At 37.7% G+C, this 144,179-nt stretch overlaps 3 protein-coding genes, 1 long non-coding RNA gene and 1 pseudogene across 4 annotated transcripts in view; all 5 read left to right on the top strand.

Moving 5' to 3' along the window:
- LOC140227708 (uncharacterized) overlaps positions 1-6,257 on the top strand; it is a 7,873-nt gene extending 1,616 nt beyond the window's left edge. Inside the window, exons 2-5 of the mRNA XM_072308119.1 lie at positions 1,381-1,593; positions 3,691-3,768; positions 4,281-4,496; positions 6,190-6,257. Coding sequence (XP_072164220.1) covers positions 1,381-1,593; positions 3,691-3,768; positions 4,281-4,496; positions 6,190-6,257 — 575 coding nt within the window. The remainder of the gene's footprint in view (positions 1-1,380; positions 1,594-3,690; positions 3,769-4,280; positions 4,497-6,189) is intronic.
- A 297-nt stretch (positions 6,258-6,554) lies between these two features.
- On the top strand, positions 6,555-10,691 carry LOC140227707 (uncharacterized; annotated as a pseudogene).
- A 12,385-nt stretch (positions 10,692-23,076) lies between these two features.
- On the top strand, positions 23,077-30,248 carry LOC140227706 (uncharacterized). The gene is made up of 5 exons (XM_072308118.1): positions 23,077-23,097; positions 26,028-26,083; positions 27,927-28,048; positions 28,358-28,478; positions 29,054-30,248. The coding sequence occupies exons 1-5, from the start codon at positions 23,077-23,079 to the stop codon at positions 30,246-30,248; spliced, it is 1,515 nt and encodes a 504-aa protein (XP_072164219.1).
- Positions 30,249-49,279: 19,031 nt separating this feature from the next.
- Positions 49,280-108,645, top strand: LOC140227705 (uncharacterized). The gene is made up of 5 exons (XM_072308117.1): positions 49,280-49,304; positions 49,759-49,879; positions 50,306-50,567; positions 106,816-107,667; positions 108,496-108,645. The coding sequence occupies exons 1-5, from the start codon at positions 49,280-49,282 to the stop codon at positions 108,643-108,645; spliced, it is 1,410 nt and encodes a 469-aa protein (XP_072164218.1).
- A 23,923-nt stretch (positions 108,646-132,568) lies between these two features.
- Positions 132,569-136,998, top strand: LOC140227002 (uncharacterized). The gene is made up of 4 exons (XR_011901010.1): positions 132,569-132,632; positions 135,190-135,309; positions 135,765-135,825; positions 136,142-136,998. It is a non-coding gene; the product is annotated as an uncharacterized lncRNA (long non-coding RNA).
- The last annotated feature ends 7,181 nt before the right edge of the window (positions 136,999-144,179 follow it).

Raw genomic sequence — 144,179 nt, 5'->3', positions numbered from 1 at the left:
AAAGTGTGAATTGAAGTACAGAGTGTATTCAAGCGCTTTAATCTGTACCAAGCTGTGCTGGCTGTGCGATGAATGGAACAAAAAACAGGATGTTGACCACCGGAGCACCTGGAACCACCACAATTTTCATATCATGTAATACAATTTTCTGTTTGTATTTTATGTCAACTTGTATTGTATATTGAATTACCGAATAAATAATAATAATAATAATAATAATAATAATAATAATAATAATAATAGCAATAACAATGAAGGGATAATCAAATTAAGCTCAAATTGAGCAAGCTTCATAAGCACATTCTGTGCATGATTAATTTTTTCAAAAGTTATAAAAGTTGAAAGTGAAGAGTGTGTACAAGGTTTTTAAGAAATGAAAAGGGGATTCTACAGACACACCTAATCACACTAATCTATATATATATATAAAAAAAATGTTCAAGATAACCTGCTAAAATACACATTTTCCTGTTCGTTATATGACCCCAAATTATAGCATAGTGTAGAAGAAGACTTGCCCTTTCAGAAAATAAAAAAAAAAGTCAAGATTGGCTAGGTTGACCCGTTTCACCTACTTTCAGTCCTCACACAATATCAGTATGTGCGACTTTTTGTTTTCGTTTTTTGATATATATCAGATAAACACAGATATTGATATGGGCAATAGCTGAATAGTGTACAATTTTGTTGGAGGTAATTTAAAATGAGTCATGCTTTCATATTCATGTCCCCTTCAACTAAATTGTACACTAGTCAGCTATTACTCATATGAATGACAGTGTTATCTGATATACTTTTCGAACTATTAAGGATCAAAAGTGGGAAATGTTTTTTGTACTCTAGTGTCAAGGAGTTTTCGTTAAGAGTGAAAACAAGTTATAATCACTTTACTACTGTATTAAAAGGATGGTAAAGTAATGGTTGAGGTGCGGATTTGGCCTTTAACTTTTTGTGAGATACCAAGACACTACTTATGAAATATAACAGAGCAAACTATTCGAAGAGGAATTCAAAGTTTATTTGATGAAAATCAGTTTTGGAATGGCTTGGACATCAAAAAAAAAAAAGGTGAAACAAAGCCATCGTAATAAAAGGTGGATCCCACCTTTTATTTGGATCGCTCTGTTTTGGGGTATCTAAGACATTTCAGAGCAATTTTCATCAAATAGACTTTGAGTCCTTCTTGGAATTACATGCTCTTTTATATTCATATAAGGTTTCTCACTATCTCACCAAGAAATGTTGGAAACCTGAAGTTAGGTCTCAACCAAAACTATACGATCCCTTCGAGATCGTGATGTAGCATAAAACATATTGATCACTCATTTCTGTCATCATCAATGAACCAAGGCTTTTAATTAGATCTCATTTATTTCCAAGAACCATCTGTCACACTGGATGGTGGACCCTCTCCCTTGGAAGGCTTGGTGCTCCTCCAACCAGACAGCTATGTCTGCTATGATGGATTCAACGACAAAGCTGCCGAACTGATCTGCGGAGAGCTTGGCTTTCCAGCGGCAGAAGAATATTCAACTCAGAGTTTGCCCCGCACAGCAACACGTAACAAGACTCAGAGGTTGACATGTTCTCAAGGTAAGTACTGGCGGATCCAGAGGGTGGCGCAACCGGCGCACGCCCCCCCCCTTTATGTTTCGTTAAAAACAAAAGAAATAACAAGAAAAAATGAAATGAAACCCCGAAGCGGCACCAGAAATATTAGTTGCGGCCCCCCCCCCTCCCCTTTACAGAATTCCTGGATCCGCCCCTGGTAAGTGTTATGGTGTACTGGCAATTTCACTTGTTCACCTGTTCTACCTAGAATTCACATTAACGGCGTACTACATAAATAGTCACGATTTGGTCAAATGAAAGAAAAAGAGAGAAAAAAATATATTCGGTGAACAGCTATGAATGAATACTGGCTGTATTCAGAGGATGATGATACAGTACTATAGTGAAAATTGCCATGTTAGATAACGGCACGTCTAAACAATTCAGTTGCAGCAACTGGTAACCCTACACTTCTTAGCTTTATCATCGTTTGTGTTGTGTCTCTTTTTTGATAAAGCGGGATGACTACTAGTATTTGGAATTATTCAAGAACCGAAAAATCTCGGGATTTAGAAACAGATCTGCCACAAGCAAAAGTTAATGTCCTGCGATTGTGCATGATTCTGTGCCGGTGGATGGTGTGCTCATTTGTCCCCACGTGAAGGGTTTAAATCATCTTGTTCATGTATATAAGCACCTGTTAGGAACTGAACTCAGAACCTCCAGATTAAAAGTCTTCTACTGTACACAGCAGTGTTTGGTAAAATGGTACATGCACCACGTGTGTCATGCGGTTTTAGTATAGGTTTTCCCGGTCTATTTCGCACTTTTGTCAATGTCTGTCAGTCGTATTCCTTATTGCTGCATTAAATTTAGCAAAATTTAGCGAAGAGCACATGTTGGGTATTTCAATTTTGTGATCTCCTCCTTCAAAATCATTTTTGAGCATTCAAATTACCTTTAACCTCACTCTAATCAACAATTTTTTCAATTGAAATTCGTAAAACAAGCACCATTTCGTTATTCGTTCATTCAATTTGGAATGATATAGTGACGTCATCACGTATATGCTGCGCTCGTTCATTCGAATTCATTTTTGGGCATCCAATTTAACATCTTTTGTAGTCAATTTAGCACACATGTTTATGCTTTGGTTCTTTCTGTATTTTTTTTTCTTCAACATAGTTATTGTTGTGTAAGCGTCATTACATTTTTATTTTCGTTTTCATTCTGGAGATTTTGGCAACAGTTTTTTTTCCAATGTTTTTCAAAATTGAGTCTCCCAGTCCGAAGATAGTGCATGTGGCCACAACTTATCTGGCCGTTGAGCGCTTTATTCCGAGTGTGTTGGCCAGTTCTAGGAAGTGAAGGTTATGATCATAAAATGTTCCTATGATCAGTGATGATTCTTTCTCTGCCTTCTTGAGATATGTCCTTATCTAACTTGCGCTGTCATGACTGCAAGAAGATGAATTTAATCTGTAGTATTGGTTCTTGTATAGGCCTGTAATGACATATACAGTATGAAAGAAAAGGGGCGTTACACAACAACAAACTCGAGTTACATAGGGTCAAAAATATGATACTTTTACTGCTTAACAGTGTGTTGATGAAACAAAAAGTCATATAGAAATACACGTTTGAATGTTCTCACCTTTTCATAATAGAAATAGCATGACGTTTATTTGAATGAAAATGTCTGGAATTTGACTGCCCATTCGCGAAATTGAATGACTCAAATTACCTTTTTGGCAAGTGATGGCGGATTGAGTTGAAGGTGGAGTACCAGCTAATTTGAATGCCCTTTTTACGAATTCGAAAGCCACATGTGCAAATTTCATTGATCGAAATGCTAAATTGAATGCACACGTTGCAATTTTGAAAGACAGACTGTGCGATAACGAGGGATTTTGCTAAATTGAATGAACCTTCTATCAAATGGACTGACAGACAGAAGTGCGAAATTGGCCGGAAAAACCTATATAATGTAGGAATTAAAAATTTGAGAGGAACAGAGGATATTGTATGTTCAAACAGTAAATTACTATCATGAAATACATTGCAATCAACGAAGAGATAGTTATCTCTTCATACATGGAAATATAACATGTAAATGATATTCACAATATCAATCCATAGATTCTAAACGTGTAATGGGTTGTTCACTGGCTACCACTGAGTGTCCTTCGGATAAGCTTGCCAGACTCAAGTGCCGAGGTGAGGTTGTACATTTTGTATGTACATGATTATGCATGGTACGTACGCATGTATTATGTGAACGTGTGTATAAATACATGATACATGAGTGTGTATGTGTCTGTCTGTCTGTCTGTCTGTCTGTGAAGAAATAAATTGGAACTATAGGTGCCTGGCTCTCTCGTGTCCCCATGCTAGTGAAATTAAGCAGCGAAGAGCAAGAATTTTAGCACAGTAGGCCTACACAAACCAACCCTACATTTTGTATGTATACAGCAGCATACATCTGATTCATGATAGATGCATTGAGCCTTGTTTACACATCTTCATGCCAATACATGCTGCATTGGTATGCTTTACTATACTTAGGTTCATGTATAATGATCATCGCTTTATTAAAGGGAAGCATTGTCCGTTTTTATTCTATTCATTTATCATATCAAAATTACCTATCAAGTGACACTGGGTCCGTCGGATAGCTGCTTTCAGAAGCAAATCTAATGTTGGATAACCATCATTCTGTTTCTACGTAGTGCCTGGATTCCTCGGATGCTATCAGGGTGACTATCAGGTATTTCAGGCTTATCCTGGATATGAAGTTCATTCTTACGAAGAATGTGCGTCTACCTGTGTAAGACGCCCAATTCGCTATGACACTGCTGTCATGCATCGGAACATGTGTTCATGTTTTCAACAAATGGATTACAGCGGCTGTTCCTCAACCTGTTCTCACAGTTGGGAGTGTCCAAGTGAGGAAGAAAATGTTCGCTACTTTTTTAAAGGGAAGATAAACCCTAAGAGCAATGTGGATTGAGTGAAAGCAGCAACATTAGTAGAACGCATCAGTGAAAGTTTGAAGAAAATCGGACAATCGATGCAAAAGTTATGAATTTTTAAAGTTTTGGTGTTGGAACCGCTGGATGAGGAGACTACTAGAAGTTATGACGTATGAGTGGACAACAATACAAAGAAAATATAAAGAAAATGCTACAAAAATCAATTTTTCATGAAAATTACAAATTCCGTCAACTTGATACTGACATATGTTAAGGGTAGCAATTATTCCCCCTGCTTTCTGAAAGCGGTTAGTCAAGTGCTCTTCCATAATGCTAGAAAAATGAATTTTTGTTGAATTTCCTTTATATTTTCTTTGTATCATTGTCCTCTGATACGTCATAACCTCTAGTAGTCTCCTCATCCAGCGGTTCCAACATTAAAACTTTAAAAATTCATAACTTTTGCAACGATTGTCCGATTTTCCTAAAACTTTCACCGATGTGTTCTACTACTGTTGCTGCTTTTACTCAATCCACATTGCTCTTTGGGTTTATCTTCCCTTTAACAGTGAGTAATACTAATCAAATTCTGTGACGATAATAGGTAATGATACCTAGGGCCTATCATCTCTCTCCCTCTCGTTCTAACTGCATTCAGTATTACCGCCATATTTGTCACTATCAGCAATCTGCGATATGTATTTAATTATGTTGATAGCCATTGTACATCCTCTTGTGACACTAATCACTAACGAAATTCATGTTTTCTGTTGCTATAAAATCTACTTTTCTACTAGTCTTTTTTGCTAAATTTGTCGCAGTCCCTACCTCTATCTTCCCAATCTTTAGTTCTGACGTCAGCTGACAATAATTGCAGGGGCTATTATTTCATTCAATTTTATTGTTCTCGGGGATTGGTATATAGACAAAAAGATAGGCGTAATTTAAATAATATCAAAGGATGTGATATGTCACAAGCAAATAAAACGATTTCCACATTTCAACCAAATGAAACGTTTGAGAAATGAATGCTTTATTGATGAAAAATTTATTTTCTTGCATAACATCTATTATATATGTCTCTCTCTCTCTCTCTCTCTCTCTCTCTCTCTCTCTCTATATATATATATATATATATATATATATATATATATATACATATGTACATGGTGTGTGTGTGTGTGTGTGTGTGTGTGTGTAAAACTTTCGAAACACTGTTGCTTTCCTGTTTCCTGAATAGTTTCGGTTGCGGTTTGTGATCATCCCAGCCATGTATCTAATGGTGATTGGAGCTCCAATATCACGAGGTTCGGATCCATGATAACTCTCACGTGTAGAGAAGGCTACATCGTCGACGGAGGCGCGACACTTCAGTGTGTTGGAAGACCCGGATGGTCGACTTACTTCCCGGTTTGGAACGCTTCAGTGCCATCTTGTCAGGCAGTCAAGCAACAAACAGTCGGTGTGTCATATTCAGTAATAGAGCACATTTTGTAGAGTATATCATGATGTAAGAGCACTGGTACAATGCAAGAATTAATGTATGCGTTTCTTTAGTTAGCTTGAAACGTGAAGACAGGAGAGATACAAAACTAGTATATTTTTTGTTTGAACAGGTTGCATTTGTTGCTTAAATCTTACTTCTAAAATCATCAATGCCAAACAGACAACACCAACGAACCGACTGAATCGTGTGAAGATATGGTATCAAGATCTGGCAACACGCCAGAATAACAAATCTAGGGATTATTAAAACGTACGGAGAAAATGCATCAAAGAATAGCCTTCAATCCCCCCCCCCTTTTTTTTTTTTTTTTTGCTTATATTGCTTTATTCTCATCCAAGTCACCTTTAACAGAAATTTACAAAGATAGTCATAAAAACGGATTGGTCATTAGTAAAGACAGATCAGTCTCCTGTAAATTTCAAGTAAGCTTGAAAACGTATTGCATAGTTGTTGTTGTGTTAATTTAAAACCTACAGAGTGTAAAGAAAATTGTATTTACTTCTTCCATTTCTGTGCACATACGCATGTTGTTTCCAGACAATGAATGGCAAGATGTAAACATCAACACAGCATCTACAGACAATACATCTAGTGAGTATTACAAAATGCAAGTTCAGCGTGTTGTATGTGTGTCTCCGATGTGTGTGTTGGTGTGTGTTGGTGTGCTGGAAATGCTGAAAAAGAGCACATTTGAATCCGGCTTGCCATGTGCTTTATCGTCATCAAACGAATAATACACGATTTCTAGAATTTATTGCATTTTCATACAGGGCAAAACTTTTTACTTTTTGAAAAGACGGCAGTTTAGGTTAATCTGGTCTTTTATTATGATCATAGCATAATTTTTCTGAAGATTTTGGTAGAAAGGGGTTTTAGAATTGTACTTGTTTCGTTTTTTCGTGGTTTTTTTTTTTTTTTTTTTTTTTTGTCGCTGGTTCGTATAATATCAATGTCCTTCTGGTCTTCTTTTCTTAAACAGATGCCGGACAGAATATTCTAGAATTGACGACATCAACGAGGTCAAGTCATACGTCTCCTTCAGGTGAGTAGTCTAATGCGTCTATAGTGGATTATTTTGATAATAATTGCCGGATCCTATTCTTATGTGTGCATTGGAATCCAGGTAGAATAAAGAAAGACAATCAATTGCGTGAAAACAGACTTATGGCACTCTTCATTATAAAGATACTAAAGATTATCATTTGTACCCCAAGAAGGTGCGTATACACGGGAACATATACCCCTAAAATATGAGTAAATATATGTTTTCCCGCCCAATTTCATCAGATTTGCATTCGATTTAATGATGCAAGCATTCATTTTCAAGCGAATTCGAATGATCTTCGAGATCAACATTCAAAAAGCTAAGTAGTTTATTCAATTTAATTTCATCAGCATTCGAATTCATGATTTTGTCACATAAACGTGTAAACAGCGCGTTCAAATTAAAATGCACGTGAAACGCATTCAAATTCGCACCAGCACAGATCCGATGAACATTAAGGAATTCAAATTAACGAATAGGCAAACATTTGCAGCATCTGGGCAGTGTTTTTCGTTGCTGCTCATGTTCTTTGTATTTTCTCCATCTGTTTGAAGAATGGTACAACCACTTTCAGACGTAGACATGCCAAGGTGCCTGGCGCGTCAACAGATCGACGGCTGAAGATACTGAGAGACTGAACATCGAAATTATGAATAATTATGAAAAAGAAAGAATATTTAGTGCAATGTATCTCACACACAATTCACACCTCAAACGTGATTGAAAACGAAATCTGTAAAACGACTATAATCACACTTGACATATCGATGTTCTCATGTAATCTCTCATGTTAGCAAAGTCGGAGTTCAACCATTCTGTAAAATAATGTGATATCCATTTTGAAATAAAGTGAAACTAGCCGAAAAGAAAATGAAAAGAGATGTTGAAATTGAAACAGGACTGAAAGTTAATGAATGAAATCAACGTAAAATATTCGTAAGAATTGCATAGAATTACAGGACTTGGTTATGCCAATTAAATTTGAACGTTCAAATGTTGAAGTTGTGTGCCTATAAATGAAATTGAAACTGGTATTTGGTGCAAATTTGAACGTCTATCCAGCTGGCGCGAAATTGAATGCCAACTTTGAGCCGTTAAATTGAATGAATTTCTCTCTGAATTGAATGAAATAAAATCTTAAAGGAATGATGTGAAATGAGATTGAATACTCAAAGAATTAAAATGAACAGTGAAAGTAGAGCAATGACAAAAATCCCTTGAATTTGAACGCCTTGTCATTAATTCGAATGCAAATCTGATGAAATTGGGCGGGAAAACCTAGTATAGTCTATACAGTCAATTTGAATTGATCACTTCATTTTGAGCGTGCAATCATTGTATTAAGTGAAATCTTGATTGATTTTTCCCCTTTGATTTTTTCATGTCAAAAAAAGAGGCGCTGAAACTTTAAAATGCACTCTTTGCACAGACATAGAAACAGGCGTGCATACTTTATGCTCGAATATGACACACACATTATAAACAAAGGAATTTTTTTTTTCATATCCAGGCGAACCCACACAAAAACACATACACGCGGAAACGGCCTTCCCATGAGATCCGTGTAGCTTCAGGACCTACCGGTTGTGCTTTCATGGCGGCATTTCACAACTTGACAGCAAAAAAAAAAAAAAAAAAAAAAAAAAAAAAAAAAAATCGTGCGGTAACATTCAAAAGGCTAAGCTTTCTTCTTGGTCGTGTTGGTTGTAATAAAAATGATAACATGAACATGATAGACGTGAAGAAATGTGTTCGAATCTGGTCATATTCTATGGCTGCACTCATTTTGTGAGCTCCTTCCTTACAGATGATGATGTTGTACCTTTACCCAATTTCTTTCAGTGACCGAGTTGCTACATCAGACGAAAATCATCATGTACAGCCTTGGGACCTCCTTGTGTGTCGTTCTTGCACTGCTTGCCATACTAGCCATAACGCGGTGCATGAATCAGCTAAAAGCGTGAGTTTTTTGATACACAAAAACTATAGGGTCAGATGAAAGGTTGTAAAATCCCTTTGAACTGCGAATCTCCTCATATACAAATAACTGTATATCATATGTATCACTATGGGTGTTGCTCGCAGTTGTGCAAGCGTGTGTTCAGAAAAGAGATGTTTGGCTCAATGGAAAAATAGATTTTTGGCTCAATGGAAATACTCATACATGCTCCAAACGCACAGGGTGAATAAACACATAAAAGAATATTCTGTATTGAACAGAAGTTTTTTTTTTATATATATAGATTGGAAAACTTTTACATTATACAATTGTTCGTTTTATGTTTCTCTACAAAAAGTTTGAATCGCACATTGCTAAACAAACTATTAGTAATGGTCGGCATTAATCGATGAATGTCGTTCCCCTCCCTTCATACAGACGCAGGCAGTCAGAAACTGTAAACCCCATGGATGATCGCTCTAATGACGGACAAACACGCATGTTCCCTGTTGGCACGTCAGGCCAGAACCTCAGCATGGGGGATAATGTTGATTCACTGAGTGATAGCAGAACCGCAGCTGGTGCAGTAGGTCACTCTTTCCGGTACATTCCGGACAACAGATTCGGAGACGCCACAATTCATCAGGAAGACCAGTATCGTATCTATCAAAACGCTGCGGAGGTAGCCAAAGTGGGTTCTCAGACTGCAGACGAAAAGCAAATCTCCTCTTCTACACTTCCCATGCTGAGCGGCGTCCAATCCGCCGTCAGTACTTCACTGGCTTCTATACCTAGTTGCTCTGAATACCGTGGCCTACAGGAAACATCACTGAACCGATCAGCGGGCGGCTGTGAGGACGACGATTACCAGGATGTAGATGTTCGGAGAATCAACAGGGCGGCGAATGGTGCAGTATCAAGATCTGCTGGAGCGCGCTTGTTTGATGACCGGTGTTACAATTCGCTGGACTTCGGTAAACGGTCTGACAAAGTATACCCTCGAAAATGTAATGCAAGCCCCTGCAGCACGCATGTTCATGAAGACAGATTTGTCAACACTTCTGAGCTAGAGACGGCAATCGTAAATGAGTATGCAGAATTAAGCGACCCTAACGAACATGCCCACAATATCTCTGGCTGCACGGAGTACAATCGCATCCATTATGCACCCCTCGACGACAAGCGCAAAGTTACAACCATGCACTCCATGGTTCCGGTTCCAGTCCAAAGAGAATCGTTTACTCTGATAGAGGAAACACTAATACGTCCTCTACTAGTATGGGTTTCTTACCAACCGAACCTTCTGGACACATTTTCTGCTATCGACTAGAACGCGAGGAACGGAGTAAAGTTGATACTAGCAACGAACCGCAATTTCCTGAGGCTTTCGACTCCGAAGAATACAGTGTGCTGAATCCTCAAAATGATGCCAACGGTGTCTCCCTTTCCATAATGACAGAAAGCGACTTCCATGACCGCCATGACACCGCAAACTTGGAACCTCACATTTGTGAGGGATTGTACGCAAAAGTGGACAAAGCGGTAGGAGCGTCGTCAACAGCACCTCCACTTTGTGAGGAGTTGTATGCTACGGTGAACAAAACAAGAGGGACCTGCAGCGGTGACTAAAAACCAGGATGGCAAGAGGAACTGTACATGAATTTTAGTGACACATGACTTGAAGAATGGCATGCACATGTTGTGGTCGTATCTTGTATACGGATGGAATCCCAGAATTTGATTAATTTCATTTCATTTATGTTCATTCACTTCACGATGCACAGAAAACCAAATACAACTGAATTTTACTTGAGCATAAAATTACAACTGAAATACATCATGCAGGAAAATAGAAATATGAGGCCAACATAAAAGCATGCTTGCTTGTCAAATAACATAAATGGCATTTAATGGTCACTTATTTCTGACATAAATAAAATAACCAAATACAACAATAAAAGTTCAAGACTATGGATGACAAGTACAACAGCCACAAGTGTATAGTTGTAAAAATAAAAGAATTACATTCCCAGTATGCAGGTGTATAAGACTAAGTAGTACTGATGATATTATTGTGACATGACTATGGATGACAAGTACAACAGCCACAAGTGTATAGTTGCAAAGATAAAAGAATTACATTCCCAGTATGCAGGTGTATAAGACTAAGTAGTACTGATGATATTATTGTGAAATGACCATGTTTTTAATTCATCCAACTTTACATGCAAATACCGGTATACTTCAAGAGAACATCATGCATATCCTAAAATACAAATGATTGCATGCATGACTACAGAATTCCAAGACACATAAAACAATGATTTTTGCACGATTTCTTTAATACGCATTATAATTCATTTCATTTGAAATGACGTTAAAAATATGACCATCTCTCCAAACGTAAATACATAACAACATTCACGTATGAATATTTACAAAGAGAGAGAAACATATTTCTGGTATCCGACATGCCAACTACCTACTTACTTAATTAAGAATTGCTGTATGAAAATACTCATTTATCTATCCTAACAATTCTAACTGCATGTGCTACAAAGTGTTTGAAAATTAATCCCAAGCAGGAAAGGCACAAGTTGGGTACGTCTTTGTGTTCAAAACAAAACAAAACAAATTAATGCTCAAAGTGAAACCATGCATTTTCTTAGCGATGAAAAGATTGCTTAATGCACCATTGCTTTCGCTCTCCGTGTGCATGGTATGACTGAATGTTAATAGTGTCCCAGGATACAGTTATGTAAATATCAGTAATCTTGAGACTGTGTTGAGATTTTTTTTTTATAGTCCACCCTTCCGTTATACGACTGAATGCAATATGCTTGCCAATTCATTGTCATCTTTCAACAAAGTTTTTCTTTCTGTTTTTTTTTTTGTTTCTTTTTTTTTTTTTTGGGGGGGGGGGACACCGTGTTGAATTGAATTTCCAGAAATGTGGTTACATTCAAATTACACCATAAAGGTGTAGTTAAACATACGACTTATAAATAGCCAATGTTAGCCACAAATTACGTATATAGTAAACTGGTAAGCACGAGGGAAAATATGTGGAAACGGTAAGGCCTCACCATGCAAGTTACTAGTTAAAGACTGACTGACTGATTGCTAACGGTAGAACTCGCGATCTATTTTGATTTATGAATGGGATTTCACACTTCGTATATAGTGATCGTTGTCTAGTGAAAACAATAAATACTATTTTTAATCCAGTTTCAAAATAGTAATAACGTGGCATGGGATGTGATTTCACTTGTCTAGTATGAACACTCGAATCGATACCTTTGTTGAACATGGCCATATCGTTGAAAATGATTCTATGTGTTTTGTATTTGTATAGCAATGAAAGATTATTGATGATAAATCCTATAATAGTTGTCTGATAATAGGTATCCCTAGTTTTAGGGAGAACTAAATGGTGCAGTGTCAGTTGGTAAATCACACCGTTTCAGGATAACCTTAGTCATGCAGTAGTGTAATATGGACTGTGTATTCCATAGTTATAATCCATTTGAGTGTTGCCTAAATGTCCTATCCAGACATAATGTGCATCACTGCGCACATGGCCTGATCAAACATCAAACAAATGTCCCGTTACGTGTAAGCCTATGTAATCAAGAATGTGCTTCATTTGCTTACTTTTACCACCATTACTTGTCAAGACAGAATTTGAGGTTATTAGCGTGTGTGGGGGATATAGTGTTATGTCATGCTTTGGACAATGGCAGTCAAATTTGCAGGTACTAAGTTACCTTTGGAAACACTTCTTGTTACACTTTTTTTTCTTATTTCCCAGTGCCAAAAGCAATCTTTGGTAGTAGGGTGTACCATCAGAGAAAAGGGTTGGAAGTGGAATTAAGGTAGATTAATCTACATAAAAATGATATATGGCGGTTTCAAGAGGGTAATAATTTCATACTTTCGATGATAGAATTAAAGATGGAACTGGGTGTTGAAGATAGAATTGATAGACATGTTAAGATTTATGATAAAAATGGCATGACTTGGTTACAATTGCAGGGCTCAGTCAGCCTTGCAGTTATAATCTATATATTTCTGTGTTGAGATAAAGTGAGCATATGAAATGATGTGACATAAAATATGATTTCATACACTACGACGTTGCTGTCCTTTTGAGATTGTAATAAACCCACCGTAATGTGATCTCTATTCTGAGTCAAATTTCTCCTGTGCTGTTTCGCTTTCATTATCTAACTTCTTTTATAGTGTCACGGAGAGCTGGTGCACTATAGCACAGGATGAACATAAAAGAAGTCTATTTTGCCTCTTGCAGACTGTCGTCTTGTGCTGAGAAACAGAGGAATATAATACAATTCAATTTTAAATTTATTTTCATTTTTCGACAAAAACATATACATTTCACTTTCTGTAATAACAGAGAATAAGGTAATCAAGGCAACATGGAAAGAACACAGTATACAACATGTGTAAAATCCATAGTGATTATATATTGATGACTGAATACTGAAGTGATCAGAATCCACAGAGAATTGGACAGTTTTATTCGAAGAAACATCCCTCAAAAGTGTGAAAATAAGGTGAAATTTTGAAAGTAAACCGTGTAATTCACTAATAAATTAGAATTTTAAAATTCAAAATATCTACAGCGCAGTTCAATCACGTAATCAAGATATCTATCTCATCTACCTAGTCACTGAAAGCTTATCGCCTCAGCGTTTCTCATTTTTGCCCGGCCATCTTGCCCTCAACAACTAGATATACTCATATCAAAATGTCCCTATCATGTTCCAATTTTCATCCTACTTCCATAATTTATGCCTTCATCTTGAAATCAATCATTGATAACATGTAGAGCGTCCCATCCCATATAAATTTATTTTCACAACATACCATTTGCCTTAATCTGTACAAAGGTTTATTCTGTATCTTTATAGCTTCACCCCTGAAATTGCCGATTCGTGCTATCAGTTTTGAACAATTATTCGAACAGTTTGAACAGTTATTCATATGTAAAAGGGATAATACAGTAATGATGGAGATGAGGATTGGGCTTTTACTTTTTTGCTAGATATCAAGAAATTACTCATTAAATAGTACAGAGCATATCATTCTAAGAGGAATTCAAAGTTCATTTGATGAAAATTAGTTTTGGAATGCCTGAGACATCCACAATCAAAATAAAACAAAGAGACCGTAATGATAGGTGGGTCCCACCTTTTATAGGATCACTCTGTTTTGGATATCTCAGCCATTTCCAAACCAAATTTCATCAAATACATGGTGAATTCCTTTCGTATTTCATAAGAGGCTTCTCTTTATCTTTTGTTAGAAACCTGAAGTTAGGTCTCAACCAAAAACATAGATCACTTTAATTTCTATCAGAACATTTCAGGCTGCCCTTCGGCGTCAATAGGCGGTTTTTGTTTATTCACACTCCCAAAAAGCCCAACCATGGATTGAGACACAGGCTTTGTTGTTGTTGTTTGGTAATTATTGAACATGTGCATTCAAATTCAGCTCTATATAATTAGTTAAGATTGAGTCGTACAACAAACGATGATAAAGGTCTTCTCTATTAGAATGATCGAAAAAAAATAACCCGCAATGAATGTATGCTCCATTTTAGGCTTTCTTGTAAAAGACAAAACAAAAAATACGTAAACTGTGTACGTTGACGCTAAATAATTGTAAAGTATAAGACGAAAAGATGTCGATTTACAAAGTGTTGGCAGACACGTGGTTAAAAACCAGAACTCCAGAAAATAAACTCACAAAGAAATCATCCCGGTGTGGCGGTGCTTTTTGATGTATGCTTGTGCGGATGTACGTGGGCGTTTGTGTGATGACCGACATGATCATCGTCACTTTCACTTTTGTTCTTTAGTGCGGACACTTTAATACTGACAAGAAAGTTCATAAGCTTTTGGACGAGTAGAGTGAAATAATAGCCTTCATCAGAGTTTGCTGTCATTGATCATTTCTTGCCAGTGCCATAGAAATTTGCTACATGTATATGTATACATTTGTATACATGTATATATATATATATATATATATATATTGATTAGGTAATCCACGTGTTGGCAAGATAAAAAGATAAGTAACAAAACTGGAACAAAGTTCATGCTGTATCACCAACGGTTTATTTCTTATATATTAATATATAAGAAATACTCTTATTATAAGAGTATCAACACTTGAGAAAGGGCGGCGAGACGCTCGAAAATTTGTGTGCAGAAATAAACCGTTTGTGATACAGCATGAACTTTGTTCCAGTTTCGTTAATTATATATATATATATATATATATATATATATATATATATATATGTATATATATATATATATATATATATTGTGTGTGTGTGTGTGTGTGTAATTGGATGTGATAAGGAGTGCTCTCGTTATATAAATCCTGAAACGTGACCTACGAATCATTTACATTCTGCATAATCATAATCATTACTCCTGATTAATATCGATACCATCAGGTGACACAGCCTGATTAAAAAGGGTCCTACAAAATGAATCCTTACAAAAAGCGTTCGTCAGTTCCAAAGATGATTTTCTCAGATTTCATGCCCTTAAATCAAAAGCTTGGCCTTAAGTATTTGAGGGGAGTGTTATTTCTTTCATTATATATTAATGTTATAATTATTGATATTACATTATCAATCACCCAGTTTCGAACGCTCAGTGTTTCTGATTACATCTGGTTTTCTCTCTGAAAGATAAGAAACCTACGTTATATTGATCATAATCAAGGGGATTCATTTTAGCAGGCTGTCTTTGATATTCAGATTTCTAGACCTTGAAAAGAAAAAAAAAGTACCAAGAATCAGTTTCCTGTATGCAGTGGGTTAAAGACTGTGAAACACTTTGAAATCTCTGAAACTGAAAGGAGTTTGGTAATGATATCAGCCTACCTATTCAAAAATCGACGGTTTCAAGATTCTCTAATGACAACATTTATTTAAATCTACCATTTATCATTGATATGCACGAAAGCTATTGCAAAGGTAACAATTTGTTCCTACCCCATAACCATCACAGATATGAAAGTAGTAAAAAAGAATGATAGATAGCCAACACTTTGTTACTTCAAGAAGAAGAATTGCATGGTTAAAGTGTTTTTTTGTAATGCTCTTGTACATTGTTTCCTCGAATGACTAGTAAATTCATCGGGACGTCAACTTTGAACTTTAATGACACAAGAACACTCATGCAGGTAGTGGTGGAATGGTTGCGCACTTTAAGGGTCCTCTTCTCCCCCAACATGCACTGAAGAAGATCATCAAAAACAACGCTGTAACACGATCATTTCTGGGTAGTGCATAACATCTTCCATGAAGGAGAATATGCTGAATCAGTCGCGTATAAACTCCACTGCAGTCATAGCCTATGCTCTTACTTTGCTGTCTAGCCGTGTGTAGGGATAGTCTTGATTGAACCTGAATTTGTCAGCGTACGTCATATAATATCTGCTTGCATTTGGTTAAAATGTTTCAGTAGTAGATTTTTTTTTTCGTCTTTTATGATGCGTTCTTCGGTACCTCAGCGCTACTATACAGGTGCATTTGCAGTGTGAGAGCTTGTTCAATTCCACTCTTCGGTAGGCGAACATTGGTCTCCAGTTTAAACAGCAAAACAGCGGGTGATTGGCTACACATTACTGGTTTTTAGCAAATCAAAGATAGAATGGCTTCCATTGTACTGTTGATTGCTAGTTTCATTTTTTACAGTCCGTTCCTTACTTCGTCAACGCCGGAAACGACCAAAAAGTGTACGTATTTTTTATTTTCTTTTTGATAAACACGTAGTTCACATAGTTGTTCTTCTTTCAGATTGTCTGCATTTTTATAAATAGAAAACCTCATACCAGTCAGTAAACACCACCGTGTCATTTTTTTCAGACTCTTAGGCCACTGATTGATTTAATACTTATTGTTGATATCCACAATAGCAGTATTGCAGCAAAACTGCTAGCATTACTTGATGATGAATCTACAGTAATTATCCAGATTATCGGTCAGAAGCAGAAACAAAAAAGGTATTTTAAAACAAAACATACAGTGGATTAAAATACTAGTGTTGTATTCTCGTTTCCCAAATCATTCTGTCAAGTTGACAAGTGTAATCCTGACTTGAGCAGTATAATACTAAAGTGTGACTTCATCTACTTGCATATAATCTTCTTCTTGTGTGGCTTAGTTTCTTGTCCAAGTGCTTTATGCAGCAGTCATATTATTCTTGCGCAAGATTTGAAAAACTCATACATGTCATTAGACACTATTATTCAATTATTTACTACCAAAACTTGACTTCCTTATTTCTGCAGATTTCCATCTGAACTGTTTCGGGAATCCGCTAGACCTTGAACTGTCTTGTGATAAAGACTGTGTAGAAAACGGTCATAGTTGGTTTATACGGGCATCCCGTGGACGGCGAATCCTTTCAGAAATCGAGTCTACCAATAACAAAAGAATGGAAATCGATATTCTGGATGAAATATCCAAGAAATCATCTTACATTCTGATTGAGAATTACACTCTGTCTTCTACATTCCTATCACTGACCCACCAGACGAAGCTACGGATTATAGGACATTAATATAAGTACCCAGTGATATTAAGGTTGAAGTTCCAGTGTCTCAATGGTAAGCAATAGTGACTTTCTCTCGATTTTAGCTACAAGTGTGTGTGTGTCTTTTTCCGTGAACACAGGTCAAATACATAAACTGATTTTCCAGATTTTCAAGACTTTCATATTGGAATTTGATATCTAGAGTTAAATACATGGTTATACGTTTGCGTGTGTTTTCTCTCGGGGTTATTTTTCGGTAGAATTCCGTTGTTAGGTAGTATATCAGCAATGCAAAGTGCCGGCAAAAATGGAATTTAAACGCCTCAGTGCATATATCCTCAATTGGGCAAATCTTTTCTGCGATGTTTATTGTTTCTGAAGCATGAGCAGAAATGCTGATTCTTTGTGTTGGCAGAATTTCAGCAAAACAGTGAGCGGGTTCATTGAAAAAAAAAAAGAACTCCGGATATTCCTCAAGAAACACCAAAAGTAGTTTAAATATAATATTATATTCTATCAGTGGTGGAATTTCTCTTTTTCATGAAGTTTTGCCCAGGTGCTTCCTTTCCCTTTGTACGTAAATGATGGACGAAATAAGGATAGAATTAGGCATTTGATTCACCAGCAACTTGGCAACATCCCATTCCCCGTTAATTAATCTTGATTGTCAGCTGTCCATGACAGAATTATCGTCTTACTTACGTTAAGAAGGTTTCATGACAAAAAAGAAATAATTGCGGATATTACTGCAAGTAACCCATTATGATATCGATTACAATAATACAAAATGGCAGTAGGAATATCGGTACACTGAGCTGCACTTTTGGTATCGATAGTGTTCTCTTGATATTAAGAATATCCAGCGTTTTTCATTGTTTTGTTTTGTTTTGTTTTTTACTACAGTGTATAAGGCACACGGCCATTACCCCGGCATTGAAATTTTTGAACAATTTAAACCGGATACCTTGTCTTTATTTCAAATTAACAATGGTGATTAAATGTTAAAAAAAGAAAAGAAACAAGAACAAAAGAAAAAGAAATGAGCGAATTGATATGGTATGTGCATATCATTTTGACTGAAAAAAAAAAAAAAAATCCATCTCCCAAACTGCAAATCAAAGTGTTCATAGACTCACCTCAGGTAGAGTACCGATAGAGACAGATAGATACATAAAGAGATACATAGATACGTAAAAAGAGGTAAAAACAAAATCAAGACTAATGTACTTCTTTACATGTTTATAAACATTTTATGAGTGACTGTTCATAAAAGAACGTGTTTTTTCTGACATTTATTTCTTTATTTACTGCTAGTATATATGTATGTATATATATATATATATATATATATATATATATATATAATTATATATATATATTTTTTTTTTGTTAAAGAAAAGCGTAAGACAATTAATGTATGCTGTTCCAGCTTTTTCATACAAAGGGGCAACTAGAATCAATGATTATTGCAACTCTTTTGGTATTTTCCAAAACTCTGAGGCCTTTGACGCAAATCACTATATTCTATACTTCACATGTTACATGTATTTCTTACTGTATGAGGAGTTTTAAGGGCCTTGATATGCTTCAAGATTTATATATATGTCTAATACGAACAAATGCGTACACATGAATGATGAAAGTTCGTCCGCCTATAGGAGCTAAGTTATGGAATTGCTGAACGGGAAACTACTCTGCTCTTTTGTATTATATATATAGATATATATACACGTTTTAATATATTCTCACTCACTGTGTCGTGCATATAATCTTTGCAAAGTTCACGATTTACACGGTTCTACATTTTTTGTTCGCAAAAACCGATAAGTCCATTTTTGAAGATTTTGAAATACGGTCTGTGTCATAAAGTACAAAATAATACATTTTAAATGATATATTGGTCACTACATATAAAGGTACATTTTGGAAGTTATGGCCAAAAGAAGCAAAACTTTTCTTATTATTCTCTTTATCTTTCTTGACCTTTAATCGCAAATATCTCCATTTGGCAAATATGGACTTATCGGTTTTTGCAAACAAACTCTTCATTTCATGTCAAATCACTTCCAATCCAGTGCAAATCAATTGACTAATGCATTTTCTAGTATTATGTATAAAGAATAGAACAATCAATAACTACCCGAATGCTCAAACTATCAAATTCTGTTCATTTCAGGAAAAACAAGAACGTTATTTACAAAAAGGACTCTTTCAGTAGTAGATCTAAATCAGGAATTAGCTGGTTTAAAGGAGTCACAATAGCGAATAAAATTTTACTTGAAAAGTGGTTCTAAACAAAAGTTCATGATGTTACCTGCTCGACCGCTTGCCTATCTCCTGTATAGAGGTGGAGGTTGAGAAAAAAAAGAACCCTGTCGAGACATGTGTTTAAAGTTGAAAATAACTATGCTTTTTGATGTGTCTGATGGATCTGCAGGTGCGAGTGAGGCTTAGTTTGGATTTTGAGAGTCTTTGTTCTCTATTGTTGTTGTTTTTTTCACATTTCACAGCAGAAAGGGTGACATACAATTCTCAAACCTTTTCTCCAGGAAAGGAGATGAATATGTTGTCCAGAATATATGAAACGAAGCAGCAATGCTTGGTGCACAATTCAGATAAATAGGAATAACTATGTGAACATCAGAGTTTTATCATAAAGAGAAGAATATACTCTTTGTATACTCTATCATAAGTATGTCTCAACGTGTGTGTTGTTGCTGTATTTTTTAAGAGTATTCATACGTGAATATCTTTTTATAAGCATTAATGGTTGAGCATTGCAATTCAGTCAATAAAAAGGAAATCAGCTCTTACATATAATTGTTTCATTGCCAGGAAATAGTAATTGTCCAGTTCCAATTTGTCTAAACAACCCTTATAAGCAGTGATGGCAGTATCCCATATTCCATGTTCGGTTGTGACGCATCACGGGAAGACCCATCAACTCACATTTAGCTGTTGAGATGATGCAGTCAAGTGCCAGTAGATTGGTAGGCATCATTTTACAAGTGTGTTTAATGGTAAAATTTTTGATTGCATCGCTCGATCAGATTAATTTTCCACTCTTTCTTTTTATGAGGGGATTCAGAGAGTATTATGCTGAATTTGATTAAGTCATTGACTATACCACTGACGAGACTTCTGGCTCTATTGCGAAAGTCCAAAAACGTATTGTGTACCTCTGCTTTTCAGTTGGCCACTTTTTTTGTTTCATTTTAATATATATATATATTTTTTTTTTTTGGGGGGGGGGGAGGGGGACATTGAAAATTTGTATCTTATGAATTTGTATGTATAGGTTATTCTCCTTTTTAAAACTTTCGTTATGCATTTTCTGGTAATAATATGTATGAGGTATACTTTCTATTTCATCACGGTTTTTTGGTGATGAAATGGAAATCTCAATGGCACTGAATTGAACCCCAAATGCTCATGAGACATTATCGATTTTCAAGGATCATCTGTCAAGCTGGTTGATGGACTCTCTCCAGCTGAAGGTTTAGTAATCTACAAATCAGATAAATATGTCTGCTTTGATGGATTCACCGCCAAAACTGCTGACATGATCTGCGAAGAGCTCGGTTTCCCAGCGGCAGAAGGGTATTTGGATGAATCTAGGCGAAATACGGCGTTAAAGAACAGTTATACCCGGCTCTCATGCTCTGACGGTAACTGTTGTATTGTTCATTATGTTCATGTCGGTTTAGGTACATCTGTTACGCATGTTCGCAAACTGTACTAAAACGTTTAGGTGTCATTTAGTAGAATATAAAATAGAAGTCCTCGGGTCGATGCCTAACATGCCTATTGAAACTTTTGGAATTTGTTTTCTTATATTTGGCACAGTCGTATATTATATTATGTCATTTCGTGTATCAACTAATTTTGAAGAAGACGTAAAAAACACTGAAAACATAGGCCCGGTGTCAATGAGTGTGCTCGACACAAACATCTTTACTTCTCCAGAAGTAGAAAAACTTGCTTTCCATTTGGCGATGGGTTGAGATAAAGCATATATATGTGAAATGCCTAAACAGTATAGGCACTTCATGCCGTTCTCAGAATATTACAGAAGGTAATAATACTTATAATCGTCATAACAGTAACATTATACCTGCATGTTGCTTGTGATCTATCTAAACATTACCTACATGCATAAGTCTTTTCTACGAGTACCTCCAGTTTTTTCGCAGAATGCATTATACGCTCTTCTGGTACTGAGCATAGACATAAACATCTGGCTGTCTGTGTACAATTCGATATCATAAATCTTATATATTTCTTTTTACAGTCAGTTGAAAAAAAAAGGAAAATAAAGTTTGAATTAAATTGAATTGAACTGAAAGAGAATTATCAATGTCTAAAAAAAAAGTTACAGACAGGTCGTATACCTGAAGAACTGAAAATTTAGATGGAATTTACACGGAAGCCTTGATTTTTCAAAGTTTAATGTCTTATTATTTTCCATAAGCACAAGTAAAACTTACATACAGCGAAGGTCGTTTCGAAATATGAGACTATTGGGTTTGCATAAAGCTTGCTAATCTGGTATTTTCTAAATGATCAATTGTTCTCAGTTGCCCTACTAGCCGTTTTTGTCTCGACGTGGCCTGGGTCTGGTATCTTTTGAAGGAGTTAGAAAAACACTGCAATTGGTGGAATAATTTTTGTGTAATTATAACATTACTTACTTAGCAAATCTGATCTTAATGAAGTACCACTAACCTTCACGGTGATATTGTCAGTAAATTTCAAGATTTCAAATGTTTAGAGTATATTCTACACAGAATGATATCACACAAGGTACAGCCACACGCACGTGGCTGTAGCCTGGGTAGTGTCATTTTCAGGTGGTCATAACTATTTGTGGCCTTTTAAGCACTGGAAAGAATATTACCAAATCGGTAACCTATATTACCAAAGTTTAATGTTTAATAGTAACAAAATATTTTTTTTTCAATGCCATATATCCCAGTATAGAGCTTTCATTTATTTATTATATATGGTTATATTGTTTGGGTTATTTTGTTTCACTGTGGGTTACCTTCTAAGATTATACAGGTCAGCACCTATAAGAATAAAGTAAGGTCTAGTACATTATGCTTTTCTGGAATATCATAAAACAATGTAACGTATGTTGCATAAAATGTTTTTAACCATGCAAGTCCTTTTAGTACGTGTCGGAAAATATTCTCCTTTAACTGTGCTAATGTAATTGACTGTATAGTTATCTTGATTTCTGTGAAGTAAATGAAGTAATAAGTATTACTTAAACTCATTATACTTTTTGGGATACATGAAGTATTTGGTAAAACCATTATACGAGCAGTATTATGATAATGATTCTATTGGCAAAGATATGATCAATCTTTTGAAGAATTCAACAATAAATATGTGATGTATGCAACATTCGTATCAAATTCCAGGTTCTCTCCGTTTAGTGGATTGTGTACTGGAAACCATTGAATGTTCGTCGAATAGCAATGTCACAATCAAATGCCGAGGTAAGACTAAGTATAATTATACAATTGACACGTTTAAATATGCATACAAACATACGAATATTTGTTGTATCAATATCAGCCGTAATATGTTCCTGAGTTTCTGACCTACTGTACGTGTCCTAGCAATACATTCCAACCATCAAAAAATTGTCGTAGATTTTACCAAACAATAAACGTATTTGGAAGCAAAAATTTTCATTATCAGTGTATTGGCTTGTACTTCAAATAAGTCGTTTTACATTATGATGCCAATTACGCATTTATTCGCTATACTCTAGAAGCTAGTGGATACCTATGTAATGTCAGTGTTCAAAGGCTCTTTTATCTCTGTTTCCAACATTTTAGTTCTGATTGTTGAAATTGTAAATATTTTTCATATTGGTGTGATAAGTGCTTACATATTCCGTGTAGAATAATGAGTATATCATACTCATACCCCTTTCTACGTAGACCCAGGATTTCTTGGATGCTACCACGGCGACGATACTGTGTTTAAGGCTTTCTCTCACCTAGGCTTTGCTATTCCCTCCTCTGGAAAATGTGTGTTAAACTGTTCGAGAAAGCCTACACACAATGGCACTGCTGTAATGTATCAAGGAAAGTGTACATGTTTTCAACCAGAAGATTACAACACCTTCTGCAGCTCTTCAGTCTGCACTCACGACTGGAGATGTCCTAACGAGACACGTCTCTCAAAGCTAAGGAATTTCCACTATTCTTTTTCCCGTAAGTATTAGAAGCAGAAATTCGATGGTAGCCAGTCAAAGCTCCCTCTCATTTTGACTATCCTCACTATCAATCTACAATAGCTTATTTTAAAATTTACAGATAATTACTCCAGGAAAATTCTTTTGGACAGTTGTCAGTAACAACGTCGATAGTGTGTGATGATTTCATTACTACTTCTTCTTTTTAAGTTAAAACTGCTACAACTTCCAATTAGTATTCAACTATCATCTTCACGATCTTCAGCAATTTCATTACGGCTTGGAAAGACAAACAAGAAATATGAATAAAGATATAATATCCTTTCTTAGAGTATAATGTTTATAATTTCACTTTGTCTTAGTGTGTACAAGGTTTTTCCTCTCTACATAATGCTTCGAACGTACTAGTTCGATCAACAGATTCTAGGTTACTTATGGTAACTGCGCAATGTGAATTGCAGCTACTTTGTATTATCTTCTTATCATTTCACATATCAAAAAAGAACAAAACCCTAGATTAACAGACATTTTGCGCCATATCAAACCTCACAAAAGCAATTCATTAAAGTATTTTCATTTCAAGAGCTTTTTTTTTTTTCGTGATCCCGGGTTTCTTACAAATCCCTGCCTTTCTGTTTCATTGATAGTTTCAGTCGGAGTTTGTGATCACCCTATTCATGTACCTAATGGTGATTGGAGCTCCAACATCACGAGGTTCGGATCTATGGTAACTCACACCTGTAAAGAAGGTTACTTCACCGACGGAGGCGCGACACTTCAGTGTGTTGGAAGACCCGGATGGTCCACTTACTTCCCTGTCTGGTATGATTCAGTACCATCTTGTCAAGTGTTCGAGCAAACAACAGTTGGTGCGTCGAAGTCGTTCATATCATATAGCATTATTCCTTGGACAACGAACCTTCATCATCAGTCATATCGAATACACCCATACACCTATGGTCACACTTTAGAACAACAAATTTAGTGTTTATAAGCAATCATACAGCTGAAATACTTCAATGCCCATCAATGTGCTTACACATCATTCATTTTTATCTATATACAAACTTTTTTTTTCCCAGATTACACCTGCACGTTCAGATTAGAGGATTATACTAATTAAGGCGACTAAATTGTAGATTTGTAAATTGTAGATCTAAATTGTAAATCCCAGGTGGTAAACGAGCCTCATCTAAACTTACATACCCATCTCACCATAGTCCACAACAACAGCAAATTGAACTACAATTTTTTGAGGGTATATACATGGTCTATGGTGCTATGTATTTCATTATCGTTTAGATATTAGCAAATGATTTGAAAATGATAATTATTCTAATTTTTTTAATCATCACACTTGCATCATTTGAAAAAAAAAAACTGATGTTGTATTCCTCGATGAAGAAAACCTTGAAAAGTCATTTTATCTGTATACTCAAGGATCCCTGAACAAAGATTAGAAACATGCATATCATATATTGCCCTTATAAGCTAAATATACTAATGAGGCTAATCAAAGTTAATTGCTCAAGGCTGATAAGGTGGTAGCCAAGCTTAGATTACTACAATGCTAGTACCTATCTAACACAAGAATCTACAAACAAACAAAAGGCCCATACATTCTCATACATTTCCATGTAATGTACATGGAAAATGGTACCAGCTATACTGGACTATTGTACACTGTACATACATGATATTCTAATTAGCTCAGAGGTGATGATATAAAACATTTCTATAGTTTGGAAGCACACGCTGGAGCCATAAATCGTTTCTTGGTCATAGGAAACACTTGAAAATTGTATTATTTCTGTTTTGGGGCTTCCTACGATGAAATTAACATTTTACATATTTGACTAAATTGCTGAATATGATATGAGGGCTATAGAAATTATTGTAAAGTACATTTTCTTCAATACCCTTCTAGCACATAAATCAACAACAACAACAAGCCTATGTACTCCTCCGGTGCCCCGCTTTATCAAAAGATATTAACGATTATGCATTTCCTTACCACACAGCCTGCCACAGACTCAAGATAGAAATCAACTACATTTAACTCTTCATAAAACAGGGCCCAGGTCTGAAAAGTATCTACTCGACTAGTATGGAAATGTTGCTTAGGGCCTACTTTAAGTTTGGTTCTCAGCAGGTTTATAGGGTCTCACTCATTCCAGTGCATCTCTGAAATGTGTTCTTGTTGTCTTCTTTTTCTATTTACAGGCGATAGGAAAAACATTTGACGACATCAGCGATGTCAAGCCCTTCCTTTTCTTCACGTGAGTTGCGACCTAAAGTAGTCCAAATTTCGATTCTATTTTTATCTTAGCTCATCCTGTGCCCTTCCTCTTGTACAAATGGTTATAGAACAAGAAATGTTAACTAGTAATTACCCAAAATTGAGACAAAGATCTACCTCAAGGCAATGTATTCAAGCAGTTGTGTCCAACTTGACTTTTGACAGGCAAAACCATAGAGCGAATGTCGTGATCATCCTTGTGAGCAATATTTTCCAAACTAAACAACATTTGTTCTAGCTCACATGAGCCTTCGCTATTGCAATCACTCTTCGTCTGCATACGTTGTGCGTCGTGCGGAAACATTTTACATATTCATCTTCTTGAAAACAACCAGGGCCGATTTTCACAAAACTTGGCAGGTAGCATCCCTATAGGGGGATAGAATCTTAGTTTGTTCAAATAGGCACCTAACACGACCTGGGGGGCTCCCAGGGGGCCCAACCATCCCCCCCCAAAAAAAAAGAATCTTTGAAGTTACAAATCTTCTTCTCTTGTACCAGAATTTATTGAGCACAGTTTATACCATGAGGTAGTTCACTGATGACTGTTACATAGTTTCCAAATATATTCAAATACATTTTCTTCTTGAAAACGCGTCATCAGACTTTTTTTTAACCAAATTAAGCAAGGGTTATGGCCAGGGTTCCATCTGAGCAAATTGGTACAATTCCCAACCTGGGACACAATGCCGGGGGAAGGGGTGGGGGGCAAAGCCCCCATATTTACGAAATCTATATGAATCTTCTATCTATAGAAACAGGAAAGATAAGCTAAGTTAGTGCTATGAGTAGCTAGATGGTGACTGTAATTTCTTCTTTCTTCATGGCAGATCCAGGGGTGTGTGGGCAGTGGGGGCCGGGAGAACTTACATATTTTCTTCTTCTTTATGACAACACATGATCAAATTTGTCACAAATAACAATGCGTTATCACAAGGATGACAATCTAATTACTTATACAAAGACCCAAGAACCTCTTATTAAAAGGGGAAAAAGTTTTCTAAAACCAGAAACATTCTGAGTAAATACATTACTGACTACACTTTAAATGTTGGATTGTATTCATTTTTTACAGATACTCATATAGTAATCAAACATTACAAGGATACGGCTGGATTGTCCTGCTCATCTGAGCCTACAAGACACTTCTGTTCTACCGAGGGTTCCAGAAAACCATGTACATAGATAGCAATATTTCACATGAACACTCAAATTCTGAAAACAATTTACAACTATTCTCATATAAAAACAACAACCAAAAGTTCATGCAATTAAAATAAAATGAACAAATTATTCACAGTAGCTCCAGGGGTTGCGCGGTGGTGTTTGTTTGTTTGTTTGTTTCTTTGTTTGTTGTTGTTGTTTTTTGGGGGGCAGTTTCTACATTTAAGTCTTTTTTAACATGCATAGTCTTTCTAAGTACTGTGTACTTGGCGGATATTTTCACCAGTGTCATGGGATATGCAAATGGACACTAGGTCGCAATAAGAGCTCTCATAGCTGCCACCGCCCCCCCCCCCCAGTTTGCAATGTTCTCTAGGTTACTAATTTTTTGTGGTATAAACAAATTTAGCAATAAAATGTTGCTTCCATTTTTATCTTAAATGGTCATTTTCGTGACAGAATACTTTGTAATTTCTCATATCGATGTAGATTTTGATTCATTCAGATAGTATGATAAAAGCGTAAGTCACATCTTCAGCTCTGGCTGGCTGGCGATCATTCACCCGTGATGGGTCAATGGGCAATGTTCGAATTTTCCGAATCACCGACTTGTAAACAGCCTCTCCAAAAACGTCTCTATCATCTGACCATCATCGCAGATGCAGATCAGCTGGGAAAGAGTCGGCTAAGTTCGCCCATCTGAAGAACACGGGGCACCACTTTGAGGACAAAGGAGTCGACACCATTGACAAGGAAACCAGCTGGTTTGAAAGAGAATTCCGTGAAGCTGTGTATGTGAATGCGGAAAATCTTTCACTGAACAGAACAGGGGGACTCCGATACAACCTTTCACCAACATACAATTTGGTAATTCGGAAAATTCCTCGAAGTACCAATTATAAAGCAGTAACATCGCCCATTCATCCATCTCGCCAGTCAGATAGAGGTGACGAAGTGACTCGGACGAGTCAGGCGGTGTCACGACCTTGTCTCAATGAATGGACAAGTCCAGTCGAACAGAATTCATTTACACGCTGTTGTAATTTCTTCTTTAGATGATTATGTCCTAATTCTATTAAATATCTTTCAGTGATTGACGGGACATCAGGGACGAAAAATATGATATACAGTCTTACTGGGGCCTTCCTGTGTGTCGCTCTCGCATTGCTTGCTATAGTAGCAATGACTCGGCGCAAGAATAAGCAAAAATCGTGAGTTTTTTGGAATATTTACAAATAAAAACTAAACACAAATAAACATAACGCTAAGGACAGTTGAAAATTTAGGGTAAATTCCACATTACCCGTAAACATATAAATGTATATTGTGTCCGTGATATGTTATGTTGCTCAAAAAATGATTGGTCCGTGTGCGCTCAGATAAGAAATTTATGGCTAATACCAAACGCTCATACATATATAAAGTCACCAGGGGCCCGTTTCATAAAACTTGTCATCAGTGACAAGTTGTCACAGACGTGACAAGCTACTGAAATCCTTGCATCTGATTGGCTGAGAGCAAATTTGTCATAGAAATGTGGCAGTTGTCACTGATGACAAGTTTTATGAAACGGGCCCCAGGTTAACAAACACATACAACAGAATACTACATACTATATTTCCATACTACATTTTTACGTATCAAGGAATTGTTCTCGCAAAGATGATAATATGTTAACTTTGCCTTCACAAAAACACAGAATGATAATCATTGACCAACGTATAGGGCCTGATTTCCTCATGATGTGCACTTATGGTTAAAATCCTATTTCCCTCCGTTCATACAGACGCAGGCCTTCTGAGACCTTAAACCAGATGAATGATCGCTATAATGACGGACGAATAAACATGCACCCTGTTGGAAATTCAAGTCATAGTCATAGTCATGGTCATAGCATGCCCGATAATGTTGATTCACTGCATGCCATCAGTTCTGATGCTGGAGCTGTAGGTTACTCTTTCCGTTACAATCCAGATAACGTGTCCGGACACGTTACAATTCATCAGGAAGACTCGTATCACATCTGCCAAGACAATGCGGAGGTAGAAATGGGGCGTTTTCAGATTCCAGACGTAGAGCAAATCGCCCCTTGTACACTTCCCATACAGAGCAGCGTCCAGTCCACCATCAGCACTTCGCAGACTTCTATGCCTAGTTCTGAATGCTGTGGTCTACATGAAACATCACTGGGTCAACCGGCGGGCGGCTGCGAGGACGAGGATTACCAGGATGTAGACTTTTGTAGAATTGACAGGATATCTAAGGATGACGTAAGATCCCCGTGTGAAACGCACTTGTTTGATGACAGTTGTTACAAGTCGCTCAACTTCGGCAACCGGCCCGACGATGTTTGCACTCGGAGACAGAATGCAGGTCCTAGCAACACTCACATTCATGAAGCCGAAGTTGTCGACGCGTCTGAGATCGACAGGACAATGACAGGCCTAAATGAGTATGTTGAATTCAGCGACTCTACCGGACATACTCCTCACGACTACATAGCACAAAGTTACAACCCTGAACTCTCAGCTTCTGGTTCCAAGTCAAAGAGAAAAGTTTACTCTAATAAAGGAAACACTACGTCCTGTACAAGTATGGGTTTCTTGTTAACCGAACCTTCTGGAGACGTTTTCTATCAATTAGAACGCGAGGAACGAAATAAAGTAGATACTAGCAACGAGTCGCAATTTTCAGAGGCTTTTGATTCCGAAGAATACAGTGTGCTGAATCCTCAAAATGCTACCAACGATGTCTCTATTTCCACAACGAGAGAAAGCGACTTCCATGGCCGCCATGACGCCGCAAATTCGGAATCTAAAAATTGTGATGGATTGTACGCAAAAGTGGACAAAACAGTAGGAGCGTCGTCAACGCCACCACCACTTTGTGAGGAGTTGTATGCTACGGTGAACAAAACAAGAGGGACTTGCGGTGGTGACTCAAAACCAGCATGGCAAGAGGAACTGTACATGAATGTTTAATAATAACACATGAATGCTTACTTAAAAATGACATGCATATGATGTGCTCGTATGTTGTATACTGCTTGAATCCCAGAATTTGTTGTTGTTGTTTTGTTTTTTTTACATTGTAGTCTATTTTCATTCACTTTTTATATTTCTTTTAAGATGATGCACAGGATACCAAATACAACCGAATACTTGAGCATAAAATTACAAATGGACAAAATAATCATTGACCCTGTAAAAGTGAGATACGTCACGCTGGAAAAGTGAAATATGAGGCCACCATAAAAGCATGCTTGGGAGTCAAATAATCTAAATAGCGTTTAGTGATTACTTATTTCTTACATAAGGGATATGACCAAATGGGAAAGAGAAACCCTTGAAGACTACGGATGATAAGTACGACAACTAGAAGTGTACATTAGATGATATTGCAAAGAACAAGGAATTACATTTCCAGTATGTGCATAAGACTAAGTAATACTGATTTGTATTGTGACATGATCATGTTTTAAATTCATCCAACCTTACATCCAAATATATAAAGAGTACATCATTCATATCCTGGAATAAAAATGTTTGCATGCACGACTACAAAATACCAAGGCACAAACAAATCTTTCAAAAAAAAAACTATCCAAAAATCTAATAAAAACTATATCATTGACAATGATTCTATGTGTTTTCGTATTTGTATGATTATTGATTATTTTTGCAATAATATTTATGATAAATCTTGAATGTTTGATAGTATAGGTATAATGGTTTTAAGAAAACTTAATAGTGCAGTGTCAGTTGGTAACTTTTACAGTTTCAGAATAATCTCGCCCATATTGCAGTAGTGAATATGAACGATTTATTCCATATTACAATTCATGTGAGTTTTGCCTTCATATTCGCTCCATACATGATGTGCATCACTGCGCACACATTATCATCAAACATCAAACAAATATCCCGTTACTGGGTGATGAAGATGTAATCGATAGACGCTATATGATTTACAGTAATGATGGCATGGCTTTGATTGTTACCACTGCAGCGCTCAATCCGCCTTGCAGTCATTTGTCTATAGACTTCTGTGTTGAGATAAAGTTAATGTATGAAATGAGGGGACGTAAGATCTGATTGCATACAGATTGTTGCTGTCCTTTTGATATCATGTAATAAACCCACCATAATGTGATCTTATTCTGAGTCATATTTCTCATGTGCTGTTTCGCTATCATTATCTATGTCACTTCCCTCTCTCAGTATATCAATAATCTTTTGCGTCTATCTAATTATCTATAACCTCCAATTTCCTGTGTCTATCAATTTCATGGCTTTATTGTAAGGTTTTAAACATCTGGTACATTCGACAAAGTAACTGTGTAGGCTTTGTATTAATACAAAACGCTCACGTGTTACCAAATCTTTCTTTCTTGTTATGCTTGTCCAATTTCCTTAGAGGGTTTCTGGCATATCATGTGATATGTGTGGCGTTTTAATTGATTTGATTTTGTAAAAAGTGTCGCTATACTTGAATATGTATTACATATTATATCCCATAATGAGCTTATAGAGGCATGGTATTTCTAAAAGTGACCATGACATTCCTTCAGAGAAAAAAAAAAGAGAGGAAAAGACAAACAATTTATTCAAAATATTACTTTTTATGTACATATAACCTTTACTTTAAAATCCAAAATTTGGAAGTCGCTGCACTCCCAAGATTATTCTCGCTGAGTTGTGAAGGGTCACATCGTTCGATCCATTATGTGTAATAACGCTTTCTTCATTGAATAGACTTGGATATAAAGTTTCAGCTTGGTTTCGTAGAGGGTGTCGAGATACAAAATGCAATCGTTTGGATCGTCTCCAACGTAGATAATATTATGTCTGTCCTTTCATTGAAGAAAAATCTCCTTTCGGTTGGCACGTAGGCCCCATAATATATTCGAAATGAATTGTTTACTTTTTTTGCACGACATATGAGACGTAAGATAATGATTCCTCTTCTGCATAGTAAATTTGTAGTAAACATTGACAAAGATTTTCTTTGAAGGGGAATCGCGAGAATGCATTGAATTTATTGATATATTTATGTAATTAAGCTTTGTCAGTAATTATATCATGATGAAAATTATAATAAATAACTGTATGATAAATAAATAAATAACAAATAATAGGTAATAGAATAACTGTATATATATATATATATATATATATATATATGTCTATATATATATATGTATTTAGATTTATTTATTAATGTATTTATTTATTTATTTATTTATTTATTTATTTATTTATTTATTATGAATTTATAAACACGAATTTTATTTCATGTATTAAGGAATGTTATTCCTGGATCAACCGAGATTCATTTTCAACCTGGTAATTGATGAACAGAGGCACATTTAAAGCGTGCAAGAATAGGGTTGGACAAAGTCAATGTCCCAGTCTAGCTTGTCACGTTACTGGCGTGAGCTTGATGTCTACTAACATCGAGGTTACTGACATGAGAAAGCAGGTAACCATAACTATACATGTCTTCTTTGTAAAGATTTTGAGGAAATCTTTGTAAAGATTTTTAGGAAATCTTTAGTCCTTCAGATTTCCTTGTTCACAGTAATCGTTGGCATGGTCGGTTTGTGCTTTCGTGTTCTTGATTACGGCGTGGTCTTCCAACTTTCGTTTATGATGTCACAGAGAGCTGGTGAACTACATAGCACTGGATGAAAATCAAAGAAGTCCATTTTGCCTTTTAAAGACTGTGGTCTGGTGCTGAGGAACAAAATAATTCAGTTCAATTCAATTAAAATTTGTTTTCAATTTTATAGATATTTTTTCACTTCATTTTTTTTTGTCTACCCCGGCCAGTCACTAAAAACATAATAATCACAGTAGCTTTTTTAATCTTCGCCCGGCCATCTTGCCCTCAACAACTATGCTCATATCAAAACGTCCTTATCATGTTCCAATTCATGTCCATATCAATCATTGATAAATGTAGAGCATCCCCTCCCGTATGAATTTATTTCGACATCATACCATTTGCCTTCTGTGCAAAGGTTTATTCTGTATCTTAATTTCATCACCGATTCGAAAATACCCAACCATAGATTACAAATCAAGTTGTTGTTTTTTCTCTCTTATTCCATTCAATTCAACATATTGCATTCGAAGTAAATTATATGTAGTGAGTTACGGTTGAATAGTACAACAAACCATGACAAAATCTTTTGTACTATGGTTATAGAAAAAATAATGACTTCGCAATGAATAACGAAAAGTAAAACGAAAAGATATCGATTACATTGTGTTGGCAGACAAATGTAGTTATCAAAGCAGAACTCCAGGAAATAAATTCACAAAGAAATAGGATGTGATAAAAAAAGTGCACGTTTTATGTATGCTTGTATGGATGTACGTGGGTGTATATGCGTGAGGACAAGCATGATCACTACTACTCTCCCTTGTGGTCTTTTGTACCGTCATTTTACTAACTGAAACTGAAACTTCATACAATTTGGAAGGACGGGCATCTTGAAATACAGCTATTGCCTTTATTGGTTATTTCATGCCTGTGTAATGTGGCGTTGCTTGATCACAATTCTTGATGTAATTGGATGTGATACGGAATTCTCTCATTATATCGAGAAACTGATGAATGAATTATCGGATTATCCTGAAGCGTGACTTATGAATTATTCAAAGTCTGCATAACTAAATTCATTGTGAATATTGATGCTACCACGTGACACGCTCCAGATAAGAAGGGTTCCATGATATGAAGCGTTACAAAGAGGGTTCGTGAGCTCCAGATGATTTTTTTTTTTCAAATTTGATATGCCCTTACATTCAATTCAATTCAATTCAATTTCATTTTTAATTTCCACCCAAAAAAAAAAGTGAAACAGCATAAAAATCGTGCATAAAACAATCACATTGCTTGATCAATAAAAAAAAAAATTATAAAGCAATTTGAATCGTAGAGTATAATTACAATGAGATATGATAGATATGATATTCAAGCCCAGACCATTAATTGTTTCAAGGGATCGAGTGTACGTTTGTCTTTCAGGATACACTGATATGGTATTTCTTATAGTATAAGGCTAGGACTATACATATTCATCACCCAGTTTTTAGCTCTCCGTCTTTCCCCGTGAAAGATGAGATAAGAACGTTATATATGAATCATAATCAAGTGAATTCATTTTAGCAATCTTTCGTACGATTTTCTGATTTCTTGACCATGTAAAGAAAATAAAACCACCCAGAATCAGTTTCCAGTAAGCAATGGGTTAAAGACTGTGAATCAGATTGAAATCCATGAAACTGAAAGCAGATTCTTTACGATATCAACTTACCCATCAGAATATTGATGCTTGAAAGATTCTCTCAGGAGAACATTTGTGACCCGCTACAACAAAATGGTCCTAAAGTCGCGCACGGTCGAAGCCGTGAAAATCTAGTTTGAAGTTAGAGCACCAAAATTGGTCAAAACTTACGATTTTCAGAATTTGACATATTATTAGAGTCTGACATGTCTTCTATCATCTGTCGAAATTTTGAAGCAAAATTATGAAAGGAAAGATAAAACAATAGCGTTTTTCTGGGCCATGTTTTTTTTTTGGCGTTTCAACGAAGCAGAAACTGGTTCGAACATTTGGATTGAGCGCCACACATAGGCTCCGCCCCTAACAACGACCAGAGTGATCTCATTGGTCAGTTTGCTGCTTGCCGCTAACCGAAGCGTGAAGCTCGCACACTGCCCAGTCGACTGGTGCGTGCGGGCGGGTTGCGCTATGCCTAGCCGCTTCTCCTGACATCCTGGTCACTGATTGGTCGTTGAGGAGACCGCCGACGCTGTGTTTGAATGAGCATTTCGGGGGTTGCTAGGGCTTAACTTCTATTGTCCGGAGGTGAATACTGACTTACGTGTCTCTTGATTGTGATTGCGTCGCAAGGAGAACTTTTAGGGCGCTTTTCTCGAAACAGTGATTTCCCAGACGTCTTGACATGGTCTCTTTTAAACATCGATATCTCCGCAACCGATTATTTTTATAAGACGTGTTATATATCAATTTAAAGCAGAAAGATTGGGGAATTGTGTCATGCAATTTTCAAATAATCGACCTCGCCCGACTTTAGGATCATTTTGTTGTAGCGTGTCACATTTATTTAAACCTATCATTTATGTATATCATTGATATAAACGAAAGCTATTGCGTAGGTAATAATTTGTTACTACCCCATTAACCATCACGGATACAAAGGTATCCAAAAGAATAAAGAAAGAACACCTTGTTGCTACGAGGAGAAGAATTGCATGACATGCTTAAGTGGTTTCTCATGCTATTACATCCATTGTTTCCTGAAAGACCAGGCACTTTATCGAGACGTCAACTTTGAACTTTCATGGCACAAGAACACTCATGCAGGGAGTGGCCGAATGGTTGCGCATTGACATCACGCGCACCTTTAGGGCTCCTCTTCTCATCCAGCATACACAGAAGAAGAATATTGAACACAATTTTGTTGAATCATACTGTTCAGCGCATGACACCTGGCTTAAAGGAGAATATCCTGACTGAGTTGCATATACTGCAGTTATAGCCTGTGCGTTCATTTTGCTGTCTAGCCGTGGGAAGGGATACTGTGGACTGAACTTAGATTTCACAGCGTACCTAGTGTTGAATTGCAGTTGGTTTAAATGTTAGTTAACAATCTGAAGAAGATGTTTAAGTAGTATCATACTTTGGTTTCGTCCTTCATAATCCGTTCTTTGCTACCTCAACGCAACTACATTTGCATTGTACCGGGTTGGGCAGGGCTACTATGCATTAGGCGATTGGTTTGCTATACAGTGTTGTTTGTTTGGGTTTTTTTTTTTTCAATCGAAGAGAGAATGGCTTCATTTGTATGGGTGTTTGCTGGTCTCATTTTTTACAATCCGTTCACTACGTCGTCAACGCCGGAAACAACTACAGAGTGTAAGTATTTTGTTTCTATGAATACGTATTTCACATAGTTATTCATCCCTTGGATTGTCTGCATTTCTGTAACAAGAAAACCTAGTAGAGTCAGTTTAACACAATTATCTTATAGTTTTCCCGACTTTTAAGCCACCGCTTGATTTTATATTCACCATTGATATCCAGTATAGCGGTACAGCAGTTAAACTGCTAGCATTGAGAGCAGATGAGGCTAATCAAAGTCGTTTTCCAGATTGGCAGTGCGAAGCTAAAAAAAAAATAAAATAAAGATAGATTGTACAAAAGGCACACATACAGAAGATAGAGATATCGTTTTCTCTTTTCGAAAAATTATTCTGTCAAATTGAACAGTAAAACTGTTAACTTAGACTTGATCAGAGAGTATTGATAAATAGTTGGAGGGTGTTTTTTTTTCCTAATTTGTGCGTCTGTTTTATACTCATTTGTCCAAGCGCTAAAGCAGTGATTACTCTTTAGTGGGGATTTCGCAAAGGCTCGTAAGAAATGGTCAAAGATTTACTTCCACGTCCCGATTTTTTTTCTTTGCAGATTTCTCTCTGAACTGTTCCGATGATCCACTGTCCCTAAATCTGTCGTGTGATGCAGACTGCGTCACAAAGGGTCATATCTGGGTTATACGGGCACCCCGTGGACGGCGAATCCTTTCAGAAATTGAGTCTACCAACAACAAAGTCATGGGAATTGATGTTCTGGATGAAATATCTAAGAAATCATCCAAAATTCTGATTGAGAATCACACGCTGTCTTCTGTTCTCCTGTCACTGACCCATAAGACGAAGATACGGATATGGAATATATAAGTTCCCAGTGATATTCAGGTTGATGTTGCAGTGTTTCAACGGTGAGTATAATGACTTTATCTCGAGTATAAATGGGTCTATAAGTGTGTCATTTTTGCTGGAACCTGGAACAGAGGTCAAATGTGTACATGGATTTTTCCATTTTTGCTTAAGCATACTTTTTCGTCATGAAACCACAAATATGAATACAGATATACCTAGGGTATAAAACACTTGTGAAGATCATGCAGGTGATTTCAAGACTCAACATGTGCAAACATGTATACTTACACAGTTTTCGAAAAGAAAAAAGGTAGCGCATAATTTCTCCTTCAAAGTAATATGCATTTAGTTCAAATTGGCAATAATCACTATGTTATATTCGCATTCAAACCGAGGAGCAACTCCGAGCCACTTAGATTCATAAAATGCTTTGTCAAAGCAGATAAGTACATTAAACTTAACCTGATACCTCTAACCCAGTGACCATCCACAAGATTAGAATTTAGATTGTATTTAGCAGGCGGTGTTTAGATTTTTCCCGGAATTAGACTTTTGTATTAACGGTTGCAGGAATAAATAAATGAGTCTTAAGGATGTGACTTACAATGTACTTACCACATTATTATTATCGGTGTTTCAATGGATAAGGAATTTAAAGAGCCTGGAGATGAGTGGAGAAAATACTGACAGTAGTTTCTGTGGAAAGTGACGAGTCAATTGACATTGGCTTTACTGTACCGTAATGATGATAATCGTGACAAGATAACGATAATCGTGATGATAATGATCATGATGATTACATTGATGATGATGATGAAGATGATGAGATGACGACGATGATGATGATATCGTTGAAGCAATAATATTACTAATGCATAACGATGATGATCAGTCACTGATTGTAATGGTAAAATAGTTTTTGCTTTTGAATAGCGTATATTACATGAGCACAGACGAAAGCAAGAATATGATTCACTATCGTATCATTTTCTATTGTTTGTTTTTTTACAGACCCCTAAATTTCTGATGTAATATACATTTGTAGAATTTATATTTGCATGCATTCTACATTCATTGCCACTCAAAATTTCAAGTAATTACATTCTTGTTGTTTCATATTACTTTCTCCGATGGTCATTGCTGTTGTATGAGCCTTACTTTTTCAAACTCTTCTTTGGCATGGTAATTCACTTTTTAAATTTGTTTATTTTCATATTAACTCAGAGGAATTAATTCTCCTCTGAACATAGGTACCATGAACAAAATTATCAGTGATACAGAAAGAATGGAAAATAGAGAATGAGCGTGCATGATGTGTTTATCAACGCAAGCTTGTTTATTTGCAGTTCCCTGAAATCTTTGGTATTAATTTCCGGATATCGGACGGACCAGAGGTAACCAATACACTTAAAAAAAATATGAGCATATATAGTTGTATAGTACTCCTGAAATACTTTTTTCTCTCTTTACGTATTGTTACATTTGAAGAATACTCGACCGAAGCTACACAGCACAGCTACAGCTATCAAAGCGGAAAAAAAAAAATATGTATTAGAGTAAACAAAACCTTTGATTTAAAGACAAATACGTATATACATACAAAAAAAAAAAAATGTGTAGGAGAAGCCTTAAGATGATTATGTAGGCTCGACAATACCTCTACTTTGCCCGAACAAGGAGAAAACAGATGAAAAATACGAAGAGGGATGCACGATATAGGGTTATATAGAACCATTTTTGCAGAGTATTCTCTCACTGAAATATCTGTTATCTGTGTCTGAGAACAAGTAAAGTGAACAAAACCACATTTCGGAAAACAGGTATTCCCATAACATCCTCTCCGCCCTGTAAAAAGATTGTTGTTTACTTTGCGATATTGTTCTAGTACGCAGAGGGTGAAACGTATCTTTCTGTCACGGAGGAGCGATAGGCCCCAAAAAGGAGAAAATGACAAATATAAGGAAAATAAGATGTCAGAAATTTCATTTTCAGTCAATCTGTAGATATAAATTCTCATGTTACAAAGGCACCAACATGAAATGTTTAAACTTCATGACTTCGATTTTGTTTTCAAATTACTCATAAATATGAGTTGATAAAAAATTAATAGAAATATTTTAATGGGCCACATAACGGACATGGGAGCAAGTACCCTTTATCAAACATTTCTAGGTACAAACAGTAATCTAATGCAGGTATCTTATTTTGATACGGTCCGTGGGTATATGTAAATACTCCTAATTTCTTTCTTTGCAAAATTTTTGCAGAACAATGTTATTGACTGTTATCAACGGCTTTATTGAACACGCTCGATAAGTCTCTACAATGATCAAAATTTGACATAATACGCAGAATTAGCCTTTCACTTCGTTATATGAAAGTTAGCTGGCTACGCTCTCCCAAGCTTCCGTCCATTTTATTTGTAAATTATGCGCTAAATTATTTACGTAAATATACAATATATATATATATATATATATATATATATATATGTATATATATATATATATATATATATATATATATTGACACGCATAAAGACTTCGATAAGACAACAATTAGGCAACATCTTATTCTCTCTGAATTATTATTACGTATTTTTTGTCGACAATGAAGTTGTCTTTTCCATCTGCCTTGCCTGAACACGCTTGCAGGATGATTACATTAATATGATGATTACATCAATATACTCAGCTGTACTTTTGATATCAGGTGAACTTTCGCTATATCAACACTATCAAATGTTATTTAATGTTATGTCTGCTTTTTTCTAAAATTGGTATGCAACTAGCCCAACATATGCCCACAATCTTTACCCCGTTAAATGAGTTTTTGAAATAAAAAGTATATGATATTCCACTGCTTTATTTCCAATTTACAACTAATTAGAATTAGCAATAAATAAACAAGAAATGAATGAGAATTTATTGGGCACATTTGCTACTAATGATATCATATTGATAAGCGTCATCACTCTAATTGGAAATCCACTTGTTTATAACCCTTTCACTTTGTAATACGTCGCGTATAGTGCCAGCGAGCAGGAAGTTGACACAGAGATTTCATGCTTTCATAATGTCTCGCCTTGAGTTTTGTAATGGTATTCTATATGTTCCAACGAACAATGAAATCCAAAAGTTGTAATGAATACAAAAGTCTGCGGCTAGATTGGTTACTCGTGGTTGACCTAATGTGCATTTAATTTCAATTTTAAAGCAATTGCATTGATGCCAGTTTCTCAACGAATTAGCCTCAAGATTTTAACCATGGTAGTAGACCCCACCATCTACAACAGTTGAAAACAAAATGTCGTCCGGCAAGAAACCTTCAATCTTAGTCAAAACTTCTTTTGTTCGGCCCTGTGATATCAACAACTTTTTATGGTGCGAGGTCTTTGAAACTGACAGCTGCTGAGTTATAAAACAAATTACCCACACATTTCAAGCAGTCCGATACAGTTGATGATTTTAACAGTCTTTAAAATGCATTTCTTTAACTTGGCAATGGACTGAGCTTTTTGCTGAACAACTTTTGTCATTCTTGGTGTTGCCTTGTTTCCTCTTTTTTCACTCTGTCTCTCATATCTGTTGACATGATAAGAAATTATCTCCTAATATAGACATTGATAGAGAAAGTCAAAACACATTTGAACTATTGTAATATTCGACAGTTAAATTCGCATTAGCTCTAGTCATGCTGTCCTTATCTTTGGGTCTTTAATAATTATTACATTGTTGTTTAGGGGAATATCTGTGGAAAACTTTCATGTAAGCCCTTTAATACTAAAGAAAGTTATGAGTATGAAGTTTTCAGCACCAATTTTCGCTCATGTTTTCACTCTTTAACAACATTGCTAATGGTTAGGTATGAAATATAAGATTATATTTCATAAACAAATAAGATACAAATCAATTACCTCAATACCTATTCTATAATATATATATAATATTATGAAGAATATGATAATGCACAAATACCCTACACTACTCGGACAACTTTTAAAATTTTGTTCACGAACCCTTAACAAAAAGACAAGCAGAATTCTTTCTGTCATGGACCTAAACTTTGGAAAGAGATCTATCATAAATCATTTGGGCGAAGTATGGAAGTTTCTTGCTCAAATTTTAAGGAGCCACAAAGTTTATCGAGTTTTAAGAGAAATTTTTAAATAAAAGGATCAGTCAGACAAAAAGATCATTAACATTTTTTGTTTTCATATTTTCAATGATATTATACCCACTGTTCTCTCTTTTACCTTTCTTTCACTCTTCCTCCTCTTAGTATCATCTCAGGTATCGTATTTTCCCACTTACATGTATATTGTTCGTGTTTCTCGTTTTTGCTTTTCATATACGTTCTGTGCCCACGGAGAGCCCCTTCAATAGCATTGACTAATCATAATCATGAGGTTAATGTTCCAATTCACCTTCTATCTCTTTAATTTCCGTTTCTTTCTTTGACTGATTGTTTGTTTCCTTCATTCATTTGCAATGTGTTGTATTTGATATAGGCTTTGATTCACGGTTTTGTTTATATTCGTTTTCCGGAACCCTATTAATCATACGACCGATTAACCCTACAATTGCATAATTCAGCACTTGTGAGAATATCTCACATTCCATATTCGGTAATTAAATCGTCGTTTTATTATGGAGACCAATTAGCCCAAATCTAGCCTTTGTGATAATACAGCCAGATAACAGTAGATCGGAAAATATCTTCTTCTTTTTTTCATCCGGAATTTTTTAATGGCATAGCTCAATTGCATTCTTTGTTTCATTCTTTACGTTTTCCCCTTGGAGAGGGGGTTAATTTACAGAAAATATGCTGGATTTTATTAGTTTATTGTCTATACTAATAACGAGACTACTCGCTCTCTTGCCAAAGAAACAGAAATCCTTGGCAAATCAAACACATCGCGCAGATTGATCAATCAGGTATAAAGCGACATGCATCCACCACTCATTATTATCATCATCAGTGAACCCGATTTCCTCTTTGGATCTTGATAATTTTCAAGGATCATCAGTGAAGCTGGTTGATGGACCCTCCCCCACAGAAGGTGTAGTAGTCTTCAAACCAGACAGATATGTTTGCCTTTATGGATTCACGGCCAAAATTGCTGAATTGATCTGCGGAGAACTCGGTTTTCCAGCGGCAGAACGGTATTCGAATGAGACTATGCGAAACACGGAATCACGGAACAGGATCTGGCTCTCATGTCCCTACGGTATTATCCATGTCGGTTTGAGTACTAAGTAAATCTGCTATGCATGTATAATATACCGTACTCAACATTTCATTTCATTTCATTTCACACATGCATGTTCACATGCATGTTTTTTATTTTCATTTCCAATCAATATACTCAAGTAATACACTTCAAATGATTACATATCTTAGAACATAATAATACATATTTGTTATTAAAAGAACTTCATGGAAATGAAAATTGAGGGGCGCTAAAAAGCGAACTTGTATAGTGCAGTCCCCTCACTTACGTTACATTACTGCAATACATTAACTATACATGGCTTTATAACACAATACAACGATACATGTACCGTACAAGGTAATCATTGGAAGTATACAGTTTTCATTCAATCGAATCGGATGGTAACATGAAGCATACGCTTTCACACATACACATACACATACACATACACATACACATACACATGCACACACATACACACATACACACACACACATACACACACATATACACACAAGCACACACACACATACGCACACACACGCACGTACACACACATGTATGCATCCACATACATTGTGCACACACAGAAGAGAGTAGGGAAAGAGAGAGAGGGAGTGAGGGAGGGGGGAGTAGAGAGAGCGAAGGGAAGGTCAGCATTCTCGATGCAGGGTGAAGAAAAAAGAACAATTCCAAACAGTCAAACTAATCATGGGGTACATATGAGCTAATCAAATATTTCTTTAGATTACTAGAGAATGATTTCAAACTAATAGAATCTTTTATATTTTTCTCGAGGGAATTCCTAAATTTTGGGTCACTGTAAATAAACGTGGATTTTGTAAGTAAAGTTCGGGTGAGGGGCAAATGATACTCATCTGTTTGACGAGTGGGGTATTTATGAATATTTTTATTCTTATTAAACATATTTTCAAAAACTAAAGGAAGTGAATTATTATGCAAACTGTACATAAATTGACCAAGGTAATAATAATACAAAAACCTTATTTTCAAAACCTTATTCTCCACAAATAATCCGTCAGTATGGGAATATTTGGAGGTATTACATATTACTCGAAGTACTTTTTTTAAAACAAAAATAATCAATCCAAATAAGTTGAATGTGTATTTCCCCATTCTAGAATTCAATACATCAAATAAGGTAAAATTAACGTTGAATATAACATTAACAACGTTTTAACAGGAAAACAAAACTTTACTTTATTGATTACACCTATGTTACTGGAAATTGTGCGGCATATACAATCTATAATGTTGTTTTCAAGAAAGCTTACTGTCTATAGTTACACCAAGACATCTAACAGAATGAACCTGTTTTATCACTTCATTTTCAAAAATTATATCATGTGGCAATTTATCAAGAGTATTACTAAATAACATCACATTTGTTTTCTGCAAATTAAGCGATAATGTATTTGCTCTTAGCCATTGCATTATCTTGTTCAATTCTACATTCATAATATCAACTCATGTATGAGGATTTGAATGAGAAAAGAAAAGATTAGAATCATCTGCAAATAATATAAAAGAAAGAACATTTGAAGATTTTGGAAAATCATTGATGTAGATAATAAAAAGTAACGGCCCTAGTATACTTCCTTGTGGAACTCCACAATCAACTGAACGCAAAGAAGATCTTTCATTGTTTATACAAACAAATTGTTTTCTGTCTTTCAAATGGCTTCTGAACCATTCCAAGGCCTTCCCACGTATGCCATAATGATTAAGTTTATAAAGAAGAATGTCGTGGTTAATCGTGTTAGGCCTTGGAGAGGTCCAGGAAGATTCCTGCAGTACGTTACGAAAATTTCGTGTATTAGTCAGCAGAATGAAAAAAAAAAAGAGAAATCCATGAGACGATGCCTAATGCAACTTATATATCATATGGCTATGTTGTGTGCATTGTCATTCTTTACTATCTGATTATAACTACAAAGCACTAAACAGCTTTAGCAGGGAAAACGTAGGCCCCGTGTGTTCGGGTGACAAATTACGCGAATATATGTATATTGCATCGGGGTAGAACATACTTTGCATCTGGCAAATGATTGAGATAGTGTTCTATTCCATTCTACGTTTGTAAAGTAATTAAACAGTATTGAACGCTCAGATCATCTGAGTCGCAGAATGTTACGAAACATAATGATAAATATCGTAATATTACAGTAATATTATGTATGCACATTAATTGTTTGTGATTCTTCGAAAGTCACCCCCCCCCCAAAAAAAAAAGGATTTTTGCAAGGAAACCTTGATTTTACAAAATTTTGATAACTCAGTTTTAACGACGACTACAACTGCAAGTTGCAAAGTTAAAGGTTGTTTTGAAATTTGAGACTGTACTAAGCCATTGAAAAGATGAGATGTAAGCATCATGTGCTGCACTGTTTAATTTCTATAAGATGCGGGCAGAATAGTCAGCAACATAAAGATTTCAGAATAGCGCCGAGATAGTGAATTTAAGCATTAAAAACATACACCAGCATGAGTAGAGTGCAGCCCTGATACTAAGATATCTTAATATCTTTCCAAGGATTAACGCACCTTCAGGAATCGAAATCAGAAATTCATCTTAAAAAGTACAAACCCTTCTACGGTATACGACAGTGTGCAGTAAGCATGATACATCCACATGTGCCCTGAGAATTTTAGGAAAAGTTTAAAACTCATACTTTGAGAGAAACATGAGATATTTGGCATAACCAAATATAATGCAGCATCATTATGATAACTTTTGCTAGTGACGAGATAATCTTTCGAATAACAAATCTACAAGCAATTTTCATATCAATTCACAGGTTCCCTCCGCTTAATGGATTGTTCACTGGAAACCACTGAGTGTCCGTCGAATAAGCATGTCAGACTCAAATGCAGAGGTGAGACTAAGTATGTACAATATGTTTAGATGTGCATACAAACATATGAATATGTGACCCGCTACAACAAAAGGATCCTAAAGTCGCTGACGGCCGAGCCAAGAAAATCGAGTTTGAAGTCAGATCATCAAAAGCGGTCAAAACGATCGGATTTTTGTTTTTGGCATAATTTTGTAGTCTAATGTATCGTCTAACATCTGCCGAAATTTCGAAGCTAAATAACGGAAGGAAAAGCAAGAAAATAGCGTTTTTCTGGGCCATGATTTTTCCGACTGTCAACGGAACAGAAATGTGTCCGAAGATTTGGATTTAGCGCCGCAGCTAGACCCCGCCCCTAGCAACGAGGAAGTGATCTTATTTGTCAGTGAGTGGCATCCTGGTTACTGACTGGTCGTGCTAGACTGCTGGCGCTAAGCTTGAATGAACACTGCGGAGGTTGCTAGGAGCATACCTTCTATTGTCAAGCAGTGAAAAACTGTCTTGCCTCCCCTTGATCATGATAGTGTGGGAAGGAAAACTTTGAAGGTGGTTTTCTCACTTTTATGAGTCATGTTCTATGAAATTAAAGTGGAAGAGTAAGGGAATAATGCCATGTCATTTTCAGAAAATTGTTCACCCCCGACTTTCGGATCCTTTTGTTGTAGCGGGTCACATATGTCTTGAGGGCGCATAAATATCAACATTAGCCATAAATAAAAGCCTGACTTTCTGATGTACGTATGCGAACAAAACGTTGCAGTAAACCAAAACCAACCAACCAACCGTACATTCATTAGGAAACAACATTTTTCATCATTGACAATGTTATTGTATTAGTTTGTATTAAAAACAAAACGTCGTTCCCTCTAATGCCACTTACACTCTAATTCGATATACTTCAGAAGGCATATACAATATATCGCCATAACCACGTGATAACGTGATTTAGGGCCTAATGCACGTAGAACTTCATTAAGAACTGCTGTCAGAGTTCAAACGCTCTTTTATTTTACTTTCCAACGTTTGAGTTCTTATTGTTTAAAATATAATTATTTTGCAGTTTGTTTGATAAGTGTCTACACTAAGAAATTTCGTACAGAATAACCAGTATGTCATACTTATATCCACGTTCTACGTAGACCCAGGATTTCTTGGATGCTACCAAGGCGACGATAGGGTAGTTCAGGCTTTCTCTCACCTTGGATTTGCTATTCCCTCCTCGGGAGAATGTGTATCTCACTGTATAAGAAAGCCTAAAAACAATGGCATTGCTGTCATGCATCAAGGAAAGTGTACATGTTTTCAACCAGAAGATTACAACACCTTCTGCAATTCTTCAGCCTGCATTCACGACTGGAGATGTCTTAGGGAGAAACGTCTGTCGACCCAACCAAATTTTCATTATTTTTTCTCCCGTGAGTATTAGAAGCAGAGATTCGGTGATAGTATAAAGTCAAAGCTCTGTCTCATCTTGACCATCATTAGTCCATCAATCTTTATTACAACAAAAGTTTATTCTTGTGACATTTGTTAGTAACACAGTCGATACTTTCTAATTATGTCGTTGGTACGTCTTGTTTTAAAGGGGAAATCCAGTCCAAATATAAGTCTGATAAGAAAGAGTAAAATATTACGAGTTCAACGGTATAAATTTGATTGAAATTAGACGAAAAATAAGGAAGTTATGACATTCTGAATTTTCGCTATTGGGGGAGCATTTCTTGAACGGTCAGTATGAATATGCAAATGGCAAAGTGAGCATGTCATTCCCTCACATCTTACCATATAGTTTGTACACAAAATTGTGGAATTTCCAGTTTTTTATTCAAACGCAATTATGCCCGAGGCTCAAATCCTCTCTGAAGGTATACATCCAGAAAATAACGTCATGTTTCAGACTTCAGTGACGGAAACATTGAATTTTCGTCATTCTTTTTTACACGATCAATGGAAAGTTGTGGGGGTATGACATGGTTAGCTCACTCTTTTGCATATTCATATCAACTGTTCAAGAACTGTTTTGCAGAAATTAGCAAAACTTCAAAATGTCATAACTTCCTTTTTTTTCATCCGATTTCAGTTAAATTTTTACCGTTGAACTCGTAAGATTTTACTTTATTTATTTGATTAACTTACATTTGGAGTGAATTTCCTCTTTAAACTAAAAGTGTTACAAACGTGTTTCAACGTCTATAATCGATATTACCATCTTCACAATCTTCAACCCTTACGTCAATTATTATTGATGATGGTTGCAGTAACTTTCATTTTCATCATTCCTTACGGTGTTTAAAGCGTAAAGTATACGGCTCAGAAAAAAAATAAAAGAAATAAAGATCGTGCATCCTTTCTAAAGATAGGGTAATTGGTTTATGTGTTAAAAAAACAAAACCTCTGATTAACAATCATTTGCACCATATGAAAACTAGCCAAATTGATTCTGGAATACTTGGCTAAGTGCTTTCATTTTAATTCTTTTTCGTGATTCCGTTTTTCGCTTGGAATCCCTGGCTTTCTCTTTCATTGATAGTTTCAGTCGGAGTTTGTGATCATCCTAGACATGTAACCAATGGCAATTGGGACTACGAAATCACGAGGTTTGGGTCTAAGATCATTCTCACCTGTAGAGAAGGTTACGTCATCAATGGCAGCGCTACACTTCAGTGTGTTAGACGACCCGGATGGTCGACTTACTTCCCGGTTTGGAACGCTTCAGAGCCATCTTGTCAAGCAGTCGAACAAACAACAATCGGTACGCTCATAATGATATAGCATAGTATATACAGTATATCGTGTGTACGCAGTGTGTAAGCAGTGTAAGCAGTGTGTACCGAATCGAGAGAATATTTTTGTCTTCTTAGGGATGGCCAGTACCCAACTCAGTATTGTGCCAATTTAATGTAGATTACAATAAATGTAATATTCTGTATCGTTAAAAACAATATGACTAGCACATTACACCAGTTACCAGAGTACAAATTTACACCTCCGACGATTGTAAACGGTCTCAAGATGTGGTATGACTATGGTCACTAGCAGAAAAAAACAAAACAAAACCAGAATTCAGTGTTCGTAAGAAATATGCAACTGAAATGGTTAAGTCCCATCAAAGTTAACTTTCACGGCATTATGTACAATATTATGTTACTATAATTGTATAAATATGTATTTGAAAAACGACTTTCAGTGACACATTATTTTCTTTAACATACACAAAGCATCAGTTTCCTAATGAGCAAAGTGTCCTAGACGAATATGAAAGTGCACTTTTCATACGTTTGTTTCTTTCTTTCTTTTTTATAGGCAATAAATGGGAAGATAGCAAAATTAGCACAGCGCCCATACGTGATACAGACAAGAGTACAAAATAAGTATTACGAAAATGGAGCTGAGCGTCTAGTATTTTACAAAATAAAACAAGATGACATGATTGCGCTGTGATTGGATAATTGCACCTCTCCATGTGTAATATATTTATACATAGTGTATATATGCGTGTGTTTGTGTGTGGGTGTAGTTGTGTGTGTTTGTGTGTGTGTGTGTGTATGTGTATGTGTATGTGTATGTGTATGTGTATTGCGAGAGCACATGTCAATTTGTGTGCTAACATTGACAGATTTGTAACTACACTGTATTATACTGATAAGGGCGAAATCTGAATTTGATCTTCTTTTTGTCAACAGGCGATAGAAAACATATCCTTGAATTGATGACATCAGCAATGTCAAGCGCAACGTCTTCTTCAAGTGAGTTGCGATCCCAAAGAAGTCCACAACATTCAGTCCGTATTTTTACTTTACCTCTTCGTTTTACCCTTCTCCTTGTACATAACAAAAAGAAAGAAGGGACAAAACTAAATTCCATCCGCCTTTCGCCCTGCCATATCAGCTTATAAAAGAATAGCATGCATGTTTTTTTAAATTACCGTACAGGAACTTGTACCCGACAATCCTAGTCAAAAGATGGCAATAAAGGTGCATCCATGTTTACCCTAACATAATGCTATGAATAGGTATAGAAATTTTTGTATAGGCCTTACTCAATTCGGTCCTCAACAGGGTGGTTTGTTTATGCTGTTACTTTGTCTACTACTACCATAAATACCCTTGTGTTCTTTTTGTCAACAGGCGATAGAAAACATATTCCAGAATCGAGGACCTCAGCGATGTCAAGTCCAACATCTTCTTCAAGTAAGTTGCGACCCAAAGAAGTCCACAACATTCAGTCCGTAGTTTTACTTTAGCTCTTCGTTTTGCCCTTCTCCTTGTACATAATAAAAAGAAAAATGAACAAGCTCTAAAGTAAAACTGAAAGACCTTCCCAGGAGTGATGGATGTAGACTATCAAATTTTGTTGTCTCGGCAGTTGTGTCCAAATTGCCAGGTAAATGTAAAATCATAGGCTGATATTCATACTGCTGAAATTTAGTAATCGGCTTGAATAACAATTTTTGCAAACCCAGAAGACATCCTTTATACCCATGGTCCATTAAAATTATTAATTTTGTTGTACATTGTATAAGCAAATCTAAAATTACAACGTAGCTTACTGACACATTTGTAAATATCGTCAAATTGTTGACGAAATCCCTATGTGATTCCCTATGTAAATGACTATGTTCCACTTCTATCAAATATCTTCCAGTTATTGACTCGACATCTGAGACAAATGTTATCATATACAGCCTTACGGGGACCTTCCTGTGTGTCGCTCTGGTGCTGCTTATCATACTAACCATGACGCGATGCAAGAATCAGCAGAAAACGTGAGTCTTTAAACACACACACACGCACACATACATACGCATGGGACACTTAGACTTGAGATTTGTATAACTGTCCAATACTCATAATCAAATAAGTCTAAATTGTGCGAACATAAAGTATATTGCTCAAAATGTATGAATGAGATATTCTATGATAACTGACAAATGTGAACTTTTTGTGCATTCAGATGAGAGATTTGTGGATCATCCCGAACACACATACATACAAAAACTCACCAATGTAACAAACAAACAAAAGAATTTTAGGTCTTCCTCTCGATTTTATCTGTGAATTTTCTTATGACGTTAATCTGTAAGTCTGACTTCACAAAAATTTTGAATGTGAAGAAAAATGTATATAGCCAACCACATACCATCATGATAATATGGAGTAATGGTTAAATGTCTTTCCCTCCGTTCGTACAGACGCAAGCCGTCAGAAACTTTGAACCAGATGAATGATCGCTCTAACGAAGAACAACAACAGATGGATCCTGTTGGCATTTCAAGCCAGAATCCGAGCACGAGAGATAATTCACTGAACGCTTCGAGTACTGACGCTGGGGCAGTAGGTCACATTTTCCTTGACCATCAGGACAACAGATTCGGAGACGTCACAGTTCATCAGGAAGACCCATATCACATCTACCAAGACGCTGCGGAGGTAGCCAAGATGGGTTCTCAGACCGCAGACGAAGAACAAATCTCCCCTTGTACATTTCCCATGCTGAGCAGCGTCAAGTCAGCTGTCAACACTTCACTGACTTCAGTAGTAATGCCGAGTTGTTCTGAATACTATGGACTACAGGAAACAACTCGTGAGGACTTGTACGCAGGGGTGAAGAGAACAGGTGGGGAATCGGCTGCTGCAAAGGCACCCTGTGAGGAATTGTATGCAAAGGTGAACAAAACAAGAGGGGCCTGCAGTGGAGACTCAAAACCATCTTGGCAAGAGGAAGTGTACATGAATGTTACCGACATGTGAATGCTTTGATACTTGAATGATGGCAATGGATGCTGCGGTATGCTGTACATGTCACAACAGTTGTCTTTGGTTGTTAACGTTTATGTTCAGTACATTTTTCCTTTTTGTTGATTAATTCATTTCATTTCATTTCATGTATTTTCATATTTTTGCAAATTAAGTAACGCAAAGATAAACAAATACAATTGTATTTTACTGAGCATGTACTAACGAAGGAACAGACAGATGATTAATGATCAAGCCACGCTTATGCTGTAGCCCCACTGTATTATTCATTGTTGTATTACTTATACGTTTTGCTGTACATTGTGTAAAGGCAATAACGTTTAAATGAAGAAAAATATTCTGTGAACAACTTATGTCTATGTATGTACATGAATGTGCATGTACAATGATACAGAAACGAATAAATCATATCAAATCAAATTAATGAAACGGTATTGCTGTAGTAACTAAGGATGTAAGAAATATAAATACGTTTATATACTAGAAAAAGCAAGTTTCTTTGTTTGCAGGTCCGATAAGATTATTGCTGTTTTAAGATTGATTATGTGGGATTTATCACATATTATGACCAAGTCAAAATATAACTTGGCAAGTTGAAGAATATTACACTGAAATTATAAAGCTCAGCTGCATTTAAAAGAAGTCATATTTGTTATGAATATGTACATAAAATATAGGCATTAGTGATTACAATAAGTAAATTCATATAATGTACTTTGATTAATCAAATAAGTAATATGGAAAAATCCCAGCTATACTCGGCCTGGGATATATGCATTCCATTTTCTTCTGTTAGTCAAAAAAGTATCAAATAGCCATGAGTTACAAAGTCAATTTTCCCGTATCAAAGAAATCTGAATAATGATAAGATATAAAGCCACGAATTTAGATATTTGTTTGGCTACATTAGTGACGGTCAGAATGCTTTAAATCTACACAAGTGAAAAATGTATTTGCATAGATCTATTACGACTGTTTGCAAGTACCAACATAAGTATTTACTTCAAAAGGAATACAAAAAAAAAGGAATACAAAAATCTACTGAAGAAAAAAACAATAACCACGCACCATTCACGCACGGGCAAATTAAAGAAAGACAGAGGAACAAGAATCAATAACTTATCTTCGATGTTGTTTATACTAATGCTGTAACAATCGCAAATACTATGAGATTACAGAGTTGCTGAACTGTTGATTGATCTATAGGGACACTATCAAATAAATGGTATAAAATGTATTGTTTCTGCTGTGAAGCATCCCTAAAATCTGAAACCGCAAGTATATCTTCTTTTTTTCTTCTTAATGACCACGTTTTCGTATAGAGGGTTGCAAAAGAATGATCATTAACCTCTCTCTCTCTCTCTTTCTCACTATGTATATATATTATATATATATATATATATATATATATATATATACATTCCTATGTATAAATGTATATGAAGAGCTTGCTCCAAAAGGCGCTAATCATATCCATCATTTTTCAATGGATTTAGTGCCTTTTGATTGCACGCTCTTCATATAGATCATGGATTATTTGCTAGTTCTGCGCATGCCTAACTAGACATGCACCAAACCGACTTTATTTAAACTCCAAAAAGTTTCAGAAAGTTTGTATAAAATTCTTATGTAATTTTTGTTTTCTTTCAAAAGGGCCTAAATCCAAAGCGCTTTTCTTTTAAGAAGGCATATATCCACATTTTATCAATCCTGTGTCTTGACTGGCTAAAGCGAAGCCACCGTTAGTATTTCTGACCAAGAAGAAATGAACGCACAACCAGCTGAGCAAAATAATTTGCTTGAAGAGTGTTATGAAATGATCAAAGCAACCTTGTCAAAGATGACGGTGATAATGGTGTTGATGTTGAACTGGTGGAGATTATGTCGACGGTGATAATGATGGAAAAAAAGAATAAAGAATAAAGATTTTAATGATGGAAAAGGAACGGTAAAAAGCATACAATTGCTAAATGTGTTGTACTTGGTAAAGATTACTGATATGACGACGGTGATAATGATGGAAAAAAAGAATGAAGCATAAAGATGTTAATGATGGAAAAGGAACGGTAAAAAGCATACAATTGTTAAATGTATTGTACTTGGTAAAGATTACTGATATGTAGGGAAAGCATGCTTTCTGGTAATATGGTGAAGAATGTTCATAAGGTAATGGCAATACACGACCTCGCTAAGGTATCAATGGCTACTAATTTCTACTGGTTCCTAGTAGCCGAGTGAACGATTTAAGCAGATCGAGTGACGAAGGAAGGGTAGGAGATACAGTAAGAGAGGCAGTTTTCGTTTTCATGATAAACCATTTAAAAATGTGTGTACTGATTGCCCTTCAAGCTTTGGCTTTCAAAGGGACAACAGACTAACAAAATAATTGATATAGAACATCATATAAAACTCGAGACATTTGAAGGAGTTTTTTTTTTTTATTTTACATTTGCTTACCTATGGTTATCTTAAAAGTAATGGAAGAACTCATGGAATGAAAACATAGAATTGAGTGAAATAAAAACAAACTCTTGATTTCCTAGAAAAACAAAAAGAGGGAAAACCTCTTATATATATATATATATATATATATATATATATATATGATGTAATTGATTTTAGTTTCCGTATTACAGTTGTTGTGTTTATTTTTTGACACATTTTTCTCCTTTCTGGCATTGTTTGCTTAAATCATCTCGTCTCAGCAACGAAGAGTATACATGAAAACCATACTAGAACTTCAGGGAAAAAAACAGAAGCAACAGTGGTACTTTGGAAAAAGCATGCATAAAATTCACTTTGTTGGTGTGCGAGTTCTAGTGTGTTGTGGTAATTCTCAACAAGTTTGCTATGAACATTTTATCTCATTCTTTCGGTAACCGGTACCGGTAACCGTTTACAGTGACTGGGTGAGTGGAAGGGTCTTAGTCTTTCAATCATCTTTAGGCAGTCTCAAAAATTGCTGCATTTTGGAGAAGATCACTGAAAGATTATTGAAAGACCTGCAAGGGATCATTAAAAATCAGTCTCTCAGAGATCTTGATTGATCTCTTGAAGATATCATTGAGTATGCCAGAAGATATTGTCACGCATTTTGGTTATATGTTTTATGTGACATTAATATGTATATATAGCATTACATGTTTTTCATTGCTTCCATGTTTATCGTAGTAGTCTATGTAAAGGATGTCTCGCTAACGCTATTGCAAATTACTAGTTTACTGGAGTTGCTAGCTCATCTCAATTGCTTTGCATTCAGCGGAGTTCTCTCCGTCCATCTTACTTTGTTCTTCTGACCTTCACAAGTCTATTCTATGCTCTCACCACTTTAACCTTGTGCTCACTTGTTCTTTTGACCTTCACATGTCCATTTTGTGCTTTCCTCGCCTTGACATTGCTCTCACTTCAGAACTTTCGCTCTGTCCCTTCTCACTTTGACATTGCTTGGTCTTTCAGAACTCTTGCCTTGCTCTCCTAAGTTCATCTTTGTTCTGACTTTCAGTGTCCTTGCTCTTCGCCCTTACCTCTCACTGTCCTTCAGCCTTTCCAGGTTGCTCCCTTCGCCCTTAACTCTCACTGTCCTTCAGCCCTTTCTGCTTGCTTCTTATCTTGACTTTCTCCTGTCCTTGTGTTCTCTCCTTCCCTATGACTTTGAGCTCCCTATCTGAGTGCTCAAAGACGTCCTTCTCCTATAAACTCCGCAGCGCGATAAACGTCTTTCTCGTGACCTTCATGACTGGTTCTCTCTATCTTTCTCGAACAAAAGGAGATTGTTGAAAGGGGTATATAACATATAAAAAAGATTTATGGCCCATTCTCAGTAAAAGCGTTCAAATACGGAATTTTGGTGTCGCCGACATTCCATGACAGTTTGCGGTTCCCTGAAACCTATTAGATACTATCTAAATGTTTATAATATATCACGAGGACTTTATTTGTAAAAAATAAACACGATCAAATGCGGTTGTCTGCCTTTTTGTATAAAATTTTGCTGTTAAACTTCGTTAAGACCCCCAAAACGCAGTGTCGCCGGCTATTTCAGAATTATGTTTTATTGCTCCTCTCCGTCCACAAACACACTTTCCAAATATCATTTTCATGGACGATGTGCATATCATATGTGCTAATCACAATACTCAAAAAGTTCCAAAATTTTTATTGACTTCTTTTTTATAGCCTTTTGAAACCTGTCGCCAAGTTCACCGCCAGATACGTTACCAGTTTCTTTAGTGTTACAGCATTGCGAAAATAACAAGACTATGCAATGACCCTGTGTATATGAAACCCTGAGGATATACTTCATACATTGCAAGTACTTAGATTTTTTGTGCAACAGCTCTTTATTGAGAATACGGTGCAATGTTTGAAATATCGGTTTTCTACACTTTTATTTGGACAGATACGTTACATACTTTTCACGCCACCCACTGCGACAGATATTACAATGTCAGACAAATTGTATATTATACATTACTCCTCGGAGTGACGCATCGATTCAACATTAAAGTTTAGTACAAGTGAGAAATATTTGGTAGATATCGCTCTCATAATAATATGATCGACCATATACGTTACCACAGATACGTTACCCCAGATACGTGACCGAATTTTGCTCATTGGTCTTGTGCTTTCTGGGGATCAATAATCTGGTCAAAATTCATCCCTACGCATTACATGCTTCGTTTTGTTGGACCTAAGGATTATATTCTTACACCAAAAGGACAGAGAGGTGAAAAAGAGCAACACTTCCACATGATTTTTCTTTCTGCGTCAGTGTCTCACAACTTAATGCCAAGTTTTTCGACAGATACGTTACCACATAATCAAAATGCTGAAAAGAAATTGTAAATGTTTTTACAAACAAATCGTTGTGTGCTCATAAACTCCAAAGTTCTATTCTATAAAACCCAGCCACTTTCATATTCTATGCAACAACTTTGAACGTTTATTTTACAAGACGAAGCTAAGATTCAGCATATCAGTTTTTTGCTTTTCAGATTTAGCAGATACGTTACGTATAATTCAGGGCACCTACGGTGACAAATAATGTTATGTAAAACAAAGTGTTCATAAAACAATTCTGCATAGAATGGCGCTTCCATAAAAAAAATTAAAGTTATGTTCAAATGAACAATATTCAGTAGAAATTGCTGTGTAACTTCACCGACAGATTCATTTACGGTACGCCAGATACGTTACCAAACTTCGAAACAGTAAAAAGTAGTTTATGAAACGCTTCCGAGAAAAGTTTCAGCGTTCTGTTGCATATTTATTCTAGTGTTTTTCAACATATGAAGAACTACTCAAGATTCATTGATAAGTTGAACAATTATTTATTCATTTTCATTAAAAGGTATGAGCCAAATACGTTACCATACGTCAAACAACTGTTTAGCATATCGAGTTCATAGAGACTGTACCTACTTCCTTCTAAGTGCCTGTAAAAATATATATTTTTATACCTTGTTTGCGTTATCCATCAAAACTTAATGAATATTTATAGTCAGATGGATAAATACATTCAGACGTAAGATGAGAATATTCTGTGAATAAAGAACTCAGCTTTCACATTTAGGGCTCTTTTCCACTACGTTTAATAGTTTAAATATTACGTACAATGTTTAAAATGGTTAATTTGGGCTTGCATCATTCATTTTTACATCAATTCATGAGGTAAATAATTAAACAGGTGATATCTATTAATTCATACACAACTAAAATTATTACTCATATTTTACCAGATACGTTACCAAAGGTGATTAGATGTTTTTCAATAGTTATTGAAATTGTTGTTTGAACAGCGAGAGAGTAACCAATGAAAGAGCTAGGATAGAGAGTCAACCAGTCCAGAAACGGTCTCCAGTCACATTAGCTTAATGTATTAGCCAGTTATAATTCCTTCACCGCATCGCACCTCTCATGCCAGCCAGGCGAGACATTCTCAATATCCATTTCTAGCTGTAAAAGTGTTCAAGTGATTCGTCATAATAAACTTCGTAACCGTGATTTCTGCCTGATGACTGTAATTTCTACTGACTGTCGGCATCCGTTGGCAATATACTTCAACATACAACGGGACTTTATTTTGGGACTTTCACAGAATAGGAAATATATTCTGCCCATCTTCGACAAATACAAGTCGCCGTTACAATATTTCATTGATCGCTGTTATGGTGTTATTGGTCTCGCAGTGAACGTTTGGTGCATATAAGTCTTAAAGGTCCCAAAGAGATCTGTTGAGAATTGAATCCGCTGGAAATTACTTTTTGGTCTTTGGAATACCTTTCAATGGTTATTTTTAAAACCATTCCACTTTGACATCATTTTCGCCTGGTCTTGGAGACTGCTGAAGATTCTTGCCAATTTGGGGTCTCACAGTGGTGTCTAAACAGTATTCGCTTTGCGGAATGGGGAGCCTAGTATTCACATAGACATAAGATAGAAACTGACTTCCAAACGTGTAAATGCTTACCAGTCTCTCTGTGATGGGGGAGGAACGAATGCACTTCATTCCTGCCACTTTAACATTTACCGATCGCAGTGTTGTGAAGAGTTGTGGAGACCTATTTGATCCAGATACTTCACTGTTTGATCAGGTGTTGTTGTTTAGCCATTCAATTCACTTGCTATGCTGCTAGTGCATTTTTATCATGCTTCATTAAGTATGAAAATTATGAAGATGACTTGACCGGATTGGATGTATTAAATATTTAGGAAAAGGAGATTCACTGTGATAGACATAGGAATAGTAAGCAAATAATCAACGTTGGTGAAGATGATGGGACAAACTATCACTTCCGAGGCGATCTGGATGTAGCTATCTTTCCGAAGCGCAGCTGAGGAAAGACAGTCAGATCGCCAAGGAAGTGATAGTTTGTCTCATTGCCTGAAACTAAAAGTTGATTATTTGCTTTATATTCCACATCTAGGGTCCTAGAGATTCCCATTTTATTCCACATCTGAAATCGTTTTAGCTGTCTTTAAAAGGTATCCTCAGGGCTTAGGCTACGTACTAGTAGTTTACTTTAGACGTGTGCGCGTACTTATGACAAAACAACAAAGAGGTTAAACAATGAATTTGCTGCGCGCACCGCGCGGCACCGAAGTGAAAGTGCGTTGCACTGTGGACTATCAAGTGACCTAGTTAAATGATAGTCCACAGTGCAACGCACTTTTATTTCGCGCGTACTCATCACGTATGTGGGGTCGTCATAGGCGCTTCATCGCCATTGTGCAATCCGTCGAGAGAGGGCTCACTTCAGCATTTACATTAAAAATACTTTGATTCGGTCTCCGTTCGAAACTACTCACTAACGGAAGATGATGACTCAATATCTGACGTCATTAAAAAAGTTCAGAGTGGTTATCAAACATATTAAAACTAAATTCCAGAGGAGCAACACATACACGATCTCTCACAACAAATCAGAACGTTCTAGCTGAACATTCACTTCACAATGCTCGATATTTTAACCATGTGTCGCTAACATGCATGAGTCGGTCCCATGGGACACACAGACAGGATCGTAATTAGCATCAGATTTCAACACATTTTCTTGACTTTTTCATATCTTAAGTTGCAATTTTTTGTGAAAGGCGATCGTCTTTTTGACATCATTTAGGACATTTCTGACAATTATCTGTGGTTTCTGTTCATCCTACAGTTTTTTTTTTTTGTTAATCATTTATGCCCCTTGCATTTGACCTTGTGTTACTGCTCAGGGCTATCGATTCACGCTTACGGCAAATCACATAGATGGTCACCGCGCGCGGGCTCTGCTTCACACGCCCGACACGGGTTGTGCAGATATCATGCGGGCCCGCGGGGTAGCGGAGCGGGGCTGGGCGCGGCCGGGCCGGGCCGGGCGCGGGCAGGCAGAGGGAGGATGGATCAAAGGAGTGTGTCAATATTCGTTACACTACTTCCTATATTGTGCTACTGCCGTCACAAGCTTACAATCAATCAAACTTCCTTCAATTAAAAAAGACTGGATTGCACATGACACTATACAAGACTGCACAACTCTGTATGCAAGTGAAATCTACTTTGAAATCATAACTTCATTATTGCCATGCTGTTATCATTGTCATCACAATACAAGTGATATGTAGGTACCACTACCATCACTATCAAATTGAGACTGCAGAAAATTTACAGGAAAGCAGAAAATACTGGTAGCTGTCATTTGATTAATTTGTTTATCAATAGATACAGTGCAATATAATTTCATCTGGCAAAGGAGTATACCTAGTTCAAATTATTTGTTTGTTGCTACGAATTATATTGTACATACATCTCAACAACTATGAACAGTTGAGTATGCTACAGATGTCATGTCATTTGATCCCATTGATTCTATGATTGTGTGGCAGAAGTATCTCAACAACGTATGAACAGTTGACTATGCTACAAATATCATGAATGTCATTTGAACCCATTGATTCTGTGATTGTTTGTGTGGTAGTAGTCTCTCAACAACTTTTTACAGTTGGCTATGCTACAAATATCATGAATATGTCATTTTAACCAATTGATTCCGTGATTGTTTGTGTGTGGTAGTAGTATCTCAACAACTTATGAACAGTTGACTACGCTACAAATATCATTTGAACCCATTGACTGTGATTGTTTGTGTGGTAGTAGCTTGCTAGAAGCAACTTTTGTTCAACACTGGGTACCCCACTATTTTCCTACCCCTATATAATATAGTGAACACCATCACCTTTCATTACTTTGGTCGCTGAATAAAAAAAAAAAAAAAACTTGACCAACTTTCATTGCATTAACTGCATGGTTTTGCAGCGCGAAAATCTGTACTTTCAACAAAGAACCAGGAAATTACATCTCTCTGTGCAACACTGATAAAAAAAGTATCTTTGATGAGCATGCACTGGATGGAAAGTCAATACATCACTATAGCAGTAGCTAATACCAGTACTTTTTCAGGTCACGTCACATTATTATTGTGCATTTTGTCAAATTCATCAACAAAGATACAAAGTAAACAACCGCCGCATGCACTGTCACTTTAGACACAGATTATCAAGTAACGTATCATGTCTATTTAATATAGAAATTATGTACCAGGTACTTTTTTTTAATTTCATTTTTGGCACATGATGTGCACCATGTATGGCAAGTATATTATTAGACATGACTGTATGTGTTGCAAATTGCCCGTAGCAACCTACACGTAGATCTATCAGCGTTGTTAGGGTCTAGTAGATATATTATTATCAAAATAAATACTATTACTAGTTTATATACAGGCTACACTCAATATAAGACAAGATATTGCAAAGCCAATGTGTAAATGCACGAATTAAAACCATAGGTTTGATATGTAGGCCGACTATTTTATTACTGATGATCCGATTTAAATTACGTCTAGACCTATAACAACGACAGACTGCTGTCTGACTAATGTAGCGATTGTTAGCACTCTAGCTGGCTACACATAGGAACATAGTCCTTTCTGGTCTATTTTTAATAATAAAAACTTATTGACCAATGAACCATGCAGTACAACATGCATTCTGCATGCAAACTAGCCTATAAACCAGCAAAATAGCACGACATAATGCAGCGGCCACAGGCATGCGCCAACTCCCAAAATGCACGTTCACGCATCGAACAATGGACGACGTGGGACCAAATCGCTGCGCCTACGCACAAGGGGGAAGCGCGAGCGCCACACCGATAGAAATAAAATTCTGCGGCTATTTTGTCAGGAAAGAATGTAATATTTTTTCCGCTAAAGAGAAAAAATGCAATAGCAAGGGCAGTCTACTTGATCGTTATAACAGAAACAATAACTTGACACGAGATCATGAATATATCACATCAATATAATAAAAATCTGACGCTGGCAACGTCATATTTCAGTAGCCTACAGGGTTCACGAAACCTTATTATACCCCTAAATCGGGAGGATGGGTCAATGAGCAAAAAACTGTAGGATGGAAGCCGACTGCATGAAACAGGTAGACATGACCTCTTTCATTCAAATTTAAAAGGAATAGATACAAAAAATTGTCAAAAAATTATTATTGACATGCTATTGATAGGCTATAAATAATTTGCATAAAGTCATATTTAATGCATAAAATTAGGGTTACGAAAATGTACACTTATATGGAAATTTTATTAAGATCTTGCAACTACGAATGTAGTGTTTTGAACATATGAATATGCATGAAGTGAGGAGACCTATACTTTCCACCCTCATTCTGTTTTTATTTTTCCAGTGGCCATTCAAAACAGGGGTAATTAAAAATGCAGAGCTCATCAGCGACGAATTGTTCATGTTGTCAAGTTCGATTACGTCATAATCAATATGGCGACGTACGTATATGCGCGCACCCTGAATACGTGTCATCTCGCGTTAGGACTGTCTGGACTGAAGAGATCAGGGACACAAAAGGGACTATCAACATAGAGTGTAACGAACTTTTCTTCTCAGTTGATGTGATGGGCAAAACTACGCTTTATCACGTGATCAGCTCTTGACCAATCCTATAGCAAGATTCTTAGTATGTGGAATATAACAAATGATGTCTGTTTTGATGTGATGTAAGGACATTCCGAGGGAAACCTCAGTTTCCCACACTCGGTGGGTTATATAACATAAAAATTAATGGTTTTTACTCCTTGAATGAAACCGAAAGCTGTTGAGAGTGCTTTCAGCTCATTGTCCTGTATAAAAACAGGATCTCTTATAATACCAGGTACGTACATGTCGAAATCTATTGCTAATGCTTGACATGTATGAGAAGAGAAACCTATAATTACTAGGCTTACTAGGCTTGTTGGGGTCTGCACTCAACAAGCTTTGCTTTTTAGTAGGTTCCATCGTATTTCTCATTAGCATTCTTTTTACTTTGATTGAAAATGACATATCGACCGCTATGTACTATGTTTGTATTTCTTTTTGTATATATCCAAGCTGGACATTCTGTATTATTATATTTTGGTATATTTTATGTATTTTCCATCGAGATATACGGGGAAAAAAATGAAATTGAAATTGAAGAAAAACAAGATCTTCAAGTCATGACCAATGAGTTTTCCAGCCTGTGCCAAGGTGATTATCCTCAATCCCAGATAATGTTGAAAGACTTGATAGGATGAAGGACAATAACATCATTTGTGGGTACAACAACAATGTTTGAAGATAAAACAGGCATAGAAAATGAAAGTAGGCCTATATGTCAGTTGGTGACAGCAATCACACTGCATAGATCACAGGGCTCAATGTACGCAGTGTCGATCTCGTGGGCCTTTTCTTCTTCTTTTTTTTCTTTTTTGGCTAGTGTCGAACGCGTGGGCCTTGTTTGCCTAGTTTCTGACTCATGGACCTGATTTGCCTAATGTCGAACTCGTGGGTCTTATTTGTCAAGTGTTGAGCTCATAGGTTGTATGACTCGTGGGTGTCGGTCTCATGGGATGACCTCATTTCCCCAATATTACAATATAATATGAATGATAATCATAAAGCATTATATAACTTATTCATTAAATTGTTCAGGCACACCAGTTGCTTTAGACACAAAGGTCAATTTGTTTTGTACATGGTCGTTCCATGTCAAATGAGAGTTATCAAAAAAAAAAAACTTATTCAATTGTTCTTAAGATAATACTACATTATCAAAGCATTTTAAAGTTTTAAAATATGGAGGAGTTGCCTTAACATCGTACATCATGCAATTTTGCCTCCAATCCTATGTTACCTTACATCACACTTACATTTCTTATCTTCTCCCCGCCATCTTGACCCGAAAAGTAATTCGCGTATTATTACAGATATTGCATTTTTAGACGTGTAGAATAACACTTGACATCCTCGCGGAATTATATTTCTTAAATAGGTTCTTCGCTGATAGAAAATATTATATTCCACATACTAAGAATCTTGCTATAGGATTGGTCAAGAGCTGATCACATGATAAAGCGTAGTTTTGCCCATCACATCACGTGAGAAGAAAAGTTCGTTACACTCTATGATGATAATCATTTTGTTTCGCTGATCTCTTAGTCCACCAAAGAGATTTTTCTCCTCCCCACCACTAGAGGGCGGACTCTACAATGGAGTCAGTGACTTCATGGGGGCCGCCATAGTTTTCACCCCATTTTCCCCCTTTCCCTCAGAGGTATCCACATGTTACAAGCCTAGTCTTTTGAGTGGGTACCTCCACTTTTTTTTTTCTCAGGGTGTATATAGAGTGTATGTATCTTTATTATACTGATCATGTAGACATGAACATGTTGTTAATCCTGTTTGGTTATATACATTTTCAACGATTCGCATGTCAAATTCACAATAATGTTTCTTGTACATTCTGTTGAAGGAAGAAAGTGAAAATAAAGTTTGAATTGAATAGACCGGTTTACTAATGATATGCATAATGACGTCAACCCCACGCGACCCTAGTGATTGTAACTAGGTCGGGCAAGCGAAATAAGCGCGGACGCGCGCGCCACACTGTTTTTGCATTCACGCGTGTATTGTCTACGATCATTACTCGCTGCGGATTATCGACAACTTTTGTTTGCTATAATCTTGCTTTGAGATGGCGTCAGCTTCAAGTTCTAGCCAAAGTTCGAGCAAGCCATGGAAGAATTGGACAGTTAAAGACACCCAGTCGCGAGGATACATGGACATAATTAGCCGCGGGCGGCAGCACGTAAACTCGCTTCCGAAGTTGCTACGAAGCGAAATGTGTGTGTGCGCAAGACATCCATAAAGCAATGTATCGCGCTATAGTATCTCGTTTGCTCGCTTGATTGATCTGAGCGCGGGGAGTACGTTTTGTATGTGTAATGTGAATTGAATGTATGGTATACTGTATGTACTGTGTGATTCAATGTTCGCATGAGCTATAGTAGCTAGCTGCCTATACTTCGTAGGACTATGTACAGTGTACGCTTTCTCTTCATCGCACCGTCGATCGTCGTCAACGACACGTTACCTACAACTCGTTAACTACACTGTAATCGTCAGATCAGATTATATATAGGTAGGGTGGCCATCATGGACGATGACACATCGTCATGGGTAGCGGATATATCCATTACCGCCGAGTTGTCCATTCTGAACGCGGACGATTGGGTCGGAGACCCTGTGTCTTGTATGGTAGCCCTACTACATATCGACCACCCGTATTGACCGCGTATAATTCGCGCGTATAATTCGCGCACTGAACACTTAGTACGCACTTCTCTGCGCGCAAAGCACATAAAAATGGATTGGCTTTGAATGTAGATGAGGATGGTGTGGGAAAACGCGATAATTCATTGTTCAGTAATGGTTTTAATCAAGGACAAAATTTCGAATGATTATTTTCACCGAATCGTAATGACAGCACAATGTAATGTCTATGGAAGTTTCTAAAAGGCTTCTAAAAAGCTTCGTACAACACGGTGTTCAATTATATACAACTCGGTTTGCGTGCATTGTCAATGCAAAAACATTTTACCGCGGGGAGCTGAAACGAGGCCACGCAAGTTCGTCGGCGATATTTTTGCACTGAAACTTCGAATCGAAAACGGAACAACGGCATTTGATAGAGCTGGATTTTCTCAATCACGTAGGTCAAGTTTTTTTTACGTGAATTTCAGTGTTAAATATTCTTATCAAGCAGATAAACATTAGGCGGTCAATTAGTAGTAGGTCCAACCATACTTGCCCTGGCGTGTGTAAATTCAGGACGGGGAAGCGATTGTGCCCGTGCAGGGCCAACGGCCACAGTTGCACTGCACAGTGTACCTGTGGCCGTGGTAGAAGGGGGCCGTGCACCAACCGACATACCTTCAAGTCGAAGTAGGGCCTAAACTAACTATACACAGCCCAGTCGCCGCTGTACATACGTAGCCTCGCGTAGCGTATTAACAGCGTCTGGTCGGGCTAGGCCTAAACTAGCCCGACCAGACACTGTTACGCTATGCGAAACGACCAGACACTGTTACGCTATGCGAAAACAGCGTCTGACGAGCACGGCATTCAGCCTCGAAGTGAGGAACCTCAACACAACTACAAAACTTAGGAACATGTATACTTTTCTCCTTTAAACAGAATACTTTACTCACGTTAAATGCATGTTTCTATTACAGAAGAATAGTTCGCCACACTGGGTCCATGGAGACCACTTGCGATAAGTCCGTGGAACAAATAAATGACACTTTCTGGCGCAATTCCTGACCGTCGGGTTTCGTCGTTGCAGGATTCAAAATGGCGCCTTGACTTATGCGCATGCGTGACCGGATGTGCTCCAAAGCGAGCGCGTGTGCGTTGAAAGTGTCGAACAAACCTTGGCGTCTGCTACACAATAACCATGGTATGGAGCTCAATGTTCCTCGCCCGACCAGACGCCAGCCGCCGCCAAGCCCAGTACAGTTTATAGCTGTATACTAGTAACCGTGCGTACGCTGCTTGAGTGTAGCAGCACGGTCGACAGCGCGACCTTTTGAAAGGGCATTCACATCACGTGACCACCCGATATCTAAGCTTGGCCTGGCGTGAAAGATTGTGTACGGTGTGGACATGCTGGATATGATGATCAATTTCGGTAAGTTTCATTACTTACATTTGAATATATATAGCATCAGATGTAGAATAAATATTGAAGAGTATACTCGATGAGTTTGAGGTGACAAAAATGATCGTAAGTATCAAAAGTCAAAGATATCGTGATACGATTACGTCGCTCTCCTAGTGATTGGTGGTCGCGCGCGTACAGCCCTGTCGCGACGTACTGTACCATGTACAGCGACTGGGCTGTGTATAGTTAGGCCTAAACTAGAATCTATTATTGTTAGATCTATCATCTTTGAACCTATAGTTCCCCTGTTTAAACGTTAGAGTTCTACCAGATCTATTGGGTTAGACTACATGTATGATGGAGCTTGCGATAGATCTATTAATTTTTTTAAAATTTATTTGCAAATCCTAAATCATATTCTTGGGGAATTTGCATAACATGATTGATATGAAAAACTTCTCATTTAATGGGACTAATGACATTAAACTGACCCAGCAAATGTCATTTCAATTACGGCATTATCATAGTTTGACATAAATGAGAACTTAGAGAAGTTTTTCGCGGAATTATACATAGAAAAATAGGCCTACTTGTCGATCAAACGCAAATGCCCTAAAGTTACTGATACTAGATTAGAAAAAGTCATTCCACTTCAATCATTGATTCATGTGTAGACTTCTACTTACACATCATCTGGATCTGGATTCCTTGAAGTTGTTGACTTGGCCAGCTGGGGTTGCTTGATTGGCGTAAGCCGTGGCAACACAATTCCACCGTGCATGTCGTAACACGAATTTGCACATTCTATATAAAAATTCCTGCAAAACTGTTCATGCAAGTCCAGCAAGTCGAAAGCAAATTTTTCATCGGCACGCTGACGCTGAAGCCTCCCCCTCTGGTCTCTTACTTGTCCTCCAGCTAAGAACACGTCTCTCTGCGTTCTCCACTCGTCGATAGCGTCAAACAAGTAATGGTTAGATACGTTACCTCGAGTTGGACGGCTGTTTGATCTCCATTGTGAGGTTTCATTACTAAACCAAAGCCAAGGCTAAGCCGAAACAGTACAGCACTTTTTATTGCAAACAGTACACGCATACCACACACAATATTGATATTGACATACCGGTACCGACGACTTTCTATCAACTTACGTTACGATCCGGCCCAACGTACTGTAAGCTGTACGCATGCAGCTGACGCAGCAGACAACATTGCACGATGAGATCATAACAACCTGCCATATGCATTGCAACTTGCTATACATGAAGCTTAGAGTTTTAATACTTCTTCATCAAAGCATGTTTATAAATACCAAATATTAAACAACGTAATATATGAATAATTTATGATATTGTTATATAATATTTTCAGACATTTTGAAATATTATTGCTTAGATTGCTGAAATTGGCACCATAGTGCATATAAACAGAGACTGGAGCAAAGAGATTATACCTATAGAGTAAGTAGTCGCCATACGCGTGCGTACAAATAGTGCGTCCACTCTGAAGAGGTCTAAGTCTACGTTCAAGTCATATCTTCTCATATCATATGTGGAATGATATGTTATTCTTCATTACACATTTTCATTTTCAGAATCACAATGTGGTTAATTGTTTAAATATTAGTTTCTACGATGATATCATAATCATTTGAACCATTTGGTAGAGTCCAGACCTTTTTGTTATTCGCAAAATAAACAGTGGGAACTTGGGTGTAGACTAGACAGTACTTGAGCATTATGACGTTTGTTTTGCGTACATTCCCACTCACGCCATAAACTCAAACAACATCAGTACCATTATGACGCTTCAACATGACCATTGTGACGTCACAATAAAACAACGCAAGGTCACTGCGCCGAATATTCAAGTCGAGCGCGCATTACACAGTGCGCTGCCACCTACTGATTAATAACTGTACAGGATCCGTGCAATGGCGGCTCCCACAACGCAAAATGGCAGCTCCCTCGCGCGGCTGCCTCCCCACTGGACTACGCCCTCTTGTGGTATAATCTCTTTGGACTGGAGCCAGATACGTACGTACGTACACCCGACAGCTCTCACTAGGGAGCTTTAGATTTTAGACGCGCGGACGTTCAAAGGAAAAAAAACATGTTCTGAGCGTGCGCAGTAGCGCGCGTAAAGTCAATCTATTTTTAGCTTGCGTCGCCTGAGTTTTTCACTACGCGTACTGGGCTATTTTCACGTCCGCACAGTTTGCGACGTAGAGAGCTTCTTCATGCACTGATCATATGGGGGCGCGATTTTAATTTTTATACGTTGCGTCCCAGCGTAATCTAAAGCTATTTTTCCACACGACGCAGGGAGAGGAGAACGTCCAGCGCAAGCGTCGGCTCAAACGTCCGCGCGTCAAAATCTAAAGCTCCCTAATACTTGTGTCGCGGACCGGGAGAGATTTTCATGCGCATGGCTGTTGTGTGGTTTTGTGCATGCACCCATTCGGCCCCATTCGGTAGGTATTCGGGCGTCCATGTTGAAATTACAGTGGACAGCTCGCACGGCGCTCGTGCCCCATCTGGTTTTCGCTGGTGCGCTGCGTAGCGTCGTGTTCGGCATTCGGTACGTACGGGGGTACAATAACGGGAGGAGCAGCTTGTCGTGCTTTTCTACTGAGCTGCGAATCGCCTGCGACGACCGGCTGCCTTTAAGGAATTAACTGAGTATTTGAGGGATATGCTAGGTGTGAGCACAAGCGGCTACAACAAGGAGAAACTCATCAAACTAGTGCAACTGCCGTAGCCGATTTGGATTTGCCCATCGATCCCGACCTCTCCCGGGCGGACACCGGCCGGTCACTGCAGGAGAAGCTCGCTCTGGTAGGCTGCTCGTTCTCCGATCCTAACAAGCTCGCTGGGTTTACATCCAACTTTGACAGATTTTGGACTCTTTGACGTGTTCAACTACCTGATCATCAATCGGACTGACTATGACTGTAAAAGCTAAAGGGATACAAGTCATTTGACGACTACCGTCTTTTCGCGGATGGGAGTGTTTCAAGCCTGAAGTTCAACGAGGTTTCGGACACGAGCCCTTTTCGTGTTTTCCTTAGTGAGGTTAGGCCGACCGGACATACCTTGTACCTCAACAAACCAATGTACCAGACCTGGGTCGTGATGAATAAGTCAACGGGGGAAATAAATGTTGCCTACTGCGAATGTCAGGGAGGTTAGGTCTATCATTGTTTTTGTTTTTAATTTTAGGTCTACGTCTAGATCTACTCTAGATCTAGTCTATATAGGGCTAGGCCCCTAGGCCCTAACTGTTATTGTTAATAGAAAAATAGGTCAAAATCGCCATTCTATTTAATGAAGTTTAATCAGTCTGAGTCTAACTTATACAAAAAATCCTTGGAAACATATCGACTATGAGAGATTCGTTGTCTAGTTTAGATTTCACAATCAATCATAATGCTTAGAATCATTGAAGTTTGAAGTGATGCGGTCATACTGTTGTATGTTCCGTAGCAGCAGTGTTTTCCACCCATTTTCAGAACTACTGAAGACAAAATCGAAGCCAAAATTCAATAAAATCGAAACTATAGTCCAAATTGCGTTTGATCACAGCAGAATTTTCCCTCATCTAAGTTTGGGAATTGATTTAGAGCCACACGAAATGTCACGAGGTAAAGTCGAAGTTGATGCATCTTACACATGTACACAACATACACGTAAGTCTACATGTGGGGATGTATCGGGGACGGCTGCAGCAGCCGACGTTGCAGGCTCGCATCCTTTGTTTGCCCGAGGTTGCGGCCGTGTGCAAAATTAAAGATCTGTGCATACATTAGTAAACCGGTCTATTGAATAGGCCGGTTTACTAATGTATGCACAGATCTTTAATTTTGCACACGGCCGCAACCTCGGGCAAACAAAGGATGCGAGCCTGCAACGTCGGCTGCTGCAGCCGTCCCCGACACGTCCCCACATGTAGACTTACGTGTATGTTGTGTACATGTGTGCGATGCATCAACTTCGATTTTACCTCCTGGCATTTCGTGTGGCTCTTAATCAATTCCCAACCTTAGATGAGGGAAAATTCTGCTGTGATCAAACGCAGTTTGAACTATAGTTTCGATTTTATTGAATTTTGGCTTCGATTTTGTCTTCAGTAGTTCTGAAAATGGGTGAAAAACACTGCTGCTACGGAACATACAACAGTATGACCGCATCACTTCAGACTTCAATGATTTTAAGCATTATGATTGATTATGAAATCTAAACTAGACAACGAATGTCATAATCGATATGTTCCAAGGATTTTTTTTTTATTTTCAAAGTTAGACTCAGACTGATTAGACCTCATGATATAAAATGACGAGTTTGACCTATTTTTCTATTAACGATAACAGTTAGGGGGTCTAGCCCTATATAGATCTAGACTAGATCTAGAGTAGATCTAGACGTAGGCCTAGACCTAGAATTAAAGACAAAAACAATGATAGACCTAACCTCCCTGACATTCGCAGTAGGCAACATTTATTTCCCCCGTGGACTTATTCATCACGACCCAGGTCTGGTACGTTGGTTTGTTGAGGTATGTCCGGTCGGCCTAACCTCACTAAGGATAAGAGGAAAAGGGCTCGTGTCAGGCTTGAAACACTCCCATCCGCGAAAAGACGGTAGTCCTCAAATGACTTGTATCCCTTTAGCGTTTCCAGTCATAGTCAGTCCAATTGATGATCAGGTAGTTGAAGACGTCAAAGAGTCCAAAATCTGGAATACTCTCGAAGTTGGATGTAAACCCAGCGAGCTTGTTAGGGTCGGAGAACGAGCAGCTTACCAGAGGCTTAGCGAGCTTCTCCTGCAGTGACCGGCCGGTGTCCGCCCGGGAGAGGTCGAGATCGACGGGCAAATCCAAATCGGCTACGGCAGTTGCACTAGTTTGATGAGTTTCTCCTTGTTGTAGCCGCTTGTGCTCGCACCTATATCCCTAAAATACTCAGTTAGTTCCTTAACTGTCCAATTCTTCCATGGCTTACTCGAACTTTGGCTAGAACTTGAAGCTGACGCCATCTCAAAGCAAGATTATAGCAAACAAAAGTTGTCGATTATCCGCAGCGAGTAATGATCGTAGACAATACACGCGTGAATGCAAAAACAGTGTGGCGCGCGCGTCCGCGCTTATTTCGCTTGCCTGACTTAGTTACAATCACTAGGGTCGCGTGGGGTTGACGTCATTATGCATATCATTAGTAAACCGGTCTATTGAATTGAACTTAACAATGGCGGACTTTGCGTACTATGTATACATTTCTACAGCGCGTATTATACTTGGGTACCTAAGGGGGGGGGTCACCGTGCACCCCCCCCCCCGGACTCCTCGAAACTTACATTTTCAGGATCCTCATGACATACCAAAACATAATCAAGATGTTAACAGGAACGAAAAGTGGCTGTTCTAGGTGAAACTTAATGTATTCTATTGTTTTTCATAATTTCTTATGTATTTCTTTGTTTTTCAACTTTTTCAACTTTTGTTTTTTCTTTGTTTTTCTATTGGAAATTGTCACTGACCACTTTTCTACCATAATTAGCACAAAACTAATCAATGAAAGTGATTAATTGTAAAAATAATCAGGTTTTCATGACCTTCATGACAGAGCACCTGTTTTCCATAGGAAATGTACACAAAATCACAAAATTGTGCCCGTTTTGGGGAGACATACCGTTACAATAATGGGCGTGACTTCGCAAAAGTATACGCGGATGTTGCAAATTTGGTCTCAAAAGCTGTGCGAGACTTGACCAAACAAAGTGAAGAAGCCTCGCGACAGATTTATAGCGCGAAACTTCGAGGGGGGGGGGGGGCGGATCCCCCCCCCGTCCTTATGTATGTATGTATGTATGACCATGTGCTTACATGTAGGGCCTACATAGTAGGGTACCTAAGGGGGGGGGGGGTCACCATGCACCCCCCAGGACTCCTCAAAACTTACTTGACTTTGTTTTGTTCAAGTCTCACGCAACTTTTGAGACCAAATTTGCAACTTCCCCGCATACTTTTGCGAAGTCACGCCCATTTTTGTAACGGAATGTCGTCCCAAAACGGGCACAATTTTGTGCTTTTGTGTACATTTCCTATGGAAAACAGGTGCTCTGTCATGAAAGTCATGAAAACCTGATTATTTTTACAATTAATCACTTTCATTGATTAGTTTTGTGCTAATTATGGTAGAAAAGTGATCAGTGACAATTTCCAATAGAAAAACAAAGAAAAAACAAAAGTTGAAAAAGTTGAAAAACAAGGAAATACATAAGAAATTCTGAAAAACAATAGAATACATTAAATTTCACCTAGAACAGCCACTTTTCGTTCCTGTTAACATCTTGATTATGTTTTGGTATGTCATGAGGATCCTGAAAATGTAAGTTTCGAAGAGTCCTGGGGGGTGCACGGTGACCCCCCCCCCCCCTTAGGTACCCGACTATTACGCGAACTTCTGAACTTTTACGCGAGTACGCACTTGATTTGGGCTGCTCCTCGGTTGCTCGTTTGCTAGCGTGTTAGCACGAGAGGTGAGCCTACCGTTGTACCGCCTCGTCATCCAATGCTCCCCTTGCGCTCACAAAACAATAGTACAGGGCGTATGAAGACTCCGCACTCTAGCAGTCACTGGGGAAAATCTCTTTGTAGTCCACACAGTCCTAACGCGTGATATAACTTACAATTTTGAGTACGCGCGAAATGAAAGTGCGTTGCACTGTGGTCTATCATTTGACCTGGGTCAAGTGATAGACCACAGTGCAACGCACTTTTATTTCGGTGCCACGCGCAGGGCGCGGAGCAAATTTGTTGTTTTGTCATCTACGTGCATACGTCATAAAGTAAACTACGTAGCCTAAGCCCTGAGGATACCCTAAGACAGCTAAAACTGTTTCAGATGTGGAATGAAATGGGAATATAGGACCCTAGATGTGGAATATAAAGCAAATAATCAACTTTTAGTTTCAGGCAATGAGACAAACTATCACTTCCTCGGCGATCTGAATGTGTACGCTATCTTTCCTCAGCTGCGCTTCGGAAAGATAGCTACATCCAGATCGCCTCGGAAGTGGTAGTTTGTCCCATCACCTTCACCAACGTTGATTATTTGCTTACTGTCTAGAGGGGAATATAAAAACTCCCAATTATTTGTTTTATTATTTGGTCTACATGAATCACAGATGATTCTAGCCACGTCGGCAGCGATTCAGTTTCTGGAATTATATTTCCTCACTGCTAAGGATTTCAATCTTCGCTGCATGTGATTGCAATATGACCAACCATTACACTGTAAAAACATCGGTGTTAGATTTAACACCACGGGTGTTAAATCTAACACCGATCAAACTTCAATAAAGGACCACACCCACAGGTGTTAAAAATACACTGTGATGGTGTTGAAAAGTGTTCACCTGACACTTCATGGTGTTAATTTGACACTGTACCTGGTGTTATTTTGACACTGTACTGGTGTTAATTCAAAAATGACACCACATGGTGTTGATTTGATATTTGCTGGTGTTAATATCAATGGTTTAACACCCGTCCAGCTTCAATAAGGGACCACACCAGCTGGTGTTACTTTGGTGTAAATTTATTTTCACATTTTTTCAAAAATCTAGTATTTTAATGTAAAATTCTTGATCGTCTTGTTTAAATTAAAAATCAACAAGAAGTGCAGTTACTAAGAAACTCTTCAAAAAACAGTTTAAAATTTGGAAATGACAGCCGTAGGTGTTAATTTAACACCATAAATGAGCACCGAAATTTTAACACCAGCTCGGTGTTCACTATTAACACCGGACTTTTTGCAGTGTAGTATTTATGTAGACCAAGTTGTGGACCATTTCATATTAACAACACATCATCTTCTCTTTCGTACTGTACACCTCTATTTTGAAATAACAATCATCAATAATAGAACATTTTTGGCCTTAATGTTACATCATTCTCGCCCAATCATTCTCAATCTAACTTTTGACTGTGAGCCACATCTGACTGCAGTGTGACTGCTGCAGAACACTATGAGTATCGCTTTGCCCTACATGGTCAAGTGCAACATATGGAGAGGGATTGTTATCTCGCGTGTCATTGCGTACACAAGGTATACCGTTAAGGCCTGTTCGTGTCGTTACTTGGAAATATTACGTCAGTTTCAGGACATTCCAAAACCACGTTGAAAGTACGATCTATGCTGTATCAATATCTGAAAAATATTTTTGTATATTAAGTACTTTTGAAATGTACTGGGGACCGAGCTGTATAAGGAAAAAAAATAAAGACGCTCAATAAGGTACTATATAGATGTTACAATAACATTTCCCTTTTTTTTCTTAGTAGTTAAAAAAATACATATCAGATAGCACTGACAGTAATTTGAGCAATAGCTGAATTGTGTACAATTTTGTTGGAAGTCATCTGAAAATTAACGCATAAATCAGTTTCATTAAATTCGAGATTAATTTTATGTTAGGGTTCGGATTTTGCTATATTTTCAACCCTCTGTACAAAATTTTAACTTTGCACAGGGGTCGATTGATGTGTATGGGAGTGTGTGGTTAACACCGAGACAATGGCCATAGTTTGAGTGCTTTATTATTTATTTTGTTTGTTTTTGTTTGTTTTGTTTTTTATTGTTCCATATTCCACATTTCAAGAAATACATAAAACATAAACATCACAATACAAAAGCCTGGATGAATTGTCAAGTACAGCTTATAAGACAATAAAACATGTGAAATATGAGGAATCTACATAGAAGCATTGCTTGTAGGGTGTAGATTCCCAAATGCGGATGTGAGATTATTTCTTATTGGTATATGTAATTAAAGGAATGACAATTTGTTAATTGGAGAAATATAAACGCCAAAAAGTAAAAAGAAAAAGAAAAAGCAAAGAAAACAATGTCCGCGGCACAAGACTTCTTGAGAGTTGCGTGATCACCCGAGCGAGGTACAAGTCAGATGCAGTGTACAATAGCAGAGATACCAAATGTGTACAAAGGAAGTTCAGGAGATAATACAGAAATCACGAGCGAGGCACATGTTACATAATCGATAATGTCAGTAATGTGAAGTATGATCAGAGAATGTCGAGGAGGATTGAAGAATAGCTATAGATATGAATTCAGAAAAACTAGTTTAAGTTTATGCTTAAATGAATAGAGAGACCGGGATTGGATTATTTCTCTATCCAACTCATTCCAAAATTTAGGTCCTGTAGTGGTTATTGTTTTTAAAGCAGATACGGTCCGTACAGGAGAAAGATGAAAAGAATCTTTTTGTCTAGTAGGGTAAGAATGAACTTCAGTATTTTTGACAAACATCGAAAAAAACACATCAGGGAGACCACCTGAGTTTAACTGATACATAAATGACCCGATATTGAAATGATATAACTCCTGGATCTTAAGTGTTCTACTGGAAAAGAATAAGACATTAGTATGTTCCAAAAATGTGGCGAAGTTAATTATCCGTACAGCTCTTTTCTGTATCAGTAATAAAGAATTGAGTCTAGTTGTACAGCAGTTTCCCCATGCCAGGATTCCATAACCTATATAAGGCAAAAATAGAGTAGAATACAATGAATGGAGAACATGTTTAGGAAAATACTGTTTTAACTTATACATAACACCTACATTTTTTGATAGTAATTTACGCAAAGAATCAACATGAACTTTCCATGTCAACTTACAATCAATATAAAGACCAAGGAATTTTGTATATTCCACCTGGTTCAATTCCACGTCGTTAACAAACAACTTACCCGGTAAAATATTGATTACATTACTAAAAACCATAAATTTTGTCTTGGTCAAATTCAATGACAATTTATTAGCCTGAATCCACTTAGATACTGATTTTAATTCAGTATTAATGGTATTCAGTAAAACATGAGGGTTTCGATTTGAATAAAAAATGCTGGTGTCATCGGCAAAAAGTAGAAAATAGAGCAGAGAGGACGAACTGCGAAAGTCATTCATATAAAGAATAAACAATAAAGGACCTAAAAGGGATCCTTGCGGTACCCCACAAGTTATAGGCTGTGAGCTGGACACATGGCCATTCAAACTAACAAATTGAGTTCTTCCAGTAAGGTAACTTCTAAACCACTCCAAGGCCCTTCCACGAATCCCATAGTGATGTAATTTGTATAATAATATTTCATGGTTGATTGTGTCAAAGGCCTTGGAGTAGTCAAGAAAGATACCTACTGTGTGACACTTGGCATCGATCGCTTTGATAATTTTCTCTAGCATTAGCAAAATAGCATGAATTGTGGAATGCTTTTTACGAAATCCAAATTGATTATCATCTATTACATTACAGTCGTTTAAGAATCGGAATACACGTGTGTACACAATCTTTTCAAGTAATTTAGAAAAAGAAGTTAATAACGATATTGGTCGATAATTTCCCAGTTCGTCCTCTCGGCCCTTTTTATATATCGGGATAACTTTAGTGATTTTCATCCTAGTCGGCACTACACCGTTCAGTAATGACAAATTAAATATATGGGCGAGAGGTACAACAATCTCATGTATAACATATTTCAGAAGATAATTAGAAATTCCATCATAACCAGTACTTTTTTTTGGCTTTAAGATTATTTACAATGTCAACAATTTCGGATTCTAATACAGGCATAAAAAACAAAGATTGATTATTGCGATGACTTAAATACGTAGAAAACGGTATATCCGTTTCCGGAATAACATCAGCTAAATTAGATCCAACCTTCACAAAATATGAGTTAAACGCTTCAGAGATTTCATTATCATCTCTTAACTCGATGTCATTTAAACAAATCTTATGAATATCCGATTTATTTCGTTTCTTCTGAAGAACATTATTAATGACTTTCCACGTGGATTTAATGTCCTTCTCATGGAGAAGAAACAGTGAAGAAAAATATTTCCTTTTTGCCTCACGCAACACAGAAGTAAGAACATTACGATAACTAGTATATTTGCTTTTAGCAGCATCAGTTTTGTGAGACTTGAATATATGAAAAAGCTTATTTTTCCTATTGATAGACCTCAACAAAGATTTCGATATCCAGGGGGATCGTGGTGTCTTTTTATAATTTGATCTAGATTGTGATCTTATTGGAAAATGAAAAAAGAAAAGAGGAGCGATCAGATCAACAAACTTATCATATGCATCATTAGGCTCATTCGCATTGAGAACCACTGACCAATCAATATTTAACAGGCTTTCCTTAAATCTTATAATATTTTGTTCAGACATAACACGAGCTGTAGAATTCATTTCCCAAGTTGCAGACTTAAAACGATTTAGTATAAATGGACTGGAAGCAAACACTGGGAAATGATCAGACATATCCGAAACTATTATACCTTGATCAGTTGGATAATGAATATTAGTGAATATATTATCAATAATTGTATACGCTGAATCAAATATTCTGGTAGGTTTAGTTATACACGGCGTAAAAGTATATGAAAACATAATGTCCACAAAATCCTGGCAACAGGGCTTTTCGTGATACTGCAGTAAATCAAGATTGAAATCCCCCATTAAAAAACAATGTTTATTATGCAAAGACTCAGAATTCAATACGGAATTCAGTACATCAAAAAAGCAGTATGATTACAGTTTGGTGGTCTATAAATCTCACCAATCAAAATATTCTTTCCAGCTGGTATGTCGATTTCGATAAAAATGCTTTCAAAATCTTCAGTCATATGACATAAATTCTGAATCAAATCAAAATTGAATCCTTTCTGAACATAAAGAGCCACATTTATGAGGAATTCCTCTATCACAGCTAGTCTTTATTCATCCAGAACTGTACTGTATGCAAGAACGTGGAAACGTCGGCAGAACTCTAAAAAGGTTGTATTTTTATATCCATGTCACTTCTTCAGGGTCATTGTAAGCACACACTCCATACACATCATTGGGTCTGGTGTAAAGTTCAAGTTTTGAACAGAGGGTTCAAATTTGACCAAAATCTGGAACCAAACTTTCAAACTAATCATGGATTTAATGAAACTGTTGTATGCTTCCATATCCATATCGCCTCCAACTAAATTGTAGACTACTCGGCTATTACTAATATCAATGACAGTGTTAGCTGATAATAGTTTTTGAACTAACGAGGATAAAAAGTGGAAAATGTTTCTTGTAACTCCTGGTATAAAGATTTGAAGATGTTGCTGTCAGTCTTTATGAACAAATGTCACCATGGCCATGAAACATTTACTAGTATTTTTTGATATCACTAAAGGATATCAACTTGTTTGATGCAGTTTGTATGGCGTTCATTTTTACATCGCATTTGTGTGTGTGTGTTTGTGTGTGTGTGTGTGTGTGTGTGTGTGTGTGTGTGTAAGTGTTGATATGTAGATAGCTCATTCCTAAATGTCTTTATCGTATAGATACTGATGTGCGAGGTATTTTCTAATTGCGTGCCCCGCACTGCAGATGTGATGTATCGAGATGACAGTGCTAAAACTACTTGAAAATGTAGTACTTCATGTACTAACATAATTTGAGTATGATTAAAGAGTACATTTGATTTTTACGTTGTCTATGGATCAATGTCATTTTCATAAAGATATTTGTAGCTATTCGGCTTCCAGGCGGGATGATTTTTATTTCTATGCACATGTTTTCAATCATTCAGTCAATGAACGTACGAGTAAAGACGGATGTCGCATGCAAGACACCTTATACATATATACACTGAAATCGAAGCCAGAAACCAAAGTGAGGCAACAACGTCAAAAACATGTTAAGAATAGAATTTGGTGATTTATTGAATTGAATCAACGAATCGTTGACATTGTTAGATAATCTACATAGGCGCAAATGGGATGACAGTATACATACAGACATAGAAAGAAATCCGTATGCGACGGCCGGCAACGTTAATACGATACACAAAATGAACGCTTTTCGCCGTAATTATTATAAATCACAAATTTTGTGTTATTTTCAATATTCAATAGTTGTGAAATCGAATCATTCAATTCAATTCGGTGTGTAGTCTTTGCGTGGGATCATTCCGGAGCTAAATTTGATTCAAACTAGTGTAGTTAATGCTGTACAAGGGTCATTCAAATGCTAGAAACATTCATCTTTACCAAAGGTATCCTAATTCATTTCCAGTTGTCTTCGACATCATTGTGTTGTCTTAATTTGTTCATTCGTTTTCAGAAACAGAGGAGGCAAGCATATTTTGAATTCCATGCCGACGCATATTCAACTTCAACAGTTACCTAAGGTTGGCTCATTTAAAATTCGATGACTCGTAAAATCGTAAAACAAACAAGATTTCACTATCCATAACCCTTCATTTTATGAAGTTCTGTGAGAGAAATAGCAGTTGAACTTGTCACAGAGGAAGTTTCGGGCTTGTTAATGATGCACGCAAGAAGTGATATGCAAGCTTTGAAAATAATCTTTAAAAAAAAAAAAACCTATTAATATCACATTAATCAAAATCAAAAGTTTGATGATTGAATTTGATAAGTTTTCTAGGAGGTTTGAAACCCATAGTCTACCTGAACTTCGCTTTTCTTTTTTAATGCCGTATTTTTACGTGTTAGAAACCGAAAGCTTTTATTAATGACATCAGCTTTACTGTTGTTACTAGATTCTCAAATTATGCTCTAATGTCAATACTGGCTGACATCTGATGCTTAAATGGTAACAGTAGATGTTTACCAGACTCTCCGGTGAAAACAAGTACTGACATTAATATTTTCATTCACAACTCGTACAAACGCAAAGACCTCATTACTGCCTCGAACGGTCCCACGATCACGGATATGAAAGTGGATGGGACACTTCTTGTTTTTGTTCTAAAATACAAAGAGAAGATGTGAATGTAATTTTCCAGCGGTTGCCAACATTCGTATTCATTTTCTTAATTGAGTGCCGAGGAAATTTAATGAGATTGTGACATACCAGATGCACAAGAAGGGAGTGGTCGAGTAGTTGCGCAGTCTCATATACGGCGCACTCGTATCCTTTTCTCTCAAGACGGGAACAGACGAAGACTCCGCAGAATCATCGGCAGCGCCCTTTGATCATAATATTTCCACAGCTCGTAAAAGAGTTCAGGTTGAGTCTTTATCATATAGCGTGGAATTAGAGTTTAGCTTCAATATTGTACATGGATATTCTGCATCGAACCTGGATCCGTCAACAATTTCCATATTGATCGTTATTTCATATTTTGCTATAGCATGTATAGTGAGAACAGTGATTTGCTTGCATTGTTGCTTGCTGGATTCATCTTGCATAAATCTGTTTTCCCCTCTTGAACGTTAATACGATTGAAGAGCCTTTGCTTGCGCAGGGCTACTCTGCATGGGTCCGGACTTTCCTCGAAAATAAAGATTGAGATAGGCTACGACATTGATACTTGGTGGTCGAAGAAAGAATGGCTTTCTTTCTATGGTTGTTTGCTGGTGTCGTCTCTTACGGTGCGTTCCTGACTTCTTCGACGCTGGAGATAAATACGATGTGTACGTATTTTGTAAATATTCTTATCGATTTAATATACTTATCCTAACTACATTAGTGTGACAGGGGAAAAATCACACCCGGTTTGCTTCGTCACCCATCTCCATTTTGTTCCAAACATTCAGGACAGCGCTTGATTTGATATTCACAGATTGGGTCAAAGCTGTACCGAACATTTACTACTAGAATTGATGGGGATGAGCTCAGAGTCATTTCCAGGGTCATCAAAAAATTAGGGGGGGGGGGGGGGAACTCAACAGCATAAACACTGACTCAACAGAGGAAAGAAACAGTGCATTCTTAAGATTCTGTTAAACTGAGCTGCATGATCGCAGCCGTTTGAGTTTGAACTTGTAATGTAACGTTTCTAAGTAAAAGAAAAAAGAAAACAAAAACACTTAACCAGGTAGGCCTACACATTTAAGCTTGTTCATGTCACTCGGATTAATGCAGTGCTTACAGCCCTGATAGCTCTTAAGAAAATAACGGCGAGATTCTGCGATATCGCAGCACTCTAGTTTTACCAAGACTTTCCCGACTTTCTTCTTGTTCCGATCTTTTATTCCACTATTTGATTTGATATTCATAACTCGGGTAGGTAAAACGGTACTGAAGTTTAACTGCAAATCCTCTGTCTAAAGTAGAATACATATTGGGTTAGAAATAATCAACAGAGAATGGAGGTATTTGATCCTCTCTGTAAAAATGAATGAATAAATGAATGAATAAAAATGGCTGTGTAAACTGAGCAGTACGATTTCTGCTGCTAGAGTGTGACCTGATTGCAGACCGTACAGTACAGTCTCGTTCGACTTGCTCAGTAAATCAAGTAAATACAAACTTTCTAATTCTGTCGTAGGGTATATCAAGAGTTCGGAACCTCCTACAGGTCAAATGCTTAATTTATGTCAACCTCCTCTACCGCAGACGTCCCTCTGAACTGTTCTGGGGATCCGCTACATCGAAACCTGTCGTGTGATGAGGATTGCGTAAATGGCCATTATAGATGGGTTATACAGGCGCCTCTTGGACGGCGAATCATTTTGGAAATTACACCTTTTAACAACCGAAGGATGGAATTTCATATTCAGGATGAAATATCTAACAAGGCTTTTGACACTGTGTTTAAGAATCTCACGTTGTCTTCTCCAGTTGTATCACTGACCCAGCAGATGAAGCTACGGATAAGGTCTATATGAATACCCAGTGAAATTCAAGCTGATGCTGAAATGTTTCGAAGGTAAGTATACATAGCACTATTAAGATTATGACTACATGTTCCAGCATGCAATTTCCCTCTTGGTTTTTCTTCTTCTTGGCCGATGATAAGGAAAATCACATAAAGAGATTTTTTTTTTTTTTTTGTAAAAAGTACAAATTCCTTCCATTTGTTACTGACATAGTATTGAAGGTAATATCATTCCCCCGGAACTCTGATCCAGCTAGGTACGCTAGGTTCTCTGTGATTATGCTACCAAAAAAAAAAAAAAATGTATTTGGAATTTTTTATTAATTTTTTATATCGTTGTAACGCTGTGACATAACGAATTGTAGTCTTTTTTTCCAGCAATTGCGATACATAATACGACACTTGGAAAATTCATAACTTCTGAAAGGATAGTCCATTTTTTTCCTAAAACCTCACGGATGTGTTTTACTCACATTTCTGCATTCACTCAATCCACATATTCATTTCGTTTTCATTTCCCCGTGTTACAGAAGTTTCTAAGTATATGTAGATAGGTAGCTTTGATTATACAATACAATAAATACAGTATGTACATACAGTGCGTTAGAATTCACGCAAGACAATTTATGCTTAAACAAGCGCAGTTGTGAAAAGTCAATTTTGATACTTTTACAACTTTCTGCAGATTTTCGTATGCTTCCTGGTACTCGTGTTTACATACGATCGGGTTTGGTCTGCATACATGGCATGATAAATGTCTACATGGGCAGAATAATATCATAAAAACCAATCAATGTACGATCGGACCCATCACAGTCCCCTGCGAAAGCCCCAAAGAAATTCAATTCCTCGAAGTTCTCGAAGACCCTCTATACAACAGGAAGAAGAATATCACTGAAAACTTTGGTCAATGCTATTTCTGTGGAGTGAAATTGCCGATATGCTTTACACTGCTTTTCAAGAAGCAAGTTTTATTCATCTAGATATGCACGAAGTTAAGAAAAGACCATTTCTCATGTATTTTAGTAAGGAACATCTGACTAGCTACAGGTCTGTAATTTTTCAATTCATTTCGATTGAGGTTAGACTTTTTCATTGGAAGAGTGATCCGTTGACGTGGGATGCTTGCAGAGTTCGGATAAATTACAAGAAGACATTGAAGAATCCGTAATGTGTGTTAGGCATGGCAAGAGTTCATCTAGACAAGCCTGAATAACCAGTTGAGTTGGGGAAAGAAAAGCATAGTTTTGACAATGCAATCATTTTATCATCACCTAACAATGTTATGGTTGTTAAAACTCCTTGAAATATAGGCAGAAGAGCACCACAACTCTTTTTAACTTATGCAAACATTACCCGTAGTTGTCATAATGCTAAACTGTTATGAGAAAGACGCAGATTTAATAAAGCGAAGTCTTACCATGCTTACAGAGATGCCGGCTCAATTGCTAAGCTTTGAACAGATTCTTTCATAAATTCACATGACAAAATTTTAAAACAAATATGATGGAATAAAATTTCAACTGTACCAGGCTTTCACGTCCTAGGACGAAAAAGCCTTGTCGGGAGTATCACCGAAATAAAAACATAAAAATCAAGATTTGGGCGTCGAAATCGGCAAGACAAAACAAGAAGTGCTTATGCCGGCGAACAGATACGTCGTCGGAGAGCATGGAGAGGGGAAGGGTGACTACAGTTTCTTTAACTTAGGAAAACTTCGTGTTTGAAATACCTGTGAACGAAAACAATGGTAAAGTCTGTCTTCTTAGAATTTAGTACCGTCACAAAACGCCTTCATGACATTACACAAATTAAAAACAATTTGCTGTTCCTTGTTATCATACTCGATACATTCTAAGTCTTTCATGAAACCTCGCATGACAAACCCACCTGACTTTAAAGGGAAATTTCTTAAAATTTAGAAGGTATTGCGATAAGAAAGACTAAAATCTCTGAGCGCAATAGTGAAAATTGGATCAAAGTTGGAAAAAAATAAAGATGAGGAATGCTAGACCTTGTGCAACTTCGCAAATTTTCACAACATAGTTCAATTTCAATATTTTGTATACCTCATTTCACGAATCCTCGATTCTGAATGGAACATTCATGGTACAGTTAAGGAAACCGTAATAGCTGAGTGCATTAACAATATAGCGAAAATTAGTGACTAAGGGTAGTTTCACCTCTGCATACAGTACATGTAATACATCTTGCGCGCCATGCTGTTTCTCCTTGATGTAACTTTGCTGACCAGAAGCCTTAATTTAGCATTAATTCCCCTTTTCGGGTTACGGTTAACATTATGCCCTCGGGTATTTCTCAACAGTGCTGTGCTCCGAGAAGAAGTCGTGGGACATAGCACTGTTGAGAAATCATCTCTGAGCAAATGGTTTTTACCGTGCCCCTCGAACAGTCGAAATTTGTATGATATAGAGTTGATAATATCGTTGCCTCACGTGTCATAAAGTATACATAAAATTTGAAAATTTCCGGGTTCTTTTTTTTTTCTTCGAACGCTTTCTACGTCCTAGTTTCAAATTATTATATTATCTGACTGATGATCTCTTTGAGGTTATTCAAGCAAGAATACTATTCTGTTTAACTCTTTCAAAGCAGAAGAGTAAATATTCGTCACTTTTTTGTATACGATGAATTTCAAAATTGGGAGGCAATTTCATTGTAAGGTTATTAGATTGCTCATTCATTTCCACTCGTCGAGAACTCTTTTGCAAAAATCAGCAAATCTTCGCAATTTCATAACTTGCTAGGCTTCCTATACACTAAATAAAAAGAACACGCAATCACAGGTGCGCATTATCCTGATAAGATTAGAACAAACATTTTGAAAAGGCCTTGACAAAAATTTTGTTGCATGATATTGCTTTTTCTTTCTTTTTGCATTGTACATCATTCGCATTCGGTGTCAGAAGATAATAATATGTAATACACTTGTAGGCCTAATGGAAAATGTTATGTTGATATACATCATCTTCTTTGATGTATGCTCGAGTAGGTGATGATCATCATTCCGAAAGCCAGCAGCGAAATATGCTAATCTGAATACCAAATAGGTTCCTAATTCAAGGTATCGCAATAATCCAAACTGAAGGTCCTGTAAACTTAAAGGACAAGTTCACCTTCATGGACATGTGGGTTGAGTGAATGCAGCAATATTAGTAGAACACATCAGTGAGAGTTTGAGCAAAATCGGACAATCCGTTCAAAAGTTATGAATTTTTATAGTTTCTGCTCAGTCACGGCTGGATGAAAAGACTGCTATAGCTTGTGATGTCACATGAGTACAAGATATAAAGAAAGAATACAGAAAATTCAACATATTTCAATTTTTCTCGCATAACAAAAGAACACTCGACTTCTCTCTTTCAGAAGGCAGGGGGAATAATATTACCCTTAACATACGTCAGTAGCAAGTCGAAGAAATGTGCACTTTATTCAAAAGGTAAAGTTTTATGAAATTCTCTTTTTATTTTCCTTATATAGTTGTACGCATGTGACATCATACACTGTAGTAGTCTTCTCTCCCAGCAGTGACTGCGCAGATACTTAAAATATTTGTAACTTTTGAACGGATTGTCCAGTTTTCCTCAAACTTTCACTGATGTGTTCTGCTAATATTGCTGCATTCTCTCAATCCTTATGTATATGAAGGTGGACTTGTCCTTTAAAATGAAACATTGTAAGTCCATGATAAAAATCGTTAATCTGAACTTGGTCCCTTAGTCCAAAATTGATATTATTAAGATTCATTAACCCGAAACAAATCGGACGTTTATAGGCGGGGAGAGGGGGGTGAGGGACTGGTTAATCATCGTTACATTGTACTAAAATGCATTCTAAATTTGCAAGGTCATTTCATGAGACGTGAGAGTTTGTGTAATGGTATAATTATTCTCAGCTTGTAAAATGTCATTCCTATTATACTACATTGTTAGTGGTTGTAGGCTACGAATTATATCTGATCTTTCAGGCTATAGAATCCTTCCCGAATCGGTCATAAAAACTACTACCTGACGCAAGTTATATGTACAATGTATGCCAAAAAAAAAAAATAAACTTATTCATCATCATTCTTTGAGACTATACATAAAGAAGATAACCTATCATTTCCTATTACTATTGTTTCTTTTCACATAAGTGCATGTATCATTAGGGAGTGGTAGGCTGTATGTCATTTCCTTTATATAGAGGTATATATATATATATATATATATATATATATATGTATATACATTTTTATTCAGTATTCTTCACTCAGGGTAGCCAAATCCATGGTTTATACACTGATTTTCTTGGAGGTCTGCAACAGATAACAACTAGCGAAGACGTTTTATTTTCGTTTCTATGTTTTATGTGGAATGATAATCATCGTCGATCAACCATATGAACACCGTAAAAGCAACGTGATTTCATACGATTTTCGGTAGATTGAAGAAGGGAAAGGGGTAAGATAACTATAGACTATGTTTATGATATCAAGGAGAATATCAGTCATGTGAAGGACGCTGATTTCATCAGCATATGAAACTGGTTTTAATGTTTGCAGTTAATGTGTAATGGTATTGAAGCATAAAAAAAAAAACTATATCGAACCCTTCTTTGTTTTATCATCATTATAATTGAAGGAAAACCATCTGTAAAACTAGTTGGTGGACCCTCTCCACTGGAAGGCTTGGTGCTCCTCGAACCAGACAGGTATGTCTGTTCCGATGGATTCGGCGCCGCAGCTGCCGAAGCGGTCTGCGGGGAGCTCGGTTTCCCAGCGGCACGGGAGTATTCGGATCAGACGGTTCCTACTACAGCAACACGCAACAGAAGTCAGCGGCTATCCTGTTCTGCCAGTAATTCTTGTATTGAACATGTCGTACAGATGATGCAATGCTCAGCAACAAGGAGCATAATGTTCTGTTCTATTCTAGATTCTATTATGCATGACACATGCATTATGAGTCTTAGGGAAGGTTAAGACACGTACATTTTGAATACGATAGATTTTTAAGTTTGTGTCCTGAAATGTTTGTGTGATGCCAGGCATTGTCGGAAAAAAAAAAGTTGAAATTGCAGGATAGCGTCGATATTGATTTGATTATTTCAAAATCTGCTTTCGATTCTTTTCATTTTCCTTCGACTATATTTTGTGGAACATCTATCTCTTTATGACTTTGTTTTTCAACCTGACGTGGCACGACAGTGTTTACAATGGCGTCTTTTTATCAGCAGAGATTTAATCAAACCTTCTTTGCCCTCAAACTGAAATAAATTTTCACATGATTATCAATCCGCAGATTCTCGACGTTTAATGGATTGTTCAGTGACAACTACAGAGTGCTCCTCGAATAGACATATCAGACTCAAATGTCGAGGTGAGATTTTGAATACGCTGTAGGCCTGTAATGGTCGATTCCAGCGAAAGGTGTGAACGGCATGGAAAATAAAATTGGAAGTTGAATTTTGAAAGGCATTACTGATTGCCTGAACTTCAAAAATGAATGTTATATAACATTGATAATACCTATTGGAATTTGTACATTTTGTTTTCCTAAATGAATAGAAGGTGAGCAGGCTTGTGCCCAGTTAGGCCTAGTTAGGCCTACATATATTTTCTTCAGTTTTGGATTGCACTTCCAGGGGTAAATGGATTCCAGACTAGACTTGCGTTCATTATACACTGGTGCAATATTTGATATACATGCTACATCAGGCAGAAAGAACACAAACAATGCGTCATCCATATAAAGCACATATTTCAACAATTTCAACAATTCCACCAATCACTATGACGATCGAGCAGAGCATCTATTTTTGAACAATGACATCATTTGATATCAATCGGACGTGACCTCCTGCCTTGCGTGCACATTCATGTTTACATTCATAGTCAGTTATTTTTGTTTTCCTATGATGACAACGAAAATCAAATACCCCGTTACCTATTGTTTTATGACAAATATCAAATGACACTTGGTAGTCAAAGCGTTATTTATGTAGGGCATATTTCTAATTATGATTGTGGACTATTTGGCCAGATCACCAAGAGCAATTTTACTATATTTCGTAAACAGTTGAAGAGTTTGTTCGCAAAAACCGATAAGTCCATTTTTGAAGATTTTGTAGTACGGTCTGTGTCATTAGTACAAAATAATACCTTTTAAATGGTATATTGGTCACTACATATAAAGGTACATTTTTGAAGTTATGGTCAAAAGAATCAAAAAATTTCTTATTATTCTCTTTATTTTTCTTGACCTTTAATCGCAAATATCTCCATTTGGCAAATATGGACTTATCGGTTTTTGCGAACAAACTCTTCAGTTGCATACTTTATGTACTAGTTCTATTTTGCAAGTGCATTATTCGAAAACATGCGACTCTCCAGTTGTAACCTAGTACCATTATTTAATAGTGATAATAACAATAGTAATATTAATGAAATATTTACATAGCGTTTAAGACGAAAATGTTGTCAAGCACTTTACAATTTAAAAAAAGGAAGGACAAACATGTAAATCGACTACGAGTACAAATAATCCACAATTGCATAACCATTGGCTCTGTTCTTAAAATAAATGAGTTTTGAGCTTTTTTTTTTTTACATGTCAACACAGGTAAGATCGTTGGCTCTAGTCTTAACCCGAGTATTAATGTGCCCATGAATTGTTTTGCTGACTTAATTGCTACTAACACGCTGAACGCTCAATGCTTATTTTTTCTATTATGGAGGGCAATTTGTCAATTAGTTTTAGTAAAAACAACTCGACGTAAGAATTCATTCATTTGAATTAGCGAGATAGGGTTTTTTTTTTTTTTTCGTTCATGGAATATCTGTAGCTGTCAAAGTCAGTCTGGTAACTGGTCGGGATATTCCGTGGAGGATAACCAGATTACCACTATCACATTTTGTTTCCAAACAGGACCTGGATTTCTTGGATGCTACACGGGCGAGGTATTTCAGTTTTTCACTCACCTTGGATTTGACGTTCGTTCTTTAGAAGAGTGTGTGATAAGCTGTACGAGTCAAGACAGTAACAATAGCATTGCTTCTATGCATCTCGGAAAGTGTATATGTTTTCCAACAGAAGAATACAACAGCTTCGTCTCTAGCTGCGGAACTTGTTCTCACGATTGGAAGTGTTCAGGATTTGCAGACCTTGAAACTCTAAGAAATATCTACTATTCTGTAAACCGTGAGTATCAATAACTACTGGAGATGGTATATGATGCCTTCATCCACTCTTTCTCTCCTGCTCATTCTGATACTCATTACTGTTATCATTATAAATTTTGGCAATCTTTGATATATTGAATCGTCCGATAAATTTTGATTATGATAGTAATTATCAACACTAACGAGAGTGTCAATTGTGACATAAAAGGTTATTAAGAAAAGAGTAAAAAGACACTTTGAGAGATATAAACGGAATTCTCTTTGGTGTTTCAGGACTTCTTCTTGAAATTAGTACAGTTGGAATAGGTAGAATCAAATTTTTGATCCCTTATCATCACCTGAGATAAGTGCTAAGTTCTATAACAGCTTTTATTGTGTGGCTCAAAACAGCACACCTGGGAAGTTTTTGGCAAATGCTGAAAACACCCCTGTAAAACCAAGAAACTTTGCATCATATCAACAATTATGTATGTGATCTAGAACAAATTAAGCGCCAGATACGATAGCTTTAAATTAAGTATAGAGAACATGAAACCAGTATCACCTGTTTACCGAGTATTAAATCTACGATTAGTACATATGATTGCTCTGGAAACGCCCAGGCTTTACAATCAGCAAAATCGGTTACTATATGCTGCCCTATTGGTGTGACGTCATCGACAGAAAACTCGATACAGATGGGCAAGAGCATAGTTACCTCATATCCGACATGATTTACATTAATAGCCCAAAAATGTACATTAGTGTTTGTAATGAATGTTACGCAAATTCTTTTAACGGGCCAATCAGAGATTCGCTAAACGGCCAATTACAAAATAACGTCTAGGCATTCGCGTCTATGGAAGGACTAATGTTGTTTCTAAAATGGGCCCGTGTCACGACTCAACCCAATCACCACATCATGACAATCAAATGTTCCGCTCCATTCCTGGCAGATCGCACCCAAACCATCACAACAACGTTGCAAAAGACCACGATTGGGAAGCCATGTCTTGATCTGAGAGCGATAACTTGCTGCGGACCTCTTTTTTGGTATTAGCCTTGTTCAAGGCGCATCACATCTCCCCCCTTAAGACGGGAAGTTATGGAAGAACTTTCCAGTCAAACTGCAAACAGTCGTTACAAACATGTTCCGAAACACGATACATAAAAATGCACAGTTGTGTGTTCATACACTAAAGTGGATTCTTCACATAAACAAGCTCAGACTTAATGAGCCTTATCAAAACCTTTCTTGAGCGTAGGCTAAGTCTAAATATAGATCCACTACCTGCTCGGAACAAGCATGTGCGTATACGCGCAAAACTTTACAACCACAACATTCCTTGTTTTCTTTTCTTCTTTTTTTTTTCTGCTTGGTCATAAATCATGAAACATGTATTCTCTTTAGCTTTCCTGAAATGCCTATGAGTATCAAATGGCCAAACATTTCAACACCTAGTCGAAATCTAAGAAATGCTGCTGGTTCAGAACAAAATACACTGTAATTGTATCATGAAACAATATACCATAAGTATGGACATATCAAACTTCTCTCTTAGCTTGATGTGCATATGCTTGAGAAAAACCGCTACACATATCACTGATTAACCTGCATACACTGACAATCATGCAGGTTGAATACTGAACTTTATACGGTTTTGTTGTTGTATTATGTCACCAATAACAGAAGTAATCTTCCATTCACTATACTTAGTAACCATTTTTACATGGTGAGCTTGTAGCAATCTGACCTTTGATGAAAACTGACATAACAACGCGTTCAGCTCAACTGTTTGGTCTGACAAACATCTCTACATTTCTAATTTCTTGACACTTCTGTTCAAATACTGTAAAGCTTTGTTCCTCAAGACAATAAATGCATGTACAGTGACTAGCGTATAGCAAAACAATGCAATTATGAACACCTGTTATACTCTCTCTGTTTCTGAAACAAAATATCACATGAATATAACCTGGTTATGTCTGTACACCTGTATGGTCTCATGAACCTTACACATTCACAATATCATGAATATCATAATGTCATAATTTCACTCAATCGATATCTATGCTATGGAAAATGTATATAGTTGGTAAATTCTGTGATGCCACAAATATTTCAACTCTTACAAATTAAGCATTTAAAGAGAAGCAACAACAGCTTTTGTGTGTTTGTGTGTGCTTTCTACAAACAGCAATGCAACTTAATTTGCAATTCCAATTAATACAATGTCTACATTATACACTGTATCAAAATATGCTATATAACTGAAAACCCCTTTTTTTTCAGCACATAAAGCATAAAACATAGCAAAACTCATGCTATATCACTGGAAATGATTTTGCCCTGTTTTGGTGCAAAAATCACGACAATTTGGAAAACATGCTGTCTTTTTCCCTGCAGACAAGAACAAAACGAATAAATTAAAATAGTGTACACAATGTTTGTGTCATCATTTCAAAGCAATCAATAACACTCTTTTTTTTTTCAACATGAGAAATATAATTTTCTTACAAATGCATGGAAACACATTTCTTTTGTCTCGTATTGTTCATGTTTCCAAGTCATTACCAGTCTTATTATCTATGGATAATAAGCACATCTGTGTCCTTTTGTCCTATCCGTGGAAATATGCGTACTTCTATCTTATCCACGGGACAAAGCGTCTGCAATGACATTGTCTTTTCCACGTACGTGCTGTATCACGAGGTTGTACTCCTGTAGCACTAGCGCCCATCTGGTTAGGCGTCCATTTTTGTTCCTCATTCGCGACAGGAACACAAGCGGATTGTGGTCTGTGTACACCAGCACTGGATACTTTGTAGTGTTCAGGTACACGTCAAAATGACGAAGAGCCATGACGAGCGCTAACGTCTCCTTCTCGACAGTGGAGTACCGTCGCTGATGTTTGTTGAATTTTCTGGACATGTACGCGACGGGATGGTCAACTCCGTTGTCGTCCTTCTGCATCAGGGCTCCTCCTCCTCCTGTGTCACTCGCGTCCACCATAAGAATGAACTGCTTGTCGAAGTTCGGCGCTGCAAGAACCGGAGAACTCGCTAGCATTGCCTTCAGCCGGTTGAAAGCAACTTGACAGTCATCTGACCACTCGAACTGCGAATCTTTCCGCAACATGTTGGTGAGCGGTGTTGCAGCATCAGCGAAATTATGGCAGAACTTCCGATAATAGCCAGTCATGCCCAGAAATCGTCTCAGCTCTCGCTTACTCTGTGGGCGGGGAAAGTTCAGGATCGTCTCCACCTTTGCTTCAACAGGCTTGACGGAACCATGTCCCACAATGTGACCCAGGAACATGACTTTTGCTCGGGCGAACTCACATTTCCTCAAGTTCACCGTAAGGTTGGCACTGGTCAAGCGGTCAAACAGTGCTCTGACTCTCAGAAGGTGGTCCTCCCATGTATGGCTGTACACTATGATGTCGTCGAGATACGCCTCGCATCCCACCAAGCCAGACGTGACGGTGTTGATGAGTCTCTGGAATGTAGCGGGCGCGTTCTTCATCCCGAACGGCATCACTTTGTATTGGAAGAATCCGTCAGGAGTCACGAATGCAGACAGTTCTTTCGCTCTTTCACTGAGGGGAACCTGCCAGTACCCCTTCAAAAGGTCAAACTTACTGACGTATTTGGCATTCCCTACGCGATCAATACAATCATCGATGCGGGGCAAAGGGTACGAGTCTGACTTTGTTTTCGAATTGAGCAACCTGTAATCCGTACAGAAACGCAAAGAACCATCCTGCTTTGGAACCAACACACAGGGAGAACTCCATCCACTCTTACTGGGCTCAATAAGGTCATGTTCAAGCATGTATTGAACTTCCTTCCTCAGAACATCCATTTTCAATGGATTCACACGATACGGGTGTTGCTTGACAGGGGAGGAGTCCCCCACATCAACATCATGCACCACCACACTAGTACGACCTGGTACATCACTGAAAAGGTGTTCATACTCATGGACTACACCCATCACCTGAGCTCTCTCTACTCCTGGAAGATGAGATAATGTGTCAGATAGATTTGCTAACACCTCAGAATTCTTCAACATCAACTGCGGAATTTCCACATCATCACTCTCACTGTCTTCACCATCCACTTCACAACCGATTCCAACCGTAGCAACAGGCTTTTCATTAGCCTCTTCTACATTTTCAACATACTCCTTTAGCATGTTGACATGACAGAGTCTTCTCCTCTTCCTCCTATCAGGTACAAGTGACTGTGCAAGACGCACTATTTCAGGGTCTTTGCCCTGCAATTCAACCAGACTCTGACGAGAAATCTCTGACATTTGACCATGGTCCATATGTGCATCATCACTGCTGTTAGACTCTTCAAGTCTAGAGAAGAAAGTATCAGCCAAGATATCCTCTTGCTCCTCTTTCTCCAGTTCACGAGCCATTGACCTGGTAACAGCACATGAGGGAAACACATCAGGCATATCCTGAACCAATTTCTCTGTGGCTTCGTCAACCACGGGTGTCTTACTTGGGAGAAAGTGAGGCAAAACCTTCTCTCCAGCGATATCATTGCCGAGCAATAAGGTGACACCTTCGACTGGCAATGTAGGCAAAATACCTACTACAACTGAGCCACTGACAAGATCGCTCTTCAATTCGATATTATGAAGAGGCACTCGGACACTCCCACCTTCAACTCCCCTCACAAACACTTCCGAATTCACAGAAGATTCAACCGAAAATGGCAATGTCTTTGCACACAGGAGACTCTGTGATGCTCCTGTATCCCTCAAAATGTGAACCTGAACCTGCTCACTATCAGGCGTCAAACTAACATACCCTGAAGATATGAAAGGTTTGTAATTCTCTGCCACCCGTTCAAACGATGGCAGATGATCTGTGCAAGTGATAGCAAAAGCATCTGGCAATGCTTTGGGGTTGCTAATCCCCTCTTTTTCTCGCTTCTTCTTCAACTTCCAGCAAGCTGACATCACATGTCCATCCTTCTTGCAATAGAAGCAAGCCTTGTTCGGCTTTTGATCAAGATCGGGCTTGGGAATGCTTGGAGCAACAGCTCCTTTTCTTGGCACACCCTGGCCTCCTTTCTTGCTTGAAGAAAGTTTGAAAGTACCCTTGTGGGTAAGCACATACTCATCAAGGAGGACAGCAGCTCTCCTGGCACCATTCACTTCCCTTTCCTCCAGGTACTGCCGCTGATCTGGCTGAACACACCTCTTCACCTCCTCTAACAACACCAACTCTTTCAGTTTGTGGAAATCATCAACACCAGACGACCTTAACCAGTGTTCAAAATGGGTCTGCTTGTGTTGCACAAAATCAACAAATGTCTGATCATCCCTTCTCCTATAATTCCGAAACAGTTGCCTGTGGGCTTCCGGCACCAACTCGTACGCCCTTAACACGGAACTCTTCAAATTCTCATAGTCAGAACACTCTTGGATAGTGAGAGACGCATAGACCTCTTGGGCCTTCCCTACCAGCGAGCTCTGTATCAATGTCGGCCACACTTCCTTGGGCCATTCTAAACTCACAGCCACTTTTTCAAAGTGCTGGAAAAACTCTTCTACCCGGTCTTCACGAAATTTCGGCACCAACTGAGATTGCCTTAATGCATCAAATTTTGATGACTTTGCTGAACTGCTGGAAGAAGGTTCATTCGATTTTGCATCGATTGACTTGATTTCGAGTTCTATTTTCTTTGCCTCGACTTCCAGCTGCTTCATCCGAAGCTGGATCTCAATTTTCTTCAATTCACTTTCTGCAGGGGTTACCAAAGGTGTAATAATTTCACCATCATCTGTCCCTGCTTCATCCTCTGACAAAGAGGCAGGCCAGATACCAGTATTGGTAAAAAACTCCGAAATTGTGTCCTTGATCTCTGCTTTTCGATCCGATGTTTTGATCGGGATTTCTAAAATTTGAGCAACTTCCACCAGTTCTGCCTTCCTCAGGTTATTAAAACCTTCCTGAGTGGGTTCATCAACAAAGCTCTGCACGACATCAGCCATTGTGGGAATATCAAAATCAAAACTTGCAAGAAGTCACAAATCCTCACAAAACTACAAAGCCTTAACAAAAGAAATGCACTGCATATGAGTACACATGTACGCATGAACCCAGTCACACGCGCAGAAAAGGCAAAAATTTTCTACGATAAGCAGAAAACATCAAAATCCCTAAGCCTTCGAATCAGGCATACAATCAGAACACCACGGCATCACATTAGCATGTGATTTAAGGACATAGAATGAGTATACACACTCACTACAAACGACCACATAGCACGATTGTGCAAACTAAGGAAAATATATCAAAGCCTTTAACCGAGGCTAATCTTCCAGAAAATTCGGCGTGACCCGTAGCCAATGTGTACGCAAGCCCCCACACATACACATCCAGCATACGCACACTCACAAACTGCACTAGCCCTACACACGACGCGCTAGACCGACCGTCTGCGACTACAAAACACGTGCGAGCCCAATGCGCAATACCCACGCTATGCACTATATACGCACACAACTGAACCGGTCTACACAAGACCTTCATGCAAAAACGACAAACGTTCCAAACGTGAGAATCCTCACCAAAATCTGCACTAGGCCTTCACACAAAATGTAGTCTGAAAACTACAAACACAGTCAATGACCGCCAAAGCCTACGCAGCATAAATGTTATACACAACGTGCACAACCAAACTTGAGAATCCTCACCAAAATCTGCACTAGGCCTTCACACAAAATGTAGCCTAAAAACTACAAACACAGTCAATGACTGCCAAAGCCTACGCAGCATAAAAATGTTATACACAATAATGTGCACAACCAAACGTGAAAATCTTCACCAAAACGCATGTGGCCTGTCAAAACCAACATGCAAACAATGCAGGCCCAATACATAAGCCTGTCATCGACGCTATACACTTGTCTACATACTAAAAACAAACGTGTACAGCCAAACGTGAGAGTCCTCACCAAAACGCATGAGGCCTAACAGAACCTACATGCAAGCAGGTACATAGGCCCGATACGACATGAGCCTATACACCATCGACGCTATACACTACGTACTTACAGCACACGTGTACAACCAGACGTGAGAGTCCTCACCACAATCCGCATGGAACATGCGAAAGAAAACGGCTTGTCTGTTCATTTTCCCGGACAAGCCCCCAATTTGTCACGACTCAACCCAATCACCACATCATGACAATCAAATGTTCCGCTCCATTCCTGGCAGATCGCACCCAAACCATCACAACAACGTTGCAAAAGACCACGATTGGGAAGCCATGTCTTGATCTGAGAGCGATAACTTGCTGCGGACCTCTTTTTTGGTATTAGCCTTGTTCAAGGCGCATCACACCCGCGAAAGCTAACTCGGCCTACTAGTACCATGGACCTACTAAGTAGCTCCATGCTAGTACTACGCAAGCCCCCGACAAAATGCCCGGGGCATTATCTCCCCCCTCGACTTCTTGGTACTGTAGGGATATAACATCGGTAGCTTAATTTATTCAACCGCTCGTTTGTCGGATGAATCTAAGCCCGAAAATGAAATCTCGGAATCTTCACTTTCATTGCCAGTGCAGTGCACATTATTGGAAGAGGCCATGGTTAAAGGGGCACTCCGGACGATTTTCATAATTTCACATCATGTAGTACATAATTCAACAGCTCCATGTATAGATTCGTGGAATTTATTGTGATCCTAGAGCAGAGAAACCAATAAATTGAAAATCTTACACAAATTACACTGAACAGTGCTGATGACATCAGAGCCTCATATATTTCAGAAATGTAGCAGTGTAATTCCATTACAATACCGCTTGCTCAACAAGTTCACCTGTGAAAAATCTATGCATGCCTTCTTCTTTTGTTCACTTGAGTTGAGCCCCAACTCATGCATTCTTATGGTGAGGCTATCATGTCATCATCCTTGTTCATTGCAATTTGTTATAAATTTTTAAAACATTCTCATTCCTTATCCCAATCACTATAAATTCTGAAACTGTGTACTAAGTTTGACTAATTTATAGTTGTTCAAATGTAAAAGTCTGAAAATCATCCGGAGGTACCCTTTAAACCATTTTATGCGAAATACGTATAGCGTATGATACATTATAATACCAAAACAAAAAGATTTTGTCTTGTCTTCGATTGCTGATTTGCTGTCAGTTTGAGTTCGTGTGATAGCACGTTATTCCTAAATACAAATTTTGCATTTTAAACGTTGTTGTTAAAACCATTGCGTTTTCTCAATGCATTATCATGCTCTAATGGAAACAGAGGTGATGATTGAGGTTCTGTTGTTTTTTTTTTTACATTTATTTTCGTCAAAACTACCTAAAATGAGGCTTTGATGTGAAATTAATCTATATCGCTTTAAACTTTGACACGACAATACGTCCGGATATATTCATAAGAGCATTCAAATTGTCTTAGTTGAAGATCTTCGAAACATACCCATCGTGCTTGTTTGATGTGTACATATGCGCACATATTTCTCGTTTCATAAGAAATAAAATATGCTGCTTGAAAACAAAACTCATGTTTACAAGATCAACCCTGACGTCAATTAGTCTGATTATAGTAACCATTTTCAGATAATGTTCTAGGCAGAAATCACGAAGAAGAGGATCATTATCCCGATTTAAAAATATGTTAAGAAATTAAGATTAAATAACATCACACATATCAACAGACATTTTTGCTCCATAAAGAAATCGATAGAGTAAATTATGTTCTTTTTCCAGTATTTCCAGTAATTTTCGTGATTTCTCTTTGTAATTTTGATATATTTTCCGAGAAATGCCTGTCTTTCCTTCTCATCAACAGTTGCGTTCGGGGTATGCAGTCATCCTAGCCGTGTACCTGATGGTAATTGGAACTCCAACATCACGAGGTTCGGGTCAGTGATAACTCTCACCTGTCGAGAAGGCTTCGTCATCAATGGCAGCGCGACACTTCAGTGTGTGGGACGACCCGGATGGTCGACTTACTTCCCGGTTTGGAACGCTTCGGTACCATCTTGCCAGCCAGTCGAACAAACAACAATCGGTCAGTCGTTTACATTCATAAAATAAAGCATGGTTTATAGTATGTTTAGTTGAAATATGTAAGCTCTGTAATGTAGCGTAGAATCACAAGTAACGGTTAGATATTTCTCTTAATAGGCCTGCGGATTGAGGCTGAATTTGGGGGTGAACTGGCAACTATCGTATAACAAACAAATTTTGTAATTTTTTGAAAGTATATTTCTTAACAAACTTACCAGTAAAATTTACCCGAAATTTCTGCGTCGGAACATGCTCAAATGACGTCATCAATATGGCCACCCCAAAACCAAAAAAAAAAAAAAAAAAAAATCAGTGAGAATTTTAGGATATCTCAAGTGTTCATTATACAACTGACATTATAATCATTAGATAAGTTGCCAGTGTATGTATTTCCTATTTCCTGCCTTTCTTCAAACAAAATTGGGCCCATTTGTGACCTTTTTTCAAAAAATCTGAACCCAAATTAGATCATTTCTATGGCAACTTTATGCTAAAAACATTTTTTTTTCTCAAACAAAAAATGCAACACCCTCTCAACGATAAACACCATTCTAAATTTACATAAGTATGTAAATTTAATAGACTAGAGTTGAGACCTAACCTGTGAGAGACCATAGCTACCATGGTTACACTCAAATTTGCCTGTAGCCATTATAACACAGCTGTCCAGATATCACAATTTTCATTATAAGTGGTGTATTATGTATATTCCATCTCAGCAGCTGGATTTTTTGTTGTTTTTCGTTTTGCATTTGGCACAATCATAGGACAATCTGACATTTTTTCAAGCCAATTAGGCATAGAACATAGATTAATTTCTCATATTAGACGAGACCCTCCTCCACCTCAGCCCCCTTCTTAGTTCATGGCTGTTCCTTTCTTACAGTCCTGTAGGGTGTTTCACCAAACTTCTCATTGGTTTCATTTTCACTTCACTGGCTTCAGTCTCGCTATCTCACTTTTTTTTATTATGTTTCAGTCACGAGGACTTGCTAAGTGAAACTGGAAACACTAATTGACGCTGATCTCACTGAAATTAATGTCGGTGAAATGGGTCTTGCATGGATTTCTGTACGATATCAAAGCAAGCTCATTATACTCGATGGACTACTACAACAAATACTGTACTTCTGAAAGAAATGAAGCACTGTAAACAGAAACTGGATACCGTTGTACACATTTTGTCATAGATCACATTAGTCCAGTCAAAATAGGGTTTCACCCACTATACTAATTGCAGTAGGAAATTCCACTGCAGTGCTACTTGTTATGGGCTCCCAAACACCTTACTCAAAGTCCCAAGAAATCCAGTGGGGCATAGTGGCTAAATTTCCATAACATGCAAATTAGCACCCATTATGATAAAAATACAGTGTTTCCATGAAAACTATACTTCTAGGTTTTAGATTGGAACACCGAAAGTGTTGAAACCTATGTTTATGATGTCAGTTAGTGCAATGCAAACATTCGCCATGACATGTACATAGTCTGGGCCTCATTTGCATAATATGCAAATTAGCTCCCATAGGCCTAATGATAAAAATACAGTGTTTCCATGAAAACAATGCTTCTGGGATTAAGACTGGAACACCGAAAGTGTTGAAATCTATGTTTACGATGTCAGTTAGTGCGATGCAACTATTTCCATGTACGTATAGTCTGGGCCTCATTTGCATAGTATGCAAATTAGCTCCCATAATGATAAAAATACAGTGTTTCCATGAAAACAATGCTTCTAGGTTTCAGATTGGAACACCGAAAATGTTGAAACCTATGTTTGCAATGTGAGTTAGTGCGATGTAAATATTTCCACGTATATAATCTCGGCCTCTTGCATAATATGCAAAGGGTTCCGAGCCAACGGAATACTCTAATGCATCAAAGTGCCCGATATGAGCATATCAAGAGTGTTCAAATATGATATTTCAGTTTCTCTTCACCAAACACAAACTTTACAGCCTTAGTAAACCAACATGAATAATATCATAAAAATTAGAGTTTGTTATCCAACATATAGCTTAAAAGTACGAAAGTAAACAAGTGTCAACATCTATAATTTGTCTAAATTTGTAATGAATTAACTCTATTTGGAGGGTGGTTTGCTCGAATCTTGATGATTCATCTCTTGCATCCTTGAGGGTTTTGAGATATTGAAGATGGCACAGTCAAAGGAAACCCTGTAGGTAGCGCCCAAAGTCACCCCAATCGATCATATATCCCCACGACCATTTACACAACATGCATCAACCAACGCGATTTCCGTTGTTTTAAGCGTACGAGATTTTATTTTCATGTCGTTTGGCCGTCTAGCAAAGACTTTTTTATTTCCATGAAATAGAATTGGCATTAACAGAGACATTTTCCTACAATGTGTATAATTATCTTTAAAAAGTGGTGCACAGTCAAAGCGACTCGTAGGGAGGTACCCGAATTCATCCCTATACCCTCACGGCTCGGTACAAAACATAATTATACACACGTGAATACAGCTGTTTGAAGCGAAAAAAACTCTGTGCATAACGTCCCTTTAGTTTCATTTCCATTAAAATTCAGTGGAAGTTATAGAAGAATTTTTGTTCTACAATATCTATAGGGTGAAAATGGTTCACATACGAAGGCAACTACGTGGAGAGCGCCCAAAATTACCCCACCCAAAGGCAGTCTAAGACATGCAATAATCATGTACCAACGCAAATACATAATGATGTTCTATGGGTACATGCCTTTAAACAGTCCCTTTGGTCCTCTAGCAAAGAAACTTTTATTAAATGAAATTCAACGGAGTCAACAGACGATATATTGCTCTGCAATTTTGACTTACACTGACATAGTTAAAATGGGTATCATTCGAAGGGAGCGTGCTATATGGAAAGTACCCACATTAATTGCCCTATACATGACCCTTTGTAACGCAAATATCAACGCAATTACAGTCGTTCCAACAGTGCATGTCTAAAAAAAAAAAAAAAAAAAAAAAAAAAAAAAAAAAAAAAAAAAAAAAAAAAACGTTCCTTGAGTTTTATGACTATCACTTGAGTGTTACGTTTATGTATAATTATCGTATGGTGCTATAATCATTGTAAATTCTTTTCATTCGACATAGTTTTACGCACCTCATTTTCTTTTACAAAGAAAGTGATGTCTCGATCTGTTCTTGTTGAAAATGAAATAAAAATTGAAATTGAATTGTATTGAAGTGGATTCCTGCCATATCAAGACACTTTTTTTTTCTATAAAAGTTGCCGGGGTAGAGATGAAATAACAACATTGATCTACAATATCTATGCAGTCCAAAGGGTTCACTTGCAAAGACCACCTTAGGAGAGGTGTTCAAAGTAACTCCATGCATCCTAAAGGCGATGAAAAACATGCAGTATATACAACCGAGAAAAATGTTCCATGGTTACATACCTCTGAAAAGCTCTTTCGTCTGTGTAGCACATGCGCTTTTATGTTCGTAAAATGCTATTAAGGTGATATAGGACACGTTGCTTTACAATATATATTTTGTCAAGCCCTTGGGAAGTGCCCAGATTACCCCTACCCTGACCGTCGTGGTCCTGAAACAGATTAACAAAACATGCATTTATGCCAAAGCAAACTCACTTGTACATGCATGTAAAGTCGTTTTGGCGAGTGGCAAGTAAAGACACTTTACTTTTCATGATTTTTGAATGGTAGAGACACTGCTTTGCAATCATCGTATAGTCAAAGGGGTGCACATTCAACGGCAACCGAGTGGGATGAGTTCAAAATCATCTAACCCCACGGCAATATAGAAACATGCACTAGCATATAGCACAAATATGTTTCAATTTCCCATGCCTTCACATTTTCCCGATCGTTACGGTTGTAGAGCAATTTCCCTTTTGTTTGTAAGAAATGCAATATGATTACAAAAAGAAAAATGCTCTACATTAACTACATTGTCAAAAGGGTGAACATTCAAAAGCAATCTCTTGGGAAATCTCCAGAATTACACCGCCGCTCAAGACCCGTAATTACATCACATGGATACTATGAACGCAAATACCGACGTTCTTTCGTGCATGGTTTTAGAAGTAGTTGCAGCAATACAGCTACACACTTTTATATCAATGAATGTCGTGAAAATGATAGGAAAAGCATTGCTTCAAAAAATAGCTATTTAGTGGGAGGATGCACATTAAATGCCAATCCTGTGGGCTGTGCCCCCAAAGTGCACCACCCTCATGGCAATAATATTGAAAACATTGAATATCATGAACGCGAATACACTATATGTTCCAAACATACATATTTTCAAACATCGATCGTGCCGTAAATCAAGGGCACTTTTGTTTTCAAAAATACGTTGTAATTAATAGAGGAGACATTGCTCTACAATATCCATATCGTCAAGAGGGTGAACATTAAAAGACAACCCCATGGGAATTGTCCAAAGTACACCTACGCTCAAGCCCCCTTAAGACAAAATATAGATATTAGCAACACAAACATCGTTGTTCTATAGCGTGGATGGTTTTAAAAGCAGTTCCGGCAATATAGCAAATACACTTTTTAACAATGAAAAGTCATGGAAATGATAGAAGAGGTTTAACTTTACAAGATCTATGCAGTGAAGAGGGTGCACATTAAATGGCAACCCTGTAGTATGTGCCAAAAAATATCCCACCCTCACGGCAATATATAAGACATATGAAATCATATAATGCGAATATTATGTTCAAAACGTGTATGTCTTCAAAATGCCATCGTGCCGTACAGCAAAGGCACTTTTGTGTCCAAGAAATACAACTTATTAATAGAGGAGACATTGCTCTACAATAAATATATTATCAAAAGGGTGAACATTTAAAATTAATCCCTTGGGAAGTGTCTAAATTCACACCTAAGCTTACGCCCTCTTGTTACAGAGCACATATATTAGCAACGCAAATACCGTTGTTCTAGCGTGAATGGTTGTAAAAGTAGTCCCGGCAATACGGCAAATACAATTTTCATCGACGGGAAGCAATGGAAATGATAGAAGAGACTTAACTTTACAAGATCTATACAGTGAAGAGGGTGCGCGGCAACGAACGGCAACCCTATGGGATGTGCCAAAAATACTCCACCCTCGCCGCAATATAGAAAACATTGTAATATCATATAACGCAAATATAATATGTTCCAAACGTACATGTTTTCGAAATTCCATTGTGCCGTATAGCAAAGGCACTTTTGTATCCAAAAATGCAACTAATTACTAGAGGAAGCATTGCTCTACAATAACTACATTGTCAAAAAGGTGAACATTCAAAGGTAAGCTTTTGGAAGGTGTCTAAATTTACACCTACGCTAACGGCCTTTATTACAAAATATGGATGTTAGCAACGCAAATACAGTTGTTCTAACGTGAATGGTTTTAAAAGTAGGTCCGGCAATGCAGCAAATATACTCTTACATCAATGAAAAGTCATCGAAATGATAGAAGAAGATTTACCTTACAAGATCTACATGATAAAGAGGGTGCTTATTGAAGGGCGACCCGGTGCCGTGTGTCCCCAAAATGCCCTTTATCCTCTTGGCAATATAGAAAACATATATTATCCTATGACGCGAATATATAATATGTTTCAAACGTACATGCTGTCGTGCCTTATAGCAAGGGCACGATTGTTTCCAAGAAATGCAATGTAATTAATACAGATTGTCACATAGTTCTTTACCTCAAATGTGACATCCATCATGTCCATATTAATATATTTTGATAAACAGAATACACAAGCAAAATGACACTTGACAGATATGTTGAAATTGCACTCTCATTCCATTGCGTAAACCTGCTTCCGAAGCTCTTTCTCGTTGCCATGGAAACAATTTTGGTGACCATGGTTAGCCTTACAATGAGTTGAGTCATCTAGTGACTGGATACGTTTACTGGGCACCTACTTATTTGAAAGTTTTTAAGCTTAATTTATAACTATTTGCGTAGAAAGAATTACATTTTATCATTTAGGGTTTTTTTTTTTTCATGAAAGCGTTACCATGGCAATGACTATATTTCCCCCGTATCAACACATGAGTAAGACGGAAACTGGTTCGGCACTTCGCTGAAACCAACAAGACACATCATAAAACATATATTTAGGAATTCTTATTATATTTCAACAAATTAGATGAAAATTATGAAAATTATTATGAATTTTTTGTTTATTTCTACTACGTCAGTGTAAGGTTGCTATAGAAACGCTATTGGTATGCGTACAACTCACCAGCTCAACTGAAAATGAGCAGAATTGATGGCTGATGACCTGAGGTACATGAGAAATAGCATTACTGTAGCTAGAATTACTTCCTTTCCGAAATATTCCATTTTTATTATTACAGATGTCGAAGTGACAATTACTCTGGCAAAATTGCAGTTCTTAAGAGGCCATTTTGATGACGTCATTTGAGCATGTTCCGATTAGATTTTTTTGGGTAAATTTCACGTGGGATATTGTCAGGATGTATACTTTTTAAAAAAGTTAAAATTTGCTTGTTATACGATAGTTGCCAGTTGAGTCTTTTTTAAGCCACTTTTTGGCCATCGTCTGCAGGCCTATAAAATTGAACCATTAGGACAGGCTCAAGTCTCAAATTGGTTAACCTTTTCTAGGCCAAGTTCAAATTCAGAGTTTAAATTCGTCTGATGACATATTACACTAAATGCGACATATCATTACATCTGTAATCCTACATCTTCATTTCAAATGTCAAAACCACTTTCGTCACTCTGCCATGGACGGCAACATAAAGTCTTCGTTGTTTATCTCCAAGATATTCCGTAAGATTTCCGCTAGATATTACTAGAGACAGGTATTTGGACATTTGTCTTACGTTGCCTTGTGCCGACGTTGTTTTGTCAGCGGAAAATATGCGACAGAAATGTTCACCACAATGCTTACCCATTTAAATTGTCATCACCAACATAAGTTCTTCTTAAAGAGATAAAAACAGATATTTAATCAATGTTAAATAAGGGAGGGTATATATATTGGTGGAAATGAGAATTGGGATTATAAAGTTTTGTGTGTTACCAAGAAACCACTTATTAAATAGTACAGACCATACCATTCTTAGAGGAATTCAAATTTATTTGATGAAAATCGGATTTGGAATGGCTGAGGCATCCAAAAACTGCAGTAAGTAAACAGTTAGTAAAACAAAGCAATCGTAATGAAAGGTGGGTCCCACCTTTTATTAGGATCGCTCTGTTTCGGATATCTCAGACATTTCAAAACCGATTTTCATCAAATAAACTTTGAATTCTTCTTGAAATTACATCTTCTTTCATAATTCATAAAGGATTTCTCATTATCTCCCAGAAAATGGTAGAAACCTCAAGTTGGGTCTCAATCAAAAGATGACAGTGCATTTTCATGTTTAATTTCTCATTTGTGGAGGTTTCTGTTTATGTGTATATTTTCTTCACAGATAATGTGTGGCAGGATGATAAAGTCAGCACAACGTCTACTCTAAGTACAGGCAAAACGCCTACTCTAAGTGCAGGCAAAACGCCTACTCCAAGTACAGGCAAAACGCCTACTCCAAGTACAGGCAAAACGTCTGGTGAGTATAAGTACATGCTCTGTGTGTGGTATGAAAACAAATAAACCCGTCCGTGTTTTAGCATGTGATGACGATTTCTTCAGAACGCTATTATGTTCATTCTTTTGAGTGTACCCTTCTTGCTATACATTAATGTGTATCCTGTACAATCAATTGAAACATCTCTCAAATGTTAAGGACTTTTACATAACTGTTAATCAGGAAAGGGGAGAAACTGTGTGTTTCTGACCATGCAATTGTGCATAGAAAAAGTGGGAATCTGCACCTTCATTTACTGGAATTTGGCAAAACCGTGTTATGCCCCATGACTTTTCAGCCAGTGCCAAGGCGCTATCGCCAAGTCCCGGACTTTTTAAAAGACTTATGATTTTGCAGTCTGGCGTCTGCAAAAGGAATGATCAAAGGTAAAAAAGTAAATCCGGGATGATACGACACAAACGGCACATAGTAGCTTAAATGACTATATGCCTACTGCGCCAAAACAAGATTGTGAGTCTCCGCCTTAATATGACACTCATATTGACATGAATGAGGTAAGTAAACATCATTAGCGTGGCACACTTAAAGGATTTAACGAGATAATATTCTTTCCTTCTCCCAAAGTCGGAAGTCTATCTTCTCATACAGACTGAGTTATAACATTTGAGGTTATGAAGTTATGTACAATCATTGTCCGAGTATCAGCATATTCTTTCCTCTTTTTTTCGGTGGGGGGGGGGGGGAACGAAAGGTGTTGACTTTCATACTGAATCTACCATTAAAGAAGTCCAAACGAACATGTATTCATCACGATGAAACATTAACCAAACAGAGTAGAGGCGATGGGATATATGTTAAATCTACATGTAATCATTCAGAAAATGCACTAACACAAGGAAAAGGTGACAACCATGGCCAACTTAATAGACCAATTTTTTTTATATCACACTGAGGATGCCATTCATATAAGATTATGATGTTCCTTCATTTTCTCTTGGTTGTCGCGATAACGTAATAAGAGTAAATATATAATAGAGTTTGATGCAATCTTTTTGTGTGTGTGATTTCTTCGAAGAGGGCGATGTTGTGACAAAAAGTATTACATACAGCCTGGGGACCTTGCTGTGCATCGTTCTTGCAGTGTTTGTCATACGTGTAGTTCGGTGCAAGAGACAGCCAAAGAGGTGAGCCTACTATTAAATAACACACACAAGCACACGATTCAGTAGGAGAGTTCTGATATCAGTCTAGTGATCTGCGATCTTATTACTAAATACGTATATGACGTGTGCATACAGAAGTTGCATGGCAGTAGTGTGTATTGGATATATAAATTATATATCTTTAGATATACATGTTTGCGTGTATGTGTATGTGCATACATTTAGATGATAGATATTTTCCTGCATGAGCAATTGAGATCACACATACAAAAACGCAGCATTCATACCACATAAAACCACACACACACACATACACATACACACAAACACTTAGTATTGTATTCAATTTTCAAATAAGTGAATTTTCCTGTATGTAAATTTGAATTGGATATCTTTTCTACAAATAACGGTATTTTCTGTGCTTGACTGAAAAAAAAAATCATGCCGAGTAATATACCCTAACGATAAGGACTAATGACTGAACATTTTTCCCCATCTTCCATTCAGACGTAGGCCTTCAGAAATCTCAAATCAGACGAATGAACAGACAAGTGATGGGCATATAGACTTGTATCCTGTTGGGACTTCAAGCCACAATCCATACACGATGGATCATGTTGTTTCACAGTTCGCTGCCAGTCCTGAAGCTGGGGCAGTAGGTCATTATTTCCGTGATTATCCGGACATGAGAGACGGACACGTCGCAGATCATCAGGAAAACACGTACCACATTTACGAAGACACAAGGGTGGTAGACAAGGGGTGTTCTCAGATCGCGGAGGTAGAGCAAATCTCCACTTGTACACTTCCCATACAGAGGAGCGTCAAGTCCGCTGTCAGCACTTCGCTGACTTGTATGCCTGGTTGTTCTGAAAACTGCGGCCTACAGGAAACATTGCTGGATCAAACACTGGATGGGAGTAAGGACTGGGATTACCAAGATGTAGACACCTGTTTAAATGACACGTCTATGGATGACGTAGAATCCCCACGTATAGCGCGCTTGTTTGATGATAAGTGTTACAATTCGCTGAACTTCGGTAACCAGTCTGACCGTGTATGTCCTCGAAGACGGAATACCAGCCCCTGCAACACGTCTGTCCAAGAATCCAGAGGTGTCGACTCTATAAACGAGCACGCTCAGATTATCTGTGACGGCCACGAGTACAATCATATTAATCATCCCCCTCACGACGACAGAGGGCAAGGTTACAAGCCTGCACTCCCAGGTTCCGATTCCAATTCAAAGAGACAAGTTTACTCTGATAGAGAAAACACAACGTCCCGTACCATTAAGGGTTTCTTACCAGCCGAACCTCCTGAAGACATCCTCTACTATCAACTAGAACCCGAAGAACGTAATATAGTTGATTCTAGCAACGAACCGTATTACTCTGACGCCTTCGATTCCGAAGAATACAGTGAACTGAATCCTCAAGATGATGCCACTGACATTTCCCTACCCATAGTGGGACAAAGCTACCGTCATGACCACAATGGAGCTGATAATTCTGTTTGTTTTGGTTCAGAACCTAAAACCTGTGAGGAATTGTATGCAAAGGTGGACAAACCAGTAGGAGCGTCGTCGACTGCTTCACCACCTTGTGAGGAACTGTATGCAAAGGTGGATAAAGCAAGAAGAACGTCGTCTGCTGCACCGTCTCCTCGTGAGGAGCTGTATGCAAACGTAGATCAAACAAGGAGAGCGTCGCCCTCTGCACTGCCTTCTTGTCAGCAGTTGTATGCTGAGGTGGACAAAGCAAAAGGAGCGTCGTCGACTGCACCATCACCTTGTGAGGAACTGTATGCAAAGGTGGATAAAGAGAGAGGAGCGTCGTACACCGCTGCAACACCTCCTTGTCAGGTGTTGTATGATGAGGTGGACAAAGCAAGAGGAGCGTCGTCGACTGCACAGTCACCTTGTGAGGAGCTGTATGCAAAGGTGGACAAAGAAAGAGGAGCGTCGTCCGCTGCACCACCTCCTTGCCAGGTGTTGTATGATGAGGTGAACAAAGAAAGAAGACTGTCGTCCGCTGCGCCACCTCCTTGTCATGAGTTGTATGCTGAGGTGAACAAAGCAAGAGAAGCGTCGTCGACTGCACAGTCACCTTGTGAGGAGCTTTATGCAAAGCTAGACAAAGAAAGAGGAGCGTCGTACACCGCTGCACAACGTCCTTGTCAGGTGTTGTATGATGAGGTGGACAAAGCAAGAAGATTGTCGTCCGCTGCGCCACCTCCTTATCATGAGTTGTATGCTGAGGTGGACAGAGCAAGAGGAGCATCGCCGACTGCATCATCATCTCGTGAGGAGCTGTATGCAAAGGTGGACAAAGAAAGAGGAACGTCGTCTGCTGCACCACCTCCTTGTCAGGTGTTGTATGATGAGGTGGACAAAGAAAGATATGCATTGTCCGCTGCACCACCAGTACCTCGTCAAGAGTTATATGCTGAGGTGAACAAAGAAAGAGGTACGTCGTCCGCTGCACCACCTCCTTGTAAGGAATCATTGTACGCTGAGGTTGACAAAACAAGTAGGGCCTGTAGTGGCGACTCAAATATAACATGGCAAGAGGGACTGTACATGAATGTTTCTGACATGTGAATGCTTATTTGAAGGATCACAGTGAATGTGCTGACAGTACTCTTATGTTGTATACGGTTGTATAGTCACAGGATTTATATTTCATTTCATTTCATTTTTTTTTCCGTATTTCAGTTTCAATTCACTTTCAAATTTTTCATTCAATTCATTCAATTCAATTCAATTCAATTCATTTATTTTCATTCTTCTTCTTTTTTCTTTTTCAACAAAAACATAACACAATATAAATCAGGTTTTACATCATAAACAAAGAACATTTGTCTTAATTAATAAATGGTATCAATAAACATAGGAGCGCATACTGGCAAAAAAAAAATATAATACAAAGTCATGCTTCAGTTGAAAAAAAAAGAAGAAAGAATAGAGAGGTCCACTAAAAAGCAAAGCTTGTAGATTGTGAACCACTCATAAAACCTATAAATTACTTATTTACAAACACTTGTGACGAATATAATATACGACAGGACGGGACAAAACAGAAGAAACGCAACAACATGACACAACTTGCCAGAATAGATGAAAAGTATGGAAGGAAAGAAAGAAGAAAAGAGAGAATGAGAGAATACCTACACGCTGAATAAGGGAAATGGAGCAGAGGATGGTAGAGAATGTGCTTCATAGAGTTGGTGCTGCATGCAGCTGAGCAAGGATTGTAATGGCTACTTCTTTACGTAATAATAGATTCAGTGTTTGAATAATTGGTGGGTGGATGATGAACTCTGAGGTTAACAAAAGCTATAGCTGTTAATGGAAAAAAAAAACATACCAGGGAGGATTTAATAAAAAAAAGTTTCAACTTGCGCTTAAAAGAATACAAAGATGGGGAATTTTTTATTTCACAGCTCAGTGAGTTCCAAAATCTAGGACCAGTGTATATAAATGTATTCTGAGCCAATAAAGTTCTCAGGAGGGGTAAATGAAACTCATTAGATTGTCTAGTGGGATAATCATGAAAAGACTGGTTCCGTGGGAACATTGAATTAAAAATACTGGGAAGTGCATTTACATTGTAATTAAACATAAACTGACCAAGTTGAAAAAAATACAAATCTTTAATTTTCAAAATCTCATGTTTAATAAATAATGGCTCTGTATGGGAACGTGGCGGGACGCCACAAATAATACGAATAACCTTTTTTGTAACAAAAGTAATTTATCTAGTAAGTTTTGATGGGCACTACCCCACGCTAGGAGTCCGTAATTAAGATAAGGTAAAATTAGAGAAAAATACAACGTCAACAAAGAGGACAATGGAATATGAAACTTGAGTCTATTAATAATACCAATATTGCGTGAAATTATTGTACTAATGTTAGTAATATGCGGCCTCCACGAAAGTTTATCATCCACTGTGATACCAAGGAATTTTATATGAGGAACTCGTTCTAACAAAGTGTTATCAAGAACAATACCTGTGTCTAAATCTTCTAAAGAATTACTAAAAAACATATACTTAGTTTTCTGAAGATTAAGAGATAATTTATTAGCTCTTATCCACTGAGTTACTTTTTTCAATTCGGAATTAACTATGCGTACAAGAGTATCTGGATTTTGGTGAGAAAAGAAAATATTTGAATCGTCAGCAAAAAGTATAAATGAGAGTATGTCAGATGATCTACAAAAGTCATTGATATAAATGATTAAAAGTAAAGGTCCTAATAAACTACCCTGTGGGACGCCACATTTAATGAATTCTAAACTCGAGTTGTACTCGTTCAGAGATACATATTGTTTTCGGTTTTGTAGGTAACTCCTGAACCACTCCAAGGCCTTCCCGCGTATTCCATAATGAGACAGTTTATAAAGTAATATTTCATGATTAATTGTATCGAAGGCCTTGGAGAAGTCCAGGAAGATACCAATAAGACGAGAATGATTATCAATAGTGTGCGCAGCGTGGTCAATAAACTTTAAAAGAGCATGAATGGTGCTATGTTTCTGACGGAACCCAAATTGAGAATTTGTAAAAACATTATGCAAATTCAAAAAATTAATTGTTCTTGTAAATATCATTTTTCTATATTTTAGATAAAGATGAAAGCAAAGAAATAGGTCTATAATTACATATATCAGAATCATCTCCTTTTTTAAATAAAGGGAAAACCTTAGCTATTTTCATAAAATCAGGAAAAACACCACTTGATAAGGATTTATTGAAAATATATGAAAGTGGGTCAGCAATTGAAGATATAATCCCCTTTAAAATAAAATTACTGATATCGTCATAACCGGCACTTCGCTTGTTATTCATTGCGGTAACAATATCTATTATTTCATATTTTGTTGTTGGAACAAAAAAAAAATAGAACTGGAATTGGATTGACCTAAAAATTCAGAAAAATGTATATTTGACTGCGGTATTTTTTTCTGCCAAATTCTCTCCAATCATTGAAAAATAAGAGTTAAAAATATTGACTATATCATTAGGATCTTCAAAAACTTTATTATCATGTCTTATTTTCATAATTTCTGATTTCTTTTTTGATATATTCATAGCCTGCTTCAACACCTTCCATGTATTTTTCATATCATGTTTATATTTTTCTAACTGAATCATATAATATTTTCTCTTTTCCAACCGTATAATCTTCGTTAAAATATTTTTATACGAAATGTATTTATATTTTAACTTCTCAGTTTTTTTCATTTTGAATTTATAATATAACCTATTTTTCCTATTTATTGAACGAAGAAGAGATTTTGTAATCCATGGTAATTTGGGGGACGTTTTATAATTAACTGACTTTTCTTTTAATCTGGGAATATATTCATCTAAATGTCTATTAACTATCCCTGAAAAATTCTCAAACGATACATTTATATCATCATTATCATAAACACTAGACCAATCAGCCCTGTCTAGGTTAGCACCAAGACTAGCCAAATTTTCTGGTGTAGCTCTACGTCTGGATGAAAAAGAATGAAACTTATCAACACAATGTTTAAGGTCAAAACATGCTATAATGGGGAAATGATCAGTAATATCAGATGAAATTATGGAAGAATTTAAAATCTGCACGGAATTAGTAAAAATATTATCAAGGAGGGAGGCGGAATGATTTGTAACACGAGTTGGCTTCGAAATTAATGGCAAAAAAGAAGCTGACAAAAACATTTCAAGAAATTCTTGAGATGTATTATCATTCTTAACCAAATCAATGTTAAAATCACCCATTATGAAAATATTTTTATTAATAAAATGGGGTTTTTTTAATAAGTTTGATATACAATCCAGAAAATCTTTAGGACTTGAACTTGGGGATCTATAAACAATACCAATCATAATATTTTTATTTTGCGGAATGATTATTTCCACAAACAGGGACTCTAAAGTATCATTCATGATATTGAATTCATCACAAACACCATATTCAAATTTTTGAGATAAATATAACGCAACTCCACCACCCGTCCTGTTCCCTCTGTTATTAACAATAAAATCATAACCATTTAATGCATACGGCAAATTATCATCAGATGATAACCATGTTTCAGATAAGCCTATCACTGAAATTGGATGTTTATTTTGGTTATCTAATAATATCTGTAATTCATCAAAATGTTTATTAATACTCCTTATATTCAGATGTAACATAGAAAAAGTGCATTGTGAAAAACTCTTTGTAAAATCTTTGAATTGATCAACAGTGACATACTTAGAAGGAGTTGGAGTTAAGTCATGTTCAAAATCAAAAGCATTATATAAATCTTTTGAAGATGCGTTAACATTGTTGGCAATAAAATTATCAAAAAAAGCAGACGAATGTAACTGAGTACGACTTAATTCCGAAGGGAAGCGTCTAAACAAATCATAGAGTTCATCATCATCAAGGGAATCAAATGCTGCATTGAGTCGATTAGCCATAAGGAGAGTCATAAAGTATATGAAGGCATGTCAACTGACGAGTTTGTAAAGGAATGAAATATAATGGCACAAGGGAAGCACTAACAGCCCCGGGTTCACGGATAGAACAGCGAGTAGGCAAATTCACATGGAGATAGATTTCTGGCAACATAAACAAAAACATAAAATACATAAACAGCATAGGAAAAGAACATAAATTACATAAACAATATAGGTAGAAAGCGTACACACAATCAGTCAAAGTCTGTAGGAGAACTTTGACTGGACCAGTACAAAGCATGTAAACGGACATAGAAATAGCTCCCGAATTTGAGCAGATTTGCTGTTTGTAGGAAATAGTTATGAATATTGTCTAAAAAAATTATTGATTTGTAGGATGAAAAAAAAAAATATCTGTAAATTCATTCTGTATATCTCACCCTCGCTCCCGATTCCACCCCCTCCCGGTGTTCAACGCACTGATTGCATGTGTACAAAAACTACAGTTTAATTTGTAATGATTGACAAGATGGGAAAAATAGTGGAATTAAACGCACTCGCGTGTAAAAGGAGCAAAAAATAATCAAACAAACAGAGTGTTTTGATGAGGAGGGTGAAGAAGGCGAAGGTGGGACAAACAAGTATTTCATAGGCATGTGTTGAAAAAATCAGCAAGAAAAATGCTAAGGCTGTTTAAGCACACATATAATTCAGTTTTTACTGGGTGGTTGAATTTTCGTGCAACCAAGGCAGGCTAACAACCGTCAAGTTACACCCGGCATTGACTTACAGAATAAGAGAGAAAACAAATGCGTCATGTTACATGACAGGCAGAAAAATGAGGGAAAAAAATGTGAAAACAGTCCACGTGCAATGTTACAAAACAAGGAGGAGTATAATATACACAGGGATATACACGGGGGTATACAGGACTGGTCGGATCAGAATGTAGATTGAAATTGTAGCTAATCTGAAGGACTGGTAAGTAGCTGAGGTGACTGCCCTCGATTGGACATTGGACATTGTGAAAAAGAATACCACTGAAAACATTATGAGTATAACGACAAGTTGAATTCAAATTGAGATACACATGTACCTATATATCATTAAATGTGTCTTATATTATGTGAATACCAATACGTGAGTGGAACAGGTTCACGTTAATTTGCTGACATTACGCATATCGGACAACACTGCTGAAATGAGTAAACATGAACGTGCTATAATGATGATAATGATAACCCTCGCAGGGGTGACGGGGTAACAGCTGCAGCTGCAGCTGTATGCGAACTGAATGCCAGACTTACAAAAGGTGATAAGAAACAACAACAACAACAACAGATCATTCCATAGTCTCAGGAAAAGCGTTATTCGTACATTATTGGATGCATAAATAAATAAATAAATAAACCGGTCTATTGTTCGGAAAAAGATGTACTGTATGTCCCACCTCCGCTCCCGATTCAACCGTCCTGGGGTTAAACGTACCGATTGCATGTATAACTTGTATTATTTGACAAAGTGGGGAAAAACAATCGAATACTAGGCGCTCACTTATGAAAAAAGAGCAAAAAAACAAGAGCAAAAAACAATCAAACAAACAAAAACCAAAGTGTTTGATGAGGAGCGTGAAGAGGGTGGAGGTGGGACAGACAATTATTTCATAGGCATGAGTTGTTCAGTCAACATGTGAAACGCTGAGACTGTTTAAACACACATACATTTGTACAATTCAGCTCTTAAAAGACAGGGAAAATGAACTTGCGAACAACCAGAACAGACAAACGACATTCTCGGCCAAGTTTTACAAGGCAATGTCTTACAAAAGAATAGAAAAAACGTGAAAACAGTTCACGCGTCATGTTATATAACAAGTAGAAAAATGTGAATACAGTTCATGCGCAGAGCGCAATGTTACATAACAGGGAGGGGTATACAGGACGGATCAAAATGAAGATTGAATTTAGTTGATCTGGTTATAAAGGTAAGTGGCTGAGGTGACTGTCCTCAATTGGGGGGGGGGGGGGTGTAAGGAATGAGTAAAAAGAGGATACACATAATGACCCTCTGGTTTTATCATAGCTCTGGTTGAAACTGGATTATACACATGATTAAAAAATCCATGGGCATTTTGAAAACGAATACCTCTGAAAACATTGTAAGTATTGGGATGACGATAAGTTGAATCCAAATTGGGGTACATTATAATCCAATGTACATAGAATATTAATAGCAAAGTCTTGCAACGTGTGAATACCAGTGCACGAATGAAACAGATTTAAGTTAATTTGCTGACATAACGCATGTCGGACAACTGCTGAAATGAGTGAACATGTCCGTACTCTACTGATGACCCTCGCAGGGGCAGACAGGGCAACAGCTGTATGCGAGCTGAATATAATACTTACAAAAGGTGACACGGAACAAAAACAACAACAGATCATTCGAAAGTCTCATGGGAAGCGTCAAATACCTTTGGATGCATGAATAAACCGGCCTATTGTTCGGAAAAGGATGTACTGTATATCCTGCACCTCCGCTCCCGATTCAATCGTCCCGGAGTTAAAGATAAAATGGAGTTCCTGTTAAGGTGCATTTCACCGAGTGAAACCATGATATGTATCCATGTATCTGGATATAACTGCTAGTCAGTATGATGCTTAGGGAGCATTATAACTCATGTTTGATTACTAGAACGTCAATTTAGATGAGAACTGCAGTAGTGACTCTCGCAAAATAACGGCTCGTTTAAACGGAAGGATTTGGTCTCGAGCGCATGATTCACAACGCCCCCTTGCGGTCCCGAGAAGAAAGTCGGTTTTCGGATACTACTGATACTATACTACTATACAGAACTCTTGCGAGAGTTCTGTGATACACTACTGAAGTGTACTGTACACAAGCGCGACCGCATCCCAGAGGTTACGATCCGCGATCCGTTTATAGCAGAGCAAGCTGTCGACAACTGCGTACATTGTGTGTATAGCCACTGTGTGCGTTTTATGTCCGACGTCCAGTAGTGTACGATCGAACGATACCCCTGTGCGGTGTATGTTGTGTGTACGTATCATGGGGGCATGGATGGGCCAACCGTGCCGGCGTGATGCCGTATACTGTGGGTGGCCATGAGCATGCTATCTAGTACCCATATTGTACACATGCCCCACGCGCTTTCCCCACTCTTTGCCTTCCACCAGGGAGGTGAGACCTTGTAGAGCCCACTAATGTCAAAATCGCCCACTAATGTCAAAACGACCACTAATGTCATAACACGTCGACGACAAATGTCAAAACGACCACTAATGTCATAACACGTCGACGACAAATGTCAAAACGACCACTAATGTCATAACACGTCGACGACAAATGACAAAACGACCACTAATGTCATAACACGTCGACGACAAATGTCAAAATCGGATCAACCACTAATGTCATAACACGTCGACGACAAATGTCAAAATTTCCATTTTTACTGCAAATGTCATAACATGTCGACGACAAATGTCAAAATCGGATCAACCACTAATGTCATAACACGTCGACGACAAATGTCAAAATTTCCAAGTTTACTGCAAATGTCATGACACGTCATAAGGGTGGATCCAGAAATTCCATAAAGGGGATTCGCCTTTACAAAATAAAAGGCTGGCACTCGCCCCCCCCCCCCGCCCCATTTTCTTTTTGTTATTTCTGTTATGTTGGTTAAACAGAGAGGGGCACTAAAGGGGATGCGCCCCCTGTCAATCCGCAATTGCGTCAACCACAAGTCAAAATCGGGGGTTAACCACAAATGTCATAACACGTCGACCACAAATGTCATATCGCGTCACAGGGGCGGATCCAGGAATTCCATAAAGGGGGGGGGGAGGGGGGAGCCTTTACAAATTTAAAGGCTGGCGCGACACCCCCCCCCCCCCATTTGATATTTTTGTTTCTGTGGTTTTAACATAATATGATAATTATAGTGAGGGTGCACCAGAGGGGGATGCGGCCCCTCTCGATCCATAATTGCGTTAACCACAAATGGAAAAACTCATTGCTTGCATTTAAGGGGCGGATCCAGGAATTCCGTCAAGGGGAGGGGCGCCTTTACAAAATGAAAGGCTGGCGTGACCCTACCCCCTTTTCTTCTTTTTATTCCTGTTGCGTTGACAAAATAAAGAGAGGGGTCACCCACGGGGGGGGGGGGGGGCGGAGGGGTGCGCCACCTCTGAATCCGCGATTGCATCAACGCAAATGTCAATATTGGATTAACCACAAATGTTATAACGCGTCACAGGGGCGGATTCAGGAATTCCGTAAAGGGGGGTGAGGGGAATTATGGGGGGAAACTATGAGGGCGGATGCAGGAATTTTGAAAAGAGGAGGCGTACGTCTTTACTAAAAAATTCAAAGTCTGGCGCGACCTTTCCCCCTCCCCATTTTCTTCTTTATATTTCTGTTGTGTTGACAAAATAAAGAGAGGGGCACTAAAGGGGGATGCGCCCCCTCCTAATCCGCGATTGTGTCAACAACAAGTCAAAATCGGGGATTAACCACAAATGTCGTAAAGCGTCATAGGGGCTGATCCAGGAATTCCGTAAAGGGGGGGGGGGGGGCGCCTTTACAAAATCAAAGGCTGGCGCGGCACTCCCCCTTCTTATATTTGTTTCTGTTGTTTTAACCTAATAATTATAGTGAGGGTGCACTTGAGGGGATGCGCCCCCTCTCGATCCATTATTGCGTCAACCACAAATGGAAAAACTCATTGCTTGCATTACAGGGGCGGATCCAGGAATTACGTAAAGGGGAGGGGCGTCTTTACAAAATGAAAGACTGGCGCGACACTCCCCCTTTTCTTCTTTTTATTTCTGTTGTGTTGACAAAATAAAGAGTGGGGGGCACCAAGGGGGGGGGGGGGTGAGGGGTGCGCCTCCTCTAAATCCGCGATTGTGTCAACCGCTAATGTCAATATTGGATTAACCACAAATGTCATAACACTTTGACCACAAAATAGTAATGCCACAACGCGTCACAGGGGCGGATCCAGGAATTCCGTAAAGGGGGGCGGGGGGCTTTACAAAATCAAAGGCTGGCGCGACCCCACTCTTTTTTTTTTTTTTTTGGTTTCTGTTGGTTAACATATAGTGAGAATGCACCAGAGGGGGAAGCGCCCCCTCTCGATCCATCGTTGCGTCAACCACAAATGGGGAAAACTCATTGCTTGAAATTATGGGGACGTTTTGTAAAGGGAAGGCGTACGTCTTTACAAAAAAAGTCAAAGGCTGGCGCGACACTCCCCCTTTTCTTCTTTTTATTTCTGTTGTGTTGACAATATAAAGAGTGGGGGCACCAAGGGGGGGGGGGGGGTGCGCCTCCTCTAAATCCGCGATTCCGTCAACCGCTAATGTCAATATTGGATTAACCACAAATGTCATAACACTTCGACCACAAATGTCATAACGCGTCACAGGGGCGGATCCAGGAATTCCGTAAAGGGGGCGGGGGCTTTACAAAATCAAATGCTGGCGCGACCCCACTTTTTTTTCTTTTCTTTTCTTTTTTTTTGGGGGGGGGGGTTCTGTTGGTTAACATTATATAGTGAGAATGCACCAGAGGGGGAAGCGCCCCCTCCCGATCCATCGTTGCGTCAACCACAAATGGGGAAAACTCATTGCTTGAAATTATGGGGGCGGATCCAGGAATTTTGTAAAGGGAAAAAAAATATCAAAGGCTGGCGCGACCTTCCCCCTCCCCATTTTCTTATTTTTGTTTCTGTTGTGTTGACAAAATAAAGAGAGGGGCACTAAAGGGGTATGCGCCCCTCCTAATCCGCGATTGCGTCAACCATAAGTTACAATCGGGGATCAACCACAAATGTCATAACAGGTCGACCACAAATGTCAGAATGCGTCACAGGGGCAGATCCAGGAATTCCGTGAGGGGGGGGGGGGGCTTTACAAAATCAAAGGCTGGCGTGACACCCCCCCCTTTTTTTTAATAATAAGCTGTGTTGACAAAATAAAAAGAGGGGGCACTAGCGTCCTCTCTAAATCCGCGATTGCGTCAAGCGCAAATGTCAAGATTGAATTAACCACAAATGTCATAACACGTCGACCACAAAGGTCATAACGCGTCACAGGGGCGGACCCGTAAAGGGGAAGGGTGCCATTACAAAATCAAAGGCTGTCGCGACCCCCCTTTTTTTTATTTGCATATCTGTTCTTTTAATATGTTATAGTGAGGGGGCACCAGAGGGGGAAGCGCCCCCTCTCGATCCATGATTGCTTCAACCATAAATAGAAAAACTCATTGCTTGCATTACCTAGGGCGGATCCAGGAATTTTGTAAAGGGGAGGGGTCTTTACAAAGTCTAAGGCTGGAGCGATCCCCCCCCCCCGCATTTTCTTCTGACCTGATGGGAGGACATTGCCGTTGAGGTGTTTAAGTGCATGTTTTCTTTTTGCTTGTTTTTAGGAAGGTCAAGTTGTTTGGAGTTAAATGTCAAATGTTTGTGTTTAGGAGATTTAAGGCCCGTTTGGATTTGTGTATATGTTATGTCTGTGTTTGTGAATTTAAGGGTACTAGGAAAGTAGACACTGCATTACACGCACACGCACATTCATACATGACAGTTGTTACATTATGCGTCATTTGATATTTCGTATATAAAGGAGACTATTTTTGAATGTATAATTGTAATTTTATAAATGATGGAAATCAAGACATTCTTGCATATATCAATGAGATTTATGAATTTGATGATGAAATCAAACACAAATACTAGTGATACAAAGTAAAATTCAGAAAATAGTAACTTTATTATGTGCAGGATGAAAAGTCAGATGTATCAGCATGATAATTTTGAGTTCCAAAAAAGGCATTAGTCACAATGTGTCTCGTCCACTAACATGAGGTATTCCTTAGTCTCCCTTCACTTCCCGTGGGCTCGACAAAAATACATGGAACGTTTTGAAATACAGCTGCATTGTTCAGCACAAATACAATCATGGCATGTTACTGATAAAAACAAGAAGAAACACTATTTAATCATGATTATGTTCTTTCAGAATTATTAGTCTTTGATTGAGGCACACAGGAGCTATGCTGATTGCACTTCATGTCATGTTCTTGTTATTTTTTTAACAAAGAAAAGCGACAGTTTATGATTTCAACACAATTATATCATGAATCGTAACATATATACTCATGAAATAACTCAAACATTGGAACTCGAACAAACAGCACCGTTGTGCTCGACTAACTTCTGATGCAAACATACTATGTGTTAAACAAAAAAAAATCATCCACCTATATTGATTGTTGATAGCTAAAAAAAGTCTGTTACCTAACAGTCCGATTTTGCTCGAACTGGCACTTCATAAAGCTGAATGGTGTGCAATTTTGTTGGATATTGTTTGAATGCATTAAAGGTCCATTCATAATTTATCATTGAAGGTGAAAGGAGGTGGCACATTTTGGTGACTCTTTTACCCTTCATGTAAAGAGTTAATTCTATAACAGGTCAATTTAGTGTGCATAACAAAAGGAGTTTCATTTTCTTTTTGTAATTCACCTCGTTCCCTTGGTGGCAAGAGTTTATCACATTCATGGTATTTAAATAAACTACACAGTATTTCTTCAGGCACTCTACACTAAAAGGATTGCTTAAAAAAAAAACAACAACACTCTTTTCGTTATGTGCATTTCATTGACTTGCTGTAGAATTAAGTCTTTGCAGGGTAAAAAAAAAAAAAAAAAAAGTATCACCAGAATAAAAGACACCTAAATTTTAGGTCAATGATGATGAATGAATGAAAAATAGTTCTGCAACCCAACAATATCCGACAAAATTGTACTCTATTCAGCTTTATGATGTGGCAGACTCCTTGACTAAAACATTAACGATCAGAAGTGTCAAATATTTTTGGAACACCTAGTACTTTATGGTCTGTACTTAAACAAACATCTAAAAAGATAACATCCTTCGACTTACAATTTGTAGATATGGAATCAACAAGCCCTCCCCGACTTAAAGCTATTGTACTTAAGTCGGATGACAAGAATTTTCTTAAAGCTATGGTATAGTTTTGGAAACCATAGAAGATAGTAAATATGTAACTGGTTCTATATTATAGAACATCATGGGTTCTAGAGCACTGTGAATTACTTAAAAAGATCAAATTTGGAGAGCATTCACAAATATGAAAATGAAATATCTCACGGGAACCTTGAGATTTTTACTGCAAGTATTACACAGACCTCCTTCTAGTTATCAACCACTGATTTGTATTGTAACAAGACATTTCGAAATAAACATAGTTGTTAATATCTCCTGAATAAGTCAAGTAATGCGAAACCAGTCACTTGTAGTCAAGTCAAGTTGGGCCAATGAAATGCTTACATACTTATTCATTTACCTACAAACAGATAAAAAATTATACGCACCTACATACATCTAATATACGTACATACATACAGTGTACATACCAAAATACTTATACGACCCTACCCCCTCCCCCCCCCACACACAAACACTGATCAAAGTTCTTTCTAAGAAAGTCTTATAAAAAATAAACAAAGTCGCCCTCAATAGCAGATAAACACACTTCTGCAGACTATTGGGATCTTGAAGTACCAGGTATACGTTATACGTACAAAACATAATACAGTGTAGATAGTATCAAGCTGCAACATAAAGCATGTGCTGTCTTTCATGCATAGAAAGAAGTAAATATTGTGGGGCAAGATATATGTAATTGTGAAAAGTTTTCACGAAACCCTTCACATAAACAAAACTAAAATCTGCTGCAAATTACAAGAAACATTTCACGTTGATTTTAGATAAATGTTTACAACTGTGTATAATCAATGGATTACAAAATCCGTCTAGAGGTTTGGGAGAAAACATAAATTTAATGTTTTTCTTTTTTTTTCATTTGTACAATAAAACAGGAGGTGAATGTGGATACTTCGAAATCATCGCCAGTTTGAGATTCACACAGGACTCTTTTTTTTTTTTTTGGGGGGGGGGGTAATTCCACCGTTTTGCTTCCCTCACTGTTCTGCTTTCACAAAGGTCAGCTTTTTTTCTTTTTGGCATCCGTAGACTTGAACTTTAGTACCACTGTTTTTACTTCTTCTTTCTCCAGTACACTCTCCTGATAGTAAACCACCCTGGATTGTCACTTATATTCCTAAATAAAACCAACCATGCATAATACCACCCTGGAGCTCTTATTACATCCCGAATTTCAATGGCAAGCCCACTGAATTTGCCAGCAGTCTTTATGAGCAAGTTTACACTTAGGCAACATGAACCGAATGAGCTTAAACCCAATGTTCTCTGTGTCATCGGATTTATGTACACTCGGAAATCCCTTTCGGAACGCCTGGCACGATCTACAGCAGCTTTAAATCTTGTACTAACACAAGATAGATATTGTCTAGATACAATGTCACGGCTGATGGCATATTGCATGATTCTAACCAGAAGTTCAAATGGCAACAAGTCAAATGTAAACACGTTACTTTCTGTAGGTATCCCTCCACTGTTTACTCCCTCATCATTCAAAGGAATTACATCATCGTCATCTCTATGACAGCTGACATTATCCTCCGAATGTGACATAACATCATCATTATCCTCATCCGATAGGGAATTTACATCATCAAATGAGATATTATCCTCCGAATGCGACTTAATATCATTATCTTCACCCGTTAGTGAATTTACATGATCACACAATTTTCTGTTTTCTTCACCCCTTTTGTCCTCATCTTGTTGAATGTCAACATCAGAGGAGATATTATCCTCTGAATGTGACTTAACATCATCATTATCTTCATCCGTTAGTGATTTTACATGATCACACGAGGTTCTATTTTCTTCATCCCTTTTGTCCTCATCTTGTTGAATGTCATCATCAGAGGAGATATTATCCTCCGAATGTGACTTAATATCATTATTGTCTTTATCCGTTAGTGAATTCACATCATTACACGAGGTTCTGTTTTCTTCAGCCCTATTGTCCTCATCATGTTGAATGTCATCATCAAAGGAGATATTATCCTCCGAATGTGACTTAACATCATCATTATCTTCATCCGTTAAGGAATTTACATCATCACACGAAGTTCTGTTTTCTTCATCCCTACTGTCCTCATCTTGTTGAATGTCATCATCAAAGGCGATCTGAACACTGTTTTGGATGACAGAGATAATTTGGCTTGTACTACTCTCAAGAGAAACGTAGTGTTCTCCATCTCCTTCAGGCAAATGTCCAACAGTTATAACGGGGATTTCGAAAGAATACACGTTTTCTGTCCTACCCCGAGGAGTAAGCAACATCGTTCCTTGATTTAATGTTGATACTATAAGAATTTGAATGTTGTAAATATCTGAAATCGCCTGAAGAGTTATATGATCACCATACGTTCCATCTTGCATCATATGGGTAAGATAACTTTCTGATGATTCTTCAACAAAAGAAGACCAGGTAGATGTCCGCTTCTTTAAGAATTTAACAACTTCAGCTCGGAGAGTCTCATAAGATCTGTGTATCCCTATCGTTTGTAATTGGTCAGCAACAGCAGAAAACTGGCAATTGCCGTCGCCTGGGGGATTATATTGCACAGAAAGACTAAAATCATGTTCAAATTGTTCTAGTCGGGATTGTTGGTCAAGAGTAAAGTAGAAATTTGATTTCAGTTTCTTTTTCCGAAAAGAAACCTTTTCCCTTTGTTTCTGTTGTGCTAAAGTGATACCAGTAATATCAGTAACCGAAAACCAACGGTCTAGGTCTTTCTTCAGAGCGGGATGGAAGAAGTTTACTTTGTACTTAAACCTGTTCACATTTCTCCCAATGATGGTTCCTTCTAAAACTGAAATTTTGTTGCACACCCTAGATCGTTTTGTTGGGACACGGATCAATACTTTGTCTCCAAGTTCATATATGGGTAACTTTAGATGCCTTTGTTGATAGGACAATGTTCTCCTATTAAGGCATTTGGAGGCATGATATGCTTTTTCCCTAATTTTGGAATTTGGCAATTTGTTGCAACTTCTACTCTTTACATCATTTGGATCATTGCGATATCTGTCAAAAAAAACTGTAAATGGAGACAACCACCCGAGAACTTCTTTGGGTTCGTCATTTAATATCTTCTCGTATTTAGGTAAACCGTGAACCCAGTTAACACCTTGTCTCTTATTTACTAGATCAAAATGTATTTTGGATTTCAGGGACCGGTGGGATCGCTCCACTTTTCCCTGGCTTTGGGGATGATAGGGAGCACTTTTGACATCTTTAATACCTAACGTCTTAAGTAGACGCTTAACCTTACTTTTAAATTCAGTGCCCTGGTCGTGCTGGATGAATTTGGGCTGACCAAACATATGAAAAATTCTTGAGAGGTGATGTGCTACGTTATCACTCGATTTTGATTGCAATGGCCTTAACCAGATGTATCTAGAAAAAACATCTATGACAGTGAGAATATATCTGTAGAACTTATTTCTGCACTTTATTCCTGGCCTCATGTTGATCAGATCAATTTGTAACCGTTCCATCACCTGTTTGGCTACTACAGGAATATGAGGTGCTTTATTAGTGAACCTTACATTCAGACGACGGTGACATGTATTATTTGACAGTACACTGTGAATTGCTTTTTCTGAGAGGCCAGATACACTATCCTTGAGCTTGTAGTTCAAACGTCTTGCACCAGTTCCCTTGGCACTGAAATAAGCATCTGACACAACCTTTTGAAGTTCAGACTTTCGCAATACCCTCTTTCCGTCAAGAAACAGTTCTGGCGGATGTCCTTGGAGTGAATATCGATCATGATTCCTGTACAACCGCGAAATTGCGTTTTTTTCCAAAGTTGTCCTTTCAGCACATGGGACATTAAACGTACCCTCCAAAAGCCTCACAATTATCCTGTACGTTTCGTCATCCATGGCTGTTGGCTGCCGGCTACCAACACATTCCACAGCTGTTATGAAGAGCAGGAATACAAAGAAGATCTTCATCCTGAAAAAAATAAAATGGAAAGAAAAGGATAGAAATGACACCTGGTTAAAAAAAAAAAGAAAAAAAAAACAGTCGTGCACATTTATTGATACCAAGTAAATTGGAACTCCAGTTTCGATGTCAAGTGACATTTTGCAATTAGATTGCACATTATGTCAGTCCAAGAATTAAACAAAGCCTTTTTACCATATACATATGTGAAAATGAAATATGGTGTATAAGGGGCTAGAACTTGCTCACAAGGATTGCTTTGTATTTCTTTTAGTTAATTCATTTTTGAGTGGTTGTAGCTTGACAAAAAAAAAAGTTATACGTAAGAAAGAGAAAAGTTACATTAGGCCACATGAAAAATTAGCAATACCAAAAGAATTAGAAATCAAAAAAAAAAAATGATAATAATACTGTCCTTCCGACAAAATTATTGTGATACTTTCTGTAAAAGTTTGACCTTCAAACTTTTGTGTAGGAAATGTTACTTCCTGACTATAAAATATATATGCAGTGTTGATATTCCATACAAATGGCAGAATGTCTGTGCTAATTTCACACCTATTGGGTGTTCCATGTTTACACGCGTTTACATCTTGAAATTGAAAATGGAGGATATGACACATATTAGTAATATCATGGTAATACAACTGCTCTTCTTTTGGGTTCTTAAGTATACAAGTTGTTAACCCTACCAAATATAATATCAAAACAAACAAAGAAATGAATAAATGAATAAAGAATGAATACAAACATAAAGGTAGAGGTCGAAGTAGAATAGGGTTATTCAGTAATGAACAAGTATTAAATTATAGTCCAGGCTAGAAGGCACCCAAGCTTGTTATTTGATATATAAAATGTTGCTTTATGGTTTCTTGTCAATTCGAGGGTACCGATTCCAAATCCGATTGATGCCACTCACGTAACCTTAAACATTTTCGGCAAAATGCAAAAATCCAGAATGGTCACCAGATATGCCAGTTCGGCCGTGATAAATACAATAATGTGTATTATATAACCAATATAATCCACCAAACTTTGTACATTTTTCTTCTTAGAGTTACTCCATCAGCATTTGCAAGAGAATTTTCATTCCATATAGGTTCATTTAGTGTTTAAAGCTCAGTTTCAATGCAAAATGGCCGCCATTCCTATGCTCATGTACTATATGAATGACAAAACATACGCATGGAAATATACAACAAATTTACTGTATTTCCAGTCCAGTTCCTATGCTATCATCCAGTTCCTATGCTATCATAAAGTGTTGCATAGGCAATACAAATATGGTGGGTGCCACTTATAGAGGACCTACCTGTATTTTTGAGCATTTAATATTCATAAATCTTATGATGTTTAACACAATTTCTTATATTCTATTTTGTCTCAAAAATGAATATACAATGTAAGTTCACTAAACGTCACGAAAGAAATCAATATACCATCACATTCTATGCATAGGTTGAATATAGAAATGTAATACTGACACAATGCATTAAGAAGCCCAGATGCATGGTAATTGTCAAATAATGTTGAAAATGGAGGGGATCTAGGGAACTTAGAACGCAGAGCTTCTAATATGCATTCCCCTACAGCCATATTAAGAAAGTAAAGAAAAATCCTATTCAGTAAGTGCAGAGATACATGGTTATTATAGACAAAAACACATCGGACGTTGATGACACCGCTAAAAACCCTTTACATTGTATTTTTTTTTTCCAGGAAGGAGTTGGGGGGGGGGGGGGGAGGGAGGAGTCCTGAGGCGACTACAGACTATTCATTAAACATCAACAAAGGAGCAATGTGAGGTACCTCTCTCAGTTCTCTTACAGTTCCCAGGTGTTGATAATTATACACTTAGACATCATGATGTCAGCATTCAGTCTTGCTTAAAACTTAAACTGTCATTTTTATTGTCATTAAAAATCCCTTTAATTATATATATGGCAGCAGGTGACATCAGCCCCAAATATTCTCAGGCTAAAAATGCATATTAGTCCTGCAATTGCAACCCCATCTGGAGATGTTATGCACTTCCTCAGGGGTCAGATTGTGATTATTTGCAATAGAAACAGGATGATGACATTAAAATTTGCTTAATCACTACCTGTTGAAGCCCTATGGCTTTGTTGCCAGGCCAGAGACAATGTTGTAGGTAACTTGGGTGGTGCGGGAGATGACATTAGACCAGCATCTGCACCACCCCGTTTTGGGGTCAAAGCTTTCAAGTGACAGGAGGGAAATTAGTGGGATTTCAGAAGCATGTATAGACGGCAGGTTGTTCAGGAGGGGTGGGGGGGGGGGCATTTCATGAAGAGTTATGTCAGATCTTATCTTTTTAACAAACTGTGATAAGCTACTAAAATCCTTGCATCTGATAGCTGAGAGCAAATTGTCAGACAAATTCATCAGACAAAACGCTTCATGAAATGCCCCCATGCTATCATGAAGAATTCTCACATAACCCCCATTTTGAAACAGCTCCATTGGCTTCCTGTTCAGTCACGTATAGTTTTTAAGATACTGTTACTGACTTATCAGTGCCGCCATTCAATGGCACCAGAATATCTCAGTAAGTTCTTGGTCAGGTACGCTCCCTCTCGTAATTTAAGATCAACTCAGAAAAATTTTCTCCAATGTCCTATTATCACAACAAAGTTTTATGGTGAGCGATCTTTTGCCCATGGTGCTCCCACACTGTGGAACGCTGTTCCGTGTTATATAAAAGAAGCTCCCACAGTTAAAGTTTAAAACTGCTCTTAAGACATTTCTGTTCAAAAAGTATTATGAATGAGTTTGGTTCTGCATTTATGGTACACATATTGTACACTGCATTTCTTCTTTCTACTTCATCCCTCTCCTTAAAGCGCATAGAGACACCACAGTAGTGATACTTATGCGCTATATAAGCACTGTGTTATATATATATATATATATATATATATATATCATGGTTGGAAGGTCAGGTATGCGTTGACGGCGCTGGTGACACTTGTCATCCTTTCCTTCCAGCGTAAGGAGGAAGAGTGCTCAAGTGCCAGTGAAGGGGGTGGACTTCCCTATGCCTCATACCCTTGGAGGCTTGCCACAGAGGGCTGCCTTCAACATAGCACTGGCAAGATGGTTACTAAGATGGAAGGCATGGGTCTGATGATAATCTTGTAATGGTTTGGGCAAAGTCTCCAGAAGGTGAAGTACTCCTCTATTGTCTTGAGATAAGTCAGTACTCGGCTTGTGTCATCCAAGGACTTTCTATGAGACGTAAAGGCAAAATCATCTGCAAACTTCCTACGTGAAGTGAGTTATGTCACCACATGTATGTTAAAAAGAGCTCTAGTGGATCACGAGTTAGTTTACACGAATTAAAGCCACAATTAAGGAGGTCATATTCAGAGTCCTAATACAGCTGGTCTGGTTTCCTAGAGCAGTCATGAATTTGCAAGTGCTGAAGAATCAAGCAAGCAGACAGTGTGAAGTTGCTATAACACTGCTTTCAGAATGAGGCAGACTGTACACATCTCAGAGGCTCCCTTGAATTGAAAAATGAAAAAAAAAATGGTGGTAAAATTCATCTACCTTCAGAGCAGTGAAGCCTTCCACCTACCATGGCTGCATTTAGGCAACAATATCAGCATGTCTATTGTCAGATAGCTCTGTGGATGGTTGCTACTGGTAAGGTTGGGCTTTGGATCTTCTGTAAACGAATGCTAAAGCAAGTTCCCATGTCCTAATCCTGTCTCTATGACAAGATCACCCAGTGACCCCTATGAAGTACCTTGTAAGGCAATTGTAGGATTGCAGGGGTTGCGGAACTGAGGGTTAGCAGTAGCAGAGGTGGGGGCAAACTACAGGTGTAAAACAAGCCCCTTGACTAATGAACCCATCCAATTACACATACAGTATATCCATCATGAATCACCTGTGTTGTACTAACATTGGTAAATATTCCATAATTTTAAAATTCATCATTGATGGAAAGGTGTGAGCAAAGTAGGCCTACTCATCTCCAGACAGAATGTGTCAATTTTTCAGTGGCAAGCAAAATATCCAGATTTCCTGTTGTTTTTATATATCTTGTTATTTTGAGCATGTTGAGTTGCAATAGGTGCCTACATATGAGGTCATATCTGTTTCAGTGGGAGTAACTATGCACTTCTCACAGTTGTGTGGGGTAAGACAGACTTTTTCCTGATAGCAGTAGCAATGCTCCTGACAATGACTCACTCTTATGATATGCGTCTTTCAGCAACATGTGCATCAACTCCATTACAGTGATTGCATTCTTCGACAAGCTTATGATTTCATTGTTGGATGTTACAAAATAAGATTACTGTGGTGTGATGACTCTCTGTTTTCTCACTTTCTGTTTACAATGAAAAAAAAAATAACATTGTGGATACTACTATCAATACTTTACTAAACTCTTTGTAATTCTCCAAACACAAGTCCATGCTGTTACATTTTAACCATCATAAGGAAATTGCAGAACCAGTGGTAAATCTAATCTATATCAGATAAGGCAGAAGGTAATTTGTCATTTGTATTTCAAAGCAAATCATACTCTGGTTTAACATGAAAAACTTTTGGGCATTTTTTTTTTTTCATTTCAGAGATTTCACGACAGAAAGTGAGGTGGTCCCTTTTTTCCACTTTCACCTGCCTCATGTTCTTTCTCGAATGAGTGAACTGAAAAGTTTATTTGATATGGCTTTAGATAATGTAGAACAGGACAGTTAATTGGATATTTCATTTGTGTCATCATCCAAGATTCAGTCTTTTTATTCTGGAAATCAGAGTGATTACTATGATGTTGAACATCTCAAGGCAAGTAAGTATCAAATGTTCATATCTAATAATTCCTGATAAACGATCTTGATGTTGGCATCAATTCAAGTTTTGGTGGATTTTTTTCCAAATTCCAAGGGCAAATCCATATTAAGGTAGCAAATTTGGATGTTTGCATCAAAAAATAAAATAGCTTTTGTTAGTAACAACCTTCTGATTTATAATGAGCGCATGAATTGAATAACAGTGTACCTGAGTGATAGTCAAAAAAGAAAATTTGTTTATTTCCATGTACACTTTGCCATTCATATCGAGCAGGGGTATATGAATAGCATCCATTTTGAAGTTTTGCATTAAGAATATAATAAGCCCGCCCCCCACCAAAAAAAGAAGAAGAAGAAAACAATATATTTTCTGTTTGCTTGTTTGCTTGCTTATTCTGCTAGTGGCACTCATCATATTTGCATTGCACATGCAAGACTTGATAAAGCATAGGTATGTGACTGAACATTCGTCTTCTATTTTTACGCATATTTTTTTTTTTTTTTGCCATTCATATAATACCCGAGTATAGGAGTGGTGGCCATTTTGAATTCAAAATAACTTAAAATACTAAATGTATCTCTTCAAATGAAAAATTTCTAGCATGTGCAAGTAGAATTACTCAAGAAACAAAAATTAGAAAAAAAAAAAACCTTGATGGAATAAGTGGACATAACTGGGATTATCGATATCACAGCCAAATTTGCTTATCTGGTGGCCATTTTGGATTTTTGCATTTTGCTGAAAGTGCTCAAGGTTATGAAAGTGGCATCAATCGGATTTGGAATCAGCACCCTCGAATTGACAAGAAGAAATCAGAAAACATTGTATATATATTAAGAAAACAAAAAAGATTAGGTGCATTTTCCATGGAGCCTAGCCTGGACTAATTAAGAATAGCTGGTCCTGTATACGAGTAATTAGGAATCTGTGCATGTTGCATACACTGAACTCAGAGGTTAAACAATGTACTTAGAATGAACTTTTGTTACATCAGGTGATCAGTCTGTATGTGTTAAGGTTAACAAACAAATTAACTGAGTTGCAGTAGGAAATTGCCTTGTTACACGATTTTTTTATCCACTGTAAACAATATGCCTTGAACAATCATGGAAATAGCAATAGAAAATGCAAACCTTTTCATGGTGTACAGACCAGTGACCCCTAAGAGCTCTGTGGAAACGTGTGAATTCAACTGGGCCACTTCCTGATGACAGGACTGCTCTCAGCTACCTTGAATCAACAGCTGATGTTTCCTTTAAGTATAAGAATCAATGAGAAATGCAAAAGGATAATGCAAATAAGACATAATAGTCGAAACGACACTATGAAAAAACAAGAGGCCCAGAGTGTTCACCTGTATATCATCAGTCAATACATCCGACACAGAACCCCATGCCCCCATCCCACCCCATAAAAGCAGCTTGAAGAACTCCCTACACCCTGAGAATAATACCTGCCAAGTTGGTTGCAATCCATCCACTGCATGGTTCTGAACATGATAAAAATGTGTTTTCCCCTTGGGCCCCCTCCTCAAAGCTTTCAACACTTGTAGGAGCTCTCCCATGTGGCCATCTAATTTTCCCTTCATGACTAAAACATAATCATAAGGGTATCTACAGACATGTACAGCGTATTTTGACTCTACAGTTTTACGGTCTGGAGAAGATTTTTATAGTCTTCCCCGTTATTTCCTTTCCCCCTCCCCCTTTCCAGAACCTCTGGGGACGAATTGTCCCATATCAACAACTTTTGGTATCTATAAACACCTGAAGATGATCCTCACCAAGTTTGATTAAAATCTGCCAACAGGTACCAGAAAGAAAATGAAATGTATAAAGTTAATGCATGATGGATAATTGACCGAAACGGACAACAATAGCTCACTTGAGCCTTTGGTTCAGGCAAGATAAAACAACAAAAACAAAAACAGAACAAAATGGTGACTGTAAGCAATATCACATTGTGGATTAGGAACTATTGGAGGTGTTTCTTGTTGTTTTTTGTGTACTTTTTGCCAATTTGGATAAAAGAGGTGTACATAATAAGCACTATATAGCTTTCTTTTTTACAGAACACACTAAAGGTTCTAAATTTGTCATTTTCTGACTTAATCTTATGACTATTCCAATGCATTTAAAAGCCAATAACAATATAGAGTACTCTTTCCACCTGTAATGGCTACCTTGTACCTCACACCCATTCCCTGTTTCTTTTTAACAGTTTTTTTTTTCTTGCTACAAAATTTCTGTGCCCACCCATGAAAAAAAAAAAAAAACATAACTGCTTCCTTTCTGGTTTAAACATGCTACAAAGAAATATCCTCTTGTTTTGCTTTGTAGACACGCTAAAGTGCACCCTTCCTCCAGTGTGCGCCAATCATGTTCTAAGTAGTTGGATGTTATTTTTGACTGCTGCTAAAGAGAAAACTGTGAGCATGACAAAGATGTTGACTTTGAAAGTCAATATTGTAGAACAGTCTTATTACAAAATCTCAAGACTAAGAAAAAAATGCATACCGTCCAGCTGTTGAATAGATAAAGTGAGTTCTTGAACAGCATTCTGAAGGCAGCACTAAGCTCAGAGGCAGACTTGAGGTAGAACCAAAAAACCTTCCCGTTGAGCTCGGACTCCAGATGCTTGAAATTCCGTTGGCAATGCAACTGGCTGTATAAACAAAGTAGATATTTTAATCAAATCAAACGCTTCTCTCTCAGCTTTTATTTCTACTTCCTCCTTACCACCACCCGCCTCCCCCACTCCCCCCTAAAAAATACATATATATAATTATATATATATATATATATATATATATATATATCGTCGGGTTTACCACGAACCGTTCTATCTCAGTTTTTGGGGAATTTGAGTTTTTTGCATAATTGTTACATATAGACTCTCCTCTTTGTCGTGTTAAAGTTTCTAAGCAAAAAACGCATTTTTTACAAATATAGGGTGGTCTATCTCAAACCCTCTGATGAGAAATGTAACAAACCCTTTACCACGAATCGTCCTATGTCAGATAGGTCACTTTGTGGTAAAACTTGACGCGGTTGCGAATTGCACCCGCCGCGGACGTCCCCGGCCGCCGGCCCGCGCGCAAGAACTTACGTGCAGGTACGTACGTCGTGCGCATGTACAAATTCGGGCTTTCGTGCGTGTGCGTGCAGAAATCTGACAGGCCAGCGCGCGCCTAGTACGTGCTGTATTAGTTGCGGATCTCACTACGCGCTCCTTGGTAGTTGTACTGTCATCAAAGATCAGTCATGGACGGCTTTCCTCTCACCGGAAATCAATTCCAAGGATTACAGGTGAATATCTGTTTTTTATAAGACTACTCTGGATATAAGGACAAGAATCGTTAGATATTTGTGAAGACAATTCATGAATTCATGAAAAGCTTATAAAATAACAAACAGTAAAATGTTGTGAGTTAGTGCGTCAAGACTAAACGTTACAGTGTCACTATAGTGTACAAGTGTATTAAACCTTAACTTCTATAAGCCAGACCGTTAGTCGCTGTAACGTTAAACGTTGTCGATGATGGTTTGGGGTGATTGATATCATCTAACTAGGTTAGGCCTAACGTCAGAAAAAAAAAAATCCGAGTTGTTCTTAAAATGTCAGAATTGTAAAAAGAGCCCATATTATCTGATTAGTTCTAACAGTAACATTGTTACTCAAGGTTAGTTCGAACGTTACGACGTTAATACTACAATAGGGTAATAGAAACTCTAACGCTACTATGGTAAGTTAGTATTGAAGTTAACACTAAATAGGCAGTCTAAGTACTAACTAGTTCTAGTTTCTAGACCATACAGTACTATAAACGAGCAGTAAACCGTAATAATAGAGGTATGCTACTGACACTAACATTAAATTAACTGGTCAGTTCTAACGTTACGGGAGTAACAATGTTATTACCGTTAGGTCTAAAAGTGTTAACGTTAACGTTAGAACTTGAAGATCTCAGTTGGACCCTAACTCAGTTGTTAAACGATCTCTTTGGTCTTAAACGTTAGACAACTTGTGTCTAGAATTTAGCTAACGTCCAGTTAGATAGGCCAAGCCTTTTAGATCTAGGCCTAACCATTACTAACGTTAGTGTAGAGGTTCTAGTAGAACTCAACCTATATCCAGGGCTGCAAACATTGGAAACTAGTTGAGAGTGAGACTCCAGGCCAATGCTATAATTTAGGAGTCAAAATGAGTGAGATCAATAACAAATGCATGCAAATGAAATAAAGTTTTAGAATCGAGAAAGGACCAAAATGAGTCAGAGTGAATCTCACTCTCAATGAGTGAGAGGTGGCAGCCCTGTATGTCACTAACCTTGTTTACGCTAGTGCTGTAACGTTAAATAGGGACACAGGATCTGACCTGTTAGAGTCTAGAACTAGTAATATATATCTAGACCAATTATCTTAGCGTTTAACAGTTAGGGCGTAGATAGACATTCTACTACAAACGTTAGGCCTAATAATGTTCTACCGCCGTACCGGTACTTTCCTATTATAGTATAAAAAAAAAGAAAAATCCAGATTGTAGTATGGGATTCTGTATGTGTATTCAACGTTACACATCAAAATTGAACACAACTGTACAGTCTAACGTTAGGGCCTAGCTGCTAAGTGGGATCCACATGAACTAACGTTAATGTTAATAGACTCGAGCCTATAAAAGTCAACTTGACCAAACTCTGGTCTAGATCTCTCTTCATCTAGACTCAGTGTCTATCAAGACTAGGCCCTACTGGCGCTGCGAAAGAAGGTGCTTCAAATTAAAGTTTAATCTCATTCGTTTTTGTTAGAACCTTATCTGGATTTGGCCTAGCCCTTGGCCTAGATCGATTATGCCTAACATAGATATTAGCGTTAATCTGTTTCTCGTAGGACGACTGGACTGCTCCAGACAACGTCACTTAACCGAGTTAGACATAGAAGTTGGAACTCAAGTCTAACACTAACAGTTACTGCTGATATAATGATTCTAGAATAGGCCCTATCTAGGCGTAGTGTCAAACGTCAGAGTCTATTGAATTATCTGACTGATGTCTAACAAGGCTTTGTTATGTAGCTCTACCTCTACTAGATCTCTATCACTAGTCTGGCAGATCATATGTACAACTAGATCAATGGGTCTATTTTCTACTTAAAAATTAAATGGGGTTTTCTGCAAAATAGAGTTAAAATGTTATCCCATGATGGTACTGTAAAACCTGAAGTAGCATGTAGATGGTTTAATCATATTGGGGGTTATCAGTGCGAAAATCCGATCTTCTTTTCTTTTCTTTTTTTTTTTGGGGGGGGGATACTGTATAATGCACCGTATATATGGTATTTTCAAGTTCAGCAAAATGAAATGAGTAATTTGCATGAATCAGCCTCTACTATGTAAAACAAAATCGTGGTAATTATAGTAAGATGAATAATAATTGTGGTAAGTGGAATATTAAGGAATCTATTAATAGCAATGCTTGCAAAATTTGGCATGTACCTTTACTTCAATTTTTTCACGTTCCTTTATTTCTAATTTTCTTGTCTTTTGTGTACGTGTTTGGCGGATTGGCATTCAATACATACATAGAAGTCGAATAACCGCTGGTGAAACGTCGGCTTTAATACAGAATCTGCGAACTTTTATTTCTTGAGAATTTATCCCTTAGGATTTGCTTATATACATGACAAAATTATAAAATTAAAAATGCAAGTATTTGAGTTGATATGAATTTTCAATCATATGAATATAAGTATTAGAAAAAAATGAATTGAAGGACAGATTATTGAATGAATGGGTCAATGATGTTGATGTTCAAAATCGTCACAATGTGAGTATTGGCATTAACCTTGAAAAGCTGTTTGTTTTCAGATGAAGACCAAAAATCAAGTTCACCACTGGAGATGGCAGATATGTTGGACCCAGAGGATGACATCCCTTTAGCTGCACTTCAAAGAACTACGAAATCGGGGGCAGATGACAAAAAAGCAGGTATTTTGTATTTTCACCTATTTATAACTTGACACAACACGATTTACTCGTTATTTGTTTTTAAAGTAGAGAATAAATAACGCGTATGAGAAAACTATGTTAGGGAAACAAGAGAAAAAAGAAATTAGGAGAAATGGGGGCAGTATAGATAATAGACTTACTTGAATAATGTAAATTCAATTATAACAGAGAGTTAGGTTGAAGGAAAGAACATTATATGAATGTTTCAATGGCGGTGATGTTCAAAATCTGTCACTACATTAATTGTGAGAATTGATATTGACTCTGGAAGGTTCTTCATTTTCAGATAAAAAGCAACAAATCAAGTTCATTGAATATGAGAAAAAATTTGAATTGAAGGACAGATCATTGAATGAATGGGTCAATGATGTTGATGTTCAAAATCGTCACAATGTTAGTATTGGCATTAACCTTGAAAAACTGTTCATTTTCAGATGAAGACCAAAAATCACTTCAAAGAACTACGGAATCGGGGCAGAGAACAAAAACCAGCAGGTATTTCATATTTTCACCTATGTATAACTTGACACAACACAATTGTACATTTTATTTCTTTTTAAAGCAGAGAATAAATAACGTGTATAAGAAAACTATAGTTGTGGAACAAGAGAGAGGAAAAAGTAGGAGAAATAGGGGCACTATAGAAAATGGCTTACATGAATAAAGTAAATTCCCCTTTATGACAAAGAGTTGGGTTGAAGGAAAGAACCTGAAATGAATGGATCAATGATGATGATGTTCAAAATCTGTTGATGCATTGATTTGGAGTATTCATATTAGCACTGCGATCGTTCTTCGTTTTCAAATACAGATCAAAGATCAAGTTCAACAAACAACAATGGAGATGGCAGAAATGTGGGATCTAGAGGATGACATCACTTTAGCTGCACTTCAGAGAACTACAGAATCGGGGCGGAGGCGACACAGTGACACTCTCGACGACTAGCTAGTCTAGCCACGGACTGCAGGGTGCTGGAGTGGGGACTGGAAAGGAGGGCCGAAACAGGAGGGGGAGACGAATTCATGGATTTTCTTTCCAAATATTTGAAGATTATTGTCCTCAGACCTAGTCTAGTCTTATTATAAACTGAAAACCACCTGCATTCCTTGGAATTGATCTGCGGTGAAGTGTAAAGCCGTCCATGACTGATCTTTGATAACAGTAGGAGCAGCTACGTAGCGTAGACCGTAGGCCTACCAGATTTCTGCACGAAGTTCGATTCATCCCGAAGATTTTGATGTAGAAGGTATCCAGAGGATGGAAGGGGTAGCTGCTTGTATGTAAAGAGAATACGCCCAGGAACTCGGTATAAAGTTGTCAAGAGAAAAGAATTGTTGCACCACATTGAAAAGACAAACAGGCTAATCCGTACGAGAAAGTTCATTCCGATAAATCTGTTTATCCACCTCATGTCGACGTGTCAATCATGGCTGTCATAAATTCAGCACAGCAAACTGAAGAAATCCCGAAGACGTACCTCGACCTCGAGGACTTGGGAAGGAAAGGCAATAGATCGCTAATCACACGGAATCAAAAGTAACTGACATGGCGCTAAGGAAGAAACGCGCTATTCATTATCTTCTTCCTCTAGCGGGCAGTAAGCTAAAAGCGTGCAAAAGCTTATTCCTCAATACCTTAGGAAAAGCAACGTATTTGCGACATGAAGAATTTAGGAGCTTGTTATTGTTCAGCAATTTTGCAGCTACTGTGTAAACCTTATGCTTCAGGTTGATACATGAATTTTTAAGGCCAATGGTAATAATTATGGCCTTGTTTATCATGCATTCACACTTAGAGTAAACCATGCAATATCGTTTTTCATTTCTGAGAAAAATAAAGCTTTGCACATTAGTCATGTTAGTGATTTCTAACGATGCTTCAGTAAGCGCAGTTGCAAAGTGTTTTTCATACATGTATGATTGATAGCCTAAATATTACAGCCTAGGAGATCAACATGTCTGACTTGTACACCATTATTGACTGCTGAATTATGATCCCTTCGGTGAGGATTTGTAGTTTTTATCTTAAGCTGGAAATGTAAATGTGTTATCACCAGAACATGCACTGCCTGCAGTTATTTCATTTCATTGCATTGCAGGACTTCATGGTTTCAATGTTTTGCTGACAGCGTAACCGCAACTTCTGTTCACTAATGTTTAACTAGTATTTGAATGGGATCACATTAAAAGGGGAAAAATGAATATACTGTCGAATTTCGATAATGATAAACCCGTTTCTTGATGAAAAAATAACGACAGTCTTGCAGTGCAACAATTTCATAATATCCTCTTTTGTCAATGCTTTTACACTAACTGTTCATGACATGTTATGTGATTCTCTACGACAATGCAACTTAAACAGGAATCGAAATATAATATGCAGTTCGTTAGATATGAATTCTGTTGTAAAAGTTTCCCATTTCATAATCTGAAATTATTTTCTCATTTCACGTTTAATGCATGGCAATTACTTTGTTTGATGACGTTATTGACTAATTACAATAAAATGTTGTGTGAGTCAGTAAACAAATAAAAAAAGTTGTGCTTGAAATTATGTGTCATTCTCTGTCTCTCTGTACATCTCTCTATGCAAGATTAAAGATGTTTGTATGCGTATTTTGGTTAGGGGGGATTTTTTCTTTCCCATTTAATATTTTTCGTCGTGCACTTTATGCACTTTGTGCGTTGTGTCTGTATGTGCGTTGGTTGTATGCATGTTGTTTGCTATCTAGATGTTATTGTGTATGTGTGTTTATTTTTGTTTGTGTGTATGTATGTATATATATATATATATATATATATATTATATATACATAATACATATGTGTGTGTGTGTGTGTGTGTGAGTAAGCGTGTGAGGGGGGGGGGGTGTGTATGTGTGAAATTAAGTGTGTGTGCGGTTGTGCCCGCATTTGTGTTTATTTATGATTATCCAAGTTTTTGGTTAAGGGTCGTTAGATTTCTGAAGGTTGGTATTCAGTGAAATTTATTACAGAAAATGCTACTTGCATTGCTTAGTTGACTACTACTCGATAAGGACATTATTATGAAATATATTTGAAAGGACAAGTTGAGAAGCCTCCCACCCCTTCCTTCAAGATTCCTTTAATACGGTGAAAGAAACAATCAGCATGAACAGTGTAGTTAAAGTAGATGAAAAATCATTGCTAACCACGAATTTTTCGTCCAATAGAGGCCTATGACAAACCGTGAGAACCTGGTTGGTATATTGGCCTATTTGATTATATTTGTATTTAAAAAGTGCGAGTCCATATCCTAAGTTATAATGGTCAAGTGGGGCATCAAGATTACAAATAAAAAAAATGCATCTCTCGTTCCGCCCCATGCATATTATACGGTCCGTGAACATAGGACAGTTCGTGGTAAAGCATCGACACTCGATTCTCCGGTGATTTCGACATAGGTCACATCGTGGTAAAGTTCGAAGACTCGATACTGCAGTGCGCGCAAGATAGGACAGATCGTGCAAAGAATCTTCGTATAAATACGGCTCAATACTGCTTTTCTATGAAACCGTAAACTAACATGTAAGTTTACAAGTTTCTTGCTAGAAACTTTGTCGGCACTGTGACATGTTCTTTGGCACAAACTATCCCTAGGTACTCTTCTCTCTTATGGCCTGCGTTTTATAGATAAGCAATAAGCCATTTCTGGAAAAGTAAGGCATAAAGAGAGATACAATGTTTAGAAGCGATTTTCTCAAAACGTCATTATTTGAGATAGGACAGTTCGTGGTAAACCCGTCGATATATAACAATAAATGAACACAAACAAACTTCAACACAACTAGATCTATGTATTGATCTGAAAGTCCTCTTTCAATCAGGGCTGGATTTAGAGGATGCACATATGGTCTTGCAACTCCTTTTGAAGCATTATTTGTAGAAAATGTGCTCTTTTTTTCTGTAAGTGTGGTCCCACCCACCCCCCCCCCCCGAATCCCTTCTCCTTGGGATTCTTATCCAACATTGGTTACTTAAAACATGATCAGACCCCCCCCCCCCCATATAAATCGATTTGCTATTTTTTTTTATAACACATGCATTATGCTACAACAGTATGTACATGCCTTAGTATTACAGTGCATAACACATATATATATATATAGATAGATAGAGAGAGAGAGAGAGAGAGAGAGGAAATCCAACTCTGGAGGACCACCTATTCATACATGTCAGCTATGAAGAGGAAAATGTTGGTTGTATGGAAAGAAGAAGAGTGATACCTAATTATGTTGACAAATACCATGCATGACTGAGCTCATGAACTTTAAAGGGGATGGCTTACAGTAACTGATCAGTGGGAATCAGTGGGAGTGCTGGGGGTGATCATTCCAATTCTTGTGAGATTCATTTAAAATTACATTCTATGTCTAATGGCTGTGTTTAGGATTTGTTTGTAGGGGTTCTTCTAACATTTTATCGTTCATAAGCTTTAACATTTCCACCTGTCAGATAACTGGTCACTTCCACTATAGAGCAAACACATATGATCCATTCATCTCTATTCATATTTAACACATTCTAGAAACTATGTAGATTGAATATGAGCTTCAAAAGAAAAAAAAATAATAGGTAAGTCTTTGTAGGAGTAACCAAGTTGTCAAGATCTGTACCATGTTGAAGATATTGGACCATAAAAAGTTAATGTCAATAATGCCATTAATGGAAGAAACCCTAAACACAAACCTGCAGTCATCCCGGTCGGGCTGTTAATCTGACTACTTTCATTGACAGATCCCATCCATTCAGTGAGAAATTCATTGTTCCCTTATGCAACACTCAGCCCTTGGAAAAAGTGCAATTTGTCATTGTTGTCTTTTGAGTTCATGTGCTCAGTCATGCATGACATTAAATTTCTCAACATGATTTAATTAGGCATCAATACTGACACTAGAAAGACAAAGAGTTCTTGTTTCCTCAAAACGTAGAATCTTCTCTCCATAGCTGACAATAAATTGATAAGAATAAATGGTCATGATGGCATAGGCCTCTTAATTTTGACTACCCTTTTTCTTTCTTTCTTTCTTTCTTTCTTTCTTTTTATGATAGGCCTACACTCTGTAGAGTATCTATCAGTTAGACCTACATGTTAGTACTGAGGAAACTTACTGGTAGATCAAGAAGTTAATGTAGTTTTGCTCTTGAGTCGTTTTGGGTCTTATTGATTTAGAGTTAGGCCAATTCTAGCTGCGTGATGTGTCTGGCCCCTCAAACACTGTAAAAGTGGAGACATTTTCAATGTCGGCTAGAACTGTTTCAAGGTCTACTTTGAAAATGTCTCTAGACTTTTGTAATTTCAACGTGTCCATAATTATGACCAAACAAATGATACAAATGGGTGGAAAATGGCCAGACACAGAAAGATCACATCAGTCAAATTAGACTTCACTGTTACTTAACAGGTCTAACGTTACCGTTAGACTTTCTTTGGGCTGGTTGTAGTGAGAGACTAAAACTACAAAATGTCTATTAAAATCCTACCTGTAGAAATTAGGAATGGGTTCACAGCTCAATTCCCGAAGCGAGTATCGTTGACCATGTGTTCCTCGTCGATGTCGATCACAGGCCCACAGCATCCTTTAAATGATACAAACTTCGAAAAGAGGTAGAAACGTGACGACGTTCGCACCAACCATGTTTCTCTAGAGCAAAAGCGTGCCTATCATCATGTAGCTTAGGATCTCGGCGCGGCCAGGACGCCTAGCGCCTGCATTGCTAGCATTGCAGGCGTATGAAATTAACAGTACAGTCGTACCTAGAAAGGTACACACGTTTCCCGAATACCAACGCGCAACCACCGATCGACATACGGATGGTATCAATGCTGATTATACAGAGGCGTGCCCAGGAATTCCTCAAGGAGGGGTGACTTTCTGTTTTTTTAACAAAAAATAGAAGGGGCGCGCCCGGTCATTCCCCTCTGGATCTGCCATTGGATCATAATTTACTTCTTTTTTTTTTCTTTAAATATGAGAGGATAATAGGATTAGGAACTTAGAGTACAGTAGAAGAAGTATAAGAGAGGGGAAGAGAAGAATCTGAAGGGAAAAAAGTAACAGAAGAAACAAGGAAGACGGTAAGAATGAAGAAGGAAATGGAGGAGAAAAAGAAATTAAAAGCCAAAACTTAAAGAAGAAAATGAGGAGGAAGAAGAAAACAAGAAAGAAAACGAAGAAGAAGAAGAAGAAGATATATTAGAGGGAGAAGGATAAAAGGAGACTAGAGTGTACAGTGAAATACAGCCTTCCTTGTTCTCGAAACCATTCCCCAATGCCCGTGTTAATCTTATTAACCCGTGGTTAGATATGGCGACCTGCGGGCCAGATCAGGCCAGCCCAAAATTTCCAGAAAATAAATCATCACTATCACATTATACATGTGATTACACCTTGATTATCTGAGTTCGCTCGCGTCATCTACTATACTAACTTAATAACTTTTATCAACCGACGTGGGGTACCACTATCCCCACCCTATCCCCCCTTAAGGTGTTGGGTCCTTTTTGGGGGTCGCGGTGAAGGGGAAGGGGCACCGTGCCAATTCCCCCCTCCCCTTCCCTGAGGGAGCGCATCGGGCCCGCTTCCTTTTTCACATTTGTAAAACCTAAAGAAATTGAAGTAAAAAAATAAGTAGGGGGTCCTGATTCTTTTTTTTTTTTTAAGGCGCCTGTCACCTCCCCTTTACGGAATTCCTAGATCCGCCCCTGTAATGCAAGCAATGAGTTTTTCCTTTTGTGGTTGACGCAATGATGGATCGAGAGCCTTTGATTTTGTAAAAGCACCCCCCCCCATTTCACGAAATTCCTGAATCCGCCCCTGTGACACGTTATTACATTTGTGGTCGACGTGCTATGACATTATTTGTGGTTACTCCAATATTGACATTTGCGGTTGACACAATCGCGGATTTAGAGGAGGCGCACCCCTCTTTAGTGCCCCCTCTCTTTATTTTGTCAGCACAACAGAAATAAAAAGAGGAAAAGGGGGAGGGTCGCGCCAGCCTTTGATTTTGTAAAAGCGCCCCTCCCCTTTTATTCGTAATTCCTTGATCCGCCCCAGTGGGAAGGGGCGCATCCCCCTTTAATGCCCCTCTCTTTATTTTGTCAACACGACAGAAATAAAAAGAAGAAAATGGGAAGGGGGAAAGTCGCGCCAGGCTTTGACTTTGTAAAGACGTACGCTTCCCCTTTACAAAATTCCCGGATCCGCCCCTGTAATAATGCAAGCAATGAGTTTTCCCTTTTGTGGTTGACGCAATGATGGATCGAAAGGGGGCGCTTCCCCCTCTGGTGTGGTGCACCCTCACTATGTTAGGTTAAACCAATTAACAGAAACAAAAATAAGAAAAGGAGGGTCGCGCCAACCTTTGATTTGTAAAGACCCCCCCCCCTCCCTTTACGGAATTCCTGGATCCGCCTCTATGTCGCTTTATAACATTTGGTGTGGTCGACGTGTTCTGACATTTGTGGTTAATCCAATATTGACATTTGCGGTTGACGCAATCGCGGATTTAGAGGAGGCGCACCCCCCTTTAGTGCCCCCTCTCTTTATTTTGTCAGCACAACAGAAGTAAAAAGAGGAAAAGGGGGAGGGTCGCGCCAGCCTTTGATTTTGTAAAAGCGCCCCTCCCCTTTACGGAATTCTTGGATCCGCCCTAGCTGTAATGCGAGCAATGAGTTTTTCTATTTGTGGTTGACGCAATGATGGATCGAGAGGGGGCGCATCCCCCTCTGGCGCACCCTCAATATAATTATTAGGTTAAAACAACAGAAAAAAAAAGAAATGGGGGGGGGGGTGTCGCGCCAGCCTTTGATTTTGTAAAGGCGCCCCCCCCCCCCCCCTTTACAGAATTCCTGGATATGCCCCTTTGACGCGTTGTGGCATTTTTGGTCGACATGTTATGGCGTTTGAGGTTAATTCCCGATTTTGACTTGTGGTTGACGCAATTGCAGATTGAGGGGGGTGCATCCCCCTTTAGCGCCCCCTGTCTCTATTTTGTCAGCACAACAGAAATAAAAAGAGGAAAAGGGGGGAGGGTCGCACCAGGCTTTGATTTTGTAACAGCGCCTCTCCCCTTTACGTAATTCCTGGCTCCGCCCCTGTAGGCCGGATGCAAGCAATGAGTTTTTCCATTTGTGGTTGACGCAATGATGGATCGAGAGGGGCGCATCCCCTCTGGTGCATGTGCACCCTCACTATTATTAGATTAAAACATCAGAAACAAAAAATAAGAAGGTTGGGAAGTGTCACGCCAGCCTTTGATTTCGTAAAGGCTCCCCCCCCCCTCCTTTACGGAATTCCTGGATCCTGTGACGCGTTATGACATTTGTGGTCGACATGTGTTATTACATAATAGTGGTTAATCCCCGATTTTGACTTGTGGTTGACGCAATCGCGGATTGAGAGGGGGCGCACCCCCCCCCCTTTAGTGCCCCCTCTCTATTTTGCCAACACAACAGAAATAAGAAAAAAAAAAAGAAAATGGGGGGGGGGGGCGAGGGTCGCGCCAGCCTTTTTGAAAAGGCGAATCCTCTTTATGGAATTCCTGGATCCACCCTTATGACGTGTCATGATATTTGCAGCAAATTTGGAAATTTTGACATTTGTCGTCGACGCGTTATGACATTAGTGGTTGATCCGATTTTGACATTTGTCGTCGACGTGTTATGACATTTGCAGTAAAAATGGAAATTTTGACATTTGTCGTCGACGCGTTATGACATTAGTGGTTGATCCGATTTTGACATTTGTCGTCGACGTGTTATGACATTAGTGGTCGTTTTGACATTTGTCGTCGACGTGTTATGACATTAGTGGTCGTTTTGAC

The sequence above is a fragment of the Diadema setosum genome, chromosome 4, assembly GCF_964275005.1.
Source record: "Diadema setosum chromosome 4, eeDiaSeto1, whole genome shotgun sequence".
NCBI lineage: Eukaryota > Metazoa > Echinodermata > Echinoidea > Diadematoida > Diadematidae > Diadema > Diadema setosum.
The sequence above is the reverse complement of the archived record's forward strand: the minus strand, read 5'-3'. Positions and strand labels throughout refer to the sequence as shown.

What these genes read in the sequence shown, in the direction of transcription:
- LOC140227705 (XM_072308117.1), top strand. Translation starts at nt 49,280, where the DNA reads ATGTCAAGTCCAACATCTTCTTCAA. An exon ending in CCAAGATGGGTTCTCAGACC is followed by an intron (nt 50,568 to 106,815) that starts GCAGACGAAGAA and finishes GGGTGTTCTCAG; the next exon opens with ATCGCGGAGGTAGAGCAAAT. An exon ending in GTGAGGAACTGTATGCAAAG is followed by an intron (nt 107,668 to 108,495) that starts GTGGATAAAGCA and finishes TTATATGCTGAG; the next exon opens with GTGAACAAAGAAAGAGGTAC.
- LOC140227706 (XM_072308118.1), top strand. Translation starts at nt 23,077, where the DNA reads ATGTCACAATCAAATGCCGAG. An exon ending in TGTCACAATCAAATGCCGAG is followed by an intron (nt 23,098 to 26,027) that starts GTAAGACTAAGT and finishes TTCTATTTACAG; the next exon opens with GCGATAGGAAAAACATTTGA. An exon ending in CTGGTTTGAAAGAGAATTCC is followed by an intron (nt 28,049 to 28,357) that starts GTGAAGCTGTGT and finishes AATATCTTTCAG; the next exon opens with TGATTGACGGGACATCAGGG.